Here is a 143885-nt window from a genome sequence, read left to right as displayed (position 1 = left end):
TGCTATGAACATTGATGTGGCTATGTCATTGTAGTATGCTGATTTTAAGTCCTTTAGGTATACACTGAGAAGTGGTATAGCTGGGTCAAATGGTGGGTTCATTCCAAGCTTTCTGAGGAATCTCCACACTGCTTTCCATAATGGTTGCACCAATCTGCATTCCCACCAGCAATGTATGAGTGTGCCTTTTCCCCACTCCCTCGCCAACATTTATTGTTGTTTGTATTCTTGATAATTGCCATCCAGATCAACTCTACAATATGTACGATCAGAAAAGTGAGAAATTACACTCCATTTATATAAGATTTATCAAATGCATAAATGCATTCTACTGACATGTACTACTAATTAGAATAAAAACATTTTTAAAAATTAAAAAAATATATAAGAAGTGAAAAAAAAAAAAAAAAAAGAAAGAAGAAATGACAAAGAGGCGGAGGGGCGGGGAACCTGCCATTTCATTCAGAGGGTGTAAAGAGATGTCTAAGGAGTCAGCTGGTTAAAAAGACAGAAATAAAACCCCAGGCAACACAACCCTGTTGATTGGGAGAGAGATAATGAGGACTCAGTGTTCCAAGATCTTAAATCTTCTTAGATGCCCTCCCCAAGCAGGCAACAGTCGAGATGCCAACATTAAAAATGATGAAGTTTCATGTGCACGATAAAATTTAAATATCATCATTTTAAGAGTAAAGGCAAAAGCCATAACTTCCATCCCAAGAGAGAAAGCAATGTAATAAGAAATAAAGACCTTAATTTTTAGAGACCAGAAACAAGTCCAGATAAATCCATAATCACAATAAATGTACATGAAATAAACATCCTGGTTAAAAGGGATTATCAAGTTGGAGTTGCTGGGAGGGAAATCCAGCTGTACTTTTTTTTTTAAGTTAAAGTATAAAAACATAGAAAGATTAAAAACGAAAGAAAGGACAAAAATACATTAGGCAAACAGTAACAAAAGAAAAGTGACATGGTTCTATAGCGCCAGAGAAAACAGCCTTTAAACTTAAAAAAGTTACAGATAAAGCAAATCAACATAAGCCAGATACAGTGGTGCATACCTATTACCCCAGTGACTCAGGAGGCTGAGGCAAGAGGATCACAAGTTCAAGGCCAGCCTCGGGCAACATAGAGAGAGGCCCTAAGCAACTTAGAGAGATCCTGTCTCAAAATTAAAAATAAAGAGGGCTGGGGATGTGGTTCAGCGGTTAAGTACCCCTGGGTCCAATTCCCAATACAAAAAGAAGAGAGAGACAGAGAATCAAGACAAATGATAAAAAACATTTACTCCCCCAGGAAAATATAATTCTGAATATAAATGCGTCTAATCAAAGACCATATACATTGCAGATTCTTCCTCAGACTGCTGACGGAGCCTCCCACCTGGCCTCAAATCTTAACAAGAACAGCAAGAGGCCAGGTGAGCATCCTATTCAGCCTGTGGACACAGGATCCCCAGCCCGATGAGGACCATCCAAGGAGTGACAACTTTCCCCATCTCCCCAGTTACATGAGTCACTGTTACCCTAAGAGGAGGCAGGAGGGCAGGTCTGAAGCTGGTTCCCCAACTCCAGGAGAGATAGAAAAGGTCTTTACTGTGTGGCTGGGCAGGAACACAGAAAAAAAAAATAAAGGAACAACTTGTACTGAAAGTCAGGAGTCCTGTCTTGGTTGAAGCTAATATTTCTCACTTTTTTTTTTTTTTCCTTAACACCTGGTAAGAGCTGCAGAATTCTGACAAACAGAGACCTGATCCTGTCCTTCAAAGTTAACACATAGACGTGTTTCCCTGCAGCCACACAAATAATTTATTGGCATGTGTGTACAATCATTAATATTCATACCCAAGAGAGATTTGAAAAACAAATGAATTTAAATGTTAAAATGGCAAATTCTCCCTGAATAGAGAAAAAGGCCTCTATCAAACAGACTTGCTAAATTAAAATATGCCCACTGATAGGTCCGCTTTCCCTCTGCACTGGGCCAGCAAACAAGAACCCTGTCCACGCTCTGCCCAGCACTGAAATGTCAGAGGACTGCGGGCTGGTGACTCACCACTGAGCTGGACGCAGTACAGAAGAACAGAGCAAAAACCTAACCCCAGCTCATTTCAATAAGAACTGATCTAAGGGCTCATTACATAAAGTAATTTTTACTAACATGACTTTGACTGAGTTCCTCTCTCCCGTGGTAGCCCATGTTGATAAGAGGAAATTTGCATATAGATAAAGCCATGCTAAGCTGTTTTTCTTTCTTAATGTTTGCTGAACGTTGGAGAGGACGGTCAGGGAATACTGCGAGCTTTTGCTGGGAGTTGGCGTTATTTTTGAAAGGAATCAAGAATCTCAAGTCATTTGTTTCCATGACCTGTATGCTGTTCCACTTCTTCGTTTATCTGAACACCTATTTCATGTGATAATTTAATAAGGGATGTGGAACACTTAGCAGAGGCGAGAGTTCATGAGGAAAGGGGGCTTTTGGAAAGCTGTCTAACCCGCAGTTTACTGCGGTGTGATATTAAGGTAGTAATGTCTATCTGGCAGGAAGCCCAGAAGATTAAAAGAAGGAACAGAGAAACAGTGGTGCATGCCTGTAATTCCAACGATTCAGGAGGCCGAGGCAGGAAGATTGTAAATGAATGAATGGCAGGGTGTAAAGGTTACTGCTGGCTCCAGCCCGCACCCCTCGGAGAGGCTGGTCTGAAACCCCAGGACCTGGGTCCCCAGTCTCAGGTCTGACTGGCCCAGCAGTGGGTTCCAACAGGTGGGTCTTTCCTCAGGGACTGAACTTCTGCCAAGTGCTCAAGTAGAGGAAACCACTTCCTTTACCTCTTTTTAAATAGACTTTTCTGGACCTAAAGAGCAGATTTCTGGCTAAATTCAGAAATTCACAATGTTCACTGCAATCCTCGGGATGGGAGGGGCTCATGGAAAGCTCAGTGCCCAGACTGCACCCAGAGCCAGTCCACAGAGGCCTGGGACCCTGGGGTCAGGACTTGTCAGGGCCCCCGAGTACAGCGACACTAAGACCAGACAACTCTGCAACGCGGGCAAAGGACTGAAGAGAACTTTCTCCACTGGTGACCTGCCAGTGACCAAGTAAATGTCAAGAAGCTCAGCCAGTCCTTCGGGAGTCCCCATCAAAACCACACTGAGACCACCATTAGGAGAGCTAGCTCCAAAAATATATACACAACAGAAAATAACAAGTGTTGGCCAAGACGAGGAGGCACTGGGACTCTTGTTAGGAATACAGGGTGGTACGGACCCTGTGGTTCACAGATGGAGGCTCCTCAGAAAAAGGCAGAAACTAAGAACCAGATTACAACGCGCTCCAGCAAACCCGCATCTGAGACACACCCGAAGAGAACTGCAGTCGGGGACTCGATGAGATAGCTGTCCCCGTCACAGTGGAATTACTCACAATCGCCAAAGACCCGGGCAACCCAAGTCTCCACCAAGGGATGTACAGATAAACAAAAAGGAGATCCTGTTATGTCCCACGCACGGACGAACCGTGGGGACATCGAGCTACGTGAAGAGTCAGTCCCAGAAACACCGTGATTCCCCTCATCAGAGGTCCGGGGAGTCATCCAGATCATGGAGACAAAGAGTGACAGAGGTGGCCAGGGCCCAGGGCCCCCAGGGCAGGGACAGCTGTTCTTTTATTCATAGAAAGTTTCAGACGTTCAAGATGGAAAAGCTCAGAGATCTGTTTCACAACAACATGAATATATTTAACACTACTGGATTGTCCGCTTAGAAATGGTTAAGATAGCAAATGTTATGTGTTTTTTGTCACAATTTGAAAAAAAAATCGGCAGGGGGCAATTGATCTCAGGGGCACTGAACCACTGAGCCACATCCCCAGCCCTATTTTGTATTTTATTTAGAGACAGGGTCTCACTGAGTAGCTTAGCACCTCACTTTTGCTGAGGCTGGCTTTGAACTCACGATCCTCCTGCCTCAGCCTCCCCAGCCACTGAGGTTGCAGGCAGGTGCCATCGTGCCCTGCAAAAAAAATGTTTAAAGCTCCCAGCTAAGTAACTCCAAGGTCCAGGCAAGGCTGAGAAGCACAGCAGCTAAGAGGCTGTAGAGAAGCGGAAACTGGAGGATACAAAGCCACGCAGGCAGGTTTTCTCTAGACTTACAGCCCCAAAACGTCTGCCCCCAGCTTGAGCGGCAACATGAACGAGAGGAGGCAATGAAACCAGAGTGTTCAGTTTGGTTTTTCTTCCCTCGTGCCAGGCCCCCCACACAATCTCTCCACTAACAAGGAAATAGGAAGCTCTGGAGAACTGGCCTTCCAGAAGAGCATCTGGAGCTCAAGCACTTGAGCATCCCCCGGGAGCTAGGGTGGGACCAGGGCTGGGGCCCATGGACCAGCAGCATCAGCACGTCGGGCATCTGGCTCAAAGCGCAGAGCCCACCCCAGACCCGGAACGGCACCTGCAGCTCACACGCTTTCCCGTGATGCCCCTGCATGTGACTCTGGGGACGTTTGAAAAGCACAAGTAGAAATCGTTTCTGGGCTGCAATGAGATTCCAGAAGCAGCTGGAAGCACGGGAAGGTGGAATCCCGCACCTGGGGTGACCTCCCAGCAGCGGACCCTGGGAGGACACAGATCCGTGCCTTTATGCCAGGGGGCCAGGTCTGTGGCCCTGCACTGCCCGCAGGCACCGTGCCACGTGCTACAGCTATGCGGGGCCACACCAGTCCTCACGGCCCCTCAGACACCGCGGTGATGAACCCAGAGGCCGGGCGCTCTGGCCCCAGGCTCTGGGGTGCTGCTCAGCAGCAGCTGGGTCAGCAACTCCGGCACACTCTCCCCGGGGGCAAGGCCATCTCCCCGGCACAGGACATGCCGGATGACAGGCCGCGCACCTGCCACTCTCCATCCTTGTCTGCTGAAGGAACCTCCCCGTGGTTCCTCCCCGTGGGACACACGCTGGACCTCCCCGTGGGACACACGCGAGCGAGGGATCGCAAATGAAAGGACCCAGCATGTGTCTGCAGCCCCCACGGGCCCAGCGCCATTTAGACGGAGCTGGGACACCTGAGGGCACACGTGTCCTGTTGAGAGCCAGAGAGAGAGTACGTCGAGCTCCACGGGCTTGCCTGGAGTTCTCTGGTGTGACAGCCCAACTGCCTCGCAGCCCGAGAGCCGATGCAGGCCATGGGTGACAAAAGGGCTCCCAACCAACCTTCTCCACAAAAGGGGCCACGCGCCAGGTTTGGCCCTGAAGCCCCGTCTAGAAGGGGGCAGGAGGTAGCTGGAGCCGGAGCTGCAAAGGTGTCCAGGAGGCCGGGGGAGGGCAGAGGAGGCCGGGGTGACCGTGCAGAGACCTTCCGCCAACAGTGCCGAGCTGGGTTCTGAGGGGTCAGAGGGAGACAGCTCTGAAGCAGCAGCGTGCGAGATCAGGACAGGGGCTGGGGAGAGGGGCCTGGGGAGGGTCCAGCTAGGCCTTACGGTGACACTTCCTGAAGAGCTGACCACGGAGAGGCTGGTAATGGTGAGGAATCCGGGAGAAGGCCGGGCTGCTAGAGGTGCCGAGGTGGCCGAGGGTGGAGCGGGTGAGGGAGCAGCCAGGGGAGGTCTCTCTCTGATCGTGGGGGTGAGGGAAGAGGCAGCTGCCAGGTCGGGGGAGTTGGCGGGATCTGCAGGGTGGCCACCCAGCGGATGGCACTGCAGAACGTCAGCCCTGACCACAGAGCCAGCCACAGGAGGAGATGCTTGAGAAGAGCGTTGAACAGGTTCAAATGCAGGGCTGTCCTGAAGGTGCTGTCCCAGAAGCGTGAATCTGAGCCCCCAGGGCCAGAAGGCACCTCAGCACGGGGCTTCTCAAATTGGATGTCCACAAACCCCCAGAGATGATGTCCCGGAAGCATCCGCCTCCTCGGGCTAGGAGAGCTCGGGGCCTGTGCATCTAAGGAGCCCCGGGGGTGCCACACTGCTTCCCTCAAGGCCATGAGCTCAGCCCCTGGGGGATTCCCCAGACCAGGACAGTGAGGCCCATTAAGGTTTACAGTTGAGCATCCCTAGTCCCAAACTCCCCAATCCAACCCGCAACCTGAAATTGAGGCGCCAACATGATACCACAAGCAGGAAATTCCACCCCTGACTTCATCCCACGGGTCACAGTTGAAACACTAAAAATACTGTATAAAATGACCTTTAGGCCACATGTGTCATGTATACACAAAACGTAAGTGAATTTTGTGTTTGGATTGGGTCCCATGCCCCAAGGTATCCCAACATGTTCATGCAAATATACCAAAAGTCAAACATAATCCCAAATCCAAAGCACTTCTAAGCCCAAGCATTACAGATAAGGGATATTCAACATGTATGTGTTGAGTGTCTAACAGACAAGACCCCGGAGATACTGAGAAACAGTAACTTACAGCTGAGGCCTCTTTATGTGCCAACACAGTTCTAAGAAAGCCCGTGGTTCTATGGCCCAGGAGGGGGTTCCCCTAGAACATGCTTCAGTGATCTGAGCACAAGACAGCCACAGCCCAGAGCCAGAATGCCAGTCCTGCAGCCAGGGAGGGAAGCAACCAGCCTCCCCAGCAAGACCACAAATCCACGATGGGTAGCTTTCCCCCAACACAGGCCACCTCTCGTGGAAATATCAACACAAAGGCAAGTTCTTCAACCACGACTTCGGACCCGGCATGATGAGCCTCCTAAGTTAGGTGGGCTGGAGGATCAGGGCCTGTCTGCAGCAGGGACACTCTGCAGCCCTGCGACCAGATTTCACCCTCTCTTTTTCAGCTTTGCTCCTGAGGCACCACGACAGCCCTTAGCTACTATAATGCAAATAAATGCCCCCAAATAAAAGAGAAGCAATTTAGTGGAGGATGTCGTAGCCGGTGCGTATTTTACCCGCAGGCTTTCCAAAAGTGACCCCCGACCCCATCACCGCGCCTCTGTCGGGGTCCTAGGGCACGTTCCCCACCGCGCGTTGCGATGCTGCCACCTAGTGGTGATGGAGAAAACTGCTGCGGAAGCCCAGGCGTCTAAACCCCAAAACCGCAGGGGAGGCGCATCCTGTTCACACCAGTCGGGGCGGTGGCTGTTTTTAGCTGGGTCTCCTTCTGTGCCACTTTCATCATGGAAACTGGCTCTCTAGACCCAAAAAAAGCTGCAACGTGCTCTGCAAAAGCTGTTTGAGGGCCAATTTTAGCTGCATTTCTTGGAATTTGGGCTCCCGGGAGGAAGGAGGGATGTGCCGTTCCCAGGAAGTTGGGCATCTTCCTGCAGGCTGTTCTGGCCAGGAAGCGGGTGGAATCATCTATCCCTTGGGTTTCAGCTTCTACACAGCACCCTACAAAGGAATGCGAACTTTGGGATTTTAGAGGCAGCAACTGCTGTGGCCTGGGAGCCTTCTTTACCTGGGTCATCATATTGATGCTTCTAAACAATGACAAGAAAGCTTTGAACTACGTCTGTTTTGTAGATGAGGAAATCAAGACTTGGAAGTTTGTTTCTTTTTTTGGTACCAGGGATTGAACCCAGGGTACCACTGAACACATCCCCAACATTTTTTATTTTTCATTTTGAGACAGTGTCTTGCTAAGTTGCATGGGGCCTCACAAATTACTGAGGCTGGCCTAGAATGTGTGATCCTCCTGCCTCAGCCTCCCAAGTTCCTGGGATTACAGGCATGCCCCACTGCACCCAACAAAACTTGGAAAAAGTTAATCTTACTTGGCCAGCATCATAGAGCTGGTAACTAACAGAGTCATGACTTCAACTCTAGATTCTGTGCTCTGGGCCAGAATCCAAAGCCAGCAACGAATCAAGAGCTTAAAGTCTCTGGTTCATGCGTGCTCTGTTGCCAACTGTCTGTGACCTTGAGCACATCCCTCAGCCTCTCTGGATCTCAGTTTCCTCTAGGACAAAATAGGCATGCAAATCATAGACTCTGCTTCCCAGGGTTGCATAAGGATCTCCATAGACTCAGTGGTTACTTTCCTGGGTCTGGAGGACACCTAGACCCCTGGATCCTTCTATAGATTCCAGAAAATGGGCAATATAGACTCCAGGACCACACACACACACACACAGACACACGAGAAAGAGCCTGATGGGCCATTGTCCCCTGCACCATGAGTTCGGGTCATATTTGATCACCAGGAATGAACTCCTAACAGGCAATCAGCAAACTGCACTGAATGAAGAAATAACCCCATGTCACGGGCCAGGCTTTGGTTGGGAGTATAAAATGAACAAGACGCAGAGCTCATGGCTGCGTGACAGAGACTGACCAGTGACCACTCAGAGCCCAGTGCCGCTGTGATGGGGTGGAGGGGCGGGAAGGAGGACTCTGGGATCACGAAGGACCCCCACCTGGCTTGAGGGCGGTGCATCAAGGAGGCCTTCCTGGAAGACAGGTCCCCAAAGTGGAGCTGACTGGGCAGGAGTGCAGAGAGAGGAAGGCCCCTGTGGTCTGAGAGTGCTAGAGACCCCACGAGCAGGTGGCCTGGGCGTCCACCCAAGGCCACAGACACAGCCTCTACAGTTGCACGGTCTCCAGACCCCCAGGAACGACTCAGTCACTGCTCACGGGTAGAGGGACATGAGCCTTTGTCCTTGTCCTCCAAGCTCCAGTCTCACGCTGTAAGATTTCACGGGCGGGGTCCCTGCTGTCCCCGTGCCAAGATGCCGAACGACTCAGCGAACACGTAGGAAAGGGGACAGGCGCTCCCTCCCTGTTCACCTTGCTGCCCTGGATGTCACCTGCTGGGCTCTGCGGGTACAGCGGTCCAGTGAGGTCTTTGTAACCCGGTGGCTCTGGCCGGGGCAGTGCTGTCCTCCAGGGGATAGCTGGCAGTGTCTGAGGCACTTGGGTGCCACAACTGGAGGGCAGGGGTTGCTTCTGGCACCTCGTGGGTGGGGTCCTGGGGTGCTGCTGAGCATCCAGTGGAGACTCACCTGGCCCAGAGCTACAGGACTGCCAAGGCCGGAAAACCCTGCTGTCACCTGGTCAGCTGACCGTGAGGTAGGCACGGAGGCCACTGGCAGGGTTGAGCTAGCCGGAGACCTTCAGGCAGAGGCTGGAGGAGACGGGGAGGGGGTGAAGTTTTCTGACTTTATTTCTATTTGCAGGGGGGCGGGGAAGTACCAGGGATTAAACCCGGGGTCACTATAGCACTGAGCTCTGTCCCCAATCTTTTTTTTTTTTTTCGATTTTGAGATAGGGGCTTACTAAAGTTGGTCTCAAACTTGGCCTCCTCCTGCCTCAGCCTCCTGAGTGGCCTGATTATAGGACTTTATTTCTACTCTGCTGCATTTGTCTTTCATGGGGTCTTTCAATACTTACCCCATCACTGACCTCCGACCCCTGAGACAGGAAGATCAGTGGCCTCTCAGCCCTTCCCTCTTCTCCATTCCACCCCACACTGATTGAGCACCTAGTGTGCACCAGATGCTCTTCAGGGCATTGGACACACAGTAGGGAGTACATCTTGGCCTCTGCCCTGAGGACTATTTAGTCTCCTGGGGAAGGCAGGCGTTGTGGTTTAAATATGAGGTGTCCCCCAAAAGCTCCTGTGTAAATTCAGGAGGCAAAATGGTTAGATTATGAGAACCTTTAATTAATCCTAATTAATCCATCAAGTGGATTAATCCACTGATTATGTCGTCCACCTGATGGGTTAATAACGTGAAAGGACTACTGTAGTGCGGGGTGACAGTAGGTAGGTGGGGCTTGGCTGGAGAAGGCAGGTTACTGCCCTGCTTTCGGGATTCCATATCTCGTCCCTGAATCCTCTGACTCCTCCGACTCCTCCTCCTTCGTCTCTGCCTCCAGGCTGCCGCGGGCTGAGCGGCTTTCCTCTGTCACGACCTTCCACCACGATGTTCTGCAGTCACCCTGGGCCCAGAACAATGAAGTCAGCCCACCATGGCCTAAACCTCTGAACCTGTGAGCCAAAATGGACGTTCTTCCTCTAAGTTGTTCCTCTTGGGTATTTTGGTCACAGCGACAAAAAAAAAAAAACAGACTAGCTCAGCGAGGTCTGGCCCCCTTGTGTGACAGGAAACAGGACTCAGGTGGCAGAACCCCGTCACCTTGCGGGCTAAGCGAATGGCGCCCCTTGGAGGACAGCTCCAGAGAAGCAGGCGGGTGTGGCTGCGAGGCGCCAGCCAATGTGGCAGCCAGGGACACTAGAACTGGGAAAGAGAAGGTCAGCGGGGAGGCGCATGGAGACTTAGCTGTGCCAAAAAGGGAATGGGAGAGGGCCAGGTGCAGATGGCACATGATATGGACACAAAATGGAATCAATGGACAGATGCCCAAGAGAGAAACAGCAGCAAGAGTGTCAGGTGCCAAGCCGCCGTGCCAGAAGTCACAGTAGCTCCCCAGCATGTGGGACTCACTCAGGGCTCACCGTGTGCTGGGGCCCATCCTGCTGCCCATGTCAACCCTGCAAAATGCTTATGATTATGCTTAGCGTCTGCAAATGCAGATGAGGAGGGTGAGCCTCTGCTGTCAAGTGATTTACCCCAAGTTACCCTACTAGAGGTTGCAAAGCAGGAACTGAACCCATGGAATCTCCTTCCAGAAACTGGATGCTTAGAAACTCCCCTATGGGCCTGAGAAGATATTTGTTCAAAAACGCAAGGGAGAATGACCACTTCAGGGAGGCAGCAGAGGCCGAAAGTTTCTTGGAAAAAACATCAAATGCCGGGCTAAGCAGCTTGACCCTTGCCACCTTAGGACTGGGGAGGCACGTTGGTTTTCTCTTGTGGTCGGCCCCAGTTAATAGTTAGCAGCAGGGAGAAGCGCTGCAGAGGAGGAGTTGGAGGCTTGCTGAAATTGACTAGTGATGTCTGCCTTGAGTGTGGAAGGGGAGAATAGGCGCACACTTAGCCTAGATTTGCATCCCTGCATTAAGCATTGGGGAGCCGCCATGAGTTTCTGAGCGAGTTGTTTTTTGCTGCTATAACAGAATACTACAAAAAGGGTCATTTATAAACAACAGAGGTTTATTTGGTTCAAGAGCATAGCACTGGCATCTGGCAGAGCCTTTGTGCTGCATCATCCCATGGTGGAAGACAGAAGTGAGTGTGGCAGAAACAAAAATCGGGCTGAGTTCATCTTTTTGTCAGGATCTCCTTCCCACGGGACGGTCCCGTGATAACAGCCTTAACCTATGAGAGGTCCTAATCTCCTCTCAGAGGTCCCACCTCTTACTACTATTGAAAAAAAAAAAAATGTTTAGCATGAGTTTGGGGGAGACACCAAACCATAACGGAGCACCCCAGCGGGGCGGCACAGGCCACGGTGTACAGGGTGGAGACCAGAGGAGGGAGCCTGGGTCCTGCAGGAGGCTGTGCTTTCTTCAAAACACAGACCCTGCAAGAGGCAAGCAGCCCAGCCAGACTGGATAAAATATTTTTACAGTTATCTCCATCCCTGGATGGCGGTTTCAACTCTAATAACCTCGTTCAAGGGTTCTGAGGAGCTCAGTCAATGATTTTTCTCCCCAAATATTCCTCATTATGACTTTCTTCTCACATAACCTGGATTCAATAGAACACTTGGGGGAGGCGGGGATGGGAGACGAGGCTCAGGAATAACTAGAATAAGCAAGAATGATTTAGTAACCACCTATGTGAGTCTAAATCACTACCCACGGTTTTGCAGCGTGGAAACGTCTCCTCTGAGGACAGCTTTCCTGGAGAGGTGGAGAGCAGCCAGACGCCACCATCTAGAGTCACCAGCCTGGTGCACCAACCCAAGGACTCCTCTGCTGGTCAGAGGAAAATCCTGGGCAGCCCAGTGAGTGGACTGTGAGGGGCGAGCACGGCACGGGGGTGAGCAGCACAGGCCTGAGCACAGAGTGAGCCTCACATGGGGCCTCAGCACGTGTTTCCAATGTCCCTACTGTGTGCCCCACACCCACGAGTGAGAAGAAGCTCTGCCCACTGAGCACTGGACCCTTCCCACACCACCCGCTGTGGATCACGGGGACGAATGTTTTCAGGAGCCCCACACTCTTTCCCCCATTCCGCTCCTTCTGGTAACTTCTAGAAATTTCTGCTCCCAATCATGGAAGGGGGCACAGGCCCCCAGGGAGACCTGGCCAATCACACTGAGTGCTTGCAACAGGGGTGGACGTACAGCCCAGGCAGAGCCACTCAGTCCTCCTCTGGCTTCCTCTCTTCAGTTGGGGCTGTCAGACGGGGGCTTGTGTAGTCAGGAGTGATGACAGCCTTCTTCCCACCATGAGGACAAGGTAGAAAATGAATCCAGGCAGGGCGAGCAGACGGCCCAGCGGTAATCCCCAGAGCAGTGACCCTTAACTCACGAGCCCTCCAGGAGCTCCTCCAGGTGGGCTGTTCGAGTCCAACCTTGACGACGTCAGTGGAGCTCAGTGATGGTGGACCCCTCCCCACCGTCCTGACATGGTCCTTCTGCTTGGAGAGGCTTTGTCAGAAATATCTCTCTAAAAAGGAGTCAGAATGTGCCTACGGGCCTTGCACATGTGAATCCCAGACACACCTCTCTCTTTCTTTCTCTGGACAAGCACCTGAGTTCATTCTGCAGTTCCACACTGTGTAGGATTCAGGCAAGGCTGGATCTAGGGGACACGTGAGAGCGAGAGGAATCACCAGGACACAGCCCTCCTGGTCTTGTTCTTTCTGGGATCTGGCTGTGTCACAGGCTCTTCCCACGTAGAAAAGGTGGCCTGACAGCCCAAGGCTCACCTATCACCCTCACAGCTGATGACGCCAGGTCCCAGTAAGTGGCTCTTCCCAGCTGTCCAGGTGGGTAACAGACACTCTCTGAACCCATCACTGTGGCCGAAGGAATTGGGAGCCTGGAGCCAGTGGTGGGCGGTGTGCCCACCTCTTCATGGAAGGGGAGAGTTCCCACATGCTGACCTCACCAGAGGCTGGGAGGAGGGACAGAGAGGCCGAGGGGGAGCCGCGGCAGAAGAGGGAGCTGCCTGCCCGTCTGCAGCCCCGTCACCTCCAGGTCTCCCCTCGACGCGGCTCCAGCCCCCTGGGCAGCGCCTGGGCCTGAAGCCAGGCCGGGAGACGGTGTCCAGCGCCACCCACCCCTCAGCTCGCAGACCCAGCCCAGACTCTCTCCCCCTTCAGAAGACCCATCTCGCTCCTGCTCTTGCCGGAGTCATGACTGACACACGTGTTCACAGAGCACACAGGCACACAGACACGCAGGCACACAGACACACAGACACACAGACACCAGACATGCAGACATGCAGGCACACAGACACGCAGACACACAGACATGCAGGCACGCAGACACGCAGACACACAGACATGCAGGCACGCAGACATGCAGGGACACAGACACACAGACACATAGACACGCAGGGACACAGACACACAGACACGCAGACACAGACACACAGACACACAGACACACACACAGACACACAGACACACAGACATGCAGACACATAGGCACACAAACACGCAGGCATGCAGACACAGACACACAGACATGCAGACACGCAGGCACACAGACACAGACACGCAGCACACAGACACACACACAGATACACAGACACGCAGGCACACAGACACACAGACACACAGACACGCAGGCACACAGACACGCAGACACGCAGGCACACAGACACATAGACACGCAGACACGCAGGCACACAGACACGCAGCACACAGACACGCAGCACACAGACACACAGATACACAGACACGCAGGCAGACACACAGACACACAGACACGCAGGCACACAGACACTCAGACACGCAGACACGCAGGCACACAGACACGCAGCACACAGACACACAGGCACGCAGACATGCAGGGACACAGACACGCAGACACATGGGCACGCAGCGCACACACACAGACACCCACACACACAGACATGCAGCACTCACACACAGACATGCACACACAGACACGCAGCGCACACACACAGACACACAGACACACTCAAACATGCAGGCACACAGGCACGCAGACATGCAGACACACAGACACGCAGCACACACAGACATGCAGACATGCAGGGACACAGACACGCAGACACACAGGCACACAAACATGTAGACACACAGACACACAGGCACACAAACACGCAGACACACAGGCACACAGACACGCAGACACACAGGCACACAAACACGCAGACACGCAGACACACAGGCACACAGACACGCAGACACACAGGCACACAAACACGCAGGCACACAAACACGCAGACACACAGACACACAGGCACACAAACACGCAGGCACGCAGACACACAGGCACACAAACACGCAGACACACAGACACACAGGCACACAAACACGCAGGCACGCAGGGACATGTGCCTACACATACACACAAACGCTCGCACGGACATACAGCAGCCTGGACACACTCAGGCATATGCACCCAGCCACAGGTCACACGTACACATGTGTGCAAATCAGGCACACACAGAGATACAGACACACCAACACACATACACAGACCTGTGCATGTGACAGACATGCATGCGCATGCAGACACACGTGCACAAAGAAACCCACATGCATGTCTACACAGGCACATGTACACACCAAAGCACACACGTGTGCACACACGGAGGCACGTGCACAGAGACACACCCATATATAAACGCACACCCACACGGACACTCCACACCTGTGCGGACGTGCGCTCCTGTACATACACCCAGAAAGCCACGGGACGCAAGGACACACACACAGACACACGTGCTCATCACACAAGCTGAGGACAAAAGGGCCCCCAGCCCATCGTCCCCCGGAACGTGGACCTCGCCACCCCCGTGCCTGTGGGTCCGTTCTCGCTGCAAATCAGAGCCCCAAGTTAGAACAGCCGACACTGCTGCCCACCGCCTCGTGCCGGCGGTGCTACCACTGGCTTCTCCGTCACCATGGAGATGGTGCCACCCGAGTACTTGCCATTCAAAAATTTGTGCGGCGTTCAAGAATGTCAAGTGACGATGATATTTTCCAGGAAGGTGACCCTAATTCTGAACGCAGCCGGGAGGACTTCCTGAGCAGAGTGCACAGCGACTTTGCTGGCCCTACAAGTCACCGGGGAAGGGCACCGCTGCCAGCCGCTGAGTCCTCAGATCCCTGCTTTTAATTGCCTCAGCCAGCCTGTCTGTGCAAGAGAAAAGGATCCCCAAGGGCGGCGATCACCTTGCAGGCTTTATAAGTAAGCGCCCCACCTCGCGTTCCTGCCTGTAAAACATAAAGCTCCTCTTTCTCTCACGTTCCTGACCAGTCCTGGCAATTAATGATGGGTTTTTGGAAGCATGAGAGCTCTGCGGTTCAGAGAAGTTAAGTACCCATCCAAAAGTCACACAGCAGAGGTAGGATTTGACCAAGCCTGGCCCCCCGGCCCTGGACTTCCTACTGCAGATGCCTCCACTCCGTAACTCTCCCTTCCTGTGAGTGAGTAGTTGATATTTCAAATCTTAGGCCCTTAACTCTCCATGTCCTTGAGAGGCCCCACCCCGAACTCTACCCTCTACTCTTCCAAACTGCTGACATTCCATTCTGCCCTCCTTTCTCAGGGTTTTCACGACAAATCGCCACACACTGCACTTCAAGGACAGAAATGTACTCAAGATCCAGACGTGGGCAGGGCTGCAGGGAGGGGTCTGCTCCCACCTCTCTCCTGGCTCCTGGTGGGTTTCTGGCCATCTTTGGTCTCCCTTGACCCGACCTTGGCCTTCACATGATGCCCTCCCATGTGCAAACTCCCCCTCTATGAGGACACCCGTCACAGGGGATGACACCCCCGCTACCTCCATTTGACCTCCTCTTAGCTCAGCTGCATCTGCCATGACCCTACCTCAAGTCAGTCACGATCTGAGGGACTGGGGTTAGGATCTCACCTGTGAATTGGGGGCCAGTTCAGCCACAACCCCCTGCACACCATGAGCCCCCCCAGCTCTACATGGGGCACACACACACCCTCCTCCCTCCCCTCCAGCCTCCCAGCCGGCTGAGCGGATTCCCCCCCTCCTCTGCAGCAGAGCATCCTGGGAAGCAGAGACTCTGGTCACATGCCCTGCACACACCCAGCCTGACTTAACCTCTCTGTGCCTTGGTTTCCCCGTCTAAAAACCATCAGTGACAAGAGTGTCTACGCCAGAGGCCATTTCAAGGTTTCAATGCGTTCGTTACACAATTCGGAAATCAGATCAGTGCTTAAAGTATAGCGAGCGCTAAGTGTTTGATCATCGGATTTAATAAAACGGTTTTTGTCCTGCTCCCCCAGTCCCTTGCTGGGGGTTCTGAGTCCCCTTCTTTCTGGCTCCTAAAAGCCCCGTCCAAGGTCACACACATGGCGAGCCCTCCGTGCAGGGGGCTGAGGGAACAGTTTTGCATGGTCCCTGTCACCATCTGCCTGGCCAGATACACCCCCTTTCCACTCCCCAGGCTGCACGGAGCCCCCCACGGAGGCACTAGGGACTCCTCCGCCTGGGGTCAAGCACAGATTCGATCAATCTCCACTTACTCCCTGATTGAATCAATCAAGGGCCTCAGAACCTGGTATTAACAGGCGAGATCTGCACCTGTCTGCCCACGCGCTGCCCACCCTCGTGGAAGGACAACTGGGTTAGCAAGGCACTCGCAGATGGGCCTGCAAAGCCGAGAAGCTACGGGGCCCCAACACTCCCGCAAGCTTCCTGCTAAGCTGCCAACTCCAGAGGTACACGTGTGATCTCCAACACGGATCATGGGAAGAGGGCGGACTCTGAGGTCAGGAGACCTGGGTGGAATCTCCAGGCTGCGCTCAAAGTCCTGTGACCTTGGGCGATGAGTGTATTTCCATAAGGAAGCACCACAAAATGGGTGGCTGAAAACAAATTTTTCCAAGGGCCCAAGTCTGAAATCAAGATGGTGTCTGCAGAGTGGGTTACCTCGGGAGGCTTGGGGGAGAAGCTGCTCCAACCCCCTCTCTTAGCTCCTCCTGACCAAGAACCCTGGCCATCCCTGCCTGGTGGCCCGTGCCTCCAGTCTCTCTGCACACCGCCTTCTTCTCTGTGTAAATGTGTCTCTGTTTCCCATCCCTCTCCTCTCTTAGAATCAGGACCACCCTCACCTATGTGACTCCATCTTAACGGATCACACTGCCAAGACCTTATTTCCAAATTCATATTCACAGGTAGCGGGGCTGGGAGTTGAACATAGTTGTTTGGAGGGTACCCTCTGTGTGTCACCCTGGCTATGTCCCTACATTCTTCTTGTGCAGCGACACCACCTTGCTACAGAGTTTAACAGGAGGGTCCCTTCGAAGTGCTCAGACCAGCAGAGTCCGAAGGAGCCAAGTTGCTCTCTGTCACTGTCTCCGGCTATGACCTGGGTCCTGATGTTCCTGGCAGCTGGCAAAGGCCTCCTTGGGGCCAGAGTTCAAGAACACTTTCTGGAGAGAACTTCTGGGAAGGAGACCCAACTGGCAGCCAAGAGAAAGTCATGTGAGCCCCTAGGTTAGGGCCCTCTGGTTTTGGCTTTTTGCTGTAGTAGCGCTAGATGCAGGCTGATGGGGCAGGAGGGACTAGCTGGTCCCCAAGAAGCCACTGCTGCTGTGAGGGAGTAGAGCCATGAAATTCTGCTCTGGGCTGCCTCTGGCTCTCTCCAACACACACCCTCTCCACAGCCCACGTTCTGCCAGCAATTCTCAGCCAAGGTACTGTGCTGCGAGCAATTGTGAGGTGTATAACCAAGTAATCTGCTGCTAATAATAAAGTGCCAAACGTTGCAAATATATGTACAAGTAGACTCAAGGTTATTCCCATGAAATATCGCTTTCGCTCCCTGCATCCTGATGAGGCTTCGCCAGCAGGAGAGAAAAGCAGGGAAGAAGGCTAAGGCCAGGCTGAAGCGCGTCTGCAGGTGATGAGGGGTATACCATGCCCTCTGGGTCACCCACGGTCGCCCACCTGGCTCTCCGGTGTGGGAGGGACACAGATGCACCAGACTGTGCTAGGGGTGGGGCTGGGCGAGGGGAGGGAGAATGGAGGGCCAATGAGGACCAGGGGAGGTTGGGAATGCAAATTAGAAGGCGGAGACACCTTATCGAGCCGTCCAATCAGCCACGCTGTTGAGTGGGCACCTAGCAGGTACCAGCCAGATGCAAAGGCAGGAGGGAGAGCGTGCCTTGAGGGAGAGCAACGGATTTCTTTCTGGAAACCGTGGTCTTTCTGACCTCAATTCCTGCTACGCTCCCGCACTCGCCAATGGCACGTGTTTTTCCTCATGTCATTAAGAGCCCTAGACCCGCAGAAAGGATGCTTGAGTGAGAAATCTCGGCTTCCTATCTTCCTAGCTGTGCAAATTTGGCAATTTCGAGAACCTTCCTGCACGTGTTTCCTCGTGGTAAAATGGAGATGGTACTATTAATACTAACCCTTAAGGATCACATGGGGATTGGTTAGGGTAAGGCACACACAGGGCTGAGCACCACGTGGGAACAACATGGGTACCAACGAGGCAGCCGTCAACACCGCTGTTTTATTGGCATGACTGTTAGTTCAGATGTGGTGACAGGGTCCCTCTTATTCTACGGGACATAAGCCAGTGTGCCAGGATGCAGTGTTTCTGTACATAACACTTCACTCAGCTACAGATAGAGATGTGGGACACTTTCCCTCTGTTATTTATATGCGGTGGCAAGTGTCAGTATTGGTTACATAGACAGCAATCGGGCTCTTACTCTGTTATTTTTAAGCAAGAGCTCCCAGATGTTATGTGTGTGGTTAGAAGATGTGTGTATTTATTCACAATCCCTGCTGATCCGGCGTGTTTGGGGACACTTGGCTAGTGTCCCCAGCATTGCAGGCAGTAATGCAGACTCCAAAGGTATTGGAAAAGCCGTAAGACATAACCAGAGTCCCCACCGTCCCAGTCTGCCTGGGTCTGGGGCTGTCCGTCATGCAGGACTTTCCACCAAGAACATCTCAGACCAAACAAGATGGATGAGTTCCCTGCATACAACCCACACAGGCAGCCCAATACCACAAGCATAAGAACTTAGCAACACACTCTGGCATCAGGGGTTTGGATTCAAATCACAACTCTTCCACTTACTGGTCCTACAGCCTGGGCAGTGATATAATGGGGCTCATAACAAAAGCCACCTCACTGAGCTAATGAATAGCGAGTGCTTAGAATCCCACCTGGGCCGCAGGAAGCACTCCGTAAACCTTCGCTGTTGTTGCTGGATATCTGCCACCACCGCTAGTGTGTGTTTAAATCTCTTTCTAGATCTACACTCTTATGGATTCCAGTGTATTTATTATAAAATTAAATCCGGGCTGGGGATAGAGTGCAATTCATAGAGCACTTGCCTGTCAAGCACAAAGCCCTGGGTTCAATCTCCAGCACCGCAAAAAAAAATTAAATTAAAATAAACAAAATGAATAAATAAAACACTCTCCTGGTTAGAAAGCCAGTCCCACTAGTCATAACCAGGTGACCACACATAAGCACGTACCTATCTGCCACCCAGGAACAGCTCATGTCCCCTGACGGCTGTCCCCCTTTGGAGACACTGACTTCTACCCGGTTGCGCCATACACACAGGTTCAGAAGTGGAGAGGGACCTCAGGAGATGGAGTCAGGGCTCAGAACCCTGGATCCTGGGCTCTGATCCAGGCCCAAACACCTTGCCGGGTGCATCTGGGCTGTGAGGGCCAAGGGAGGTGCTGATTTGGCCCTTCCCAAAGCAGGCGGCTCCCCTGCCTGTCCTCCCACCTGCCCCAGGGTCAGGGTCAGGGTCAGGGTCGGGTGGGGGCTGGGCAGGGTTAGGCAACTCCCTGCACAGGCTCTGCCTGCAGGGAAGTCACCTCACTGGGCCACAGTGACTGCCATCCACAAAGCGGGCCCAGTAAAGCCTGCCTGGCAGGGCTGCCACGGCTCCAAGGGCACCGGGCAGATGCACCTCCCAGCCTCCGCGGTGGTCAGGTGAGACTCCCGCTGGCCGTCCAGCCTTCCCTAGACCCAGAACTGCTCTGTGGGAGCGTCTCATTGCTGGCGTAGAAAATCGCCTCATTCCTGGGACCACAGGCCGTAATCAGAAAGCCCCGAGGGCCAGGGCTGAGGGGATGTTAATTTTAGGTAATTGTTCTTTTCTTTCTTCCCCTTCTACTTGAAAACCTAGGCTCCCACTTAAAAATGCTTCAAGCATTGAGCTTGAATCCCAGTATGAACTTCAAGTGACAGCTCATAATGCAATTAAAGCAGCTGCTATTATCTCCCATTATTGAATAATAATGTTCATTAATAGCTCTTCTCTTCCTTTGCCATAATATTCCCCTGCTAAAAGTAAACATAAACACCCTGACCCAGGATGAGGAGGAGTTGAACTTGACCACAGAGTGGACAGCAGCAGGAGCAGGTGGAACCTGAAGGCCACCATGCAGTGGGCATGACCAAACCTGCTGATCCAGGATCCCTCACCCACCAGGACACACGGAGACAGCAAGAAAAAAGGCCTGCACGTGTTCTACCTGATGTCACCCTCACCGCATCCCTGCAAAGCAGGTGTCACTACCATGGCTAGCCTTTCCCAGACAAAGATACCAAAGGTCAGAGAGTTTCTCTGACATGCTCAAGTCACACAGCAAGAAAATGTCAGAACCAAGATGCAAATCCTACTTGTCTGATCCCATTACAAGAAGCCAGAACTTTCAAAGGAAGATTTTCTTTACCTCCCTTTGATATGTAGCCCTGATGGTCCAAAAATACCCTTTCCTCCATTTTGCAAATGTGTGTTTCTGTGTACATTTCTTTGTCACAAAACAGGTAATCGTGCATCCCGCCCTCCTCCTCCTCTTCTCCATACCAGCAACCAAGGCAAGGAAGGGGCACCTCTGCCGGATTGCAAAGGACCCTAATCTGTGTCCTGTCCATGGCTGGAGGCCCCTCCGGAGACAGCGAGTTCTCCTGGGGCCCTCTTGGGAGAAGCGCCCAGGGTCCCACAGGCAGCCTTGCTGGGCGGTGTTCTCCCCACCATGCCTCTGGAGCTCGGGCAGCAACTGGCCTCAACTCTGAGGCTGTCTGTCCACATTGGCTCGCTGTCTGCAAATCATCCTTCTGCTGCCCCAGGGCTCTTCCCCTCTGCTTCAGCTCTCTCCTGCTCTCCCACTTTAGAGAGGAGACGCAGAAGGTCAAGGTGAGTACCATCCCGAACCGAGTCCTCAGAGGCCGCCTGGGAGAGTGGCGGCGATTCCAAGCATCAGCTGGCCAGGCCACAGGTGGTTGTTGGGTGGACCCGAGTCTCGATGTCGCCGGGGGGTATTGTGTGGCTGTATCAAGACATTACCATCAGCTGACTGAGCCAAGGAGGCTGCCCTGCGCCAGAGGGGGGACTCACCAACCCAGGAGCAAGAAGCAAGGCTTCCCGGGGAGGAGAAACCCGCCTGCCCTTCTGGCCCTGGCTGTAAGACCGAGGCCTCGGCTCCTCCCTGCGTGTCCAGCGCCAGCCTGCCCGGCAGAGTCCACTCGCAGTGGCCATGGGCACGCACCAGTTCCTCTGCTCCTCTGCAGAGTCCCCGTGGGTGCAGGAAGTACAGGCAGACAGAACCCGAGGGGTGGGGAGGACCAGGGCACTCGGGAGCGGAGCAGAGGACGTGCGGGCGCCCTGCGCGGTCCCCCTGCTAATCCAGGACTCGCAGCACTTGGGCAACCGGCCGCTGCGCTCCGCCCCGCCCTCACCGAGCGATCCCTGCGCCTCCCGCACACCGCTCACGCTGCTGCCCACCAAGGACAGGGCCACCATGGGGGACAGCCAAGGAGCGTCCTTCCCCAAGTCTCTAGACGAAAGTCACCAAAGCCAGAAACCAGGATGCACTTCTTTCAGTGGCAGAGGATAGAAAACCCAACGCGACCTCCCTTCGGTGACAGAGGGCATTTCTTGGTCCACTCGTTCAGGAAGCCCCGGGGAGGCTGGGCTGAGATCAGAGGCACCCACCCACAGAATGGTCCCCACCGCTCCTGGGCGGCAGCCTCCTCAGGCTCCACATGGCAACCCCAGAAGCTTCCAGAACTGCTAGCGGTTCCTTCAGAAAGAGAAATTCTCCTCCAGAGTTCAAAGGCTGGGGACTGAGGTGCAGGTCTGGCTTAGTGTCTTCTCTCTTGCCTGAACTAATTAGGCTGCGACCCGTCTTAGCCCATATTCTGTTGCTAAGCCTGAATACCAAAGACTGGATTACTTATTAAAAATAAAAATGTAGGGCTGGCTGTAGCTCAGTGGTAGAGTTCTTGCCTAGCATGCATAAGGCCCTGGGTTTGTGCTTCAGCACTGCCAAATAAATAGAAATAAAAATATTTATTCAGCTTGTGATTGTGGAGACCGGGAAGTCCAAGGTCAAGGGGCCACATCTGCAGAGGGTCTTCTTGCTGGTGGGGACTCTGCAGAGTTCAGAGGCAGTACAGGGCATCGAGGGCAAAAAGGGCCCACAGGAGTGACCGAGCCCACGGAGGGGAGATCAGCAGAGCAGAGGAAGGGGATTCAGAGAGGGGGTGGGACAGGGAAAGAGGGACTGTGGGCCGGAACTGACACAGTATGCTGAGCACACATACGATCACACCTTCAGGTCTGTCTATAAAGTGCCAATTAGAAAACAATAAACAACCAGAAGGGTAGAGGACAGGGAACAGAGGAGGGAGGAGGGGAGGCAGAGAGGAAGCACTGGGGAAGGAAGTGGAGCAAATTAGATTCCGTCCATGTGTGGTTGTGTCAAACTAAAACCCAGCATTAGGCATGACTATGATGCACTAAAAGAATTTTTTCAAGACAGCCAAATTTTATAACAGGCCTACTCTCAAGTCAACCTGCTAACCCACTAATCTGTCATCCATGGCTAGGCTGGCTGGGCTAACCCATTCACCAGGGCAGATCCCCCACGGCTCAGTCCCCTCCGAGGCCACACCGCCAAACATTAACAACATATAGATTCGGGGATTTGGGGGAACATCCGAGCCAGGCCACCCAGCCTGGGGGAGCCGTGCCATGCTGAATCCCTGCTCCCCCCTGGTTGCTGGTGACTCTGGACAATGTCCTTGACCTCTCTGGACTTCTAGTTTCCCATCTCTGAAAGAAAGGTCATGATTAGTCTCCCCTTAGAGGAGTGAAGGAGGGACCGGCCTTTATCAAATGCCTACCACGGTGACCGTCTCACAGGGACGCCACAGTGACGGCCGGTCAGGCCTGCGTGTGTGACCCACCTGACACCAGACTCCACCCCGCCCAAGTCAGATCAAAGAAGCAGAGGGCACCTGTCTGCCAGGAACGGGCACGCTGTCAGCAGAGAGCAGCGAGCCAGCGTGTCTGCCAGCATGGCCCCGTGACGTGCATGACACAGACTATTTCCTTTCCCATTAAGTGCAAACCCAAGCTTGAAACCACCTTAAATTGGGAAAATAAAATAAACGCCCTAATTACGTGCAAGAATACCGTGAAACAGATCATCCTGTCCAGGGCTGCTGCTCTCATCGTGTGTCCGCCCAGGAAAAATGAAGCCAGTGAGACAGACGGTTAAAATCCACTTCTGACTCCCTCGTTCATTCAGCAGACGGGTAATGAGCCCGGGAGGCGGATCTTCCCTGGCGCTAACGAGCCTCAGGCCTCAGGGTCCCTTTGCAGATGGGCCCCTCCAAGGCCTCTGCCTGATGGGGTATTCGTAATTCTGTCTCGGTGTGTGTAGAGGAAGCCCCGGATGGCACGATCCCCAGGCTCCAGAAAGCCTGGGCTGGCCTCCCCGCTCCGTGGACAGCAGGAAGAGGAGGTGCTGCAGGCGAGGGGTTGAGAAAGGCGGTCCCGTGGTTCGGTCCTGCAAGACGAGTGAGCCCGAGTCCAGCCGGGATGACCAGACCCGGGCGTGTATCAGCCTTTGCCGAGAGGGTGGATCTCAGGTCGTGTTCTTATCACAAAACAATGAACCCATCGGCGGCAGGAAAGCGGGAGTGTGCAAGGCACGGGCTGCGGTCAGGGTCTCCCGGATCCCACTCTCCACGCTCATGGAGCTGGACACGTTAGGTAGGGTTTCTCTGCACATCGGGGGAAACACGACGGCAGCAATGGAGTCTTCAAGGAGCTGCCCTCCTGCTGGGCTTGGATCTGAACTACCCCACAGGCCCCTGGTAGAGGCTTGGTCGTCAGCCTCGAGGGCGACTGGAAGCTGGGGGAGTTAGGTCCCTGGGGAGCCGCACCAGCCCCTCCCAGAGGCTCTGCCACCCCAGGACCCCCCTCTGCCACACCACAATGAGCTGCCTCACCACAGGCCCAAAGCAACAGGACCAGACAACCACGGACTGAAACCTCCCAAATAAACCTTTGCTCCTTATATGTTCGTTGTCCCTGGTATTCGGTCACAGTAACAGAACGCTGACCAAGACAGAGGCAGAGAATGACTGAGCACACAGATCACTTTGTAGGCAAAATACGTGCTTTCTATCCATTTTCCTTCAGTGAACATTCTGCATGGAACACCTCTTAGGTACCAGGCACTGCAAATTCTGGAACGAAAGGGCGAGAAATGACTTTGCTTTCATGGAGCTTACAATCGAAAAAATAAACCCCCCAAATTAGTTTAAGAAGGAGACGGGGTAGGGAAGGACTTTAGAAGGCTGGCTGGAAAAGGCTTCTCTGAAGAGAGGAGCCAGCGTGAACACGGAGACACTGCCGCTGCGTGGAGGTGGAGATGGAGAAACGGGTCTGAGCACAGGGGGCAGCTAATGGTGAGGCCCCAGAAGGAGCGACTTCAGCAACTGGAGGATCAAGAGGACGAAGCCAGATGAGTGACAGGAGCAAGGGGGGACAGGAGCAAGATGAGGTCAGAGACGTGGGAAGGGTCGCAGTTGTGCGGGCTCCGAAGGCCAGGGTAAGGGACCTGGAGCTTGATGTGGGAGCCTGCGGGGCAAGGGAGGGACGTGATGGTCCCGATACTGTCCCTGGATGCCCTGGACAGAGCTGAGCGTTGGGCGGGGACAAAGGCTCCTGAGAGGCCACTGCTCCTACCCTCTGGGTGGACGCTCCAAGGTGGACAGCCTGTCGTGGGGAGAGGCCCTCTGGGTGACCCGCAAGCTCACTCACGGACACCACCTGGCACCACACTCCCCAGGGGCAGCTGGCAACACTGGGCCAGGTGACAGATGCCCCTCGCCACGTGTTCACTCCGGTCCTGAAACACCTACTGCACAACAAGGCCCCGAGGAAACGCTCCAGGGGAGACGAGGTTCTGCAGTGCAGGCTGTACCACCGTGAGTTCGGGAACTCCTGTTTATCGTGGAAGGTTTTTATTTCATCTTCAAACCGGAAGCTTAATTTCGCCGGCTAGAAAGTTCTTGGTTGGCATCCATTTTCTTTCAGAGCTTGAACTATGTTGTTCCAGGACCTCCCAGCGGTGAGGGTCGGGGCTGAGAAATCCGCTGGGATCCAAACTGGTTTTCCCCTATATGCAATTTGTCTTTTTTCTCTCTCCGCTTTTAAGATTTTATCCGTATTCTGTACTTTTAGTCATTCTCCTTATAATGTGCCTGGGTGTGTCTGCTGTAGTTTCGTACACTGGGGGTCCTGTAAGCCTCCTGTACTTGAATTTCCATTTCATTCTTTAGGTTTGGAAGTTTTCTGAAATTATGGCATTGAACAGATTGTGCCTTCCTTTGATCTGTATCTCTGCTCCTTCTATCTAGTGGATGACATCCTTTCATGCTATCCCATAATTCTTGGAAGTTCTGTTCATGGATTCTTACCATCTTCTCTGTGTGGGCAACTTTATTTTCAATATTAAATATTTTTGTCTTCATTGTTTAAGGAAAGCGGTATGGAGATTCCTCAGAAAACTTGGAACGGAACCACCATGTGACCCAGATATCCCACTCCTCAGTTTATACCCAAAGGACTTAAAGTCAGCATAGGACAGTGACCCAGCCACATCAACGTTCATAGCTGCTCAGTTCACAATAGCTAAACTATGGAACCAACCTAGATGCCCTTCAATTGATGAATGGATAAAGAAACTGATATTATATATACATACAATGGAATATTACTCAGCTTTAAAGAAGAATGAAATTATGGTATTTGCTGGTAAATGGATGGAGTTAGAGAATATCATACTAAGTGAGATGAGCCAAACCCACAAAACCAAAGGCTGACTGTTTTCTCTGATATGCAGAAGCTAATTTGCAATAAGGGACAGAGGGGCTGGGGAAGGACAGGGTTACTCTAGGGGGAGAGGGGAGTAAAGGGAGGGGAAGGAGTATGGGGTAGGAAGGACAGTAGAGTGAAGCAGACATTATCACCTCATGTGCATGTACGACTGCATGACCCATGTGATCCTGCAACATGTACAATCAGAAAAATGAGATTACACTCCATTTATGTATGATCTATCAAAATGCATAGATGCATTCTACTGTCATGTACAACTAATTAGAACACATAAAATTTTAAAAATTTTTTAAGAGGACAGAGAAACTGCATTTCACTAGACACTTTGTATCTATGACTTTAAAATAATATATCATACATTAGATTTTTTTCACAAAACTTTAAAGTTATTTTTAACTCCTAAAAACAATTAGTCAAGTGATTTCAAAATACAGTGTAAGATGTACACTAACCCGGTAAGTCCCAAGTTTTCAATTCTGTGAATATTTCAATGAAATTGCCACAGGTTTTTTCAAGTAGGATGGGAATCATAATCCAGAGCTCACATAGGCTGTTACAGTAATGTGTGGCACACAGTGTGGAATGTAGTTAAGGTTTTTGTAAGCGTCCCACATCTGGGACAGTGGGACAAAATGGGTTAAAGGACAAAGCAGAAGGCAGAAAAAGGCTGACACTAATTCCATCAACCAGGTATTGGCGATAGTGTCACTTCTGGTGAGTATTATGGGATAAAGCAAATGAGTAACTGAGTTGGTGTTTGGGGGAAATCAGAAATTTTGTTATCTTTTATTCTTTATTTCTGATTAGCGTGTATCAAATATCTATACAGTTTAGTGTGATATTTTCACACAGCATGCACTGATGAAATCCAACCTCCTGACATACACATATGCCCTTGTGAATCTCTAGTTATCATTACTCCACTTTCAGGTCAACTTGGCTTAGTTTCCACACAAGAGAACACATGGTATTTGTCTCTCAGTGCCTGACTCATTTCACTTAACATAATGTCCTCTGATTCCATTCATTTTGCTTCGGGTAACAGGATTTCATTCTTCTTCAGGGCTGAATAATATTCCATTGTGCATAGGTGACACAGTCTCTTTAGGCTAGCACCTAGATGGAGTCCATATCTCAGCTATTGTGAACAGTGCTGTAATAAATGTGACCATGCAGGCCCCTCTTTGGTATGTCAATTTCATTTCCTTTGGATACATGCCCAGAGTGAAACAGCTGGACCATATCAGAGGTCTATTTTTAGCTTTCAAGAACCTTCTGTACTGTTCTCCACAGTGCCTGCACTAATTTCCATTCCCTCCAAGAGTGTAGGAGGATTCCTTCTCCTCCACACCCTTGCCAGCACTGAAATGAGAAATTTGGGAACAAAACAAAGAAGGAACTAATATAAGACGGAAAACCTGCTGGCCCTGAATCTGAATCAGAAGGCTCAGTGCAAACTCAGCATGTATCTCAGCATGAAAGACGTCACTGGTTTAGACGATAAGAGGACTAGACACGAGGTCCCCCGGGGTCCATTAGCACCTCGACCCCCAGACTGTGGGCTCTACCTGCATCTGCACCTGGAGACACGGGGGGCCTCTGGAGACACGGCTGGTTCCAGGACTGGAGAGAGGGCTGAGGGAAGCAGAGAGGAGGGAAAGGAAGTTCCGAGTAGAGCGCAGGAGGAAAGCCAAGAGCGCCAGGTGTCCCCAGGGGAGGCGTGGCAGCTGTGTTGATGCCACCAGGGTGAGCAGTAAAACCACGGAGCGCTGACCACGGGGCTCGGCCACTGGGATCCCAGAGGAGCGCGGGAGGCTCCCAGAGCGGTGGCAAGAGGGCTCCAGCAGAACCAAAAAGACGGCTCTGGGGACTTCTTCAGTGAAGTAAAAACCTAACACGGCCAAGGAAAGAGACGCGAATCCCTCCATCTGCACGGCCACCGCCGAGAGGAACCTGGCATTGAGAGGAGTAAGCGGGAAAGACACGCGCTCTTCCGCCCGCAGGTGCCGCTTCTGCACCTGGTGACAGTCAAGCAGGAGAGTCGTCCCGGCTCCCCTGACCCAGGAGAGGCACCAGGTGAGGGAAGGCGGATCCTCCCTCAGAGGCACTAGGGGTGGTCCAGCCTCGGACACTGAGACGGGACGCTGCAGGAAAGCCAAGTGGCCCTCAACCAGGGCTTTCCAACCGTCCGGGGACCCCCGTGGGGCTTCCCGCGGGCCTCGCGCCCCCACCAGCTCCAGGACCTGGCGAGTCCGTGACGCTCGCTCTGGACGAGGGGCCCCGGGTCCCCTCGCTGCGGTGCTTCCCGGGTCTCGCTCTCCTCTGGCGTCTCCTCTATTCTGTCTGCCACCATGTCCCCCCCTTTTTTTGCTGCCAGGAGTAGCCACAGAAAAACGAGCACGGAGGACCCTTTGTGGACACCGCCAGCTGCACAGGCCAGCCCGGCCCTTCTGCAGACGTCAGCCCCCGAACACTGCGACACGAGCCCGGAACACAGCTGTGCTTCTTCCTATCGGCTCACGGAAATGGGGAGGGAAGGCCACCAGTTCCCCACCATGACCTCGAGGAACAGCCACCACGTGCAGCTGGAGAAACACTGGCTAGACACAAAAGGAACTTACCGGTTACAGCATCTAAGAGCTAAATCTCCCGCAGATGCTGTTTGAAGGACAGATACCTGAATGATGCCTTCTGTGTGCCCAGCACCACTCTGAGCACCAGACAAGGACACCGTCGTCTCAAGAACCCTGTGAAGAACACGCCGTTGGTACCGGCAGAGGTGGGAGCGCAGACAGGGAAGCGACGGGCTCAAGGTCAAACGGCGGGCACACGCGGGAGATGCGGTGCGCTGTGAAAGCCCTTGATGTGGACTGCATGCTGGTGAGCCCCAGAAATCCAGAGGCCGAGACCTCCGTCCCCAGCGTGGGGCGATATCTGGAGGTAATTAGGTCGTGAGGGTGGAGCCGCCACCTGGCATCAGTGCCCTTGTAAGAGACACCGAGGGTCTTCCCTTCCTCCCTCTCTCCCCCTCAGGGGTGAGCAGTCATCCCTTGGTGCCAAGGGAACTGGTTCCGGGGCCCCCGGGAGAGGATGCTCGAGTCCTCAGGGAAAACGGTGCCATCTGTGCACCACCCTGGGCCCCTGCTCCCGTGACTTTAAACCATCTCTGGACGTCGTCACACCTGATGGAACTTAATGCCACGTGCATGGAGATCATCCCAGGGAAAAGCCTGTGCGCGTTCAGTACAGGCGCCATTACTTTTCCAAATATTCTGCATCTGCCGTTGGCTGAACCCACTCACGTGGAACCTCTGCACAGGGAAGGAGGGGCCATCCACAAGCAGGAAGCGCCCTCACCAAGAGCCCAGCCATGCTGGCCCCTGGGTCTCACCAGGCAGGTTCCGGACCCCGAGGAGTCGGGGTTTGTCGACACCCTCGCGGGGCTTCACCCCATGGTGCTCATGTCCCCGGGAGTGCCCCACCCATGGGGGCTCACGGGAGCAGCGGCCGCCCCCACGTGGGGTGCCGGCTTCTTATGAGCACAAGGGAGCACCTGTGGGGTCCTGCCCAGTGCTTCCAAGGGGTTAGGGTGGTATTAGTCAGCTCTTCATCGCTGTGACCAAAACACCTGACAAGAGCCACTTAGAGGAGGAGAAGTTTATTTGGGGCTCATGGTTTCAGAAGTCTCAGTTCAGAGCTGGCAATTCCACTGCCCTACAGCCCAAGGTGAGGCAGGACAGCACGGGGGAGGGCCCAGCGGCTCAGCTCACGAGGGGTCCGGAAGGACAGTAGGGTGGTGAGAGGCCACCTTCCAGGGCATGTCCCCAGCGACCCACCTCCTCCGGCCATGCCCCACCTGCCTGCAGTCACCTCTCAGTCATTCAGAGGAGGATGGACTGATTAGGTCGCAGCTCTCGCAGTCCAATCATTTCACCTCTGGAACATTCCTGCATTAACACAGGAGCTTTGGGGGACACCTGATGAAGCTAGAATTGGGGACAGGTGGTTAGTGTAGAAATAGGGGATTGGTCAGATTGAGGAAATGGAGGCCATAAAGCCATCTGCCTCTGGAAGTTGGAGACTGCCCCTGGAAGAATGAAATGTCACCAAATTTACCTGCCTTTATCAAGGACTGCAAACAAGGGGCTGCTAATTAATGCCCCCTGGGCCCTTATCTGCCTGAATCACCTTGGCCCTCCTCCTGCCCATGGTTTCTCACTTAATGCAAAACCAGGCCTAGTCACCTAGGCAGGAAGGAGAGATAAGGGGGAGAGAGAACTGGAGAACAAAATAGAATTTAACCTATAAAAGATGTAGGGTGCGCTCACTTCTGGGGACTTTAGAACATCAGCCACGGCCCCCTTCTTCCTGCCGGGAGAAGTCTGTATTATTACCTTTAAATAAAACCTGCTTAATCTCCTTGCCTTGGCTGCTTCTCTACTGTTCAGTCTTCAACATTAGAAGGAGCAGAACCCGTCACCGGTAAACGGCGGTATCACTGATACCCAAGCCACAGCAAGGATTTCGGGCAAGATGAAATCCCGTTCCAGAGAGTTGGTAGAAGCAGGCACTGGGAAGGGATGAGTTACCATGAGGATCAGGACACCTTTTATACCAGGTTTATAGCTATTCAGATTAACCCTTGCTTTGCTGGAAAACTGAAGGGTAAAAATAAAACAAAAAAAAAAAAAAAAGAAAAAACATTGTCCAGGATGTCACTGACTTTTCTGCAATTGATTAGTGATGACTGTACAGAGCATTGTGTAAAAATCGACTAGTGATGCCTTCCATGGGTAGAGGCCTAGAGACCTCAGCATGGTGCTACTTATTTGCCAATTCTCTTTAGACTCGGAATCATTGCTTGGGTACCAGAGGGAGGTAGCACGGACCTGGGACACCTGGGGGCAGGGGAGAGCGGGGAAAGCAGGGTCAAGTTGGCTAGAACCCAGCAGAGAGGAAAACCATGGTAAGAGCTTCTATGGTCCCTTAGTGCCTCTGGCTGAAAGTCAGAGAAGATCTATTTCCCTAAGAGCCTTGTTCACATCCATGATGTGCTAAAAAGAAATCATTCATTAAAACCAGGGCCTCTGAGGAGCTTGACTGAGACCCTTACCCTGCCAATTCCAGGTCCTGTCGGAGGGAGGAAAACTCCCAGAACCCACCAGGCTCCCTCCCTACGGCGGCCCGTTGGAGCAGCTGGGAAATTTTCCCAAGCTCTTTATTTTAAAAATTTTCATCCTCTGGAAAAGTCAAAATAATACAATAAAATATCCAGATTTCCCCATTGTTAGCGCTTGGCCATATTTGCTCCTCTCCATTTTCTCTTCACCAAATTGTTTAAAAGTAACTTAAAGCATCATGATATTTCATCTCTGAATTCTTCAGCGTATACTTCCTAAGAACAAATCCATTCCCCGACAGGATCTGCTGTGCACGAGCAATGATCCACCCGGGAAGTCCGACATGACCGCACTGTCCTTGTGCAGTCTGTCACATCGTCCTGCCTGTCCCTGCATGACCTCCAGGCCACCTGCCTCTTCCAGGATCCAGGGTCGCCTGTCTCCCTCAGCCGTCCACCTCCAGGCTTCCTTTCATCCAGAGCAGCCCGCTGCCTTCTGTTAACCTCCACCTTAGTGATATTTTGGGGGGGCCCGGCTGGTGGGCACACAGAGGAAGTCCCGGGTCGCAGAAGCACCCCATCTTTCTGAAAGAAGTTCGCCTCCTCCAAAAGGCTCGACCCTCCAGCTTCCTCTGTAACAGAACCGGCTCCCCCGTCTGCCGAGATGGCCAGGGCTCAGCAGCTCCCTCCACGTGGCAGCTGGATCCCCACTCAGAGCAGGCCTCCCGGGCACCCGCTCTCCTCCTGGGTTCCCTCACTAAGCGCGGGCGCCAAGGGCAAGGGAAGTCCCGGGAGCTCCGTTCAAAGTCAGGTCAAGGTCATCTGGCTGCCTGCTGCCCGCTGCCCGCCCAAAAAGGTGGGCCTCAGGTTGGGGCCGCGGATAACAGCCTGACACCTTTCCGAAGTGACCTTCTTGCCGCTTTGTTCATTCCAGGGACTCTTCTTCACAGGTGACAGCTTTGCCCTGTAATTGCTGAGGGGTTTGATTCTGCACGGCTGCTTGCTGTTCAGAATGATTTACCTTGGTTCATAAACACGCGCATCGCAGGGACTTCGGGTGGCGGAGGTAAGCTGCGACCCGCGCCACCCGGCCTCCACACAGACTCACGCTTTTAATTAGGTCGGGACCCCTGTGGGGCCGTTCAGATCACCTTCCTCGTTTTGGCCATAGCCGCACTTACTCAGTATTTTACTTTATATTAAATGTATTTTTTGACCTAAATAAATAGCTTTTCCCACAAAACCAGTTATCACCGTGAATGAAAAATTGGCATTGTTTTCCATAACCAGCTATAAAAATAAATACAATGGATGCACACCTGTAATCCCAGTGACTAGGGAGGCTGATCCCAAGTTCAAGGCCAGCCTCAGCTACTCAGCAAGACCCTAAATTGTCTCAAAATAAAAAATAAAAAAAGGCTGAGGATGTGGCTCAGTGGTTAAGTAACCGTGGGTTTAATCCCTAATATCAAATAATAATTCTTGCAATAAATAAATAGAATAAAAACCTAGATATGTGCAGAAGGTTCTGAGTCTGAGGCCTACTCATTCCCCACCACCCCCTTTATTTTTATTTTTTGCAGGGGGCGCAGTGATTGGGGATTTAACTCAGGGCTACTTTACCACTGAGCCACATCCCTAGCCCTTTTTATTTTTTATTTTTTTATTTCTTTAAGTTTGTTTTTTTTTTTTGGGGGGGGGGGAGCCTTGCTAAGTTGTTGAGGCCGGCCTTGAACTTGTGATCCTCCTACCTCAGCCTCCTGAGCTGCTGGGATTACAGGCATATGCCACCACACCCGGCTCACCCCTCTTCAAATAGGAAATCACCAAGAGCAAACCACAGACTCCAAATGAAGACTTGGAGAAATCGGAGGAAGAGGAGGAAATTGAGAGGGACTGATTTCCCACCACGGCATTCCTCGTTATTTCAGCCGGCTTCCATGACCACCGAGAATGAATGGTCTCAGGTGCCCACAAGCGGGCATGCGCTCTGCACCTTGGGATTCTCTGGATTCTCTCCATGTCTCGATTCCCCCAGCTTTTCAGTATTCTGCTCAGAGGTCAATCGCTACCTTAGGTGGCGCGTCACTGTTGGTCATTGTGCCGTGCCAACCGACAGCAAGAGCTTGGTGTGGGCCATGGCTGTCCCCCACCCACAGTTCCAGTGTCAGTCTCCGCAGTCTCAGTGACCTGCCATCAATCGCAGTTCGAAATGTTCTTTAATGGAAAATCCCAGAAATGATTCATAAGTTTTAAATGACTTTCATCACCATGCATTGTTGTGATTGTTCTCTTTATTGGTAGTTATCGTTGTTAGCCTCTTCCTGTGCCTAACTTGTCAATCCACCTTCACCACAGGTGTGTGCCTACAGGAAAAGTCACCCTGAACACAGGGTTTGGTAGGATGGGTAGTCTCAGGCTGCCCCCGGGGGACTTGGAACACATCCCCTGCAGCTGAAGAGGGACTGATGCATATGGAAATTGCCATTTTTGCTGGTGGAAAATGGCCGGATGTCAGCAGCTTCACATGATGTAGCCTAAGAGCAGGGAAGGAGGGACCGAGGAGGAGGGAGGAGGAGGGAGGGAGGAAGGGACCAAGGAGGAGAGAGGAGGAGGAGGGAGGGAGGAAGGGACCAAGAGGAGGGAGGGAGGAAGGGACCAAGGAGGAGGGAGGGAGGAAGGGACCAAGGAGGAGGGAGGGAGGAAGGGACCAAGAGGAGGGAGGGAGGAAGGGACCAAGGAGGAGGGAGGGAGGAAGGGACCAAGGAGGAGGGAGGGAGGAAGGGACCAAGAGGAGGGAGGGAGGAAGGGACCAAGGAGGAGGGAGGAGGAGGAGGGAGGGAGGAAGGGACCAAGGAGGAGGGAGGGAGGAAGGGACCAAGAGGAGGGAGGAAGGAAGGGACCAAGGAGGAGGGAGGAGGAAGGGACCAAGGAGGAGGGAGGAGGAGGAGGGAGGGAGGAAGGGACCAAGGAGGAGGGAGGAGGGGGAGGGGGAAGGGTGAGGAACCAGAGGCGTGACCCTGGACAGGCTGCCTCGCCTCTTGGCCACAACGTCCCCGTCTTTATCAAGGAGAAGGAGCAGCTGTCGAAGGGCTGCCGGGAGACCCGGAAAAGCAGGTGAATGCGCCATGGTCGCCATGATGGCTGCTGTCACCTGTGGGAGGATTCGCCTCCTCCTTTTTGGCTCTAGAAACTATCCCTGCGTCAGCCATTTCACCGTCTGGGCAAGCGACCCAAGAGGCGACTAGAGATTTGTCCACAGGGAGGAGGAAGATTCCAGGAGGCCCCGGAGATGACCGCCCTGGAGTCGCAAACTGCCGCAGGGGCCTGCACTCTGCCCTGGACGGTGCTTGCCCACAGCGGGGACGCTCCTTTGGTCTTGGGGAAGGACCTGGTCCCGTGGGCATTGGTAAATGTCGGCTCAGCCGAGCTACAGGCCGGAGCAGGGGCACATCACGAACCACCACCTCAGAGCCCCTGAAGGGCGGTCAGGGAGAAAGGGACACAGACCCATTCAGCCCAGAAGGATGGATGAGGACCGCAGGCCAGGCCTTCCAGGGAACCAACGTGGACTCTACAGAAAGAGCAAGGGGGTCAAAGCTCCCGTCGACTGACTTCTGTGATGCACTCTTCATGGACACGTGCAAGTGAAGACCCCTGGCCTCCCAGTGAGCGCGTGCCCGATGGAGAAGGGACGTGGGCACAGCCAACACATAGACCCACTCCATCCACCTCGGCAGCCCCGAGCCACGCGCGATTGCCAAGCGCCCGAGTGGCCAGTCTCCACTGCACCGAGCCACACGCATGAGAAATGCAGCAGAATGCAGAGAAAAGAGGGTCTGAGACTCTCGTTAGTGGTTTTGAGACATGCTGACATGACGATTTCTTGGATGAATTACCTTAAACGAAATATATCATAAAGGATGCTCTCACCTCAGCAAAGGTGAGACAGAAGATCCAGCTCAGGCTTTCCAACAAAACCAGTGGGTGCAGGATTACAGGCAGCATACAGAAGGTGCTAAGCTGTGTACAGAAGGTGCTAAAGACTGGGTGGACACGGTCCTCGACTTCTGTTTCTCTATTTCTTTTTCTATGTCAAAATCATCTCATGTAAATCTTGGGATGATCATTCAAGTAAGAACCGAAATCGAGTCCATAAGGGAAAATTAGCAAAATACGTCCCTATTTTTCATTTGGGGTTTAACTAAATAAATAAATAGTGATAACAGGAAAAATTTATTTCACCTATTTCTTTTTACCTTTTTAAAACATTCACTAGAAATTTTTTAAACTGCAGAAGCCCAGGCCCCTCGCTCTCTCTCCAAAATAGTGGCCCAAGTCCCCTGACCGAGTCCACAGAGATGGGAAAAGGAAAAGGAAGGGAAATGCCCTAGAAATCCACTTCCCAGCCCCACCCCCGCCCCCAGTCACTGCTGCGTCCCTATCGTCCCTGTCGACACAATCCCTTCAAGAAGAGCAAATTCAAGGGTCACCACGGCCAGGGCCGGTCCAGCCCTGCGGGTTTATTTGTGAGAGTGGGTTTTTTTTTCCCCTTTTGGATTGAGATTTCACAATTCACCAAATATGAATGTTTTCACCTTGAAGGAACCACTCGGTGGCTTCCAGGACACGCTGGGTGGTGCAGCCTGGCCTCTACCGAGCTCCACACACTTTCACCGCCCCCAAGAGAGACCCCGCCCGGCGTGTCCCCCAACCCACGACCCATGCACCTTGGGCCTGGCGCCGTCCGCGGTCATCGCCCTGGCGAGGTCTCCACGCTGCCCTCTGTCACAGAGGAGCAGCGGACCACTCAAAGGCGTGTCCCGTTTTATGTATCCGTGTGTCAATCCGACATCTGGGTCGATTCCTCTGCCACCAAGTGGCGTGTTCAGAACCCAGCGCCACTCTGTTCACCTGCCCCGCACGGCGTCTCAGGCAGAGCGAAGGAGTCGCTGCAGAGCACACGGCCCTGCACGGAAAACGCCTGGGGTGCCCGCCTGGCCTGCCCAACGCCTCCACTCTGCTTAGAGGGAGGAGCCGAGCCCAGAGCCACCTGCCTTCCCGCAGAGAAGCTGTGTCCCCTTGCTTCCTCCCGTTCCAAACAGCCACAGCTTCCAGGTACCCACGCAAGGACTCGACGCCCCACCCCACCTTCCACGCCCATCCAGCTGGCTCTCTCTGCCTCCTCCCTCCACCCCGGGGCCCCCAGACCTAGCTTCCCCTTCGTCTCCCTAGGGTCAGGCTCTCCTAAGTTCCCCTAGCTCCCGGGCCTAACCCACCCTCCCTATGCTGCAGCCAGAGGGTTTTCAAAAACGAAATGTAATATCACGATTTTTCCTAAAACCACCCGTGAGCCTTCCTTGTCCCTGAGATGATGTCACAACTGCCTAACGTGGCTTTAAGCCCCGAGTGAGGGGCTGGGCAGAGCCCGGTGCTCTGGCGTTGGCCGAGCATGCACGAGGCCCTGGGCTCCATTTCCAGGCTGGGTGGCGAGCCCCTGAAAGATGTGGTTACCATGGGGGGTGGGGAGGGCTCAGTCTCCTCCTTCCCAGGACAGGACACCCACCAAGAGAGGAAGGAGCTGGACAGAGGCCAAGGTGCAGACGGAGCTGCCCGGATGGCAGCTTAGATGTGAAGCAGTCGCTTCTTCCCACTTTCTTCTGTGAGACAGACCTCTGGGGCGGGAAGAAGGGGTCAGAGATGGGGTGGAGACAACTTCCCACCCCAGTAGAGGGCTGGGATTGGGCAGGGTGAGGAGGAGAACCTGGATCCTCCATAGGAAAAACCTGAGCAAAGAGCACTGTGAGAAGCTGGAGCCATTTTGCAAAACCTCCCACCACTGAGAGCCCCAGAGGGTGAGTAAGGTAGCATTTTTAAACCCATCTGGGCTCAAATCCTGGCTTTGCCACCTCGTAGCTGTGTGACCCCAGACACCTTACCCAACCTCTCTGTACTTCAAGTCCCCCATCTGCCAAGAGATGGTGACTGATGGACACGCCTCTCAGTTTCCTATACGGTTAAATACGCGCCTAACCCTGTGAAGGTCAGCAACACCGCAACCCCAGGTAGAGCTGGAATCAGGTTCATAGAAAAGGAATAAAACCCCCTCCAAATCCGATATGGTATTAATTTCCTGCAGCTGCTATAACAAATTGCCAGAAACTGGGTGGATCACAACACGAACTGATTGTCTCAGTTCTGAGACCTGAAGTCTTGGAGCAAAGGTGTCACCGCAGGGCTGGTTCCCCCTAGAGCTCGCAGGGAGACTGCCACAACCCCCGGCGTTCCCTGACTTACGGGTGCACCACTGCAGTCTCTGTGGCCATTGTTACACGTGTCTTCTCTTCTTTAAGGACGCCATCGTTGGATTTAGATGCCACCCCGGTGATCCAGGATGATCCCATCTCAAGATCCTTCATTTAGGGCCGGGGATGCAGATCAATGGCAGAGCACTTGCCTAGCACATGCCAAGCCCTGGGTTCGATCCCCAGCACCAGAAAACGCCATCCCTAATTTAATTACGTCTGCAAAGACCCTTTTTCCAAGTAAGGTCCCATTCGCTGGTCCTGGAGGGACATTTAGCACCCCACGGATGACCCACAGAATCACCACGGCAGGGGCGCGCACTGATGCAGGGTCTGGCAAGTCCAAACCTGCACAAGGCCTTTTCCACCCATTAGCTCATTTATCCCACTCCAGTTTGCTCCATCTCTGCGTGTGAGAGTGTGGCCATCATCCACCCAGCCCTAAGTGCCTGGAGAACAATGACGTGAATTAATAAATGGCCCCATCTGCAAGCAGGAGCCTGGAGCCCCCCACCGCCAGCCATTCTCCTTTGATGATTCATAATCTGATCACTTTAAAGGATGTAAGTATTAGCGCTGATTCAAAAGAGGCATCCCTTTCATCTCCAAGACTCTCCTTCTGCCGGGGAATGGTTTTCCGGAGGTGAGCTGCGGTTTGTTAATTAACGATGCGGGAGTGGAGTTTGCCACTGGGGTGGGGGTGGGGCGGGGGAAAACAAGTTTAAAAAGAACAGAAACGTTTCCAGGTCTGAGGATTTTCAGTCATGCTCAGTACAAGTAGAAGCGAGAGTAATTAAATAATATCAGTGGCAAAAATAATGGCCATGGTTTTGATTTTGCCTTTAACTGACACATGGTGTGTGCGGGTCCCAGAACAGGACACGGTGCTTCAAGACCACTCCTATGAGGCCACTGGGTCAGTGGAGTCCACGGCTGAGGATGAGCCCACAGCGCTGGCCTCTCTGCACCTGGCCGACTTCCTCAACCTACTGTCAAGGGTCACCCACGTCACTGCAGAGGACAGAGTCCATCCTTTTGATGGCACTTATCTATTGAGCACTTGGGAAGCGCCAGGAAGTCTGAGCACTGTGCAGCCTTTGCATCTCAATCCACGACAAACCCAGTGATGAGCACTACAGTGACTCTCCCCTCTACAGATGCAGAAGCCGAGACTCAGGGGATACGTGATTCACTTAGTTAGAGAATTAGCGAGGGCAGGACTGGAATCTGAATCCAGGGAGTCTGGCTGCAGGAATATTTTCCTAACCGCCCTGCCGTTCTGCAGCAGAATGCCAGGCAAGTTCTAAACCCTCATGCGAGGAAGAAACAGCTGAGGATCAAAACGACTCTAGAAGGCCGCGCGTAGCTGGAAAGCAGCGGTTTTGTAAGTACGCCTGCAGAGTCACTTCTGAGGTCTGAGCGAACTAGGGGTCCTGATCCGGGAATGATTTTCAGCCCCCCACCGGGGGCACCTGGCAATGCCTGCAGAACGTTTTTGTTTGTTCCAATTGGGAGAGGCGGGGAATTGACTGGCATCTAGTGGAAGAGCACAGAGACGCTGCTAAAAATCCTACAGTGCACAGGACAGTTCCCAAGCCAGAGAACAAACGGCCAAGGTGTGGGAAGTGCCAAGACTGAAAACCCTAGAGAGACTGAAACCTTGGAAGAAGAAAAGCAGAGTCTGTGTGCCGTGTGGGGAGGAGGTGGCCATCAGACCACCAAGGCCGGGGGAGGTGGCGGGGAGGGCGCCAGAGGACACCCGCTTGCCTACACAACTGGCTCCTTCCCGGGACAGGACGGCAGGTGGCCCCAGCACCCCTCCTGCCCTCGTCCACAATGAAGAGCCTCGGTCTCTAACTAGGCCCACGGCCGCCAGCATCGAAGACCACATTCCCGCCTCCTGGGACCCCACGTGGCCATGCGAGTCCATTCCGGCCAATGGAATGAATGGGCATGTGTCACAGCTGCCAGGACGGTGACAGCTGCTGCCAGGGAAGCAGGGCAGGCAGAGATGTGCATCCCTGCTCCTGCCACGGAGCCCACGGAAAACCCCAACACAGCGCAGAGGGAGCCCCAGCAGTCTCCGGAAGGTGGAGAGGAGGTGGGCCGGCGGGGATTCTTGGGACCCAGCGAGGAGCACAGGACTGGTTTTCTGTTCCTCCCAGATTTGGAGCTCAAGAAACACCAGTGGGCACTGCCCAGAACCAAAGGAGAGCCCAGCACACGCCTGGTCTCTGCAGCCACAGGACCAGGAGAGGGGCGGCCTAGCAAGACAAAGTTCTGGACATCGCTACTCGACTGGACATGCTGGACAGCTCCCGAGACCACACGGAGCGGAGGACGCAGGGGTGCAGCGAGGCTCCGAGCTGTGACCGACGTGCACCGGGGCCTTGGTGGACCGAGCGGGTCCTCCCACACCTGTCCCGACGAGCCCTGTCACCTTGAACAAATCTCCCGCGGCCTCTGCACCTCGGCTCCGTCGTCGGCGAGACCGGGCTGCACACCTTGGGCACCAGCCTCGCGGGCGGTGCCTGTGAAGGAACTGACCCGGCGCTGCCAACACAGGGACCAGGCGAGTCCCACACGTGAATTTACGTCTGTCCCGTGGCCACATGTTCAAAACTGAAAACCTGTGAAATTCATCTTAATAAAATATTCCGCAGGGCTGGGGCTGGGGCTCAGTGGTGGGGCACTTGCCTAGCCTGCACGAGGCACTGGGTTCGAGTTTCAGCACCGCAGATAAGTAAATAAATAAAATAAAATAAAGGTCTGCCCAGTCCGGGAGAGGGAGGTCTCTGCCAACAAGGTTCCCCAAAGGTATAAAATAATATTCCGCAGAGCCCAGCGTGCACCAAAGTGTCCCATTTCGACCTGCAATCGATGCTTTAGATTCTTACTGGGCTAGTGCACATTCTGGCTTTTCTACGACGTCTTCGAAAGCAGCCTGGCGTTGGAGCCCCCAGCCCGCCTCACCTGGACTCACCTGTTTAAGGCTGGGGCCGTGTGCAGCAGGTGGACGCCACACTGGATGGCGCCTCCACAGTGGTGCTGGGCACACACGGCTTCCTCCACCCCAGGTGCTGGTGTCCCCAGAGCGGAAGGATCACAGGCAACGCCAGCAAGAGCTCACAGCCTGGGAGACGGCAAAGGCCAGGGAGCCTCTGGGGCCACCGCGGAGGGACGTTCTGCACACAGCAAGCTGGTCCCCTGGAGTAGGGGAGAGGCCAGAGAGCTCCTGGAGAGGGTGACACCAAGTTTGAGTGTCACCTGGTGTTAGGAGCTGGACTGTGTCCTCTCTAAATTCACTTTAAAGCTCTAACTCCCCACAGGGGTTAGACGAGGCCACGGAGCCGGGGTCCTGATCACACAGGTCTAGAGGCCCCAAGGAGGATCGCGGGCGGCGGGCACGCACATGCGCAGAGCGAAGACGCGGCAAGAAGGTGGCCGTCCACGAGGCGGGAGAGAAGCCTCACCAGACACTAGCCCAACGGCACTCTGACCTTGGACTTCCAGCCTCTAGCACTGTGGGACAGTGACCCTCTGTGGTTTAGGGCGCCTGTCCGTGGGATTTTATTACAGCGCCCTGTGCTGCCCACGGGGGTGTCAAGGAATTCTAGGCAGACCCAGGAGCACGTGCAAAGGCCCGGAGTTGAGAGAGAGCCTGGTGCATTCTGGGATTCACTGAACTCGAGAGCTCATCTGCTGGAGGCGGAGGGGCGGCGAGAGCTCCAGCCTGTTTCCACCGCCCGCATGAAAAGTTTTGTTTTTTCTTAAGTAGGCCCCCTCTCAAAGTCCACGTGTATGTGCAACACCTTAAAGCCAGCTGACCCCGGAACCTGTCCTTCCCAAGGCTGACGGACAACACTGTGACATCCGCTGGCGTGTAAGCGCTGAGGAGTGACTTTTTTTTTTTTTTTTTTTTTTTTCCTTTCATGAGAAGGGAGCCAATAGGCACAGTGCCCTGGTAGTGCCAGAGAGGCAGTGTGCGTATTCGACTTGAGGAGCTTTGGGCCAGACCGCCGAGGTCTGGCCTCTGTCACTCTCCAGCTGTGCAACCCTGGGCAAGTCACTCGACCTCTCTGTGCCTCAGGTTTCCCACGTATAAAAAGGGGATGCTGGTAGCACCTGACCCGCAGAGTTGCGACAAAGGCGGGTCAGTGCATCTCAGGGACTCGGGGAGAAGCGAGCTCGGAGCAGCACTCAGGAGGTGAAGCTGGAGCCACCGCTGGGCCCGCGTGTCCCCAGGGCTGCCTGCTTTCCGCTGCCCCATCACAGGATCCACGAACTGAGCGGCTTCGAGCCACACAAGCCCGTCTGGGCCGTCCCTGCGGCTCAGCGGCCCAGAGGGACACGGCCGACTTCGCTGCGGGTCTCACCAGGCGCACGTCTAGGCACCGGCAGAGCCGCGTTCGCCTGGGAGGCGGAGGAAGTCCCCCTCCGAGCTCACTGGGTTGCAGCACTGGCTGCGGTGGGCGGGGCGGCTTCGGCCTGGGATCCCGGGATAGCTCTGCGTCCCGGTGACCACCGCGCGACGAGACCGGGGGAGGTCGCTGGGCTGTCCCGCCGCTGGGCACTGAGCATCTGTCGCCTCTGAGGACACCGTCCCCGTCCCTCTCACCGTCTCCGCGGCCAGAGCTCCCGTTACGTGCTCAGCCAAGAAAACCACCGAAGGCTCGGGTCCCAGGGACTTTTTCCCTCCTAAAACATTTCTGGTGCCACAGAAAATATGTGGACATCGCTCACACTTCAGCTCTGCAAGCGCCTTGTTCACTGCATCTGCCACAGAGGACGTGGGAATTAGGTATAAGGAGCGGATCTGGAAGGCAGGGCTGGAGGACCGTGGGGCAGGGTGGTTAGAGCATGACCAGAGTGCAGATCCCAGCCGTGCTGTCTGACCTCAGGAAAGCCACTTGGCCTCTCTGTGCCTCAGTGCCTCATCAGGTTTAAAAGGGACGATAATCCGGTCATTGTGAGAACTAAATGACTCAATGCAATAAAGCAAATTTCAACAAAGCAGGGCTCAGCAAACTTCTGTAAAGGACAAGATGGAAAATATTTTCAACTTTGTGGGCCATACAGTCTATTACCACTAATCAACTCTCTAGGGCAAAAGCAGCCACAGATAATATGTAAATGATTGGGTAGATCTGTGTTCCAGTAAAACTTTATTTCCCAAATCAGTCCATAAGCCACGGTCTGTAGGACTTGACTTTGCTGACAACAGGTCTGTGTTATGACAATCGTAACTGTGTCCCTTCCTAGCTGTGTGACTTAGGGGATATTACTTAAGCTCTCTGAGCCTTGGCTTTCTCCTCTACAAAGTGTAATGAATGGTAGTGCCAACCTCCCAGCACTACAGGGAACACAGGCTGCTCGTAAATCCCTTGGTCCAGAGTCTGGCACGCAGTGAAGACTGTCAACACCGGCCCCTGTCAGGACTTACAGAGCCACAGCCTCCTTTTAAAGTCTTTGGGTAGCACCAGGCCTGAGATCCGCCTCCCCCTGCACCATGAACCGGAACTGCAAGCCTCCACTCACCTGCCTCCAACCAGGAGCTCCCTGAACCCAGGGCACCGGCCTCATACACACTAGATGCTCAATAAACTCTGCTAGAATGATTAAGAACCCAGACCTCTTTCCTGAGTCTGGAATATGTCCGACATCAAACTCAAGTATGAATTTTCTCTCCCAAGTAAACTCAAGGGAGAAACCCAGTTTGGTTAAAGTGGATGGACACCCGCTGGTGGGTCACTTTAGAATCATGGAAAACTTTTAAGTGTGGAAAGAGAAAACAGAGAGGTGCAGATAAAGGCTCAAGGTCACACAGCAGCTCTGAGGCCAAGAAAGGAGCAAAATTCAGCGTGTAGGACGGGACTCACTGTTCATCACCATATTCCTCTTCCCTCCGGTGTCCCCCTCTCCCACCCTACGAACAGATGTCCCTCCTGGTGGAGTTTCACCTCAGCCCCCCTGAGGTCCCGACAGGTGAGCCTGGATCCCGTGAGGCCTTTGGGGTGGAAGTACCTGATGGCGGGGGAGGGGTGAGCAGGGCACCCACACCCTCTGCCACCCCAGGGACAGGAAGGCACGTCCACCCCTCCAGGGCGCAGGAGAGAGGGAGGTCAAGGCGAGGCTGGCTGCAGCCAGAGCCCACAGGACGTGCTGTGCAGACACTGCGCCCGAAGGTCCCACCTTCTCCTAGCAGCACCTTCTCCAGGCTTTTAAAAAGAGCAACCGTTAGTGCCTCCAGGGTTCCCACGTTAAGTCTAAAGGAAAGCGTCCCCAGCTCCAGGTGACACGGCTGTCCTGCTGTCCCCATGAGAACACTCGTACCTTTCTGACCTTCTGCCCCATGGGCGCTTAGAAAATAGTCATTCTGAAAAGCCGAGCCCTGGAGTTGGGTGGCTTTGTTTCCCTGCCCTCTTTGTCACTGCAACACAACGCACATTTGCGTTTCCAAAAGACGACCCCTGCCTACTCCAGGCCTTGAACAAAAATCAGATCCGCCGGTCCGAAAAGCAGGGAACCTATCAAGTGCCTGCCTCCAAGCCACCAAGAGAGCCAGGTTCTTTGTTCCTCGTCAGGATCGTTAAAATGCACATTTATTAATCAGACGCGTCAGGAGGCCGATTTTGTCAGAGGGAGGAAGGAGGAGAACTCAGGTTTAGGGGGGACTTGGCTCCCAGCGCCACGCGAAGGCTGTGGGGTTTCATGGCTCCATCTGAGGTCATGTTGGTGAACTGCCGGCCACCACACCCAGTAGCGGCCAGTGCTTAATAAGCCCAAAGAACAGAGACCGACAGAGAAGGGAGGAGGGGAGAAAAGGCAGACACAGATCCCCTGACGTGGGCCACCTGAGGTTGCTAGGAAACCAGGTCCTTTCCAGTTCCTAAAGTTTCTTAGGTCCTCTGTGGTGTTCTCCAGCCGACGCCAATCTGCCCAATCGCTTGGTTGCAAAGTGCTTTTTAAATCCGTTCTCTGGTCCATTTAATTGAGCATGTTGTTTTTTTATTTCTATTCTTCTTTCTTCTTCGCTCTAGAAAAGTTTTAGGGAATAGTAAATCTGGACTCTTCATGCTCCTACATGAATCTCTCAGACCCTGTTTTCCTGCTTTGGAATAAGGTCAGTAGCTACACACTCAGCTGCATGAACAAAGCTGTCACAGTCCGAGCAGGGCCAACTGAGGAGACTCCAGGCTGCTGCCCACCCTTGGAACAATTCCACCCTTAGAGATTCATTGCTTTGGCTACTCACACCATCTGTAAAATTAGATGATCCTGGAACAAGAGATTCTTAACCTCCTTATGGCTTGAGAAGACAGGTGGGGGTCATCTTCCTTCCTGGAAAAACCCTAAATTCTACACACCCAGGGACCCCAGGAGGAAAACTGGTTTGGATGTGTTATCCACAGATGCCTCAGGAACAGAGGGAAAAAGACTATCTCCCAGTTGATTCAAAACGGGCTGATGTTCGATGCTCACCACACCCCAAAATGCCTTGGCCGAGGTCCATATTTGATGGAGTTGCTGGGTTCTACAGCCTCGCCAAGACGACACCTTAAATCAAGTGTTGTCTGAGTTTTGTTCACATTTTTTAAAAAGGTATGGGGGAGTTTTTATGGGTTGACTCTCTGGAGTAAATTGACAACCGACAGATTCACAGAAGAGGCATGCGAATTCATGGTTTATTTTTGCAGTGCTGGGGATGGAACCCAAGGCCTCAGCGTGCGAGGCTAGCGCTCTTCCGCTGAGCTGCACCCCAGCCCCAGGCTCCCAAATCTACGGCATGCAGATTCAAGGGCGTCTCACAAAATACGGCCACAGGAAGGGAGGCCAGACGGTGGAGGCTTCCGAGACAAGGAAATAATAGGAATTGCTATTGTGTGTTATGCAGTAATAATAAGCTGTATTTGGTATTTGCCTGAACTTGTAAAACTAAAATAAAGGCACCTGGTGACAAACTTGCTGTGTGGCAGGATGACACTCTGAACAATGCCGATATGAACCTTTATCTATGATTTGAGTGGTGGCTCCTGGTCTAGTCGTGTTCTGGTCTTTATCAATGAGGACCAGAGCAGGGCTGGACTTTTGGAGCAAACTGTCAGCACCACCATGAGCAGAGGACTCCACGTCGCTCTATCTCTTGACTGCCCCTGCTACTGTCCACACTATCGCTGATTGCTGATCGCCCGTTGTCACCGAGGCCAGACGACTAACCACCCCTCCCGCGGCAATGACTACCACCCAACCTCTGGCTCATCGGACACCCGAAGACATCCGAGGAGCTGAGAGAGGCTACGGCTGAGAAGAATCCCCTCGCTCTCGCTGCCTGACTTCCTGGCTAAGAGACGTTGCATTGAGTACGTCCGTGGGATTGGACTCTAGGTGACTCTTCGATGTACCTGTGACTTGCTGTCATTAGGAATGTTAGGTTGAGTGTGCAACTGCATGAATAAAACCCACTTGTCGGAACCAAACTTGATTCCCCTCTTACTGCTCGCGACACCGAGGCCACGGAAAACAACAGGCAGGGTGGGGGCGCGGGCCTCAGTGGTGAAGGGCTGGCCTGGTGAGCATGAGGCCCTGGGTCCCACCCCAGCACTGGGGACAGGTGGATGACAGGGGCTTGGGGCTCCAGGGCAAGGCCGACAGGTTATGGGAAGGGAGGGGAGGCTGTGTGTGGGAGCGAAGGCTGGCTCGTCACCTGGACACCATCCGCCCCCAGGGGAGCAGGTGACCAGCTGGGCCGAAGTGCTACTGGGCCGGGGCCTTGATCAGGAGTCACCTGTCCCGTGACGCAAGTTCATCCCCTCTGGTGGAGGGGACCCCTCCCCTGTGGGAACTGCTTTTTGTGGGACAAGAGGAAACTCAGAAAAAATCCCAGAGAAAGAAGAAGGGGAGCAGGGGCAGGGGCAGGGGGCGGGAAGGGCAGAGACCCGGTTCTCCCGCAGCCCAAAGCCGCTGCGTGCCGCGCACCCTGCTTTCAGGTGTTGTTTTCTGAGCCCCGAGAGAGAGCGGCGGGTGGTCAGGCAGAGGCCCCAGATCACACAGGAAGTAGACTTCAGAGTCGTCTGAGGGGCACTGATGGAAGGGACGCTGCTGCTCCTCATTAATGGGAGGGTGGTGGCAGGAGCCCGAGTCTGTCCACCCTTGCCCTCCCAGGCCCGCGGGCAGCTCCGCGCAGCCCGGACTCCAGCCACCAGCTCAGACTGCCCCGGGCCTCAGAAGACCCCAGCTCCGGGGAGGTCTCCACGGGAGAGCTAACGGCCAGGACCCTCGTCAGAGCCTTGCCGGAACTGCCCCACCGGTCAGCCCCTTGGTCCAGCTGGCCAGGACACCAGTGGACACAAGGTGGGAAGAGCCACCGCCAACTTCAGGACTCACTGGACTGTCCGCCGCGGGAGGACCGGGGTGCCAGGATGCTGTGCAGAGGAGCGGCAGGAGCATGGCAAGCTGGTGGACGCTGCTCAGCAGGATCCAGTCGTGTCAGAACCACACCCGCCAGACACACCCCACCTTCCCTGTCGCTGGCTCTTTGTGGTTCCAAAATCCGTGGATATTTGTCACCGCCTGCAGCAACAACTTGCACGGGTCTTATGGGTGGTGGAGTGGAAACTGAGGCACTTCTATCTTTCTCTTTGGTGCACTGCTTTCTTGCTTGCTTGTTTATTTATAGAGGATAGAGGAAATGAGGTTTACTTGCTTTGAGGGGAGAGAGAGAGAGACCCCGCTTATCAGAGAGAAAGAGACTTTGCTTAAGAGAGAAACTTTGAAAGAAAGACAGGCTTTGCTTAGAGCTTAGAAGGAGAGAGGCCTGCCACGCCTTAAAGTCCTGCATAAGGTGCCCTAGTGATGCGTCTCAATTCCCTACTAGCTACTGCCGCGTGTTCTTTCCTCTGGCTGCTTCTAATGGCTGCTATCTCTCTGTCTCGCTCCGCCTAAGCTTATATCACCTCCAGGACGCAGAGAGCAGGGCCACGCCTCTTACGCAAAGATTAGGCAAAACGCTCGAGCAGGCAATTAGTGCTCGAGAACACATGCGCATACATTGTGTGTGTGGACGAGAAAATCACCCGAGTGTGCTTATGTCAATTAACCTCCTCGCTGCCGATGTGATCAGGCGCCATCCTGGCGCCGCCAACATGGCACAGCCCCCAACACTTCCCAGGTGGGTGCAGGAGGCCGGGGGTCGCCGGAAGCTGGAGGAAGCAAGGAAAACGCCTCCCAGAGACTTTGGAACCCATCTCCCCACTGCCTTCAATCTAGGCGGGTCCTGTAAGCCTGACCAACAGCAGGCAGCACAAGCGACCCCAGCCAGCCATGGGCAGGGCCTTCGACAGCCTGGCACCAGGGCAGCTGCTGCGGCGGAGGAAACCCAACTCTCCCGAGACCTCCTGTGATGTCCAGGCCCTGTCCCCTGGAACCTGTGAATGTCTCCTTATGTGGAGGGAGGGATTCACAGGTGTGACCAGGTCACGATTCGCCAGTTATCCTGGACCACTGGGTGAGCCCAGGGAGCTCTGGAGAGCACCTCCCCTTTCTGGGAATAGTGAGATGAGACAAGCAGACATTCAAAGCACCAGAGGGACTCTGCCCCTTGTTGCTGGGGGGGCAGAAGACTGTGGACAGCCCCTAGGAAAAGAGACCAGCCCCCGCAGGGCACCGAGCTCAGCCGGCAGCTTGAATGTGCTTGGAAGTGGACTCGGCCTCAGTGTCACAGAGAGGAACACAGCCCTGCTGAGCAGAATGGAGCCTGATGTAGGCCTTGCAAGACCCGAAGCAAGGGAAACGGAGAACCACCTGTACCTGGACTTTTGGCCTCCAAATCTGTGACGCAATAAATAGGCCTTTGGGTAAAGTTGCTAAAGATGTGGCAATTTGTTACAGCAGCAACAAAAAGCAAATACACACTCTGAGCTCGAGAAGCCCAGGCCTCATGGACAGACCTGGAGGCTGAGACCCCTGTAGAGAGAAGAGGCCACCATGCACCAGCTGAGCCCCCAGGTGGCTCCAGTCCCACAACTGAGCTCTGAGCCCCAGGCCTGCAGGATGCTCCCTCCTGCTCTTCCCGCACCACTGAACCAGCTTCTAACCAGGAGTCTGCTAGAAATGGGGAGAGTTGCCTCCTTACCCACACCTGGCACCCCGAGACTCGTGCGTCACCCAGATCTCATCTCCTCCCCAGGAGGCCCACGGGGAAGGGTCGGCCAGGCGTGGACAGGGGCACTAATCAGATGATGCCCCCTGCTCGGCCCTGCCTGCCACCATCCTAGGTCTGCAACCCGAGAACCACGCACGGAGGCTGCTACTGTCCCCAGCCAGCACCAGGGCCAGGGCCGCAGGTGCCTGGCGGTGGCTTTGAGCCCTGCCTGCAGGCAATTTGTCAAATCTGAAGGGTTTCTTTCCACCGGAGGCTGCAGCATCTGGTCTCCTGAGCAGAACAGCGATGACCAGGTGCCTCGCGAGCACCGGCAGTCAGAAGACCAGGTGTGCAGCTGACAGGTGGGCTGGAGTCTGCCGGCCCCCAGCTGTGGACTGCGGGACAGTCCTGCCCTGTGGAAACAGCGGGAGGGGTGCCCTCTCCGCTTCTCCCCGCGCCCGTCCTCTCTCCCTGTTCTGTGTGCGCTCTCCCTCCATCTCTGCTTCACGCGCACGCCCCAATCTTCACAGCCAGGACGGGCCACCTGGTCCAGCCAGCACAGCAGAAGTCACCTGAGGCGTGGGCAGACTGTCCCTTGGAGCTGGAGCCGGGAACGTCTACCAGGGAGCTCCAGGGGCACCTCCCTCCCTGAGGTCACTGTTTCGGTCGGCTTTTCCCCACCAGCGCGATCATAGAGGAGGAAAGGTGTGAGGCTCACGGTTTCGGAGGTCGCGCGGTCCGCAGACGGCAGGCGCCATTCCCCAGGGGCTGCAGGTGAGGCCGGCGGGAGAGGGCAGCGGAGGGAAGCGCGCAGGACCACCAGGAAGCAGAGACTCCGCCCTCCCGGTGCGAAATATATACCATGGCCACGCCCCCAAGGAGCCGCCTCCAGCCACACCCCACCTGCCTCCAGCTTCCACTCAGTGAATCCCGTGGGGTTAGTTCAGGTGAAGGCTGTGACCCACTCATTGCTCCTCAAACCCTCCCGCCTTGTCCCACACGTGAGCTTCTGGGGGACACCGCACCTCCGAGCCGTAACAGTCACCCAAGGAGAGGCTGGGGGACTAGGTGCCCCCTGCCACAGCCCACTGCCTGTTCCTGCCCACCTCTGTCCTCCAGCTATGCCTGCAGGCCTGGCTGGGGAGGAGGGCTTGCAGGCCACGGTCAGAAAGCCGTGGCTGGATAACTAAAAAGAAGCAAAGAGGGAGGAAGGGAGGGATAGAAGGAAGGAAGAAGGAAAGAAGGAAGGAAGGAAGGGAGGGAGGGAGGGAGGAAGGAAGGAAGAAAGGAAGAAAGGAAGGAAGGAAGGAAGGAAGGAAGGAAGGAAGGAAGGAAGGAAGGGAGGGAGGGAGGGAGGGAAAGAAGGGAGGGAGGGAGGGAAGGAGGCAAAGGGGAAGGAAGCCAGCCAGCCACCATTGGGACCTGGGATGGTAAACGCTTCTGCTGCAGATGCCGCGTTGAAGAGGCAGGGCTGCAAACCAATCTGTGGAAATTCCCCAGGCTCCATGGTGCCTCCTGAGATCTCCCTCCTTCCCCTGCCTCAGTTTCTAGATCCAGAGAACGGGGACAGGTCTGGGTTCTCGGCAGGACTGCGGACAAAGCTGCATGTGTGGAGGACGTCAGTGCCAGGGCAGTGTGGCCCTTAACAGGGTGGGTGGGGAGGGGCCCGCTCCCGTCGGCAGCACCCTCGCCGACCTCCACGCGATGCCACAGCAGGAGTCTCCACAGAGCCTGCCTTCAAGTTCTGGCTTCTCTCCTGGGATGACCGCCATGGTGCAAATAAAGATGCACGTGGAGGGACCCCACGGCCCAGGGAGAGTGACCGAGGACGTCCACAGATGAGAGTCCAGTCCAGAAATCACCGCCCACGTGGATCCATGCAAACCCCTGGTGGAGGAGGTGGAGGAAATCATGACGCAGACGCTTGGTCGCCTCCTGGCAGTCCTATAGCCGACTCCACAGACACACCTAAATGGCAGGAGGGAGTGGGCCCCCTTCTCCCCAAGGGCCCCCTTCTTCCCGAGGGCGTCACAGGACTGCAGCCCGTGACAACAGGCAGAGAAGAGAAGCAGCCATCTTATCAGGAGAACCCAAGTGCTGAAATCTAAGAGCAACGGGAAACCTCACACTATGCCGTTGGTGAGGGTCCTGGGCCCATTTTGCAGATGAGGAAACTGACACCCAGAAGGTGGGGGTCTGCCCCAGGTCACACTGATAACCAGATCCAAGCTCAAGCCCACCCAGCTCCAGATGCATGCCCACCTCCACCCAGCCAAGGGACACACACCAGCTTCCTGGCCAAGCTTGCCTTCACCGGTGCTGCTGGGGCCGGGAGATTCACGCAGCTCATTTCCATTAGGACTAATGGAAGAAGGAGGAAGCTATTCTTCTTATAATTAGAAGAGAATTCAGCCTTCACAGCCAACGAGTCTAATATCTCAGCTTATGTAACAAAAGAAAGAGAAAGCAAATGGATATAATTAGGGAAGAGAAGAAACAGTTTGAATTACTGGCCACAGAATCATTGAGGCAGAGGCATGATACAATTCCAGACGGAAATAGTTCCCTGCAGCCCATCAGGGCGGATTTCAAATCCCCACCACCGTCAAGGCCACTGCTGGTGGAAATGCCAGGTCTGCACATCCCTAGCAGCACCTCCTGAAAGGAGACTCGGGGGCAGGCACCATGGCTACGCCCCTTCAGGACGCGCACAACGGAGATTCAGAGAGGTGACATGCCTGGCCAATCATCAAAATGTACTTCCATTCCCAACACCTCTGCAGCTGGCACCTGTGCATGCCAGACACGCACGCAGTAGCTACTCAGCAGGGCAGGGACGGTCCAGGATCCAAACCCCTGCCTGTTCACACCAGTCCACTCCCCTTCAGAGGAGGAACCTGATCAATATCTGCTGGATGATGAATTCCTTCCAAGTTTTTATTCTGCAGCTGTTTTTTGTTGCCAGCAAGAGATCCCTTGGAGGAGCCCTGGGACCATGCAGCCCTGGCCGCCCCGGGCTCGCCAGGTCACTCAGCATCCTGGGCCTCAGAGATGGGCTGCTTCTGGACCCAGCTTCACTCTGTCCCTGCAGCCCCGCAAGCCCCCGCCAGCGGCCTGGGTTAGGCAGCTCTGAAGGGTGTTAGCTAATGGAGTATCGATTCTTTTTTAAGAAGCAAAAATTGCAGGTGTTGCTGCAATCGATGGTCGAGAAGGATGGGGAGAGAGCCAGGAGAGAGCCAGGCGAAACCCAGCCCCCCACCACCCGAGACCACGAAGCACAGCCGCCGACCCCCAGGCTTCGCCTTTCCTCCTGGGAAAAAGAAGAGGGAGCAGGAGGCTGAAGAGAAGGGACACAGTAAGGACAGAAGACGGGCCATGTGCTCTGCCAGTGCCACCTCCTGGGGTCTTTGTGATGGTCCTGGGACAGAGGTCCTGCCGTTGTCTTACAATGAAGGAAACCAGTGTCCAGAAGAGGTCCCTTGCCCGGGATCCTGTAGCCCCTGAGTGACAGACTGGGATGCAGGTTTGTGTAACTGTGTGACCTGGGCTGTTTGTGTTGCACTAAAAGCAAATCCTGGAACACAGACTCTTAGGAGAGCTTTAGTAGCATCCGAGTGAAGTGAGCAGGGTGTCCCCAGCAGCGGTCACTGGCTTGCCCACACACAAGCTCGTCCACTCGCGAGCTCCCTGGGCCGTTCCTCCATTCACTCCCTCACTCAGTCTTCCCTCCTCCATCCTGCAGTGACAAGAGGAGGGCTAAAAGATGCTCTCCTGACTTGTTTTCTACTCCTACGAGACTGGGCTGTCCCAGGCTGTCCTCTTGGGTATAGGGCATGAGCTAGCCCTAGCACCTCCAAGTTTGTGCAGAAAGAATTCCTTTCCGTGTCCAAGACTGTGGAAGCCCATTAAGGAGTGTTTGATAGCGTGACCTCGACACACGGATTTCCCCAGGGGTCAGTGCCCTGGGGATCCCCATGGCCTGGGGGATATCTTGGCCCATGTGACTTGACTAGCCTCTGTTGAACAACCCAGCACAGCACTCCTCGCTGAGCCTCCTCAGAGGGGGCCTCTCTCACAAACGTGATATCAGGTCTCCTACCTGAAGGGCTATATCCTTCAGCACCCCCACTCCAAATGGAGGGGTCAGAAATGAAGTGCACTGTGGTCTATTTGATTCCTGGAATTGAAGAGGATTTGTTTGATGTACAGGGATGCACTGTTGTTTGGGCATAGATATTTACTATCATTATGTCTTCCTGATTTATGTTTCCCTTAAGCAGTTTGAAATGTTCTTCTTTATCCCTTCTGACTAACTTTGGCTTGAAGCCCACTTTATCTGAATAAGGATGGAAACCTCCACTTTCTTACTGAGTCCATGTGCCTGGTAGGTTTTCCCCATCCTTTCACCCTTAGTCTGTGGATGTCTTTTTCTATGAGATGAATCTCTTGAAGGCAGCATATTGTTGGGAAACAATTAGAGAACGCTCTCTAATCCATTCTGCCAGTCTATGTCTTTTGATTGATGAATTTAGGTCATTAACATCCAGGGTTATTATTGAGACATGATTTGTATTCCCAGTCATTTGGGCTTATTTTTGGTTTTTTATTTGACTTGGTTTCTCCTTTGATTAGTTTTTCCTTTAAGGTAGTTCCTCCCTTTGCTGACCTACATTGTTGTTTTTAATTTCCTCCTCATGGAATATTTTACTGAGAATATTCTGTAGCGCAGGCTTTCTATTCTTTTAACTTTTGTTTATCATGGAAGGATTTTATTTCATCTTCAAATCTGAAGGTTAGTTTTGCTGGGTATAGAATTCTTGGGTGGCAACCATGTTCTTTCAGAGCTTGAAATATGTTGTTCCAGGCCCTTCTAGCTTTTAGGGTCTAGGCTGAGAAATCTGCTGATATCCGTATTGGTTTCCCCTATATGTAATCTGATGCTTTTCTCTTGCAGCCTTCAAAATCCTATCTTTATTTTGTATATTAGGAATTTTCATTATAATGTGCTTGGTGTGAATCTGTTGTGATTTTGTGCATTTGGTGTTCTGTAAACCACTTGTATTTGATTTTCCATTTCATTCTTCAGGCTTGGGAAATTTTCTGATATTATTTCATTGAATAGGTTGTTTATTCCTTTGGTTTGTATCTCTGTGCCTTCCCCAATCCCGATAATTCTTAAATTTGGTCTTTTCATGATGTCCCATAGTTCTTGGAGTTTCTGTTCATGATTTCTTACCATCTTCTCTGGGCCACTTTATTTCCAGGATTAAATATTTTGTCTGAGTCTTCCAAGTGATCTAGTCTGTTGGTGATGCTTTCCATTGTGTTTCTTATTTGGTTTATTGTTTCTTTCATTTCAAGAATTTCTGTTTGGTTTTGTGTGTGAGAATCTCTCTCTCTTTACTGAAATAATCTTTTGCATCCTGCAGTTGCTCTTTCAACTGCTTATTGGAGTGATCATTCATTGCCTACATTTGCTCTCTTATCTCATCCTTTGCTTCACAAATCATTTTAATCATGTATATTCTCATTCCACAGGGTTCTCCATGAACCTAAGCCCATGGGTCCATGTCCACCCTACCTGCCTGCTCCCAGCCCCCACTGCCTAATGTCATAATAGCTACATGTACTGAGCTTCTGCTGTGTGTTAAACGTTTCATGTTGTTTCTTGGAAGTTGCAAAACAACCCCATGAGGTGTGTGCCAGTATCATCACCCCAACTCTTGAAATGAGGAAGCTGAGACCTGGAGAAGCCAAATGACCTCTGGTCCACATAGGACGAAGCTAGCCTTCGAACCCAGAGCTCCTGAAACAGACGCCTTTTGCAGTGAGGTGCACCTTCTGGGAACTTGTTCTTCTGCATCTCCAATCTCCTCATACTAGGAGTCAGTGTCCAGGCCTGGCCCCTGGCCTGGCAGGTGCTGACGGTCCCAAGGCTGGCATCTCTGGTTACCACAGCCTGGCCAAATCTACACCTGCCTATTTCATGCCTTTCATCCCACAGAACCTTCTCTCTCTTACAAGAGCTTTCCATGCCCCTGAGACAGATTTGAGACAGAAAGGTCTCTGACTTCCTCAGGGCTGACTTGGAATGAACCTATTTATTTGTCAACCTGCCTCTGGAATTTCTGTGGAAGGACAACTAGCAAAGCCATTCCCTCCGATAACATTACTTCCCTCACTCAAAACCTTCAGGGACTTAGAGGAAGCTGCCATCAAAAATAGTTCACGCTGTTCAAATCCCCAGCACTGAAAAAAAAAAAAAAAAAAAAAAAAAAATAGTTCATGCTGGAACTGAAAATAGTGCATAGGCTTCTGTGCCATGGTCAGGGAGACCAGAACTAGGAACCAGTCACACTAGAGTCTACTATGTGTATGGGGACCAGCCACAGGCCCCTCTGATGTGGGCGTCCCCCTGGGGTTCTCCAGGACATGGCCGATGACCTGTCCATCCTTATCTCCTGCTTCTCTAGGCCTTCCTCTTACTCTTCACAAACACCCAACTTCCTCAAGGCTTTGTGGCCACCAAGATTCGCATGCTGCCTTCCTCTGCTTGTTAGCAGAAACAGATGGGGCAGGACACAAACCTCACGAGTCATCTCAGCTGTTTATTCAGGAGGGGATGCAGGGATGGAAATGGCGCCCATGGACCCACTTTCCTGGTAGAAAATGAGCCCCTGAACAAAGAAAGGGACAGGTTTATATGGGTTATTTTGAGGGGTGGTCTAGTGAGCCTATCATTTTGGGCACTCAGGAAACAGGTTTGTGAGAATTTAAAAATCTGGTTTTATTGGGCAGTATTTTTACTTGGAGAAGAATGGAGGGTCTGGTGACAGCGTTCAGTGTTGCTCTCCTTCCCTGCAGGGTCCCCTTGTGCCGTCACTGGGAAGGAGGTGTTTGGGGAAGGATCAGTGCTTCAGCTCCTTCCCAGGGGCTGCTCTGCCCTGGGAAGGAAGCCCTGGGAAGGCTGGCAGCGTGCGGCTTTCTCTCTCACTCCCTTTCCTCAGGCCTTGCTGTTTGGGGTTTTTTTCATTTTCCACATCTAAAACTGCTCCCTTCTCATCTGAACTCATTCTTCAAGTCTGTTTAGATGACACTGTTGAGAACTGTTCAGAATCATAAGGTCCGATTTTAAAACACAATTGCAGTGCATGCAGAGGGGTAGAAAATCGGTGAACATTCTCCCTCCACAGCAGAATGCTCTCACTGGGGCAGGACTTCATTTTGTTTCTCTTTTACCAAGTCATGCACCTTCCCAGTCTCAATGGCTCAAAGCAATGATTTTTTTTACTCACAGCTATGTATCTCGGGCAGGGCTCAGAGGAAGCACCTTGCTCCATCCCGTGCAGCACTCACTGGGGCAGTTAGACCAAGGACTGGGCCATGACCACAAGGCGGACTGGGCCATGACCACAAGGCTCACAGGTCCATCCTGTCCACTGGGACCTTAGCCAGGGCTCGGAGCTGCAGCCCCCAGTCCCTCTTCACATGGGCCTCCCAGAACATGCTTGGGCTTCCTCACAGCATGGCGGCTGGTTTCCAAGACCCAGTACAAGGCAGATATATGTGGCACTTTTATGACCTAGCCCTGAAAGTCACATACCAACACTTGGTCAAGACCGTCACCAGGGCCCACCCGGGATCCCAGGGAGAGCAGAGACAACACCTACCGAGAGAAGCTCTGGCACAGCAACTGGGACAGGAGGTATTGCCAAAGCTGCCTTTGGAGCATATCCTCTGCCCCTATGGGTCTAATGGCCCCTGGTGATCTTCAGCTAATTACTTTAGAATTGCTATTTTTTTCTCACCCCCAAGATAGGCACCCAAGTCACACAGCAGGAGAATCCAGGTAATGTGAGATATTCAACACACAACGGTGGACTTCCTGATGATGCTGGGGTCTCAGGGAATATCAAAGGATACAGCAAAGCCCCAGGCAAATGAGATCGAAAACCTTCCCTCCTGCCCTTTCTGTCTTATGGGTTACCATGGTGATGGGCAGGGTAGGACTGAGAGGCACCTGCAGACATTCTCACAATATCAGAGCTTATAAGATCTGTGTCGAAAGTTCACCCCCCCAACACACACACCTGCCCAGGTGGAAATGGTTAAGTACCTGTACTCAAGATGGGTGATCAAAAAAAAAAAAAAAAAAATTAAGTTTCCCAAGATTCTTTTTGCCAGATTCCTCTGGTTTCTTTTAGGTGACCTTGAACCTAAGGAGAAGGTCGCTGGATGGTAACCTCCCCGCGAATGTCTTGGTGAGCCTCCAGGTGAGGAGGGGTTTGCCTCCCCTGGGATGGAGACAAGGACCTGAGAACAGGAACTGGGATGTTGGTCCCCCCGACCAGCCCAAGGCCCAAAGTCTGGCCACACAGTAGGTCCTCAGTCTGTGCTGCAAAACCAAGCTGACCGGGCCCCCTCTTTCCTCTGCAATGCATCTGTCATTTCAACAGAGTCTCCTCTAGCGTTGGAGCCGGCAGGAACCTTGGCTCAGCCTGGGCGGAGGCAGCGGCGGGGCGCACATACTAGTTCAGCACTGCCCCGTGGGGCACACCCCTTTCCTTCTCCCGCGTGGTAAAACAAGGTCATCATGAGATGTGGGTGAATGAGACCTTATCGACATTTCCCATTATTCCCTAAGGCTCGGTTCCAAGTTTGGAAATCCCTAGATGAAAGAAAATGAACGTACTAAAGGTCCTTGATTCAAAACAGAAGATCATTTTCCAAAAAGGAGGCCATTTTCATTCTGTAGCTGCATTTTAACGTGGCAATGATATTAATAGTAATAATAATGGTAATATAAAGTAGTGCTCCCCCGGGCCCCTGTATCCCTCCAAGCTCTTGATTTATCTCATTTAATCCTCTTAACAACCTTATAAATAAAGCACGAATACTATCTCCATTTACAGATGGGGAAACAGAGGGACAGACATTGTCCTTGCCCAAGGACACCTAGCCAGAAGATTGCCAACCAGGATTCAGGCCCAGACAGTTCTGAGATATGGCCTGAGAGCCTTATCTTCTTCCTTCTCCATGACGCCTGCAGAGAACGCAGGTCTCTCTTACCTTCGGAAACTCACACGTGGCCGGGAAGTCCTCTTCGTTTTCTGAAAGCCAACTCCAGTGAGCACCAGCCCTGGGCCTGCTGTTAGGCTCCCCAGAAGCAGAGGCAGAGGGACTGCTGTAGACTCAGCAGTGTCGAGGGAGGGCCCTGAGGACAAGGGGGCTCAGGGCGCAGTGGCAGGAGCCGAGCAGGGTCTGGTCCTCTGGTCTGCCTGACTTTGGCCTGATCATGGAATCATGGATTCCCCGCTTTGACTCAAGGATCCCAACTTGGTACCCAGGGTGTCAACCACTGACTGTGCTATCCCACAGATGAGCCCCTGGGAGAGGTGGCTCCTGGCAGCCCAGGACAATTCCCTGGAGACGAACTGTTAGCAGCCAACAGGCACCCCTGATCCAGGGCTGGCCCGCACCTGCAAAATGTGTGGCACGTACCGTGCTCCCCACGTCCTGGGGGTGAGCCTCATGGGGCCCTGCAGACGCTCTCCCCTACCCAGGTAGTGCTGTAGACTTGATGCTGCGTGAGACCCCCTGCCAGCGTCCCCCTGCTGGCTCAGAGCAGACTCTGGTGGCACAGGAGTGGGGCTGTGAGGGAGACAGGCAGAGCGTGTGAAGCCTGCTCTGGGGCTAGCCTCGCCCTGGCAGGACAGGTGGGAGTCTCACGGAGGGTGTTGGGAGGAGGCCACCGAGGAGCAGAAGCTGGGAGAAGACAAGGTCTCACCTCCCCAGGGCCCTGTCCAGCTCATGCACACCTCCTGCTAAGCTTGCTGGACTCCAAGGAAACAAATGTGGATCAGAGACGGGTCCTGCCCTGGTACAGCTCAAGGCATAGTGAGGAACAGAGAGCAAGAAGCACCCTTGGGGGGCTGGGGAGATAACTCAGCTGGTAGCGTGCTTGCCTTGCAAGCACAAGGCCCTGAGTTCAATCCCCAGTACCGCAAAAAAAAAAAAAAAAAAGAAGCACTCTTGGGGCAGCACAAGGTTCTACGAGCACAGGAGAGGGGCCACCACTGCAGGGGAAAGGGGAGATCAAGAGGCTACAGAAGGCCTTCATGGGCCCGAGTCAGCACGCGGGGCTAGCAAGGAGCAGGATGGACATTCCAGGCAGAGGGAGCCACGTGGGCCTGACCCAGCACAGTGACTTGGAGCCATAAGACATCTTCACCCATTCTACAGGTGAGAAAACTGAGGCTCAGAGAGGGAAAGCAGCTCTCCCCAAAGGCACAGGAGTGTCAGAAATCCCACCCTGTCTCTCTCCTGCCCTCACTCATGTTGCTGAATTAACCCTTGCATGCCCGCGAGGGCACCCCTAGCAAACAGCACCCTCTCGGTCATCTGGGGGGACCCAGACGAGACACTTGGGAAGACTCCAGGCTGTGAAACTCTCACACCCTTGAGAGAGATCTCGTGGCGATGAAGGTAAAAGGATGTGAATCCCAGCCAGGGCACAGAACCCAAGACTCGGGGGAGATGCCTGTGTTCATCAGCTTGCCTTATTTATTTCACAAAGTATCCCTGCATCAAAATATACCCAACGACTGTGTTAGTCATACTTTAAAATTTCCGATAAAAAGAAAAAGTCTCCGCGTCCCTAGGAGGAGCTTACTAAATGCAGATGGTCCCAACACGCTGTGGTCAACTTAAGGTTTCTCCAGTTTACAGTGATGCCAAAAGATCGGTCCATAGAAACCGTCCTTGGAATACTGAACGTGGATCTTCTCCCATGGTGGTGATTGGCAGCCTGCTACTCACTTAGGACACTGGACGGTGGCAACCTGGCCATCGGGAGGGGACAATGCTGAGCCACCGTGGTGCCCTTCAACTGGACGGCATTTCCAGTTTACAATGGGTTCCTCGGGCCATCGTTCCATCTTGAGCCTCTGTAGGTCACTTAGACAAATGGAAGGAAGAGGGCTGTCTACGGGCAGGGTCCAATTGTTCAGACCAATCGGGTTTTAAGATCGTTGCCAAATCCCTGGAGGAAAACGGGAGAAAAGGAGAGAATTCTAAAAACATTGTCTTCCTAGATCACACGGGTGTTTTCCAAAGCGTACGGGTGGTACACGAAATTATCGAGATGCCAACAGTATCACCAAACACCCAATCACGGGGCGAAATCATCCCCCAGAGTCAACCCTTCCCATGAATGCCAGGGAAAGGTCTCCCCGGGCTGAGGGTGTCTCTAAGCCCTCCCGGCCCTTCCTGAGCTCCTCGAACCTCGAAAGCCCTAGCCTGGCCCACAGCCGCCAGGCAAATATATCCACCGAGAATCTAATTCCATTGCTAATACCATGTATTTATTTTATTCTTGTTATAGTTACATGTAAGCTTCTATTTTTCAATTAACAATTTGCTTCTCCACTTTTTAATATTTATATAAGGGTCGAAGACTTGCAAATCTGTATTTAATTGCATTTTAATCGCTTACCCATTTTTATGCACGTTTCGCCACACAGTAATACAAAAATAAGAAAACGTACAGAGAACAAATCCAAGGAGTGAAAAGTAACCTCTCCAAGGTTTTCTAAAACATTGTATTTATTTTTGCACTTGGTATTTGTTTCGTCTTTGTGATATTGCTCTCTATTTATAGGAGTGATATAATGCTTCCTGTATAAAATTTATTAATTTAATTTTTAAAATGAGTTGGTTTTATATTAAAAGTAGAATGTAGATATAGATAGATAGGGCAAAAAATAAAATCACGTGGTTTGGGTATGCTTGATTCTTTTGCTAATACTTGGCTTCCTGAGCTTCAACTCTTGGAAATGGGCTTTTTCACTTTAATTGTTAGGGGCTCACAGGCGGCTGAGCCGGTGGGGGAAGAGGTGCCGGGGATCAGGGCTGCTGTTGGGTCTCCGAGGGGTTTCCAGCACCTTGAGCCAGCAGCCAGCCTGTGGGGGTCCCCACTCGGGAAGCGCTGTTGAATAGATCAAGATGGGGGGGGTTTGAAAGGAGGAGCATTCGTGTGAATGGAGACCAATTTTAAAGTCTGCTTTGTTTTCCACAAACGATGTCTTCATCTGCTCCCTAGCCGGTCTCGCATACGGCAAAGGATGGACTGGCCATCGTTTGAGGAGCGTCAGCAACTTCAGTCACTGCCAATAGCCTCTTGGTGTCCACAGGAAGCAGAACTGGAATAGGCCAGGGTGTTCCAGCAGACTGGGGCTGGGTGGCCGGGGGAGGCTGCGTGGCCTCCCTGCTAGAGGCACCTCCCCGAGCTTAGATGGCCTGAAGGTGACAGGGTGTGCTCTCCTGAGCAGCCCTGGAGTCTCAGGCTGAGACCGACACTCCTTGGTGACACTCAAGTGGGCCTGGCACTCCTGCCCAAAGACCAAATCCGCTCCTCCCGGTGCTGGCCCTACCTTCCCGAATGCATCCCCCAGGAGCGCCTGATGGGAATGCTCCAATCTCATCGGCAGGGGCAGCCTGGCCTTTGGGTTCCTAAGACAGCGACACTCCCCTGCTTGAAGCTCTGCGGAGCTTCTCCTCGCCCTTGGACTGAGATCTGAACACCAGCCTTGCCCACGGGCCCTGACCACTGGCTTCCAGGCTGCCTTCCTTCTCCTGGAACTATCCACCTTGTCCTTGCCACAAAGATTTTTTTTTTCACCGTGAAATGCCGCCCTCAGGGTTCCTCCCCCTGCAGGCTCAGTCTGAAAGCCACCACCCCAGAGAGCCCCACGGGCCACTTCCCAGTTGTGTCTCCTTCCCAGGGACGACTCCTCATTTCTGTTGGTTTGCAAGATGGTTCCGTTGCTGTTTCCCTCCGTGCCAACCTCCTGCCGCACGATGCGCTCCACCAGTCTTACTTTTTTATATTACGAAGTGAATTCCAACCTGCTACTGAAAGAAAGTCGCACACGGCGCGTCGGGTCCCAGGACCCTGCGTCTCGGCTGTACCCTGCGTCTGGAGTGTGAACCTTGCCATCTACATCCACCACCTCCAACTCGGCCCTGGCCACCTTCTCCCCGCCTGGACTGGAGGACCTGCTCCCCACTGGCGCCTGCCCCCTCCCACCCAGCAGCCAGCGTGCCCTTTAAAATCATCATCCAAACAAGACACTCCACCTGCTTAGAACCCTCCAGTGGTGCCCCTCCCACTGAGGATAAAATCTAAAATCCTTACCGTGAGGGACAAGGCACAGTGTGACTCTTCCCTGCTTCCTTCTTCTGCCTCATCTTGTGCCCTGTGTCCCTCCCCCATTGCTTTTCATCCATCCCTAAACCAAGCTCATCTCTTCTCAGCCCCAGGACCTCAGTACATGCTGCCCTCCTTCCATGATTTTCTATGACTACTTCTCACCCTTCAGGGTCACCTTGAAGCTTCTTCATGAGAGGAACCTCCCTGACCACCCTTTCCAAAGCAGCTTCCGTCCCCGTCCACCCTAACGCAGTGCACGCTATGTCCCTGAAAGCGCTCATTACTTCTCTGTGTTCGTTCCTGGCCTTTGTCTGTCCCCCTCACTAGACCGCAAGCTACTCCGTGCAGGACACTGTCACTCCACTGTACTCAGCAGCACTTGCCCCACACACAGGATGAGCCGCCCCTCCTACGATACGAGACCAAGGCCCAGAGAGGCTGAGGAGACGCTCGGCATCATGGCAGAGCCAGGTTCAAATGCAGGTCTTCCTGGTCCCAAAGGCCAACCTTTTCCTAAGGGTCCTCTGAGAAAGGACCAGACCCTCTACGTGAGATCAGACCCAGCGCATCTTCAGCCCACAGAGTCCATGGTCTCTCTTGTGTCATTTGCAAAGTCAAAAGTGATTCGGTGCCAGCCCTCGAGGTGGCTTCTGGGTGTGTAGCACTGTCCTCTGTGGAGAGCCTGGAGCAGCCACGGAAATGCCATCGGTTCTCTCCTTTCCCAGGAAGAGCGGCCCCTGCAAAGCCTGGTGTTCTCTGACGCCAGCTGGTGACAGCTCTGATCCATGGCAGCTTCCAGCTCTCGCGCAAGGAAAGGAGCATGAATGCATCCTGAGCCCTGCCTGAGAAGACCCTGCTGCCTGGACAGCCATCCATCACAGGAGAGCTGAGCTGAGCATGGCCTGGGTCCCTGCCAGGCAGTGGGGGGACTTCTACAGGGACTAACTGTGGAGTGGTCAGTTCCCAGGCCCTCGCCCAGGACCTCCTCCTCGCTAGGTTGCTTATTTATTTGCTGTGCTGGCGTCGCCTCCAGAAAGCGAATGCGCAGGGCAGGGATTTTGGTCTCGCTTGCACGCGGACGTGTCCACACGCGATGCGTCTGTGATGCGTAGTCCTGAGGCTCTGCAGATACTCTCTAAACAAGTTGCAATTCCTCCAGTACATCCAAGTCGAACGGTACCCGCTCAGGAGCACCTCGTTCCCACCCACCGGCAGGTTCCACGGGGAGAGGGTCTCTCCTGCAAGCCCAGCTATCCTGGGAAGCGTGGCGAGAGGCCAGGAAGGTGGCACAGTCCCTGAGCAGGAGTCTGCCTGGGCTCAAATAGTAGCCCCACCCCCTGCAAGCTGTGCACCTCTGAGCGACTCTCTTGCATTCTCTGGACCTGGATTTCCTTGCCTGCAAAAGGGACGTGATAGACAAAATCATGCCCCCACCAACATGTCCAGGTCCTCATCCCCGGAACCTGTGACCATGTCAACTTATGCAGCAATTAGAGGTTTGCAGATGGGATCCTTTGAGGATCTATGATAGGGGCATTATCCTGGGTTACCCAGGTGACCCAGTCAAGCCATGGGTCCTCAGAGGGGAAGGGGAGGCAGGAGAGTCAGAGATGGAGGTGTGAGAGGGAAGCAGGAGGTCAGAGCTGGAGAGATTTGGAAACGCTATGCGGATGGCTTTGGAGATGGAGGTGGGGGCCACCAGCCAAGGGTTGCCGGTGGCCTCTATGCGGTAGAAAAGAAGCCAACGGATTCTCCCCTGTCCCTGAGCCTTCAGAAGGATCCAGACTGCCCACGCCTTGATATTAGCCCCCTAGGAGCATTTCAGACCTCCGACCTTCAGAACTACAAGGTAAGAAATTTGCAGGCACTGCCTTTGTGGTAACTGGGAAACTAAGACAATGACGTCAATAATCATACCTGCCTCGGGGACACTGGGGACATTAAATGAAATATTACCACGCGGTGCCCAGCACAGAGGTGGTGCTGATCCATAGTCATCTCCCGCCAGGGCTTGGCCTTGGCCCCTCACTGCCTCCCACGGGGAGGGCGTTCCCCACGATGCTTGCACCGACCTCACCCCGCCTGTCAGCCACCCGGGCGTCTGTGCCCTGCGGTTGTGTCCTTGGACACGCCAGGGCCTCCAGAGGGCCCCGCTCCACCTTTCCTCCAGTGCAATGAGCAACTCCTTCACTGTCTCGGCCTCATCTTCGTGGTCAGTAAAATGGGGCTCCCCACACCTCCCTCGAAGCATCCCGGAACAACAGGAGGTGCTGGCTCACAGCGAGGGCTCAGCACCCACGAAGGCACTGCTGCTGTTGCTGTCGCCAGTGACAAAGCTCACAGCCAGCAATGTGGCCGTCCCAGGAGGGAGTGAGCCCCCGTCACTAGAAGAGACCAAGCTGCATTCTGACAAGCACTCATCGTCAGGGACCGTGCGCGGGATGGTGGGGTTCAGGCTGAGGGAGGTGCCAGAGCAGAACAGGCAGGGAGGGAGCACCTCCCGAATCCCTGGCTCAGCCCTCGTTGCGGGGAGGGGCTGCGTCTGCCTGAGGAGGTGCAGTCGCCCCGGCCCCGCCCCCCACAACCCGCTGAACTCCCAGGAGCCTTTGTTCCTGTGCGCCGCCCCCGCCTCTGCACCCGCTGTCTCCTATTAATATTAATGCAGTGGAAGATCAAACCCGGCTCACAAGCCCGCTTCCCGGCCCACAACCTCTGGGCTGTGCAAAGGGCTCCCTTCCCACAGGTGCCACCGGCTTAGGACTTACTACAGAGTCCCAAGACGGGGAAGGTGACGTCTGACTGGTCTGAGGATGGGCAAGGGAGACCACAGGACAAAAGGGGAAGCTCCCCTCCAGGAAAGCTCATGAGCCAGAGCACAGAGGGCTACACTTCCTCCTCACCTCCTTCTCATGCCAGGATCCCCTCCCTAATGTCCAAGTAGAATCATCAAATCATTGCCACCGTTACAGCATGTCATCAGCATCAGCATCACCACCACCACCAAATCACCACCACCACCAAATCACCATCACCACCATCACCATCATCGCCACCACCACCAAATCACCACCATCACCATCATCACCATCACCATCACCATCACCACCATCACCAACACCATCCCCACAATCACCACCACCATCACCATCACCACCACCACCATCACCACCACCATCACCATCACCATCACCACCATCACCATCACCACCATCACCATCACCATCACCATCACCACCATCATCATCACCATCCCCACCATCACAATATCACCAGCATCACCATGCTGACCTCTCCCTGTGGGGGCTCACTGTCTGATGCAGGATACACTATGAGAAACAGAGGACAGACGCAGCAGGTCAAGAGCACTGTGACTACCCGGAAGGAGCTAACACGGGGACAGAGCAGAAGTCTCCCTGAGAGAGGCTCAGGAAACATCCTTGGGTGGAGAGCCAATGGCCTGCACTGGCACAAACCTAGGGTATAAAGGACCACCTCATTTGTGAACCATGAGCACGTGCTGGGAGTCTGGAGCGCGGTGTGCAGGCCCGGTAGGCTCTGAGCGCACCTTGAGGCAGGCTCTCTCCCCGGGGCACTACTGACACTCCAGGGTGGGTCACTTTGCATGGAACTGTCCCACACACCGCAGGAGGCTCAGCAGCGTCCCCGGCCTCTCTGTACTCCTCGCCAGTCACACTCCCTCCCTCTCGTGACAACCAAAGCGTCCTTGCACAGCATCCTCACCCTTGGTGAGAACCACAGCCTTAAGAAAACAAATTGCTCGAACTCTTAGTCCTGGTTTTCTGTCTGAGAATCCAGACCCTACTGTTGGCTGCCCAAGTTGGAGTCAAGACCCCATCGATGGCCACTTGTGAGCCTCCGTCTCTGTGCGCCTTGGTTTCCTCCCCTGAACAGGGGCGCCATAATTACCCACCACAAAGAACCACCTGAGAATTAAATGAATGGTGCATGGGAAGTACTTAGCCCAGAGCCTGACACTCATGTGGAGTCCACTGTGCAAACTGCCCGCATGGTCACACGCGGCTCACAGTCCAGGGTGAGGACCCAGGCTCACGCCAGGGCCCGGCAGCCTCCCATTCCACACCGCCCCTCAGCCCTTTCTCTGCTGCTCCACCGATCCTGCTGGAACGCAAAGGTTCCTGGGGAGTCACAGCAGGACAGAGTCTCTGGGGCTCACTCCTGTGCATTTGCTAATAAAAGCCCCGGTTTTGATTTCCAGAATCCTGCTGCCTGACAGAGTTAACACTGCAACACTTCCAGTCTCAGCTCTCACCCAGAGGGGGGATAAAATGCAACAAAAAATTCCAGCGTTTTAATATTCTCTGTCCATTCATTACTACTGCTATGGTGCATTTGGCTAGCATAGGAAGCTTTTTAATAAGGAATCTGCAGTTGCTCAGGCTGAGTCCAGCAAAAAGAGTTGTCGCATTGAATATCACATAGGGAGTCATTGCAAGATGAGAAGGAAGTGTTTCATGGGTGTTTGAGTGTGTCCACTCCCATCAAATTATATAATTAAATATGTGCAATTTCCGTATATCGATTAACCCTCATTAAAGCTTTTTTTTAGAGACAGAAAGAATGCCCACACTCTGGAAAGAGGAAATAATTATTCATAGATCCGAAAGTGGTGCTTCTTGATTCTAGGTCTCGGGGGACTATCTCAGTCTCTGACTAGACAGGATGGGTATAGAAAAAAGAAAGGGACTCTGTACTAGTTAAATGACTGTGGACCAGTACCTTCTACCCAAGCCTCTGTCTCCTTGCTTGCAAAGTAGAAGTAACATCCCCCTCCTCTGTGAAATGGATACAAAGTGCTTTGTGCCAAGTCTGGGCTTGGAGTGGGTCAGCCCCAGCCCCAGCTAAGGATGGGTGGGTGGAAGGGAAATTAATCAAGGAGGACAGGCTGGCTGCCTGCTGGGACCAGCCTTCCAGAGGCCAAGCCACCACTGGAGATATCCTCCCTGTTCTCCAGCCCACCTGCTGGACCCAGACCACCTCCCGGGCTGGGAGAAGGAGCCCAGCCACAGAAGCAGGAAACCTGGGTTTGATTCTTGGCTCAGATACAATTGCCTCCCTCGCTTGTCTCTTCTCATAAAACAGAAGTCCTCCTGCTCTGCATCACCTCTCTGGGCCTGGGTTTTCTCACCCCTGAGTAGAATGCAAAATGCGTAACTGCTTATATCACAGACGTGTTTCCGGGCTCAGGGGTTTACTTGCAAAATCAATGTTTTTGCCAACCGCAAAGTGCTGTACAAATGAAGGGCCATGGCAATGCCTGTCACAGGTCACTCTGTTCTCCCCGATGAGCCTCAGCTTTTAGCACTTCCGGAAGCTTCTGTCAACACCCCACATTTCAGCTGTCTTTCATGTGCATTGTCTCAGGCCCGCAAATGCTCCAGAGTCATCTGCCCACACTAGCACCCTCTTACTTTCAGGCTGCCTCCTGAGCCTGTTCCTATGACTCCAGGCCTTGCAGCATGTGCAATAGTCTGGGCCACCTCCAAGTGCCACAAAGGAATCAGCCACAGCTCAACCGGGTGGCATCCGGGAGGTACCTGGAAACAGCAGAATAACTGGACTGACTCCCCAAGAATCCAATCGATTCCTCGGCTTGGCTTGGCCTGGCGAGATCTGCAGAAGGAATTTCACTTTTTAAAAAAATCATTTCAAAACCAAAACAAGAATCTGTGCTCTTGAGACTTGTGGGGTAGACTCCACAGCACTCTGTCCTGGCTACTCTGAAGGCAGAGGCGGGGAGACACTCGAGCCCAGGAGTTCAAGAGCAGCCTGGGCAACATCACAAGATCACATCTCAAAAAATAAAATAAAATAAAAAACTTCAGAACAACAATTTAATGGAGAAATGCAGAATAGAGCAAAACCAAAATATAAAATACACATTTATGTACGTACATGCTTGCAAAAGTACGTACATGCCAAACACATAGAGAGGGACATCCCAGGAACAAGTCCTTGGCTCCTCGAGGCCCTGTTTCAGCTGATTCCAAACCCAGATCCACCACAGAGCAGAAGAGGTGTGGGCTTTCTCCCTTTCTTTTCTTTTACTGGATGGAACCCAGAGATGCTTTACACTGAGCCACATCCCCAGTCTTTATTATTTTTTATTTTGAGACAGGGTCTCCCTAAAGTTGCTCTGTACCTCACCAAATTGCTGAGGCTGGCCTCAAACTTAAGATCCTCCTGCCTCAGCCTCCCGAGTCCCTGGGATTACAGGCACGCACCACCGTGCCCAAAGCTGTGTGACTTTTAATGAAAAACTGACCCTTCTGACTGCCCATTCAGCAGTGTGAAAATGACAACACCACACCTTTCCACAGAAACTCTCAACAGTGTGACAGAACCATCCAAAGGGTGACAAGCCAGCTGCATGCATTATGAAACAAGTTACATTTGTATTTGTTGTGAAAAATTTTAAAAGACACATTTTCCTTCAATAAGACAGGCAAGAAAAAAATTTGAGGGGACTCAGTAAACACTGTGATCCCATCAGCCGAGGAGACTCTGCGGCGTGACTGGCTCCTAGGCTGACGTACTCAGGCCAAGCCTGGGTGCCACACTCATTAGTCGAGATGTGTCTTTTTCACTCTGTCAGTTTAATAGTTTGGCTGTGATGGATGCCTTTTTTTTTCTTGAAAGTGTGATCATTTAAAAACTGACGTCAATGCCTCTCCTCTGATTTCCGTTTATCCATTTTTCCCTCTTACTGGATTGCTTTGTCACCAGTAGTTCCTCCAAGAATAACCTCCTCCCTCACCTGGATCTGAGTTTCTGGGCACAGTTGGGTGGGAGTGACCAGGAGTCAGAAGTCAAGAGAACTGGCTATACCTCCAGGTTCCAGGCTCCAGAAACAGTTTCAGCACCAAGGCCAGAGCCCGAGGCCCCACCGCCCTCTTCAAAACCTGCAGCCTCAACCCTCTGGGCTCCTGTCAGAAAGTCAGCCTTCCAAGGTGACCCCAACATCCCTTCATTTTCTGGCTTTGTGCCCAAAGAATGTCCTTCACAGGGAGAGGACCAGTCTGTCCCTCCCCCCCTGATGTGGCTAATGGCGTTCTGTGACATCCTCTTCCTCTGATGTGTCTGTCACAGCCACCATGGCTGCCCACCTCTTGTCTGATTATAGGATAAACCCAAAGTCAGGGGTCCTGGGAAAGGTTATTAGAAACTCCCTGTGCCTTCCTCAAAACTGCTCCAAAGTCCAGCTCCTTTCCAGAGCTTGCTAACCAAGAAAGGAAATCTAAAATGAAAATTGCAACTCTTCAGTGTGACCGGTGGGGCAGGCAAGTTCTCTGAGGGAATGCAGAATATCTGTTCACGGGTTGAATTGTGTGGCCCCCCACGTGATACGTTGAAGTCATACATTTGCAGTACCTCAGAACGTGCTGGTAATGGTTAATTTGAATTGTCAACTTGATTGGATTAGGAGATGCCAATGATTAAGAGGCCTCTGGGTTTGTCAATGAGGGCGTGTCTAGGAATGACTGGCATGTGGGAGAGCCAACTCAAGTGGAGCCCCTCCCTAAGCGTGGGCAGCATCCCCCAATAGGCTGGTGGCTTGGATGGAATAAAAACTGGAAGAACAAGGAAGCAGATGCAGATGTAGCTCAGCTCTTCTTGAACAAGTTCTTGATTGCTGCTTCGATTGTCTGAGGATATCTGACTCTCGCTTCTTCACTCTTCCAAAGTGGACTCTGCCAGTGATTCTCCAGGGAGTTTCCAGAAGCCTTGGTCTCGGACTAGGGTAGCACTGTTGATCCTTCTTGTTCTGGGGCTTCCCCGTATTGGACTGCGCAGCTGCTGGTTCTTCCAGCTCTCCAGCTGCAGACGGCCATGGTGGACTCTCCAGGTTCTGGTCGTGTGAGCCAATCTAATAAATTCCCTTTTATAACCATACTTCCTGTTGGTTCTGTTCCTCTAGAGACCCTGACTAGTACAGTGCCCTTGTTTGGAATTAGGGCATTTGCAGATTTAATTAGTTAAATCAGGATGAGTTCATGCTAGAAGAGGGTGGGCCCTTCCTCTAATATGACTACTGTCCTTTTAAGAGGAGGAGAGATGCAGAGACACGTGGGGAAGAAGTCATGTGATGATGAAGGCAGGGGCCGAGTGACACATCTGCAAGCCAAGCAGCCCCAAGGCCACCAGAAGCCAGGATGAGGCTGAGAAGGATGCTCCCTGTGTCTTCAGAGGGCGGGTGGCCCTGTGACATCTTGTTTCAGACTCCCAGAACTGTGAAATGATGACAGTTGTTCTAAGTCACTGGGTTGGCGGCGCCTGCATGGCAGCCACAGGAACGATAGAATTCCCCCAGCTCGGTCAGCGGGCAGAAGTCAGGTCACGCCGCAGGTCGCTTTCCTGGGTCACGCGCTCTCTCCTGGCTTCCTGCCTTCCACCTGGAAAGCCCATTTCTCCCTTGCTCTGCCCAGGGAAACCTGACTTAGTTCTTCAAGATAAACTCAGATGTCGCTTCCCCTGGGAAGCCCTCTCTGTCTCTCCTCCCCATCATGCTCCATTGTTCCTGTGTATTTCGCAACTGTGGCACTTTTTCCAATGCAGGATAATTGTGGTTGTTGTTGTTGTTGTTTTGGTGTTTTAATTTGGGGGGGGGGGGGTGGTCCTGGGGATTGAACTCAGGGGCACCGGACCAGTGAGCCACATCCCCAGTCCTATTTTGTATTTTATTTAGAGACAGGGTCTCACTGAGTTGCTTAGTGCCTCACTGTTGCTGAGACTGGCTTTGAACTCACGATACTCCTGCCTCAGCCTCCTGAGCTGCTGGGATGATAGGCATACGCCACCATGCAATTGTCTGTTGTTGCGTCTGCCTCTTCCCTTGGACTATGCGCCCACAAAAGCCAGAAATTCACTCATCTCAGTGTCCCCAGCATCGCAAATCCCCTGGTCCTGGGCTCTTCACCAGAACCAGCATTCAGCTACATTCATAATAACGGAAGCTTCAACATGGGGCCTCTGTAACATGCCCCCCTCCTGTAAGGAGGGATCCGAAGCAAATATGACAAAATGTTAACATCTGCTAACTCCACAGGGTGGATACATGGGTGTCATGATTTCCCGTACTTTTCTAAAGGTTTGAAAGATTTCATGATGAAAATGTTCTCAACCTGAACAACAGAATGTAAGGGGCAATCTTGGGACACCACCAGCACTCTGGAGCACAGATTCTACTGGAAAGGCACTTCTAGTCCAAACACGTGCTTTGCACACATTTCTGGAACTCAGTCCCTCCGTGTGTTTGGTGATATTTCTTAAGGACCCTCAAGGCATTTGCGGTGACGTGTTTCTCACTTGCATTGTGACTACAGTCTTAGCACACCACACAATCGTTTTCAGAAGAGGAAGCTGAGGCTCAAGGACTTGGCCAGGGTTACCCATCTAATAAATGTTGACCTGCAGGTGAAAGTGAGTCTCCTCTGACAAAGTTCAATAGCAGAAGGAGATGCTCATGTGGAGCTGGCAACGTGCTGGTGGCAGGCCAGCTCATTCCTGCTTTACACCAACGCTGTGAGATAGATCTTATCATCTTCGCATTTTACAGCCAGAGAATGTAAGGTTGAACAGCTCCAAAGACTCGGCTAGTCCATAGGATGATGGGATTTGAACTCCTACCGTCTGCTTCCAGAATCCGTACTCCTGGTCACACGGCCACACTCCTCCCTGGGGTCTCTCCCACCATAGAGAACAGGAAGGACCTCCAACACCAGAGATGACATTGTTCAGCCCCTGAGGGTCTCTAGAGGTCACCATGCCGGTGGCTCCGCCTCCAAACCCTCTGTCTTGAGGACTGTGGTGGCAGTGACCATATGCAGGTACTCTGATGTGAGAGTCTGTGTCGCTCCCAAACCCACATGTTCAAATCCCAGCCCCCGAGACGTTAGGATCAGGAGGTGATCGGGTCATGAGAGTGGAGAGTGGAGAGTGGGGTCTGTGCCCTTATAGAAGAGTCCCCAAGAGAACTCCTTGTTCTCTTCCACTAGGTGCAGACACTGCTAGCAGGCGCCATCTGCGCACCAGACAGCAGGGCCCCACCAAACACCCAATCTGCAGGCGCCTTGACCGCAGACTTTCCGGCCTCCAGACTGTGAGCCACTTTCCTTTCTTTCTAAGTCACCCAGCAGATGCCATTTTCCTACGGTGGCCCATTCGGCCAGCCACTGTAGAGGGAAACCAGCCAAGAACAGCAGCCAGTCCCACCCACCGCCTGTGCTCCCCACCTGAACACGCCTCCAGGGGCCAGGGGTGGAAACAAGGGTCTTCCCCACCCTCCTGCCCCCTCCCATCCTTTCTTCCTCTCATAAATCACGAGATGGGGACTGCACCCCTGTCGGTCCCCCCCATGTTTGAAGGCTGGAACCCGTATGGGAATCAGAGAGGCCTACTCTTCTCAAACTCTGAAATGATCCTACAACTCCAGGCCAGTATTCGACAATTCCGTTCCCTGCTGGGGCTTCAAGCAGATGGGTCTCAGTGCCCCGACCCTCAGCCTACACACTTTCTTTGGTTTCTTCACCAGCATGGAGAAGGGATTTCACGACACCCCTGTTGAGCCCGCTTCCCTTCTGGCATATGCCTTCAGTGGCCAAGATGAAGACTTAGAATCCCCGCTGGCATGTAAGACTAGACATCCCGGGATCTTCAAAGACACGGTTGACTTTTGAACATTTGAGAGAAAGAAATTATCAGGAGGAAGAGTGAGCCCGGGTCTCAGGCATGAGTCCCGCCTCTGAGCTTGAGAAAAAGCGTGTCACACGAAACACTTGGTCTCCGCCCCTCCTGTGCTTTTGGGCACACGCCTCTGGACAGAGGCCCCATCCTGTGGCATCTGTGGCTGACTCCAGGCGGTCAGTGCCGGCAGTGACTTCCACCGTAGGACTCCCTGTGTGCGTCTGCAGAGAACCAGCGCATCGGATGGGGGGTGGGAACCAGGCTTGGGTCACAGTGGAGTTCTGAGTGGAGGTAAGCACAGAGAAAAAGCTTGCTCTTCCAACCCAAGGGTGTCCTCTGGTGTATGCAGTTCACGTAACTTAAGGAGCTCTCTGGCTGATGCAGTTTCTCCTTCGATAAGCTGGAAGTTCATCTCGCTCTCACCCAGAACCCTGACTTGACATCATGAGAATAACGATATTTCCAAAATCACTTCCAACCACCTTCGTCTTCCCCAGGTTACTTCCAGATCCCACGGGAGGGTGTGACAGCTAGAGAGTGGGCCTCCAAAACGATGGAAACCAGTGTGCATGAGGAGAGCCCCACACCCCGACAGTGGCCTCTGACTGACCACAACAAAGCCCACAAAACCGTTGGAGGCCTCTGGAACCTGTGGACCAGCACCCTCAGTCCCTGCCAAATCCCGCCCCGTACACCACAGGCCGCTCGAAGACTCGGAGTTTATGGTCGAGTCCTTTGGTCTGTTGTAAAATGTCCCCTATGTTCCCCTTGCAAGCCGGCAGTAGCCCTGAGCATCAGCGGCTGCCAGCAATGACAACAGCCAGTGCCCGTCCAGGGTTCGATGCCAGGGCAGCAGACGATCACAGTGGTCCCACAAGAAGAGTCTGCACCGCAGAGCAGCACTGAGTGTGGGAGCAACGACAGGCAGATGTACTTTTGGTGGAAAACCTAAAAGGACTTGCTAAGAGACCATCTCCAGAGGGGCAAGAGGAAGCCCAAAGGTGATGTCCAGGGTCGGGACCCCCTGGCTTTCCACAGCAGCATCAGGAAAGCTCATGAGGCAACGGAGAAGGTCCAGATGAGGAATCTGAAACCGCTCCTGGGCCACGTTAAGTTTCTGACCTTCACAAAATGCACGTCCACCTCACGAAGGACAGTGGTGGACTCCTGGTCCTCGGCTCACCGGGACAGCAGCACCGGCGCCACTGAAGACGGGGAAGGAGCTGAGGAGGTGGAGGCTGTGAAGATCCGCACTTCTTCTGAGCAAGCTCCTTAGGGAAAAGAGCAGCGGAGAGGACATTTGCTGACGATGGACGTGAAATCAAGAGACGCCGACGTGGAGCTGGGCTCACTCCTGTTCTCTGAGATGCTGGCAAGGGCAATCTAGAGGGGAGGAGAGATGGGGGGTGCAGAAAGGACGGCTGTAGAAACAACGGCTATGGGATGGGAAGTTGGCAGGCGCTCCGGAGTCCATGAGTCCCTCAGCAGATGGGTGGACAAAGAAAATGTGGTACATGTGCTCAGGGGAGGACTTCTCAGCCCCAAAACAGGAAGTCCTGTCATAGCTGATAACACGGGTGGAACCGGAGGTCATCGAGGTAAATGAAATAATCCAGGCTTAGAAAGACACGTACCTCGCGGTCTCACTCATCATGGACGCCAAAGGAGTAGATCTTAAAGACGCTGAGAGTCCAATGGCGGCTACGAGACTGGGGAGAGGGACGGGCAGGTAGCGGAAAGCCTGATGAATGGGTATCGGCAAGGTTTGGATATGAAGTGTCCCCCAAAGACTCGAGTGCTGCAGGTTGGGTCCCCAGTGCACCAATGTCCACAGGTGGGGCTTAGAGGACATGGTGGGATTGTGAGGACTCTGGCCCCATCAGTAGATTAATAATGTTTTTATATATTTTTAAAATATTTTTCTAGTTGTCAATGGATTTTTTTTAAATTTTATTTTATTTTATTTAAATGTGGTGCTGAGTATCAAACCCAGGGCCTCACACCTGCCAGGCAATTGCTCTGCCACTGAGCCACAACCCCAGCCCCAAATGAATAATTTCATGGCATTATTGGGAAGTGACAGAAGCTAGAAGAAACAGGACCTAATTACAGTAGCAGGTCCTTGGTGTGTCCTTGGGGCCTGTGTCTTAGCCCTGGCCCCTTCTCCCCACCTCTCCTTCCTGGCTGCCGTGAGCTAACAGCTTTCCTCCTCCATGCCCTTCCGCCATGATGTTCTGCTGTCTTACCTCAGGCCCAGAGCAATGGAGCCAGCCAACCACAGACTGAAACCTCTGAAAAGGTAGGCCAAGATAAATCTCTCCTCCTTCTACGTCGCTTGTGTCAGGTATTTTGGTCACAGCAACGCAAAGTCAACTAACAGATACTAAATTATAGCTAAATGGGAAAAAGAAGTTCAGGTGTGTTATTGCACAGTAGGGTGACTCTAGGGTCATGTTTATATATTGTGTGGGGCTTTTTTTAATGTAGAAGAAAGGATTTTAAACGTTTCACCCTAAAGAAATGAACATTGCTGGAGGAGACGGACAGGTTTTCCCTCCCACGCGCATCGGAACACCCCGTGGCCTCCGCAGGGAGCGTGGAGGCGCCTCTGGTGCTGCAGAGGAGACAGCAGTGAGCGCGGTGCTGGGGCAGGCGCGGGTGGGGCCGGCGGGTGCAGGAGGGGCAGCTCTGTGTTTCCCTGGTCCAGCTTCCCCATGGAATCCGTGATGAGGGTCCCCGCAGGAGCGAGGAGGAAGCAGAGCAGAGTCCAGAGATGAGGAGAGAACAGGGCACCCGAAGCCATTGTCCCCAGGGAGTGATGCCCGGCACGGGTAGCGGGGTGAGCAGGCTGCAGGGCTCACTCTGAGCTCAGGGGTCCCTAGAGGAAGGTGAGGATGTGGAGGTGGTGACCGAAAGGCGGGGATGGACGGAGAGCTCAGCGAGGCTGCAGGCCAGTGTGATGGTGACCGCTGGGGCCCAGCCGTGGAAACGGGCTCCAGAGAACAGGGCAGCTCAGGAGACCAGAGCACCGAGGGGCCGCCCTGCTGAGCAGGTCCTGCCTCGGTTGCAGCACCGGCTGCACAGAAGGTCCTCCGGGGCGCTCTGTGTTGGCGCCCGAGCCGGTTCCACAGATTCCAACCTGACTGCCATCGGGTGGGGTCCCCGGTGACTCTCATGTGGAGTCCAGTGCACGTCCAGGTCACCAAGAATGGCCGCGAGGTCGGCCTGAGCCAGGTGGAGGGCCAGTAAAGGAGGAGCAGCCTGGAGGTCCGCAGATGACGCCGCAGAGGCCAGCGGGGGGGACTTGGCGACAAGAGGTGGTAGGGCCTGTGCCCACCAGGAAGGGGAGGGGAGCTGGCAGGTGTGCGAGGGCGGAAGACCTGTGTCCGCGTGCAAAGTGGAGCTGTGTCGCTGACGCCCAGCCTGGCTTCAGGGAGAGTGGGTGGCAGGGACAGTCGGGAGATGGGGGAAGAGGACGTGAGGAGTCGGGGGTAAAGAGACTGAGGTCTGAGGACAGAGAGGATGGGCCTGGGCAGGTCCTCAGAGCAGGGAGTCCAGGGGTGGAGGCTGTCCTGCGTTCCTCTCGCAGCTTCCTAGACAGCGGGGAGCCGTACATGGCGGAGGCTTGAAGTTTTGGGACAGATGAACGGGACCACCACCTCCATGGAGCCAGCGGACACTTCTATCGCCTCACAGAGCCCTGGTGTGTGTGGGTGTATGTGTCTGTGTGGCCCTTGGGATCCACCCTCCCGGCAAATTCCAAGCCTAGGACGCGGTCCCGTTCATGAGAACGCCAGGCTGTGCGTTGGACTTGGGAACCCAGCGGCCACTGGGGATGAGCAGGACAGGGCTGCCCCAGAACACGGTGTTTGGCAGAGACCCGAGGGCAGCCCCTCGCACCCGGCACTGAGCGCACGCAGCGACCACCCTGGGGGAGGACAGGCAAGCACTCCACACTGAGGACCAGGCTGCCCAAGCCCCTGCAGCCCTCAGAGACCATGGACAGCTGAAGGGACGGACCGGTCTGGGCCTGGCTCTGCATGGAGAAGAGGCGTAGCCCTGAGCACCAGGCACCGTGGCCACCTGGCTCCATGTCTACGAGGAGCCTCTGTGTGCAGGCAGGTGCCTTTCAGCACAATCAGCACTAGCGGGGAGACGCATAAGGTGGGTGTGGGGGACACCCGGGCTGGGAGGCCAGGGAAGGGAGGCTCCGGGAGGAATGTGTCTGTCTCCTCAGCGTCCCCTATGCGGAAACTCCCAAGGCTACTTGGAGCTGGGGACTTTGGGACTTTGGGTTTGGTGGGGGCTCCTGAGGAGATTTGTGTCCTCAGAAGAAGAGACACCAGAGCATGAAGCCAGAACTGGGGACAGGCAGTTAGTGTAGAAATAGGGGATCGGGTCAGACCGAGGAATTGGAGGCCATGAAGCATCTGCCTCTGGAAGTTGGAGACGGCCCCGGGGAGAATGGAATGTCGAGGCTCCCGAGCCCACTGGTTACCAGATTTCCCTGCCCTTGTCAGGGACTGCAGGCAGGGAGCTGCTAATGAATGCCCGACCCTTACCTGGCTGAATCACTTTGGCCCTCCCCTACCATCTGCTGCTCACCTTTTTGCATCTCACTGGAAACTCCTGGGCCTCGTCATGTAGGCAGGAAGGAGAGGTAAGTGGGGAGAGAACTGGAGACCAAAAGAGATCTTAACCTATAAAAAATGTAGGGCGTGCTCACTTCTTGGGACTCTAGAACATCAGCCATGGCCCCTTCTCCCTCCAGGGAGAAGTCTGTATTATAACCTTTAAATTTAAATAAAACCTGCTTAATCTGCTTGCCTTGGCGTGCTTCTCTAATGTTCAAACTTCAACATTTGAGGGAGCAGAACTCGTCACCAGTAAACCGCGGTATCAAGCATGCCACCTCCCCTCTCCCTCTCCTTCTCTCTGCCACGTGAGGACAGAGAAAAGGAGTCCACCTGTAAGCCAGTAGGAGACCCCGCCCCAGAACCCAGCCACCCTGCACCCTGATCTCAGCTTCCACCCTCGGAACTGTGAGAAAATGAACATCTGTAGTGAAGCCACCAAGTGCACGGGATTTTTAGTACGGCAGCCTAACAGACTAAGACAGAGAGTTTCTACAAGAGATAACATCTGAACCAGCGCCTGGAGACGCATAAGCAAGAGCAAGCCAAACGAGATGGGACCACTCTGGGCAACGCTCCCGCCAGAACAGCAGATCAAAAGACCAACAGCCAAGCGCTGCAAGAACCCGGCCACCTGGAGCGCTGCGGCTCAGCCCGCGGGGGCCACGCCGCTCCTTGGAAACCTGGCCCTAAATTTCACACCACTTTACAAAGACAAAGCACGGAACCACCACGTGACCCAGCTCCACCCTTCCTCAGTATTTATCCTGAAGAATTAAAGTCATCGTGCTACAGTGACACACGCACACCCACGTTTACAGCAGCACCATTCACAACAGCCTAACCAGGGAACCAGCCCCCATGTCCATCGGCAGATAAGTGGATAAAGGAAAGGTGGTGCGTATACCCAGTGGAGTTTTATTCAGCCATGAGGAAGAACGAAGTGACGTCATTTGCAGGAAAATGGACGGAACCATTGTGTTAAGTGAAATAAGCCAAACTCGGAAGGTCAAAGGTCGTTCGTGTTTTCTCATATGTGGAAGCTAGAGAGGAAAAAGGAAAAGACAGGTGGGGTGGGGGGATTTCATCTCGTGACAATCAAAGGGAGATCGGGAGAGAACAGGGACAAGGAGAGGGAGGAGGGAGGGAAAGAAAAAGTACTGGGGAGTGATACTGACCAGATTTCATTGTTACAGAGTGTGCATGTGCAAATATGTATCCATGAATTCCGGTATCATGCACAACTGTAATGCACCAACAGGAAATGAAAGATTTTAAACACACCCCCATCACGTGACAGCTGCCCGTCTCAGTTCACCCCAAAGAACCGATCCAGGCACTAGAGGCGCACACAGCGCCTCACCGCACCCACGTCATGCCTCGACTCTTCTAAGAGCTTCTGAGTGGCACACAGCTTCTCGGGAACCCGAGTTCGAGGATTCCTTGAGCTCACAAGTTGGAGACCAGCCTGGGCAGTGCAGAAAAGCTGCATCTCTCAAAGAGAAAAAAGAAGAAGGAAAAAAGAGAGCTTTTTTAAATTAAAGAAAAAGTCACACAAATTCTAGAAGATGAGAGAACAGAGCTTCCTAAGTCTGTGGCTCCTCTCCTCCGGTGCTGTGTCCTGTGCAGAGCTGAAGCTGGTGGTAAGGAGGTCCACCCCACGGCCTGTGGCACAGATCCAAACTCCGGACTTCTGGGTGGCCTTTTACTAAGAAATTCCAGCTTCTTGCCTGCTGGCCTCCAGGAAGAGTTCCCTGAGAGGGTCTCTGGGAGATTTCATCCATCCACTGGCACAAGTGGGCCAGTGGCTTGGAGAGAAAAAGGCTGGAGCCAGTGACAGTGAAGAGATGGGGAGGCGGAGGGGACCAAGTGTCCGACTTGTCCCATTTCTCCTACGCACACATGAAACCCCACCGGTGTCTCTTCAGCAGGAACCTTCTGCCTGGCTCATCTCATCTCTTCGTAACTGTGAAGTGGCAAAGCAGCATTTTAATTAACAAGCCACGACTCTATCCCCCTGTACACTCATGTAGCTGCTCCAAGCACCAGCCAGGCGCCTTCAGGGAGGGAGGAGAATTTTAAGAGAGCGGAAAGGGGGGCGAGGGGAGCTGCCGGAGGGTGCCCAACAGGCAGGCGCAGCGTGCCCGTCGCCGGGATGCGTAGATCCTGAAGTTAACTTCACTGACGGTTCATTTTTCATTCATGTGTCCCTGGTCATAAAAATGTAAGGCTCCATTACGCGGCACCCCAGGAGACTAAGACTCCAACCCTACACAAAGGTTCCTTCTCTTCTCAAGGATCATCCCGAGGAGGAGCAGGATCACCGGGAAGGGAGCTGGCTGAATCCAAGAAGCCTGGGACTAGGAGCTCCAGATGCAGATGCAAGTCCCCATCAGACCAAACCAGCTGCTAGCCGAGAGTCTGGTCCTTGGTCCTCCCTGTCCGTCAATCCGTCAATGGGGAAGAAATGATACATTGTAAAATTTTCTTTTTCTTTTCTTTTTTCTTTTTTTTTTTTTGGTCCTGGGGACTGAACTCAGGGATGCTCTACAACCGAGTCACGTCCCCAGCCCTTTTTGAATGTTTGCACTGCTGCATTTTAGTTATCCGTAATATTGGGGCTCATAACTTGCTCCGCTTCAGCCCCAGGGCTTCCTCTCTCCCTCCTCTCCACTGGCCTGCCTTCTTCCCCCACCTACTTACGGTTTCCTTCTATTTATTCATAGTTTTTTTAAACCGAAGCTTTATAGATATACATAAATGTGGAATTCACTGTGCTACGTAACATAAAGTGATCAATTACATTCTACCATCCTTTCCCTTTTCCCATCCCTCCCTCACCCTCAACCCCCTTCCTCTACTCCACCAATCTCCCTTCTATTTTCATACAACTCCCCCACCCTTATTTGAGTCTAGCTTCTGCATATGAGAAAACATTCGACCCTTGACTTTGAGTCTAGCTTATTTCACTTAACATGATGTTCTCCAGTTCCATCCATTTACCAGCAAATGCTGTGACCTCATTCCTTTTTGCTGAGTAAAACTCCATTATGTATATAGGCCACGGTTTCTTTATCCATTCATCTGTGGATGGGCACCCATCCAGGCCTTTTTATTTTTTATTTTGAGATGGAGTCTCACTTTAGTCGAGGCTGGCCTCCAACTTTCCATCCTCCTGTTTCAGCCTCCCTGATTGCTGGAATGACAGGTGTGCACCACCACACCTGACCACAACACTCTTGTCATTGTGAAATAAACCAACGGTAAATAGAAATGTTTAGTAAATCATTAACTGCTGAACTCATGCATATAAGTTAAGGTTTCTGTCTTTGTGTATTTGATCGGGGCAGATAATAAAATTGACTAAAATTAGAGAAAGTTTTCAAAAAGGAAAAAGAAAATGTCATTGACGGCTCCAAGGGCAACAGAGGAACTGGGACAATCTATGTTCATTTATTCATTCTTTCTTTTCTCCATTCGATAAGTACTTTATGAGCTCCTTCCTATCCAGCGTCAGACAGAATTTTGGGAGGAGTGAACCACACTGCGTGGCCCCACAGGATCATAATGGAGCGGAAGAACATCTACCTCCTCGCGACATCGTAGCCCCCACGACGTCATAGCACAAGGCACTGCTCACGTCTGTGGGGACAGTAAACAGACCTGCCGTGCTTATACAGAAACAGGATATATGAAACATACGGTTCATCACCCTTCATAAGGATGGTGATAATAAATAACCATGTTGCTGGTCCGTGATTTTCCATACTGTGCTTTTTAATCACTATTTTAGAGCGGTAAAACCACGTGCCGTGTTACGTAGCAGCCCCATTGTCTTAGGTTTACCAGGAGCACCGAGAGTCCACACCAAGTGGCTGGCCTGTGCCATCTAGGTTTGTGGACGTGCAGCCTGTGATGTTGCACAATGATTAAATCACTTACCAACATGCTTCTCAGAATGTGTCCCATGGTTAAGTGATGGAGGACTGTAACTTCTGCCCACTCTGAACTGTAGTCTAGAAAGATTTTACAGAGGTAAACAGGCCATTTAGGGTCTCTTAGTAAGTGTGATAGTGGGGCATGCACAGATGGGTAATGAGAGCCCAGACAGAAGTGCTGTATCAGTCAGCTATTGCTGCATAACAAACCATCCCCAACTTGGAGGCACAGAATACGTGGTCATTATCATACTCAGTGAGGCAGCTCTGCTTCGAGTTGCTGGGCTGAAGGTCTGCAGGGACTGAGTGACTCTGCTCCACTTGTCTTTCAGTCCTTGGGGACCAGCAGCTACCCAGCACCTGTTTTCACAGCCATGATAAAGCACAAGAGAGCACTCCCCTGAAGCTTCCACTCGGGTCATGCTACAAACATTGGTCCGAGCAAGTCCTGCAGCCAAGTCCAGCATGGATGGGGTGGAGAAGCATATTCTTCCCACAGCGGGAGGGGGCGGGGAACAGACCCTTGGGGAGGAGTCATTCAAACCAGCACAGGCAGGACGCGACCCGACCCGGGAGCTTCCCAGGGGCCTTGATAGTCAAAGCCTCTGCCTACTCTCTACCTCCACCCTCACCTGCTGGAGGGAATCTGCATGTTCAGAAAATTCCCCAGCTGGTTCACACACACTCCGGAATCTGAGAAACACCACCTGGAGGAGATCGTGCTGGATGGAGCGGGATCTTTAAGCCTGAGGAAGAGTTAGGCAGACGAGGGCATTCCAGCAGACAGAACAGCAGGTGAGGCGCGTTTGGGCCGCTGAGTGACCACGGGAGGGGCTGGAGAGGGTGGGGCAGATGCGGGCAGAGCCCTGGGACCCATCAGGACGGACATCGGTGCTTCACGTAATACCATACCCACCAGGCACCTCGACTGCACGTCTCTCTGTCCAACCTGACGCCCTCACCTCTGTAAAGCCACCTAGATGCGGGGTCTGCTTCCGCCTCGCTGGACACCTGGACTCTCCACCACCTGCATCAGAATTGACCTTCAGAATCCAAAGTCCCAGCCCTGATCAAGGAGACCTCGGTCGACAGCACCATTTCCCTCTAACCAGGAAAAATCCGGTGTTGAGGCAGTCAGAAGTGACTAAATAGGGACAGGGCATCAGGCAGCCGTGTGTGCCAAAGAGCAACAAATCAGACGCCAACAGATAAACCCTAAAGGCGTCTTGCACCACCCACCTGTCACTCATCAGGATCCCCAGCCAATCCCAGAAGGACATGGGTCCCAGCAGGGTCTCTGGCCAACCGCAGGAAGACACATCCACCACCACCACCAGCCTACACGCCCCCACCCCAGTGTACAAAATTGCCGCCATATTGGAGCCCAGCTCAACTTCCCAGGCCCTTTACCTTGGTGGACCGGTGAACCTCGTGCAGCTTCAGAGAGCTTGGCTGTGTTCCTCAGCCCCTGAGTGCCCGGGGCAGAAGAGCCCAAGGGGGACAGAGCTGCACAGAGTCAGAGCTGAACCAGAAAGAGGTGTTGCCCTACGTGAGCCAAAACCCACAGTCTGGAAAGAAACAAGGGCATCCTGTCCTGGAAAGGAGGGCCACACACCCCAACTCCCGCAAGGCTCGGGTGCCTGGAGCCCTCGCTGGAATTTAGACAGGATCCTGAGAGCAGCGAGTGGGGGCCCTGCAGATGGACGCTCTCTCCTGCAGCCACGAGCACAGCAGACGAGAGGCGACAGACTCCAACCCTCCCTTCCCGCAACCAGAGGGCGTGAGCGGAGGGCTGCCCAGTACACAGGGCAGGTGACCACTCCAGGGTGCTCAGCTGCACGCCAGCGGCCAGACTTGCCAGCCTCCGTCCCAGAGCCACACCTGGGGTGGAAATTCAAGTGCAAGCTGCTTAACTGGGTGACACTCCCAGGGAGTGCAGAGACAATGAGATGGAGAAGGGCGGCCAGGGCAGAACCTGCTGTCCACAGTCACCCTGGGAGGCCGCACCTGCAAGGCCAGGATTCTGGGGTCCACCCACTCACTGCCGCCAGTCACTGACAGGAGGATGCAGACAGAGGGTCCTGCGTTAACCCCGCTGTGCGTTTTCTCAACAAAGGACGACAAACTGGTTGGTTCAAATGGCAGAAACGGGTTGCGTCCCTGTTCTGGAGATGGAAGTCCAAGGTCAAGGCCGTGCCTCTCTTCCGTGCCTCTCTCCCACCTCACCCCCGTCTCCACCCTCATCTTCCCGTGGCGTCTGCCTGTGTCCAGATCCCCTCCCTTTAATGAGGATAGCAGTCGTCCTGAATTAGGACTGCCCCTACTGACCTCACCCTGATCGATCGTCTGCCAACATGCTACTTCCAAAAAAAGGCTGCACACACAGGTCCAGGGATGAGGACCTCAACATCTTTTGGGGGATAAAACCCTCCCTACAGCACCCCCTCCCCAGCACTTCCAGCCACACACAAGGAAAGCCCAGGGCAGAGCTGCGGGTGACCAAGGTCCTTGCAGGTGGAAGACCCTGGGACAGGGGCGTGGACACCGACATCCACCTGCTATGGCCTCTAAGCCCAGCTGGCATATCTGGCTATGCTTCCCGTGCAGAGCAAGCTGAGTTACAGCCCAGAAGGTCAGCAAGCCCTCAAGCATGACGAAAAGATTAAGAGTCATATCTTTAAAAAACCAAAAGCCAAGTGCGTGCTCAGGCCCGCAGCGGGGCCGGCTCGGCTGCCAAGCTGTTCTGGGTGCAGACGCGCCACCTAATACCGCGAAGTGCCTCCTAATGACCCTTCAAATCATCTCATTAAAAGTTGCAGCGATGTCTCCAGCTGGATCCCAGTCGTGCTGGGGAGGCCATTAGGTTAATCAAAATACAGGACAGCTCACCATCTACTCTTAATTAACAAATTAGGTCCCACGCCGACTCAGCAAAACAGGGACCCGCCAATGACCTGGGGGATGGCCGCTGGGCTCAGCCTTCCAGTTCCGCCCACCAATCAGAAGCTATGGAGGACCTCAGCCCCGGCAGGAGGGTGGGTCTCACCTTAGAAGAGCCGCAAGGTGGCTCCTTCACCCGCAAGCACCTGCCACGCGCTCCCGAGCCTCCATGTCTCCCCCGCTAACACGCAAGTGCCACGGGGGGGACACATCTCTCCTGCTTGCCCAGGGCTCAGGGCTCTCAGGGGTCTCAGGGAATGCTAGACCTGCAGGGCTGAAAACAGGAGGGACCCGTCAAGCAGGAAGCCAGTCCCACTAGCTCCACAAGGGCAGGGGCTTGGTCTGATTTATACCTGAGTATATCCCAGGACCCAAAGCGCACCCGGCACACAGTAGACCTTCAGAATGAAGCGGTGACACATGGCTGTTGTCCAGCCACCCAGGGAGGCTGGGGCAGGAGGACTGCTTGAACTCCAGAGTTTGAAGGCAGCCTGTGCAACATAACAAGACCCCATCTCTTATATATGAAATGGTTTTAATATTGAACGAAAATTGAATGAATGAATAAGTCTCTTCTCTGTCCAATCCCACAAATTAACCAATTTAAACAGACTGGAAAAATGTTTTCCAAGCCTTTTTTTTTTTTTTTTTTTTTGGCAATGCCGGGGAGAAAACCCAGGGCACCCTAGCTAACCTATTCTTTATGACCACAAAAACAACTGAGAATATACATAATAGGGACTAATTTTCCTCCTGGTGGGGCGGTGGGGGAAATAGAAAAAAGAATCATGGAGCCACAGGCATGACTCAGCAATTCACTTTCTCACTTAATATGTATGTAGCACATCTCTTTCCAGGTCGATACATATAGCTCTACCTAATTCTTTTTAATGGTCCATGATGTTTCATACTACTAAATGTGCTGTAATTTATTCTACTACTTGCCTAGCGATAAAGCTGTGTTTCCAATTTTTTTCAAGGGCAAACAGAAAAAAAAAATCTCTGCACATGCATTTTATGCTGGCAACTCTGTGTCAAGGTAGGTGCCTCAAGGTCAAGGGCCCGCAAGTATTTCTAATTCACACAGACTTCAAAGCTCACCTGAGTGAGGCAAGACAGAGAATGACCACCCCAGCCCCAACCCAGCAAGACTGTGAGAGTGGAAACCCAGCAGCTCACCCTGCCCAGTGCCATCCTGTGCCCTGGGGTACCTGCCCTGGAAAGCCCCCAGTCCAACAGAAGGGAACAGGGAAGACACTGTCATGGGCTACACCCCACTGGTGCCAGGAATTGTTCCAGGTGTTTGCACACACGAGATGCTTGCATATACCATTCATTCCACCTGTAGCCCATTCTGCACGCAAGGAAAGAGGATCTCGATATTATGGAGGAGAAACACTGGATCAGAGAAGTGACCTTCCCGACAAGGTCAATGAGTGATCGACAGAGCTGGGTTTTGCGCTTGGTCTGGCTGCACCAAAACCACTTCTCATGACGCCAGTGGGGCCTGACCTTGGCCATGTTTAAATCGTCGTGACCACCGGAACGTCAAAAAAACATACACACCCACCCCCAGGACATCCAATGTGATGGGGTTTTAGAAAGCCAGGGCTAACCGCTGACCCTCAACCCCACAGCATCAGGTTCCCGATGCCCAAGACTGTGCAGCCCAAAGCAGCTCCCAGGTGACTCTGATGATGCTGGTCTGCCGACCACACCTGGAAAACACTGCCCTGCACCCTGGACCTGTCTGTGCTCCTTGTTCCATACCCATTTGACAGATGGGGACACTAAGAATCGAGCAGAACACTTCACCACCAGCCCAGAAAGACAGGCAGTCACTGGGAAAGTCAGATGGCCTCACCTAATGGCTTTAGGGCCCTAAAGGCTAAAAGAGTATCGTTGTGGGTCCTAGAACCCAGGCCATGTCTTTAAGCCTGATATATCTCACGTGCTTAGTGGCTCTGCCTGTAGTTAAAGCAAGCCCTGACCTCCGGCGCCCTTTAATTCCCGTACAAACACACACATGTACCGCGCAAAAGGAGTGATACACAGAGCGTCTGAAACCCCAGCTCACAGCTACCTGCAGCAGAGTCTGTTTTCATTTTCTTCCATCTCCCAAGAAAGGGGACCACGCCTGCTGAAGGGCCAGCTGCTGCCAGCTAGCTCCGGGCAGCCCATCCCCATACCTTTATCTGAAAAGGAACTGGGATTGAAAGGGCAGAAAAGACACTCGGAGGTCATCTGGGCCATCTCCCAGCATCTCCTATCTCCTGGCAGGACGGCAGCTGACAAGGCTTCCCGGGAACCGGGACACCCAGCGGATCGCGGTCTCCGGGCGCCCCCTGCTGGGTGAGCGGGGAATGGCTGGGAAGCCGACACCGCAGACCCAAGGATTCCGGGCTCTCTCAGATCGCTCTTGCAGGGTGCAGATTCCCCCCCAGAACTAGTCAGCCTTTGCGAAATCACCTGGGGCTAGGGGTGCAGCTCAGGGGTAAAGCACTTGCCCAGCATGCTTGAGGCCCTGGGTTCCATCCCCAGCACCACAAAAAAAATTTTTTTTAATTCAAAAATAAAACCACTTTGAGTTTTTACAGAAATAGTCTCAGTTAATCACCACAATTATGTCTCTGATAGACAGACATTCAGTATCTCAGTCACTCACCAATGTTGACTGGGCACTACAAGGAGTCCCATAAGAAACACTAGGAATATAAAGGAAATAGTCTCTACAGGTGTTGGCAAATGACAACCCACCCAAAAATCCAGCCCACTGAGTGCTTGTACAGCTCTCAGTAAGACTAGATTTTTACACTTTTACATTATTTTAAGCTGGGTGCAGTGGTGTGTACCTGTAATCCCGGCAGTTTGGAAGGCTGAGGCAGGAAGATCACAAGTTCAAGGCCAGCCTAAGTGACTTTGTGAGACCCTGTCTCAAAATAAAAAATAAAAAGAGCCGATGATGTAGCTCAGTGGTACAGAGCCCTGGGCTCAATCCCAAGTACCCCCAAAAAATTGTTTTAAAATTATCAAAGGAAGAATAACATTTTGTAACTTGTGAAAATCATACAGAATTCAACTTTCAATGTCCACATCTAAAATTTTATGGGGACACAGCCATCTGCATCACTGGCGTTCATACAGGGCAGAGTTGAGACGTTTCAGCCGAGATGGTGCGATGCACAAAGGCTGAAAGAATTCTTTCCCTGCCCTTACAGAACGTGTGCCCATTCCGGTCCACCAGGGGAAAGGAGATTTAAGAGAGCTGGCCTAGCTGAGGACAACTGTATGCAGGTCTCTGGGAGAGATGCTGTCCAAGCACTGAGCCCAGGACAGACCTACACCTGCCCTTACTCCACCAGGCGCAGGTGGAGAGACTGAAGCTCAAGGCCACCCTCAAGAGGCAGCCCAGCCAGCTTCAAACTGGATCACTCCACCGCCCCAGGCCACCTCCTCTTCACCATCTTATCATCCATTCCCAGTTTAGATGGAAAAGCTTTGACTCAGAGAGGTTGGGTGACCTGCTAATAAAGGGGAAAGAGTGTCTTGAACTCCAGCATCTAAGGGCAAACTCAGTGTTCTAGCCCAGGCCGATCCTCCTACCCCTGACCGGAAATCAGTTCATCCAGCCGAGTCTCTCTGAAATAATAAACCCGAAATGAGCTCGGCGGAGCCACCTGCAGCCCCAGCACTCAGGGGCTGAGGCAGGAAGGTGGCTGGAGGTCAGCAGTTCAAGGCCAGCATAGGCAGCATAGGGAGACCCTGTCTCAAAACACAGCAAACCTGGAAGCATAATATTGATGCCCAGACGGTGTGCAATGAAGTGAGTGACAGGCTTCACCTTCTGCTCTAAGGATCACTTTTTTTTTTTTTTTTTTTTTTTGGTGGTGCGGGGGTACCGGGGACAGGGGATTGAACTCAGGTGCACTCGACCACTGAGCCACATCCCCAGCCCTATTTTGTACTTTATTTAGAGACAGGGTCTCACTGAGTTGCTTAGCGCCTCACATTTTAGTGAGGCTGGATTTGAACTCCCAATCCTCCTGCCTCAGCCTCCCAAACCGCTGGGATTACAGGTGTGCGACTACTTCTGCCAGCCCCAGACCAAAGGTTTTTCTGCAAGATGGGGCTAAAGCTCTGGTGCAGAGGATTTTAAACTGTCCTCCATGGGAAGCACCAGAGCTACAGAGTAAGGTGAGGAAAAGGTAGGCAGCCCTTCTACGTCTCCACTGACTGGAGAGACTTGCTCTTCTGTGTTGACGCTGAGCTATAGGTAAGGTCTGCTCAATCTTCAGTATGAACAGAAAAATAAATAAATAGAAAGAGAGAGAGAGAAATCCCCAGTGTGGCTGAGGAAATAACGTTTGTGAAGGGCCACTCAGATGGCGCTAGGTCACTCAGGGCTGGCTCCGGGAGTCCTGAAGCAGAGTGGGAGCAAGCGTTGGTTTGCTAGGGCTGCCAGAACAAAGCCCTAGAGACTGGGTGGCTTAGACAACAGGAATTTATTGTCTCGCAGTTCTGGAGGCTGGAAGCCCAAGACCAAGGTGCCAGCAGGACTGGTTCCTTCTGAGGCCACTCTCCTTGGCCTGTGGATGCTTTCTTCTCCCTGTGTCCTCACAGGGCCACCCTCTGCATGGGACGGTGTCCTCATTCTGTACAAAGACACCAGTCACATTGAAGCAGGGCTCACCGATGGCCTGTTCATTTGCCTCCCTAAAGACCCTGTCTTCAAATACAGTCTCACACTGAGGGTCAGAACATCATGTGTGAATTCTGTGGGATCAAAAGTCAGTCCCTGGTTGGGCGTGGTAGCACACACCTGTAATCCCAGTGGCTCAGGAGGCTGAGGCAAAAGGATCACAAGTTCAAAGCCAGTCACAGCAACTTAGGGAGGCCCTAAGCAACTTAGTGAGAACTTGTCTCTAAATAAATTATATATATGTGGGGCTGGGGACATGGCCCAGTGGTTAAGTGCCCCTGGGTTCAATCCCTGGTACCCACCCCCCCCAAAAGTCATCCCTAACACAACATGGGAGGGCAAGCAGGGTCACCTGCTCCTCTCTCCTATGAGGGCCATCTGAAGGAAGAGGAGGACATGCAGGCAGGAGAAGGCCCAGAGCCCACTCCAAGGAGGTGCCAGTAATGGCTGGAGCCAGGCAGGGCGGCTGCCAGGGATCCTCCCAGCTGGTCAGGTGTCCAGATTTCAGTTAGCTGGATTTATCGCCGCAGTTACCAGGAAATTGGCGAGAAGCAGGGCTTCTCCTGGGGGTTTGGGGGTCCCACCCAGCCTGCTACAGACTCAGGAGTCATCATCCCTCACCCCAAGCACAGCTGCTCCAGGCGAGCCATGTGTGTGAAGCGCTCGCGAGCTTGCTCTGCCCTGCTCATGGCCTTGGGCCTACCCCACGGACCTCCAGCTCAGCCTCGGCCTGAACCACAGAGGGCTTTCCATCCCCAATCCTGAAGGAGGGGGTCTGCCCGCTCCTGGAGCTGTCCCCCGTGGGGTCCTGCTGGTCTCCAAGAGCCCCCTGCCCTCCCCCACCCCCAGCTCCCTGCTGCCGCTGGCTTCCTGGTTCCTCCCTGGACCCCTTGCTCCCACCCCGAACCTTCCCTTCTCCTCTCTCTGCAGGGAGTGTCACTTCCCTGCTCCATGGCTCCTCCTGCCTCTGGCTCTGGGCATCTCGAGATCTGACCCTGCCATCCAAGCCATCCCAGGAGGAATCTCATAAGGGCCCCTTGCTGGCAGATGGTCCTAAGAAGTTTGGGGACGAGGGGGCTGGGGAGATAGCTCAGTCGGTAGAGTGCTTGCCTTGTAAGCACAAGGCCCTGGGTTTAATCCCCAGCACCCCCAAAAAAAAAAAAAAAAAGAAGTTTGGGGACAAGGGCCAGGATGCATGCGGGTGTATGGGTTAAATCGTGTTCCCCCGAACCTCACGTCCTCCTGGGACCCCGGCATGTGACGGCATTTGGAAATGGGCTCTTCACACGTGTCACTAGTTAGATTGAGACGAGGTCATAGAGGATCAGGCTGGGCCCTAAGCCCAGGGACTCACAGGCAAGGGAAATCTGAACACAGACACCAGGGAAGAAGCCACGTGACGATGGAGGCGCCCCGCCACCCACCGAGGACCCTTCCGGCCTTGTGGCAACCTCCAGAAGCTGCAGGAGAGGCCTGGGACAGATCTCCCTGGAGCCCCCAGGAGGATGGACACAGGAAAGCCAGCACTTACTGGTGGTGCTGCAGGGGTCCCCTGAAAGGCTCCTGTGTCAGAAGCCTGGTCCACGGTGTGACCACATGAATGCGGGACCCTTTAAGGTAGGGCCTTGTACCAGAAGGTCACGGAGGTCACTGCCCTTGGAAGGGATGAGTGCAGTTTCACGGGACCCCGGTTAGTTCCAAAGAAAGTGAGACTTTCACAAGAACAGCAAAACTGGTCCCTCCCCAGCCTCAGGCTTCCTGTCTCACCAGGCCACCTCTCCCTCTCAGACCAGCTCCCATTCTGCCATTTTGTGGCACATCTAAGGGGCCCTCACCAGAGGCCAAACAGATGAGGCCACCTTACCTGGGACTTCCAGCCTCCAAAACCAAGAGCTAAATAACCCTCTTTTCTTTATGCAGTACCCACACCCAGGTGTTTCATTATAGGAACAGAAATCAGACTGATACAGGTAGTGTCAGAAATAGCTCAGGGACTGGAGGGAAGAGGGAGGCAGGGACAGGCTGGGAGCTTCGGCATTTCATCGGTGTTGCTCGGGGCAGAGCTAAGTCTGAACTTCCTCTCCCACAGGGCTGCTACGACCCATCTGTAAATGCCTGGCCGTCCGGATACTGTCGGTAGATGCTGATACTTCATCAGTGGCATTTACTTTAAGGATTTTAATAAAAAGGGGATCTGACACGAGTTCCTACTGATATCCCCGAGCAGAAGGCTCACAACAACGCGTTCTTCGCCAGCAAACTCCACAGAAAGGAGCACCAAGTTCAGTTGCTGAAAATTCCAAGTCCCCTTCCTCTGGAGAGGGATCTTTCTAACCTGATAAATGATCGAGGCTTGAAGAAGCACCGCATCCGGGCTGAAGGGCATAAACCCCAAGCAGGCTGCGGAGACCGGGTCTGTGCGAATAGCCGCGGTGGCCCGTGCTGATCATACCACGGGCGTCGATTAGGTGTCAAGCGCCTGCTGGGCACCGGGAGCCGCGGGCGCTTAGAAGGCGTGATGCTCCTCCTGGGCAAACCAGAGGCCTCGCTCTCTGTAGAGCTGGCCTCCAGCTGGTCTGCCTTTCACTGTCTGCACCCGACAGGCCACGGTCCCCTGTCTCCACCCTCTCTGCTGCTCTGATAACTGACGGGCGGACCTCAGGACCTCAGATCGTGCGCAGCCCGCGCGGCCCTGGCCACGCGGTCCCTACCAGCCGGAGTGGCTGGGTGCCTGGGTTTGCACCTGCGCAATCAAGAAGCGCAGCGCCGGGCTTGCCCCCACTGCCTCGTTCCACCTACAAGGAGAACCTGGAGGCCCGCGCTGGGCTCAGGAGAGCATGCGCGAGGCCCTGGGTCAATCCCCAGCACTGCAGGAAAAAGTAGAAAAATCAACATTTAGAATTCTTACTTGTGTTTATAGTTTACAACAGCAAAATGGTGGAATGAGGGAAATGGGCTGTTTTTGTCTGATAAGCATAGATTTTAGTTCCCATATGAAATTTTCTATTGGTTTCAAATACGATCTTCAAAACTGAAATGTGGTTCTCACGCCTGTAAGACACGGGAGGCTGGGAGGATCACAAGATTGAGGCCAGCCTCAGTAATTTAGTGAAGCCCTGAGCAACTCATTGAGACCCTGTCCCCCCAAAAAATTAAAAATAAAACAGGCTCAGCATGTGACTCCGTGGTTAAGCACCCCTGGATTCAATCTCCAATTCAAAAAAAATTAATAAAAATAAAATGGAAAGGCGTTCTTCTCTTTGTTAATCATTCGTTTTAAGACTAAAGAACAAGAAAACGATTTCTACTAAAGATTTCCATGATGGGAGATAATTCTGTCATGAAGATGTTGATCAATGTCACCAATTCGTACACCAAAAATGATCGCAATGGTGAGTCTTATATGTATTTTGCCTCGAGTTCTAAAGTGAATAATGTAATGTGCTCAAGAAAATTGAACTGTATACTTAAGTGAGTGAATCGCATGGCATGCAAATTATAAATGTAAAAAGGAGCGTCCAGTGAGAATCCACCCTGGGGCTGGGAGTGGCTCACTGGCAGAGCACACGCTAAGCCTGGGTGAGGCCCTGGGGTCGATCCCAGCACAGGGGGGAAAAAAAAAAAACCACTCTGGGCATCACACAAGCTAGGGATGCCACTGGATAGTGGTGTTCCTGTCTCACAGAAGAGGAAACAGGCTCAGAGTGGGAAGTGGCTTGATCGAAGCCACACAGAGGTTGAGGGGAAGAATCTGGATTCAAAGACAGGGCTGTCCGTCCACACTAACATGAGACCCTCCTCTATCTTGCCACTTGGCCACCTTCCATACGGACGGTGACCCTCTCCCAAGTGAGGGACCTGATACCTGAGATCTTCACTGAGGGAAAGGCATCAGGGCCAAAGGTAGCAATTCAGGGGACCTCGCCGTAAACGTGTCCTTCTGTGTCATCGTGAGCACGTCCAGAACGTCGGTCCAGCCCACACTTGGGACACAGGAGGGAGGGTTCCTGGGGCACCATGTCTTGCCTGGAAGGACCACAGAACAGGCCACCCCAAAATACGCCGCCTCGGCCTAAGGAGAACTCTGTAGCCAGGGCAACCAAGAAGAAGCAGGGCGGGAAAAGCCCGCTGCCCTGAAGCAGGGCGTGAATTTATGAAGATGACCTCGCTTTAGCCACTAGCAAGGACAAAGTTCATCAAGGTGACGAGGCCAGACCCTAATCAGCAAGCCTTACATGGACACCACCATCCTGTAGATTCGCCCACCCACAATTGCCACTCCAGAAGCTCAAAGTCCCTCCTTGGGTCTCGCCACCTATCTGCAAACTTTCGCTAAGTGTTACTCAAGCCCAGGTCCCGCCAGACTTGAGCTTTCATGGCCAAGTGCGCCCCAGGCGAGCACATGGACATGGTAAGAAGTGCTCGGTCTTCCCTTGCTAGCCCTTTTCTTAACTTTTTTTTGTGTTTTTGGTTTTTTAGGGTATTTTGGGGGAAGGGGGGTAACTGGGTATTGAACTCAGGGTGCTCTGCCACTGAGCTATACCCCCAACCCTTTTATCTTTAGCCTCCCTAAGTTGCCAAGGTTGACCTCGACCATGATGCCTTGGCCTCCTGAGCTGAGCTGGCAGGCGTGCGCCGTGGCGCCCAAGCATGCTAACCTGTCTTTGGTGAGTCTGGTTTTAAGGGATCCAGCTCAGAACCCAAGACAGGTAAAAGAAAATTATTTTCTTTTCTTTCCACAGAGACCAACAGCTTTAAATTACAAAGTGACTGACGCCAGCTACGTCAGCCCCCTGGGTAGGGACCAGGTCAGGACCTCAGCCATAAAGAACTCAGAGGCCACCGGCGCTCATGGAATTAACGTTCACAGGTTGGGACAGGCCCGCGGTGTGCAGCCACCTGCCCACAGCCAAGGCGTCTTTTGGAATCCTGGACACCAGCCACGGGCCACTGTCTCTTGGATTATCTGAAACCCAAAGTGCTGGGCCCCCCAATGGACCACCAGAGGCTTGAGGAAACCCCCGCTTCTGTGAGCCCCAAAGACTCTCCAGGTGCCCCGCAGCCACGCCCGGAGAGCCGCCCAGCGCTCCGCTCGGGCCCTTTCTTCACGGCCTCTCGCCTGCTCACCACTCACGCTGCCTGGAAGCCTGGATGGACTGAGGCAGGAGCCGTGGCCGGAAAATATGCAGGGTGATCAGTGCAGCCTGGGGATCCCGGTCCTGGGCGCCGTCCAGCCGCGAATCACCGAGAGTCACAGAGTCCACGAGACACCGAAGGGAACAGGCCAGCGGTTCCAGAGAGTGAGTTTGCTCCACAGCGGACATTTGGTGCTGCTGGACCCGGTTTTTGTTTTTTGATTTTGGGGATGTTTTGGCTATCACAAGCTGCAGGGGACATGCTACTGGCCCCTAATACGCAGAGTCCCGTGACACTGCTAAACATCCTGCAATGTCCCAAACACCACCAGACCAGGGGTCCACCTGCTGAGGTTGAGGTGGAAATAGAGACAGAGCGGAAACAGCCCCTGACTGCCACACACACAGAGGAGCTGCGCGGTCCACGGCCAACCCAGACGGGCGGGAGGGAAAGAACAGCCCGCGGCCCGAGCCACTCAGCTCCCAACGTCAACAGACCGACGTCCTAAGGGTCTGAACACTCACAGAAGTGCCCGCACTTCAAGAATGTGTTATCCGAGCCATTCCCAAAGTGCCACAGGAGAAAGCAGATGCACCAGATGCAGCCGCCAACAGGGGCGTGGGAAAGAGGCCCAGGCGCGGCGGCCTCCATCACCCCTAGGAAAGCCTCCCAAGTCACTTTTAGTAAATGAGCCTCGGAATGTCCACAGGTGTTTGCTCTACTGCAGAGGCGTCCACAGCGCCCTTTCTCATCACAAATTCCAAGTCGCCCAACTGGGCCCCGAGGACTCCGGGAGACCCCAAGTCTCATGCAGCCCAGTGCCTGGCACCTTGGTGGTGCTCAACAAATATGTGTGCCATGTTTCCTGTGGCTACACTGACCTCCTCGCCTGGCCCATGTCCTCCCAGCAGCCTCTGCCCCTCTGTCCTCGACTCCTCCTCTCTCCCCTCCCTCATACCACTCCAGCTGTTCCATGCTGTCCCTCAAGCCACCTGGCACACTCCTGCCCCAGGGCCTTTGCATATCCTGTGCCCTCGTCTCCAAATCAAATGGCCCATTCCCTCACCCCCTCCAGTTCTTTTTCGTGTGTGTGGTGCTGGGGATTGAACCCAGGGCCTTCTGCATGGGAGGCAAGCACTCTACCAACTGAGCTATATCCCCAGTGCCCCCCCAGGTCTTTGTTCAAAGGTCCTTTTATAAAATCACCACTTTCTGTCTTTCCCATTCTGCTAACTATGAACTGAATTGTGTCCCACCCCAAAATTCACATTTTTAAGCCCCAGCCCCCAATGAGATGGCAGGCTCGTGGTTAGGTTTCCACGAGGGCATGAGGATGGGATTGTGGATGGTGGAGAGAAGCGGTCAAGAGCGCACCCTGCAACCCTGCCAAGACCGCAGCAGCCCTGGGCGCCAGCCAGGCGCCTGGTCCCTAAGGCAGCCCTGCAGTTCTGTCCTCAAGCACTGTCCACAGGGATGGAACCCAGGGCTGCCACATGCTAAGCCAGGGCTCTGCCCCTGAGCTGCATCCCCAGCCCTTTTTATTTCTTGTTTAGAGACAAGGTCTCTCTCAGCTGGCCTCAAACCTGCAATCCTTCTGTCTCGGCCTCCCAAGTAACTGGGATCACAGGTGTGGCCCCTGAAAGGCTTCTACCAAGTTTCTTGCCCTCTGTTCTCAGAGACCCTCTTGATCCACTGGCCCATTTTCTCCCATCTTACCCACTACTCTTCACGGAGTCCCATTGAGACACAGAACTGCCCACCTTTGCGGTGTCCTGGGGCCACCCTAACCGAGATCCCCAGATGGGCTCAGGCAGCCAAATTCTTCCCCCACGGTTCTGGAGGCTGGAAGTCCAAGCTGCGGGCAGTCGGTCCCTCTGAGTGGGGAGAGAGCTTCTTCCAGGCCTCTCTGGCCTTCCCTGGCTTGTACAGCCCTGGGTCTCAGTCCACTTGGTCTGTCCGAACAACAGAGGACACACCGGTGGCCTATCAACAATGGAAAGTCACTGCTCGCCGTGCGGAGGCTGGATGTCCACCCTCGGACCCAGGCATCTGGGGAGGGCTCACATCCCGGGTCAGATGGCACCTTCTCACTGTGTCCTCGTGGGGTGGCGGGGGTGCCCAGCTCCCCTGGGCCTCTTCAGAGGGCGCTAATCCACGGGCACTCCGCCCTCCAGAGCTAATCACCTCCCAGAATTCCCGCCCACCCATCCCCCACAGTGGGGACATGTTTAGCACAGGAAGGGACCTTGAGTTCAGCTGCTGGCCCTTCCAGGTGAGAGTCTGAAGACAAGCAAGCTACCTGAGGCCAGACCCAGCGGCCAAGCCGGGCTTTGGGAAAAGGCTTTGTGGGTTTGGAGGGAAGTCCTTGGGACCGCCTGCCTGAGCTGGGATCTGGCGTTAGAACGTCCTCCTCGCTGCTGGGTTACCTTGAGCACCTTGCAACTGCTCTGCGCCCCCTGCTCTGCGCCCCCTCGCTCTGCACTGTGCAGTGGTGCCGAGGGGCACCTCCCTGGAGGCACCTCCCTGGAGGCGACTGGAAAGGAAATGTGTTTCCCACGCTCGGTGCTGCGTTGGCCTCAAGAGCATTTACTGAGCCAGCTTGTTGTCACCCATTTATGGGACCTCGTTCCAAACTGCAGTCTGGTGATCCCTGTCCTGCAGTCCTGCCAAGTTCCCAGCACAGGAGCTGCAGCCGGCTCAGCAGCCGGGCCCACCCATCTCAGACTCCTTCACTTCTTGCCTGTGTGATCTTGGGTGACTGTCTTCAGGTCTCTGAGCCTCAGTTTCCCCATCTTTAGATAGGATGATACTATTAATCGTAGAGAGTAATTGTGAGGCTCAGAGATCATTCATTCATTCACGTAGCACATATTTATTTCTGTCCATCCTGAGCCAGGAATGTATCTAGGGATAAACCTCAAACAAATAAATGAAGGAATGATTTAGCATTTGAAGGACGCACGTGTTATAGGGGAAAGCAGAGAATGAGACAAGAGGCATCTCGTGGCCTACTTGGGCTGCGGATACAAAATGCCGCAGACTGCGGGACCCAAGGAACCCTCGTCATTTTCTCCCTGTTCTGGAGGACGCAAGTCCAAGATAAGGCTCAGGTTCTGGAGAGTTCTCTTCCTGGCTTGAAGAGAGCTGCCTTCTCCCTGTGTCTTCACACGGCTGGGAGAGGGCAAGCTCTCTGGTGTCTCTTTCTGAAAAGGGCACTAACCCCATCTTGGGACCCCACCCTCATGCCCTTACTGAGACCTAATGACCTCCCCGAGGAACAGGGACAAGGTGGCAGACATCAGTCAACACCTGTGCCTAGCAGGTTATAATGTACAGGTTTTGTCTTTGTTGCTGTTGTTTTTGTTTTGTATTTTGTGTTTCTTTGGTACCAGGGATTGAACCAAGGGGCACTTAACCACTGAGCCACATCCCCAGCCCTTTTTATTTATTACTCTGAAAGAGGGTCTTGTGAAGTTGCTTAGGGCCTCACTGAGTTGCTGAGGCTGACCTCCAGCTTGCAATCCTCCTGCCTCAGCCTCCTGGATTGCTGGGATTACAGGTGTGTGCTGCCACACCTAGCCTGATTTTTTTTTCACTCACTCCAATATTCAGCATGCTTAATACAAACCACAATATTTCACAAGTTGCATGGGGATGAATGGCTTATTAAGCTGATCGAAAGGAGTCAGTCCCTATCCTTGAGGAACTGCTAAAACCTAGATGTGGATTAGCCTGAATAAACATAATCAGATGTAAATCACGATAAAGAGGGAGGACCCAGGCACACGGGTGCACACCTGTGATCCCAGGCCGAGGCAGGGGGATCTCAAATTCAAGGATTGAGCTATGCTTCCTGCCTCCCAGTGGCAGAGAATGAGCCTAGCATAGCAGGTACAAAGCCCTGGGACTGATCCCCAACGCCATGAAAGTTAAATAATGGCCAGAGCAGTGGCGCACGCCTATATTCACAGCCACTCAGGAGGCTGAGGCAGGAGGATTACAAGTTCAAAGCCAGCCTGGGCAACTTAGAGAGACCCTGTCTCAAAATGAAATAAAAAGGACTGGGGATGTGGCTCAGAAGTAGAGGATTTGTCTAGCATGTGCGTGGACCTGGATTCAATCCAACACCCCCCAAAATAAACAAAATAAAATGCAACCTGTTTTTTAAATGGACCTACCTCTATAGCAGTTTCTCTATAATTGTACAGAAAATATTATTTTTATGTGCAATAGTTAATATATAAAATACTGCTTTATTTCATAACGAAAATATCAGTATGTACTTTTTTAAAAACTCTATCCATGTAAACTATTAACAGGAATTATTGTCTCCTCTGATGTTATATTTAATTTTGATAAATTTTTGTGGTTGCCTTTTAAATCTTAAAAAGTAATCATCTTGATTTTTATCTTCTCTCCTTTCATCCCTGATAATAAACTTTGTAACAACTTTCTTCGGTTTTGCTGTCCTTGTCCCTTTTCCCTGGGGATCCTTAATAATCTAGTTTTGTATTCTGAAGATGAACAGTATTTGCAGAATCTAGAACTTGAGAGCTCGATGGGGTCTTAGAAACCAGATGTGGTGGTGCCTGCCGGTGATCCCAGCAACTTGGGAGGCTAAGGCAGGAGGATCACAAGTTCAAGGTCAGCCTCAGCAACTTAGTGAAACTCTGTCTCAAATAAAAAAATAAAAGGGGCTGAGGGCTTAGCTCAGAGGTAAAGCACCCTGGGTTCAATCCCCAGCCCCAAGAAGAAGAAAGAAAAGAAACTATGGTGTCAGCGAACATTAATTGGACATAGTACAGATCATTGATTTGATAAATAGACCATCATAAGTTACAAAATACAAAGGTGAACTGGGGCTACTGGCCCCTCAAAAGTGTTCGGCCTAGAAAACTAGGAGAAGAATGTGACTGAATTATTTTGAAAGGCTGAGTTTCAAATGTGGAACAACTGAGCCACGTGTTTGTAAACAGTGCCATTTAAAAGACTGTACAGCTTTCCCTCCAATTAAAACACCATGCAAATTTGCAAGGCTGAGTTTTGTCAGCTAAAATTTGTAAACAGAAGAACTCAAATGATATCATTTCTAGTTGAATTAGCTCTTTATGATCAGACTGTTTCCTCTTTTATAATTGTTTGGAACAAAACAAAACAAAAAAACTTAACAACCTGATTTATTTATCTTCCCAGAAGAATTCATCTCTAGTGTTCTCACTGGGGACAGTCATAATTAGATGCTAGAGAAGCTAATAATAAAAGCCATTTATAAGGGCTCACAATGTGCTATTACTTTGAAAGGCAAGTTACATCCTCCCAAGAAATCTATGAGGTAGTACATTTATTAGGATCAAGCTCAGGTATGAGTAACAGAACACAAAATGGTAGTGGCCTAAATAAGGTACAAGTTGACTTTGCTGTGACATGAAAACCTGGTACTAGGTGATCTGGTGCTGGTGTGGTGGATCCAGGTATCAGGGAAAGGACATCCTTCCGTCTCCTTGATCCACTGTGGATACGTGCCATTCTTCATTCCTAAAGTGACATCATGCTCCAGATGGTGGCTGTCTCCAGCCATTATGCCTGCAACCCAAATGAGTAGAAGGAAGAAGTGGGGTGATAGGGCGACACCCCCAAGAAGTCTCCCACACCACTTTACCTAAGTCCTTGTCATCCCTTGAACACTGGCTTCTCCTAGCTGCAAGGGACGCTGGGAAATGTAGTCCTTATTCTGTGTATACGTTTCCATCTCCCTCCCAAAATCAGGGGAGAATGGATCTTGGGGGGAAATGAGCAGTCCTTGTTAATTCCTTTTTACAGGTGATATTTAGAGGGTAGCAACATGACTGAGGTCACAGAGTTACAAGTGATGAGCTAAGATTTGCAAAATATTTTGTGACGCTTCTTCTCATGTACCTTGCACTAATGACGTATGAGTTATAAACCTCTCTGCATTACTCAGCAGAGAGAAATTATACAAAAGCCATGTATTCAGAATTTTGCTCTTTTTTAAACAAATGCTGGCAAGAATGCAGAGTAAAAGAAACCCTTATACACTGTTGGCAGGAATATAAACTAGTACACCACTATGGAAAACAGTATGGAAGTTCCTCACAAAACTAAAAATAACAGTCACCTACAATGACGCATGCCTGTTATTCCAGCCCCTCTGCAAGCTGAAGCAGGTGAATTGCAAATTCAAAGCCAGCCAGGGCAACTTAGCAAGACCCTGTCTCAAAATTTAAATTTTTTAAAAGGGCTGGGGATGTAGCTCAGTGGTAGAGCACTCCTGGATTTAATACCCAAAATGACAAAAATTAAAAATAAAAATAAATAGAATGACCATCCTATTACCCAGCTGTAGCAGCCTGGGTATACACCTGAAGGAAATGAAGTCCACATACCAGAGCGATATCTGCACCACCCTCGGGGATTGCTTCACAAGAACCAAGATGCAGGATCAGCGAGGTGTCCGTCAGCTGACCAATGGATAAATGTACATTCTTATGGGATATATGTACACGGAGTACTGTTCAGCCAGAAAGAGGAATGAAGTCATGTCATCTGCAGGAAAATGGATGAAGTGGAGGACAGCCTAATAAGCTAGACACAGAAGGAAATGCATTGCATCATTTTTCTTATATGTGGAAAATTTTTTTTTTTAATTCAAGATCTTAAGCCAATTCCAAATAACCAAAGTCTGAATGCTTTTCTCTGATAAGCCGATGCTGATCCATAGTGGGGGAGTGGGTAGGGAAGGATGAAGGAACTTTGGATTGTGCAGAGGGGAGGGGATGGGAAGGACGGTAGATTGAGACAGACATTATTACCTATATACATGTATTAAAAGATTTTTAAATAAAAATTAAAAAAAAATTCAAGATCTGAAAGTGGAAGAGAGATGATTAGGAAGGGGAAGGGGCCTGGAAGAGGGGGAGAGAAGGGCGGGCAGGAGAGGGGAGGGCGGGAGTGACCAAAGCAGAGCCCCTGTGGTCAAATGCCACTCCGCCCATCAGTGATCATGCACTACTGATTACAACTGTCAAACAAAAAATAAAAATAATACAAAAGAAATAAAAGAATTTCACTCTTTTAGACAAGTTACTGCTTATTTTATCACAGAATTGTGTAAAGTGCAGCCGCGGGGAGGAGTGTGCAGACCGACCAAGAGATGGGGTCCCTCACCCAGAGTGGGGCCTGCTGTCCAGAACCTCTGCCTCCACGCAGGCTCACCCTGGCGGTAACCACAGCGTCACTGCCTCGGTGGCCCCCTGGAGCTCAGACGGGGTGCTCCAGGTCCCCCCACCCGCCATCTTGCTCTTCCCAAACAAGGGGAGCTCCAGTGGAAGGGCCAGCGGGACAAGGGAAGAAGCACGGAGGCTTCAGGGAGTCACAGGACGCAGGGGGTCTACCTCCCCCACAGGCCACTAGGCTTTGCCTCTCACAGTCCCCTGCCCGCCAGACCCCTGGGCCCGCTGGCTCACCAACACCAGGCAGCTGCTCTCAGGCAGCATGCCAGGGATGGAGTGGAGGAAAAGAGAGGTGCCCCCCGCCAAAGGAGGGAAGTAGGCAAGAAACAAATAATGGCGAGCTGGCCCAGGCGTGAGGAAGGCAAAGACGGGAAGAGGCAGAAGCTGAAGGGGCGTCTGGCCAGGGCCCGTGTCGACCAGGGGCTGAAGATGAGGACCCAGCACGGGCAGAGCAGGTGGCCTGGCCAGCGAGCCCCAGGCTGAGAGACCGGCAGGTATAAAGGCTCCCGGGTGAGGAAGGACTGGGCCTGCTCGCAGCACGGGGCAGCCAGGGTGGCTGGTGCAGAGTGGACAGGGCAGTCCTGGGCAGGGAGTGCCCAGCCGGCTACACTGGGAAGATTTAAATCCAGAAGCACATGGTTTCGGCGGGACTCAGACTGGGAGTGGGCAGGACAAGACTTGTGAGCAGGCAGGGGATTCTGCTTGACCTGACCGTGGCCATCTCCAGTCAGGACCTCCACGATTGCCCTGGCGTAACCCTGGTCAGTTTCCCTGACTCCTTTCCCAGCATAATATAAAGAGACAAAACCAGCCAGGCACAGTGTGCACCACCCCGCAACTCAGGAGACCGAGGCAGGGGGATCGCAAGTTCAAGGGCAGTCTGGGCAGCTTAGCCAGACCCTATAAAAAACAAAGAGGCCTGGGGGGTGTAGCTCACTAGTAGAGCATGCCTGGGTTCAATCTAGAAAAAAAATAGACAAAGCCATCAGGTGCTATGGGGCGCGTTACAGCTGGACCCCAGCACCAGCCACCCTGCTGACTCTTTGATACTAGCTTGAGACACGCCAGGGACATCATAGTCTGGGTTGAAGGCATTTTGTCCTGGCAACTGTATAAGCCCCTATCCTCTGACCCAACTGCAGGGATTCACTGGTCTTGCTACACCCAGGACCATGCTTCTGACAGTAAGTCCCCAACTCACTGCCCTCTGCAATCCTGGATATTCTGTCCTACAGCACTCGGGGCCACTTCTTACACGCAGAACGGGAGGTCATGGCAGACATCCAGGTAAGAGGGGACATTCTCTGGCTTAGGCCACTTATGGTGGGGTGAAGACAAGTGGGTGGACAGTAGTGCTATCAGGACTGTGGACAGCAGAGGATCAGGCAAGTGAGATGGGAGGACAGACAGTTCGGGGTCCTTGGAGAAATGGCCAGCCCAGGTCTGGAGCAGGAAATGCACAAAATGAGCCCACTGGGTCGTCTTGTTGCATAGCAGATGGAGAAGCTGCTGGGGCTACTGGGATCACGTCAGGAAAGACAGGGAATCTACTCATGGCAGTGCTGTTCACGATCACCGAGAGGTGGAAACGACCCCCCTGGTCTATCCACCAGGGATTAGAAAAGCAAGATGCAATCTATCTGTACTGTGGAGTGTTATCAGTGAGAAAAGCCAGGCACCAAGGACCACATGATGTATATACAGAACAGGCAAATCCTTAGTGATAGCAAGCAGATTAATGTCTGCGATTTGCTTTAAAACAGAATGGGGGGCTGGGGTTGTGGCTCAGTGGTAGAGCGCTTGCCTGCAGGTGTGAGGCCCCAGGTTCGATCCTCAGCACCACATATAAATAATATAAATAAGTAAATAAAAAGATCCATTGACAACTAAAAAATATTTCTTAAAAAAAAAATGTGGATGGGGAATCTTTTTTTTTTTCCCCCCTTTTTTCCTTTTTTTTTTGGTGCTGGGGATCGAACCCAGGGCCTTGTGCCCACAAGGCAAGCACTCTACCGACTGAGCTCTCTCCCCAGCCCCTCCCTTTTGTCTTTTTCCCTCCCTTTAACTGGAGATTGAACCCAAGGATACTCTACCACTTAGTTACATCCCCAGTCCTTCTTATTTATTTGGAGACAGGGTCTTGCTAAATTTCCCACGCTGGCCTCCAACTTACAATCCTCCTGCCCCCAGCCCATCCTCCCGGGTGGCTGGGATCACAGGTGTGCACCTTCGTGCCCAGTTTAGATAGGCCCCTACATGAGACAAGATTGGCCATGAGCTGACAATGTGGCACCTGGGTGATTGGTGTGCTGTGCCAGGGTTCACTGTGCCAATCTCTCTCTTATATAGGGTTAAAATATTCTGCAATGAGCCAGGCGAGGTGGCGCATGCAATCCCAGCAGCCCAGCAGGCTGAAGCAGGAGTATCGCAGGTTAAAAGCCAGCCTCAGCAACTCGGTGAGGCTATAAGGAACCTAGTGAAACCCTGTCTCAAAATAAAAAATAAAAAGGGCTGAGGATATGGCTGGTTAAGTGCCTGGTTAAGAGCCCTTGGGTTCAATCCCTGGAACCAGGGGGGAAAACAAAATCTGCAATGAGGCCAGGGGCAGTGGCACAAGTCTGTAATCCCAGTGGCTCAGGAGGCTGAGGCAGGAGGAACGCAAGCTTAAACCAGCCTCAGCAATTTAGCAAGGCCCTAAGCACTTAGCGAGATCCTGTCTCTAAATTAAAAACATGAAAAACAGGCTGGGGATGTGGCTCAGTGTTTACGGAACCCCGGTTCCATCTCCAGTACAAAAAAAAACAAAAAACAAAAAACAAAAAACTTCAATGAAGAGTTCAAAGACAAAGATGCAGCAGTCAGGCAGTCAGGAGTCAGACTGCCCAAGCTCCAGAGGCACAGCTGGAAACTCAGGAGCAAACAGCCAGTGCTCCCTTTATGGAGCCGCGGGCCAGTAGGGAGAACCAGGAGAAATACATAAGCAATGGCATTCCCAAAATAATGACCAGGAATGGTCAGGAAGCGCTACTGTCTTGTTTCAGACTCAAAACGCTGTCTCTTGTTGCCAGGTGTGGTGGTACACACCTGTAATCCCAGCGACTGGGGAGGCTGAGGCAGGAGGATGGCACGTTCCAGGCTGGCAGGGGAAACAAGCAAGACCCCACCTCGAAATAAAACATACAAAGGACTGAGAATGTAGTTTGGTGGTAGAGCACTCCTGGAGTCAATCCCCGATACCACAAAAAATAAATGAATCAACATCCTCCACGTGTGACCCATCACCCTGCCCTGGTCCTAGCTCACTGTGAACTTGCACAAATCATCTTGACTCCCATTTCCTCTGCCCTGGTCTGGGACCCCCAGTCTCCCCTGCTGGGGAACCACTGAGTCTTCTAACTAGTGACCTGCACCCTCTTGGTCCTTTCTGTCCTTCTCCCCAGCAGTCAGGGGAAACCTTCAGAACAAACATCAGATGCCCCTCAAAACTTCTTTTCCTTGAACCTTTGTATCATTATAAGTATGTAGATAATTGGCAACCTTCTTACTGAGGTCAAATTCACATCCGACTCCCCACTTTAAAGTGGACATTTGAGTGGTTTTTGTGCATGTCCTGAAGTCGTACGTCCCTCCCATCTGTCTAATTCCAGAGCATCTTCACCACCCCAGCAAGAAACCCCACAACCCAGCAGCACTCACGCAACATCCTGCCTTCCCCAGCCACGGCAAAATAACCAACTGTTCCCTCTACCGAATTGTGCATCATGAACATTTCAGAGAAACAGAATCATGTGTACAGGACCTTTCATGTCAGACTTCTGTAATTTGTGTGTGTGTGTTACTGATTGAAACCAGGGGTGCTTTGCCACTGAACTACATCCCTACCCTTTTTTATTTTTTATTGAGATGGGGTCTCATTAACTTACCCAGGCTGACCTTGAACTTGTGATCCTCCCATCTCGGCCTCCCGTTGCCGGGATTACAGGCATGTGCCATGGCACCTGGAGGGCATCATCTTTCCGAGTTTCTGTCGCGTTGCAGCAGGAATCAGCCCTTCATTCCTTCTCCCAGCTGAATAATACTCCATTGTGTGGATATCTGTATTTTGCTTATACATCCATTGACGGACACGTAGACTGTTCTCCTCTGGAGTTATCGTGAAGGATGCTGCTATGAACGCTGGCCTGGGAGCTTGGTGGTGAACCGTTTCAGTCCCCTTGAGTATGTATGTGCTGTCTACTGGCTTTCCTCAGTCTTGAGCTGAAGTCTGAGTCCTTTATCCTGACCCAGCTGGTCTGGCCTGGTCTGAGCTTGCCCACCCCTCCATTTCTCCAGTGGTCCCCCTCCTGCTTCTCCAAGGGCCCCAATATGCCTTCTGTTCTTGTCAACTACACTCCCGTGACCCAGGCCCTTTGCACGGTCTGGTCCCACTGCCTGGGATTGCCTGCCTGCCTGGTCTCCTAGTCCTATAAACTCCATGTGGGCAGTAACCAGGTCCTGTCCACAACTGTGTCCCCAGGCAGAGTGTCTGGCCCCAAGCAAGAGGCCAGCAAACACATACTACTCCTTGTCCTGAGTCCACAGTGCAACAGTGAGCCCCAAAGCATACGAATCCTAGAGGTATCGTGCGCCTTTCTCCAGGCCGAGAGTCTGTGGTTCCACCAGATTTTCACGGGTCTGCGCCGAGTCCACCACTGCCAAACCACAAAGTGTCCCTGGTCTGTGTTGGTGGTTCTCACCCTTCAGAATCACTTGGAGGACAGGCATAATTTAGATATTCAGCACCCCTTCCCTGCCAGCAAGGTCCGAGTCAGGGGCTTGGAGACAGGCCCTGGGATCTCCCACCAGCTGACCTTGGTGCAGGTCCAAGGACCACCGCTAAAGAAACCGTTCCAAAGGTGTCCTTGTCCTGCTACGGATCTTGACATAGGCATCTGGGAGGGTCTCTCTAATGCCGACTTCCAGGAAATGGGCAGCTGTCCGAGGGGTCAGTATACAGGGCTGCAAGGGTCGGATGCCCTGCAGTCCAGGAGCCTCTAGATGGCAGTGTCCAGCCAGAAACGGAGCCTGCTGGAGGCCAGGGAACACCTCTAAAGGGAGGGCTGCACTCTCCTGGGTGGGGGCTGCCTTCGGGAGGGTGAGACTTCCGGAACCAGGAGCCAACACCCCACAACCTTCCCGACTGGCCCACCTGCGATGCTGCCCTCAGCTGAGCGATGCCGGAGCTAAAGGAGGGACGAGGCCAGAGAAGGGGAGGGAGGAGGTCGCTGGAGGTTTCACGTCCATAATGACAGCAGCCAGGGTTTTTGGAAAACTCTGCCACTCTCCCAGGCAAAGCAGATGGCGCGGTTACGTGTTTCTCCTCCTTATGAGCACCCCCCAGCCTCCCGAGGAGCCCGCATTACACCCGGTGAAGCGGTAGCAAGGTGTGTTTGGCCCGTCCCCCCGCGGGAGGGCTCCAGGTGACCCGATGGTTCATACAGTGCGTAAGAATCCGCTTCCACAACTCTCATTGTGCCTTGGAAGCAGGTGTAGAAATAAGATCACAGGATGCAAAGCTAGGATCACTTTTAAAGATCTCAATAGATTCAGCCAACTTATTTCCGAAGATGTTTTAGCATGTCTCAGGAGCAGCGCGTGAGGGCACGTCACCTCTGATCCCCCAGCACTGAGTATTGGCCACCAAGCCTTAAAACCCATTCAAAGCGGTGTCTATTTTTAAAATCGGAACTACAAGCAAGGAAATGTTGAAACTTTTTTTTCAAGTATTGATTGGCCATTTGGATTTCTGCCTCTGAAAACTCACTCTTCATATTTTTTTTTAATTTTTCCTTTTTGATATATTACTTTTCTTTTTTATTTCCTTCCTTTTTTTTTTGGTACTGGAGATTGAACCAAGAGAGCTTAACCACTGAGCCACACCCTCAACCCTTTTGTTTTGCTTTGATGAAAAGCATGGGAGGAACTATATTCCCCGCTGCTTCAGCTATTTTAGAGACAGGTCTCACTGAGTTGCTTAGAGCCTTGCTAAATTGCTGAAGCTGGCGATCCTCCTGCCTCAGCCTCCGGAGACAGTGGGATTAGAGGCTGCACCACTACACCCAGCTGACATAGCACTTCTTATTCATATGTAAAAATGTCTGTGCCTGTATACTGGGAACTTCAATTTGTCATTCTTGTCATAGTTTCATCCTCCTTTTGATTTTTACTGCTGATAAAAATTTACATTTATGCTCATAATCAGTATTTTAGAAAAATATTGTTCATTGTCTTTATGCTTATAAAGTTGACGATATACATATATTTTTCTCCAGTTTTAAATGTTTATTTTCCATTGAGCCCTTTAATCTTTTTTAACATTCAGTACACAAGATGCTCTATCTTCATTTTTTCCCCCCAGATAATCTTTTCCCAACGCTATTAGTTGATAATGTACCCCTCCCTCTCATTTCGTTACTTCTTGACAGAAGACCAAATTCTCACATAAACCTGGGTGTTCTATCAAGAGGCTATCCTGCTTTCCCGTGCCCCCCCCCCCTTTTTTTTTTTTTTTTGGTGCTGGGAATTGAACCCAGGCCCTTGTGCATGCGAGGCAAGCCCTCTACCAATTGAGTGAGCTATGTCCCAAGCCCTTCACCTAACTTCCTAACTTTTAATTATTGCTATAATTAAGTCGTAATTTCTCTTATTTCAAAATTACCTTAACTAGTCTCAGCTCTCAATTCTTTTTATTTTTTATTTTTCAGTACTGGGGATTGAACCCAGGGATGCTTAACCACTGAGCTACGTTCCAAGTCCTTTTTATTTTAAGACAGGGTCTTGCTAAGTTGCCCACGCTGGGCTTGAACTTGGGATCCTCCTGCCTCGGCCTCCCAAGTTGCTGGGATCAGAAGTGTGCACCACTGCATCCAGCTCTCAACTGTCAATTCCTTCACAGTTCCTTGTTTTTTTTGTTTTTTGTTTTTTGTTTTTTTTTTGCAAAACATCAAAGAGCAAATACTTTTGTCTGGGTCACAACTACGCAGCACCAAGAAGGCAGCCACAGACCATAGACAAGCCAGTGTCTTGTAAATCTTGATTTACAAAGACAGTGAACTGGATTTGGCTCACAGTCAGTAGTTTGCTAACCCCCAGCCCAGAAAGGCAGATAGCAAACTGATGTCAAAAATTACCTCTGGGCATAGAAATGAAAAGTTGGACCCCATCTGTGTGCAATGAATCAAAATGTATTCTGTAAAATTTTCTTTTAAATTAAAAGACTTTAAATAAATGGTCTTTAAAAAAAAAGAAAAGAAATTGCCTCTGGGGCAAGAACAAGAATGGGAATTTGGGGGAGACAGGGATATTAGTTCCATCTGTGCTGAGGATCACTCTATTGTATCTATGTAGACTATTTAATAAATACTTGGGTAGTACTGACTGTATGGCAAGTACTAAAGACTTTATAAATAGTAAAGTCATTAAATTCATTTAGGCTTCCTAACAATTTGAAAAGAAACCATCATTATCCATGTTTTACAGATGAGGAAACTGAGGCCCAAAGAAGTTCATTGGATTTGCTTAAGATCGCATGATTGGCCAAGTGCTAGAGCCATGATTCGAATCAGGCAGCCTGGCTCCAGAAACTGAACTTCAGCATTACTTTTAATCCTGATGTGGTGCTGTTCTTCTTTAAAGCATTAATATTCTAAGCCAGTCATTTTAATAAAGAGCTCCATTTTTACCATAAAATGAAAGTATAATTCAATGGATAAAGGCAGAACTGAGAAACCTCTCTACACTTAGACCATAAAACACTACCATTTATTCAGAATACATAAAAATGTCATCGTTCCCCACTGGATCTGGCTCCACCCATACAGATCAAGAAATGTCACACAGGGGAAGAGATCAGACTTTAGAGATAAAAAGCCCAAGTTGGAGCTCCAGCTGGGCCTCCCCAGGCAAGACACTCGCCCTTTCTGATCATTAGCAACACAGGCATATCGTGCTTCTGGAGCCGGGGAAATCTATGAAATGGGATACGTACGCAAAGCACCCAGGAGACAGTGAGAGGTGGGCTGATTTTCAGTGACGGCTCTCACCACCCCTAACATCTCAGCATTACAAGAATTCCTGCAGGGTTGCCAGCTTCCTGTTTCAGCCCCACCCTCCCGCACAGAGGCTGGAGCCTGCTCTGCACACAGCCGTGGTTTGTCTTTTGCCCAAGGCCAGCAGAAGGATCATAGCCATAATTGGGACCTAGGAATTTTGTGGGCAAAGCCCTGAAGGGAGGCTCAAGGCGCCACAGGAGGCCCACCTGGAAGTCTGGAAATGAGAAACCCAGGGATGGGGCAGCAGGACCTAGACCCAACGAGGCACCAGCGAGTACAATCCCTGGCTCCCGAGCATCCCAACCCACAAGCCCAAATCCAGGGCAGGAAGGATGGGGAAGGAGAGGCCAGAAAGCTGACCCTGTTTCTGAAGGCATGGAACGTCACCCACCCATCTCCAGCATCCCGACCCAAGGGCGCCAGACAGCGCCCTCCGCCCGAGCTCGCCATGGTGATTGCAAACACCACCGGTTGTGTCAGAACAGATGTGAGCGCCGACTGCTGTCCTCTGGTGGCCACCAGCTCTGCTCACTACCTGCCCCTCACTGACAGGCAGGCTCTCTCGCATCCTCAGAAGCCCAGAGTACTGTTACCCAGCTTGAGAGGAAACAGCGGGGCCCAGAGCCGGCAGGTTAAAATGGTTGGCAGGCAGGGGCTGCATGCAGACCCTTCCCATGGAAGGGGCCCTGGGAGGGGTGGAGACGGCAGGGAGTTCCTTTAAGGAACCAAAAATCAAGTCTGAGCTGACGACTGTGGCAGCAGGACCCTTGCATTCAAGTCCCACCCCCATTCCTGGTCCCTGCATCTGCAATCCAGGACAAACCGGCCTGGGAGGACTGTCGCTTTAAGGCTCTGGTGGGCGGGCCCAGTTTCCATGGAGCTGGCTCAGCGTTGTTTCTGTCTCCACATTCCTTGGCCCAAACAGGAAGTGAGTCACTGCCGGAGAATGCAGGGTGCACGGATTTAGGGGGCTCTGGGCGACAACCTAGGATGCCCTGAGGGGGTCAAGCCTATGCGGGTGCGTGGCCAAGGGGGCGGGAAGGAGCTCACTGAACGTTGTGAGTGCTGCGAAGGTCTCAGCCGGGATCCAGGTTCATCTGAGTTGAAGGTCGCACCGGTTTCTTGATAGGCCAGGCCCCCAGGCCAGGCGAAAAGCCAGCAAAGTGCTTTATATACTGAGTTCCCCTTCCTATGACATAGCTTCCTATCATGCCCACTTTTCAGATGTGGAAACTGAGCCTCTGGCTGAGTGGTCTCCACTTAAGTTCCTATCCCTCCATGCTTCCAATTCCCCCTGAATTCGAACCCAAGCTTGAGCACAGGAAAGGCTCACAAGTACCTTCCAGAAAGCACAGAATCCGGACAAACCTCGGCTGGGATCCTGGCTTGGCCACTCCTCCTACCTGTAGAGTGGGAAGGCCCTCCTTCCCTCACTGGCTTACTGGGCATCTACCTGATGGCAGAACAGCGAACATGCAGGCCCTGCCCTTGGGGGAAAAGCAGACCCAAACCAAAAGTAAACCAGCAACTCAAATCATAAGTCCAGATGAGAAACAAGGGGCAGAACAGCATCCCAGGGGCAAAGAATTCCAGGTCACATCTGCAGCTAGGGCAAGGGAAGACCTCTGAAGGAGGTTCAGAAAGGCCAGCTCAGCACCCAGGAGCCTGGAAATGACCCACATCCACCCGCTCACGGGGCCTCCAGCGGAGCCCTTTCCCCAACAGCCTGTGCGAGGAAGTTAGCCCAGGCCCAGGGACCTGGCTGCGGGCTCACAGGCAGCTCTGCAAGAGCCCACCTGCTGGCGCTCCTGTTGCAGTTAATCACTGGGGGCAGGCAATCCCCACAGTAGGTGCGTGAGCATGGCAGACTTCCTGGGGACTTGTCTCAACAAGCTCTTCGCACCAACCCCAGCAACACCCGATTCCTCTCACCTAGGGACAGCCTCCACCTTCAACTGGCCAACTCACAACTGTAGAAACAGGGAGAATGCCATCCTGCAGCCAGGTTGCCAGGTGTGACAACTCCCACAGCACTTGACCCGTCAGTCCATCCTTGCAGGAGAGACCGAAGTAGAGGTGAGGGCCAAGCTCAGGATGTGCAGCGTGTGAGCACTTTCCACCCACTTTTCAGGAATGCGTGCATGAACTTTTTCTCAAATACCGCTGGAGGCCCATGTGGGGCCTGACACCTCCGTGCGAACAGTCCATGCAATGGCTGACGCGCTCCAGGGCCAAGGGTCTTTGTGTTCTGCTGGACCCGTCAGCTTGACCTGGCCCAACTCTCCTCCTGGTCCCAAGAGGCTGCAGTGGTGCCGGGCACCCCTGCACAATGTGACATACAGGAGCAGTGGACTGCTCAGAACACATCGCCTGCACCTTCCTGTATAACCCCCCAAAGGAAGCATTTTGTCCATGTTGTCTTAAAAAAAAAAAAAGAGGTTAATAATGGCTTGTAAAGATTCACTTATGACTCCAACTTACCTTTAAAATAAAGTGTGACCTGCTCCAGACCTTTGGACTCAGTGTTTGTGTGTAGGTGGGGCGTCCACGAATCTGTTTTAAACCAACCCAAGGTGACACAGGCCAGTCAGGCCGGGTCACTCCTGGTGAGCTATGACTCATCATGCTGGGGCCTTGTGGATGCCAACTTCCTCCAGCCAAGCCCAGGAAGACACCCTGCCCCAGAGGAATGCTGGTCATGCTCAGACTTCCTCAAAGCCTGGAGGCCTGGAGGCCCTTAGGCAGGCAGCTCAGAGCAGGGGTGAGCCCTCCAGCAGAACCAGCTGCCCTCAGCCTCAGGGCTGGCCCAAGGAGTCCAAGCTGATCTGGACAGGGGCCCAAGACAGTGATTCTCTACAGGTGGAGCAAGAAAAATCCTGGTACCTAGGCCCCACCCCCAAGAGTCCCACCAAGTTTTTCTGGGGTACATCCTGACCATGGCCGATTCCAACATGCAGACAGGTTGAAAACCACAAAACGAGGAGAGAAGGGTTAGAGCGAGATGGGGGCCGGAGACAAGCTGAGAACCCAGGAGAGCCCTTGCAGACCCTGAGAAGGGAATTTTATCCAAAGGATGACAATTAATGGTCCACATCTGGGTGCACACCAGGGCCAGGCATCATCACACCAGACACGTGGCAGGGCTGGGGAGGCAGGTCCTAGTGGGAAAGCTGGATTCTCACCTACACCCCACTGACCAGAGTCCTGCTCTTCACCACCACACCCTCTTGTTCTTGACTGGTGACTGTCCCAGGAGAATAGGGATTTTTACAAAACTCTCACACCACTCTTTTTCTATTCACTCATACCTACCCTGTGCCAGGTGTTGACAGCCGGGGTGCCTGCGTCTCCAAGCTGGTTGGAAACTAACATGGTCATATAAGCAGCTTACTAAGGACCTATGGAGTGCAGTGCACCATCCAGCCTCAACAGGGTGCAGCATGCACATGTGTGCGTGCGTGTGCACAGCAAGCCCTCGTGGAGAAGTACTTCTTACTGTAGGTCACGGTCCAGCATGGCCAGGAAACGGGGCCAGAGGTAAGCCTCCATACACAAAATGCAACTGTGCAGACACATGGGTCTACACAACACTTCTACTCACCTGAGAGGCCCCAACAGCAGATCAGAACGCCTGTTGACCGGGGATGTGGCTCGGAGGTAGGATGCTTGCCTATCTTGTGCATGGCCCTGGGTTGTATCCCCAGTAGTGCCCCCCCCCCCCGCCAAAAAAAAAAAAAAAAAACCCACACCCCTTTGAAGATAAACCCTGAAATGGACACAGCCACTGGGATTTTGAGATTTGCCATAGGGAGAAGAGTTCGGTGAAGTGTGAAATCAACCTCCTTCCACCACCCAAGGACAGAGTGACAGGAGATTCCTTCTTTCCTGGGATTTCAGCGCTGGCACCACCATCCTGAATCCCTGAAGAACAGTAAGCAACAATAACAGCATCTTCTCTTGAAACTCAGTAACAAGTCGGGTGTGGTGGTGCACACCTGTAATCCTAGCTAGTCAGGAGAATCACGAGTTCAAGGCCAACCTCAGCAACTTAGCCCCATCTCAAAATTAAAAAGTTACAAAGGGTTGGGGATGGCGCCCAGTGGCACAGCACCTCCGAGTTCACTCTCCACTACCAAAAAGGAGGCTGGGGGGTCAGTTGCAGTGGTGCATGCCTCTGTGGCTTTATGGAAGACATGGACTATGCCTCCACAAAGCAAATGCTGAGGCCACTGGGCCCCCGGGTGCTGAAAAGAGGCCGGAACCCTCAAGCTATTCTTCTTGAGTCAGGCTGCCACACTCCACCCTGAGCCTGCAGAGTCCCCTTTGCTGCTGAAGCCAGAGGAAGGAAGCCCCAGGACACTGAGGCTCCGAGCAGTTCCAGAAATGACTGCAGCCCTGAACACCTGCAGTGCCGACCTAAAGCACAGGAGTTCCACAGCCCTTACCAAGAACGGCAGTGCAAGCGCTCACCAGCGCTCAGCGCCCTGTGGACCTGCGTCAGAGGCGTGCTCCCCAACCAAGAACCAAGCACTACTTCGCACAGCCACCCACCTGCGGCGGCTCCTCAGTGGGCACATGACCTCGCTCATGTGGTTAAGCCCTTGGCTTGAAAACTCCCATTTCACAGCACACACCAGGCTTTACCAGGCCTGTGACCTCCACCTCCACTGCCCCAGGCCAGGATGGCTCAATTTTCAAAGCTAGCTTCCAAGTGCCAGCCTCCCAAATTCGCTTTTCAACACCAACTCACAGGTGATCACCCACTGACCAGCGCACTTCAATGGCTCCTCAAAAGACCTGTAAATATGCAAAAATAACTGTCTGGAAGGTTACCTTCCAAAATTATTTGGAGTCTTACCTTTGGTGAAGGGAGAGGATGAGTCAAAAAGGGCCTAATGTCTGACATTTTCATTATCTTCACAAGAATGCATGTGAATTTCTCAGTGGCACGCTGAAATGGATGGCATGTTGACGTAAACTATGTGACAGGCAGATGCTAATGTGCATGTAAATGTACTCAAGTTCCAAGGGACTCCAGCCACCAAGATTTACATCGTTCTCTTTCACCTTTTCATAGTTTTGGAAATGAGCCCACCAAAGGCAACTCACCTGGCCTCTGCTGCCTAGCCATGGTTCCAGCATTCGAAAGTCACCTGACAGCAAGCAAAAAAAAAAAAAGGGTTCCTTCACACAGGAGGGCAAAAAGTCAATTAAAGTCACAAGATCGTGCTGCCTGCAAGAATCACAGCTGCCCAACACAGGCTAAGATGCAAGGCTCCTGGCACAAATGGCCATGCCGATCCAAGTACTCCCGGACACCGCAGAACCTACTGTGTATGAACATAAATTCCCTTAAGTCAGCTATTTTCATCTGCATAAATGTATCCTACGGAGACTTAAAGAAGCCATAATAGACACTGCTGCACTTCTTCTATTCGTTACAAAAAACTGGGATCTGAATAAATGCCTACCCACACGTAGGAATATCATTCCGTCATCAAATGTCACCATTTGAGAGATCTGCACACCGCATTATCTGTTGTGTGGCTGGATATTTGCAGTTTTAAATCTTAAAGCACTAAATCAATCCAAACAGGAGGGGTCATCACAAACTGGAATAGCAGCACTGAAACTTGCCAGTCTGTGAAGCCCTCAAAACCTGCCCGGGAACCAGAAGTCCACTTGTGTCACACACAGGCTGCCAGCCACTGAACTTCACAAGGAGTGCACAAGAAGTAGCACAGCAGGCAAGACTTCACATTCTCCTTGTGCAGTGTGCCAGTGCAACAGTATGACACACACCTCAGTGTCCAGGCCTGCTCCTCTCTCAAGTAACGTGCCCATGAAAAACTGTCAAACACTCCAGAGTGGAGTCTGACAGCTACCCTGAAGGGTGAGATTGTCTGAACCACTGAAGCCAGGTGGCTTTCAAAAAGGGGGGGAGCAGGAGCCATTAACACCTGATCAGAACCTCCTCTATCCACAGATGACCCTGTTTAACGTGAGTAAACAAGGGCTTCCTGTGGCAGACCTTTCAAGATGTTCATTCCAAACAAAATCTAGAAGATTCCCAACCTCAACAGATACCTCAGTGATGACCCATCTAAGGCATCAACTGCCAGATGACAACCTATATGAAATAAAATGCAACAGGATTCATCTGCTAAGTCACTACTGTATACCTCTCACAAAATGCAGGCAGCAGCATGCCAAAATCAATGATTCTGCTCATGATCATTTTTCTAAAATTAACGGTGCTGCACGTGTCTGCAACTAAAGGCCCCATTTCAAAATCATCTCCTGGTATCTTGCACCTTGGTTAGATGTTGGTCAGCCCCTCTTCCTATAAAGGGAGTCACCCCAGCTTTCACAGATGTAAACCTTCAGGCCCAAAGCTACAATAATTCAAGTTTAGTGAGTTCAACAGCCCTTGGGGAAGCGGGGGCAGAATCTAAAACGTTATTCTTCAAAACCCTAAACTTCCTTTAATTACATCAAAAAGTTATTCAGATGTGAAGTTCAAAACAAAACTGCAGACAAGCCCCATGGTTTTTTGGGTTTTTAAAATGATTTATTCACTTTAAGGTATGTATCTACTCCAGTTGGGTAAACCACATTGAAAAATCTGACTGCAGTTCTTCAAATTTAGCCAAATGTTTTCCATTAATTCTGTTCTATAAAATACTACACAATAGAATAAAGTTTTAATATTTCAGCCATGCTCAGAACGCTGCAGTGTAGGATGAAAACCCGCTCGTGCCAAGTTAGGGCAACAGGAGCAGAACTAATGAGCTGTGACATCTAAGGACTCAGACTCCAGCTGAAGATGAAGGTGGTTCTGCTGGCCCAAACCAAACTTCTAAGTTCTAAATTTCAGTCTGTGTTATTCTCAAGAGACTTGAAAAAGTCAACATTATTTTTCTATACCACACAAGGATGCAATCTTCCATGATTTGTTTTGCATCTAAACTGTCACAAAGAAAAGTTTCCAAAGAGTTTGAACTAAACTGTCAAAATTAAAATTCTCCTAAGATTAGCAATCATTTCCCTTCCTACTAGGGGCTTCAGGGTCGTTCTGTGCTCGGGACACATGAGGAGCGCAATGGGACACAGCAGTGGAGGGAATTACCACAGGTGACAAGGAGCACTTCAGATTCAATGCAATGGAAAAAAGTAACAGATGCTAAAGTTTTTAAAAAGTTTAATGGAGCCGATAAGGCATATAAATTGTGTTCTGGCAGACCTGCTTTCTCTTACCAAAGAAAATGGCACATGTTTTATCAAAATTTGACAATTGAGAGTAAAGGGTACTAAGATTAAGCTTCAGAGCACCAACTTAAAACAAAACAACCAAAAATATTGTTATTCAACTTAGAAATGAGGAACAAGAACCAAGGCATGAAGGGGAGATTAAATATGTGTTCCTCCATCGCAAAATCCTGTAGGAATAGGAGTTCTGGCCTCTTGTGAGCAATGCATCACACCACCAAACCCCAATTCTGGAACCTAAATTTACAATGACAGAAAAGCAAAGATAATTCCAAATGCATTTCTTGGTATATTCCAAAGGGAAGCTTTAAAGTATTCATAATACATAGGCATGTCCGTTTCAGGTAAAATGACAGATTGCTATAATTCTTCCTGCTATTATACTCTAACAAAAAATGATCCACTGTTGCAAAAATTTAGAAATCTTTCATTCCTACTTTTGAGTATGGATTTCACTGTTTTAAATAAGGGTTATATCTATAACGAATACAGAACTTCAATTCACACAACATTTCTAACATTCCATTCACATCCCACCCAGTCAATATGGTTAACTTAGCAAAGTTTCTTCACAGAAAGATATTATTAAATGGCTGAAGAAATTGCAAACTTTAACAAAGTGCTGTGAGTAATTACTGGAAAAACCCTTACACTGATTTGCAATGGTCATTTAAGGATAAAAATAGGAAGTAACTGATACTGGACTACAAGTTTGCAAGGAAACATTTTTCACTGTCCTACTTGATATATAATAATAGGATAGAATAAATTACAGTACCTGGCAGGCTGACATCAGTTCTTCATCTAAAAAAGACTATCATTTAGTTCAAGATATTAAAAATGAAGATGAAACATGCTCTAAAACGTTGTAGCTACAAGAGGTCTTATATTTACTCCAAGAGGACTCTATTGAGAACTTTTATTTAGGTCTACCTAACATCTAGAGAACCTCCATGCGATTCCACCTTTTCCAGAATGAGATTCCAAACTGCACTTCTGAGGAGGGGGAATGAAGGGACGGGGGAGTTGGGTTCTGCTACTTAGGTTGTGATCACATTATTAGTAGATAAAACAGCTTTGTCACCTTCCACCCACTACAATGGAAACTGCACAAAGTGGGGCATCCATGAAAAATGAAAAGCAGGAAATGAAAGGCTTGAATAAATACCTACCCCACCATCCATCTCCCCTCACTAATACTGAACCAAAAGGAAGCCCACTCTCAAAGTTCATGACCTCTCTATTTCAGGTCACCTTGAATGCAGTCTACAAGTTTACATTTACTGTAAGGAGTACCCCACATAGAAGTAGTACTTGTCTTAAAACTGAGTATTTGAAGCCTACAGGGTTAATCTGGGGCAGTTCAATAATATTGCTATTTTTAGAGCACTAACACACACAAAGTGAATCCAATAAAGTTCTGTGTATTGATTCAATATTAAGTATTAATTGCATGACCATCATAGCACCTCTTTACATCACACAATCACCAGAATTAGAAACTGTGTTGAAAACTAAAAACAGGGCAGTCCAATAATTAGAAGTTGCACACCGTTACTATATAGAAACCAGGTGCATGGTACAGTGCAGCTGTAAAAATGGAAGCCTGCAGATCTGACAAGGAAGTCAAATCCTGTTTTTAGATAATTTGGGAAACCTGGCAATACTGTTGAAGCAAAATACTCAACACAGCAGGAAATGGACTGGGGAGAAAAAAAAAAACATTCTATAACCAAATAAACATCTGATATTTCCTTTCCCTTTGAGAATAAATACAGTTAAGGTCACTTTTAGCCTTGGAACGGATATGTTTGCCTATGATGATCTTGCTAATGACTACACGATATCTGATGTCCTCTGCTAGGATTATAGTTTTTGAGAAAGCCATATTACAAGAGGCATCTACTGTAAATACCTAGAACTTCCTTTTATGGCAACCACTATCGAATTCACTTGTCTTAAACAGTGAACAAGGGAAGATGGCCTCATGTTGCCTTTGCAATAATAGTATATGTTGAGGATCGAGTGGCTTTCAAGCAGCATGGTGGGTGTGAGAATGTTTGCAGTTTAGATCATTCTGTTGCGTTTATGGGTTGGTGAGTCTGTAATGACATCGCCACACTGGGCTGAGGTACGCTTTCTAGTTCCACCATTGTCCAAGTGGAGTGCCATTTCTTCTGATATGAAAGTGTTCAAATCGACATCATGGAGTCCATTTCTCCTTCGACTAGCATTCGATCCACTGCTTACATGTGTAGGAGAGCCTGGGGTACTCGAGCGCACGCTTATACTAGCCATTGCACCACTAAGACCTAGGAAGAAGAAAAGAGGTTTTAGAGTTGCTCCATTATTTAGCCCTTTTGAAAGCAACCCACTTCACTTTCCACGTTGCCACAGTGTCAAAGGGTGTCTTGCCAATTTTCTCTGTAAGGGGTCACCAATGAGCAGTTAAGTTTTATTCTGGAAGGATGAATCATCTGGCTGTGACATGGGTCTTACTAGTAACACTACCAATATCTATGGTATTTACACAATATTGGTAGCTAGCAATTACAGAAGGCTTACCGTTTGTCAAGCACTGTTCTCGGTGTACACGTACACCATGAGATTCTCCCACCTACTCTATCAGGTGGGTACTGTGCGATTTGCAGAGAGGCACAGGAGGTGCTTGTTTATATAGCACATTTTGGTTTTCTAAAGTCACCATCCCATCAGATCCCTGTGATGCATGTCTGTGTGTGGTGCACATAGGGGAAGCAAGAAATAATTTCCAGGCCTGAGAGGGCTTGGTCCAACATCCCTCCAGAAAAGACGACTAATCATCCAAAATAAACACTGTCAAGTCTGAAAGAGGGTCATTGTAAAAAACTTATACTGGGGCATCACAAAGTGGGGGTACTCTGGACAAATGGGTCTATACAAATGGGTCATACTTGGTGGAATCCTCGGGAGAGCCCATGTCAATACTGTCTCTAGTCCTTCGGAGGGGAAGATGGTGGTAGGATAGTCCTGCTGCTTTGCTTTGCTTTTACATCATTAAATCAGAACATACCCAGCACTGGTTGCTGGACACTCATTCCTCAGAATTTTCAAGGAGCCAAACTTACATTCCACTCCTAAATGTTCAGGACAAACCTGTGAAAGGCACAAGTCGGGCCAGGACACTTCATAAACCATAGCACTGAACTCAAAAAAACCTAGCACCGACAGTGGATTTTCCACCTTACGAATGTCCCCTCTCACTATTCTAGCTTCACCTAGGGATTTTGTCGTTGCCTGAATTTATAACATCAAGTAGTATAACTGATGTTCCTGAAAAATAAGATTTCTCAGATTTTAAAATAAGCTTAGTGTTTTGATTTGGTAGGAGTCCATTTTAATTTTGAACTCTAAAAATGTGGCTTGAATTTGAAAGTTAGGTTGAAAGAAGAACCCTCTGTCTCCTACCACATCAAATGTACTTGAATTCCCTTTGATGGTGTTCACTCTTTATGAATCCTCTGAGGACAGTGCTCTCGACACAGGGCCTCAGCCACCTCCCATCTCTGCCACCGCTCAGTGGCCCACCCCTCCCTGCTAAGCAGCTTCCAACTTCCTGCTCCAGGGGCCTTCACTCTTCTTTCTCCACTACTCCAACAAGTCCCCTCAAGGTCTCCCCTAGAAGATGCACCTCCACATACACTGATGGTGGTCTGAGGAAATCTAAGTGTCCTCTTTACCTCTCAACCTTTTGGAGACCAGCGCCTGTTTTTTTAAAAAAAAAAAAAAAAAAAAAAAAAAAAAAAGGGAGGGGAGATGCGGGGAGCACTGATACCCAAGTACCTTCCTGGGTCAGGCACTCTATCAAGTACTTTTAAATTTAATCCTCAAGGTAACTCTACAACATCTACATCATCCAATTCTACACATAAAAACCAAGTTGAAATGCAAGGTGCAGTGACATACACCTGTAATCTCAGAGACTGGGGAGGCTGAGGCAGGAGGCAGTTGAAATACGAGATCAGCCTCAGCAACTTATCGAAACTCCATCTTGAAATAAGTAATAAAAAGGGTTGGAGATGTGACTCGGTGGTTAAGCATCCCTGGGTTCAATTTCTGATTTGGGGGGAAAAAAATGCATGAAAGGTTAATCTATATTAAGCAAGACAGATCCCTACTCAAGTGGAATCTATACTTCTATTGGCTTTCATACTGCCCCTTCTTAAAGCCTTACTTGTTAGCAAGGAAGAGGCTTTGAGTCAAGGGCCAGCCTGCCTAGGTAGGCTTCTCCCTCCCTGACCTCTTTACTCCATCCCAAGACTTCATTACACACTGCCAGTCTCCACGATCTGCTGTTCTTCCTCAAATCAGGCCTGCATTGCTTCATCAACATTTAGTCCTGCTGCCTGAGGCCCAGAAGCTCCCCCACCTTCCTGCAGGCTTGTTCCTGGTTCTCCTACCTCTCCCTTTTCAGTCTCTTGCTGGCTCCTCTTCCCTTCCTCCTGCTTCCAACTCTCTGCTCCTTCCTTAGCTGGCTCTGCTGGATTCTCTTCTGCCCAACAAGCAGGTATCACCTGGGTGAGCTCCTCCAACCTATGCCCATAGGCACCAACCAGTGTTTTCCCAAGCTGGACCGCAGTGGCAGACCCCTCTCCTGCCTCAGAAGCTCACCAAGTTTCCATCTATCTTCAGGACATTTCACACTACACATCTTTAAAGAGAAACTGAGCTATCTCTTCCCAACCCACAGGCTTACTTGAAAGACAAAGAAAAGGAACATCTAGGGCTATTCTTATTTAGTACAATCACCTCTGCCTATAGACAATCTTTTCATCTCCATCTAAAGGACCCAGCACAGAACACTCACTGATTCTGAAAAAGAATAATGCCCCAAAGTTCAACCCTGCATTTTGAAATCTACTGAAATCTGAGGCTCGGATGTTGATCTCAGGAAATAAATCCAGTCTGCAAGCTGTTTGCTTCATTTAAATCAATGCCATCACATTTTAAACTCAATTATCCAAGTTGTTGGCATTTTTGAAAAGTTATCATAGCCTGTGAGCTTCATGCAGGGAAGCTGTGCCTTCCTGTTTCCTAATCCCACTTACTAGAAGATGCCCAGTACTCCTATGATAACCTTTTCACACTAGTTCCATAATTTGAGAATTTAGTAAATCAGGCAACTTCCACAATTAAATCCAAGATCCCCTCTACCATTTGAAACTTACAGAAAGAAGAAAACAAACCCCAGCCCAAAACCCATTTGTTAAGGCATGGTCCTGTGGCAGTAATGACAAATAGCGAAGGCTTAGAAAACACTATCAGAAATAGGCCTGGCTAGACAATTTAAGCAAATTTATCTTAAATTTCCCCATGAAAAAGAGGATACATTAAACATCAGCTTGGCCAATTTGAAAATTCCCCAGTAATGTTTGGAAAATCATAATCATTATTATTGGATATATGACCTAGAGTTTAACAGCTCAAGTAAACTCACAATGTGCAACACTACCTATTAGCTACTCTCAGCAGTGAAATCTTTTAAGTTTCACTCACTAATCTTCCCCAAAAAGATTTAACACAAGTGTCAAAAAAAAAATTAAGATTAACAACCAAAAAATATATGCATTTTAAACAGCCCAAATTTTATTTTACAAACCAATGACAGCTACTATAAGATGCTTAGGAAACCTTAGCTAAGCCACATGAACAATTAGGCCTATACAAGTACAGAAAATCTAAACATGCTTCAAAACTAAACACCAAGTTGTATGTCCTGAGGGCATACAACTTAATTTCTACCGAAAACACACTTTTTCAAAAAAGCTATGGGAATATCAATTGACAAAAGCAGTAGAACAAGTAGCATGATTAGACAGAGAAGTCTCAATTGCTTAACACAGGATAAATAAACTCATCAGTTTTAAAGGTTCTGCAACCATTTAAAATATTTAGTGCAGGAACAGGGTAATAAATGATTAGGATGATTTAATCAGACTTTGAAAACTCTCATTGGAACTAAAACAAATTTACAGTCCAGGTTATAGGAATCCAAGTTACATGGCAAATTATTAAAAGCAGCACAGAGCTATTATTCTCATACCAAGTTCATGCTTTGGGTAATAAGAAAATGCTGTTTGCAAAATTGATTACATGTAATTCCAGTTTCCCAGCACATTTCACACACAGGCAGAGGAAGAGCAAATGCTGACCCAGTCAATCTCACTGCCTTGGTCCACCAGCCAGGGCTGAGGCTCAGTCTACATGCTCTATGGGGTTCCGAGTCTCAGGCCCCTGTGAAGAAGGCTAGCCCTGAGGCGAGAAGGCGCACTGCTGATCCCCAGGCACAGGTTCAGGGCCCTCTGCAGATATGCTCCACCAGTGACATCTCCTGGAGAGAGGAGGATCTGAAACCCCCCAAACTGGAACAAAATGGGTGACATCCTGCCTGGAAGCCCCAAGAAACTGGCATTCTTGCCTTGGAAAAGAACTGTACTAGGCAGATGTGCAGCATGCCCTGTGCACAAAGCTGTGTTCTGAAATGCCAGGCAAGCACTTGTAGTGTCAATGCAGTGTTTTAGATGTATCAGGGAGTTGAATCATTTAAAAAAGAACTCTACTAGGAAGATTCTGGTAATTTGAAGTAGATACCACTCCCCACCCCGATCTGTAAATTGTAATACTGAATTTTTATTGAAGTAAAGCACACTAAATCAAACCAATTACAAAGATACATGTGTCACACCAAGAAAACATTTTCAGTTATGCTGACAGCCCAAAAGCTTTCCATTTTTCAAAGACAGTTTTTAATGTCATGGGAAAAAATGCTCACGACGTTAAAATGAAAAAGCAAGATACAGTAGCATATATGCAGTATGATCTCAACTATGAAATAATTTTAATATTTATACATTGATAAAAGGACTGAAAGAAAATGCACCAAACATTTAACTGCATGTAGGACCACAAGATACGGAATTTTTTTTTTTTTACTTTTTGGAAATTTTCAAATATTCTAAGAAATTAATAAGTCAGAAAATTGCACTCAGATATTAAACTGCTTCATAACTACCAATAGATGATTATTAAATTAAGTACTAGCTACGTGAACTGGCTGAGGCATGGCCACATGGCCTTTTTCACTGCAATTATTTAAAAAAAAATAAAAAATAAAAAGTCCAACAAAATTTTACTGCAGGTTCAAGACAACTCTGCATTACTGATGTTGGAAGCTGTTAGGGCTTACCTCCAGAAACTTTATTGTTTAATATCTAATCCCTTTCGTAAGAAATTTTAATGCTATCTTAATTGACCTAATTGTTCTTGTTCTTAGAGGCTGGTGTGAGGAAAAGACAATTTAGAAATTTCAGCGTTCAGAGGAAATTAAACTGAAGATTCCTTGAGATTCAAAACCAATCTTAAGCAATTAAGAGATTGCTTTGGTGCATTAATCTCTTACATCTTAATTTCCAAATCAGTTTTTTAGACACATTTACTATTAAATAGCTGTCAACAGTTCTGTTATTTGAAGAAGATGCAGAGTGCAACATTCAACAAGCATTCAAAAAGAACCCGCTGTGCTCCACACACTGCTAGGGTGTGCACTTCCTCACAGAGCAGGACTAAAAGACAGATGGACATAAACCCTCACTGGCCGCTTCTAAGAGTCCTCCGCCACAGAACATTGCTGGAGTTTCTTCTACAATGGGATGTCAGTTTCAGAATCCTGAACCTAAACATCTGTGTTAGCTGTCAAGATAAATTTTTCAACATTTAGCTACATCAATGGAAGTGACAGGAACATTGAGAGGGGGACACACAAAACGATTAAATTTCTTAACATGTAATAAGTATAAATTGCCTAGGCAATTTTATCAGGAAAGACTTCCTCTCAAATCTGATAATTTCCCTTCAATATCGATCTGGCACACATGGGTCAAAATGTTTTAACAAAAACAAAAAGGTATTAAAAATCTGGCCTCAAAGGAGAAAAGTCAAGTGTTTCAGGCTGCCTAAACTCAGCTTTCCACAAACTCTAAGGTAAAGTAAGCAGCCTTTTATACTTTGAGTGTGACAAACTGGGAATTTGCCTCACTTTTCTGGGTAAAAATTCCTATCTGACCTTATACCCCTGAATCCAATTTCCAGTGATTATATTTCCTATAAGGCTCTATGCTCTACTTTTTCAGACCAAGAAACTATCAAGCAACTTATATGATTTAAGAGAATAAGAATTCTCATGAAGCCTTGACTTTGTTTGGAAGATACAAAACCACAACCTGGAAACAGCCTATGACTTCAAAAGGCAATGACACTGTGCCTCAACCTGACTCTGTGTATATAATTCAGACTGATACAATTCTATTAGGCCAGAAACGTCCTAAAATGAGTTTATCCCCTTCATCACCTACTCCTACCTCCAATAAACAAGAGTGCTTCACTGTGTTCAGCAAATGCTGGGACATACAGGAAGGGCTACAGGATGACAAATAACTCTTGTCTGCCAACAGCCACACTTTCTGCACAAGGATTCAACTGGAGAAATCAACTTATAAACCAAATTCACAAACAAAACAAAAGGGTTTTTAAGCTCTTTGTTAAATGCATGGGCCTTTGACTCTAAGGAGCCACTGTCTTAACTCACAAAGTACTTTCTCAAGACACCTTTCCTGGACTTGGTGTGACTCAATGGTAGAGCACATGCTTACTTGGCATATGCAAGGCCCGGGGGTCCAATCCCCAGAATAAAAAAACATGCCATGTCAGGAATCCTAGCACTGAGGGGCAGGAGGATCACTTGAGCCCAATATAGGCAACTTAGCAAAACTTAGTTTTAAAAAATATAAAGTTTGGGGGTGAGGGGAGAACCTTTGCTTTTGTTTGATTTTAAAAATTCTCCTGTGTCATATTATAGTCTAGACTACCTGAGTTTGCCAAGTCCCTCTAAGCACCATGCTAGCAAATGCAGTAGCCAACTACACTGTAACACTGTAAATTTGCTTTTACCATGAGGGGAATTTAAAATTGAGAAGATGGTATCTTAAAGCCAAGTGCTAATGACAGCAACAGCTCCCACCCGTATCTACGGTAACCTCAGACCCTGCATGTTAGAGGAAATTATGTGGAATTTTAAAGGGATAACCCAGGCTCAGCAGGGTTAATTCCAAGTACTGAAATCAAGAATGTCATCAAAATCACTTCTGGGACTGAAACCAAGTGTCTCAATTTCCATGTGGCAGTGTGAACCAGCATCAGACACCTATAAAGACCACCTATGAGATGATGACAAATGAGGGTGACTGAACAGTTACCGAGTAAGACGCAACTCAGCCTCTGGCTCAGAGTGCACACCTTCCTACTCTGGACCCTTTCACAGATCCCTACGATGACTAACGAACTCAGAAAATCAAGATTCAAACCTCATGTTTTCCACATAGCACTGCCTTGGGCAAGTTAACTCTGTCTCTCCAATCAGAAAGAGAATGTAACCGACTCACCAGCTTGTCAACATGGAACAAGCTCAAGATCCTAGCATGTTAACATTCAAGAAGTAACTAACAATAAAAAGCTTTAACTCTCTCTCTGGAGTGCTGACTACAATTAAAACAGGCCACAAGGATCTTATTCTCTCAAAGGCCACTAGGAAAAAAGATCGTGGCTCCAGGTCTACTTCTGAGGTTCACTATGCAGGGCAAAGTGGACACCCATGCCAGGACACAGCTAGAGCTAACCAGCAACCTCCTTTCCTCAAGGCAAACAGCACCATGACAGGTCAGGTGACTTGACTGGTTCCTCATACACCACCTTTAAGTTTATCACCATCACAAATCAGACTGGTTGTGAGACGTTAAGACCACAGTTATGCAGGGATGATGGCCTCTACACAGGCCTGTGTACTCTTCCAATCAAGGTGGTCACAAACCAACTTCAAGCCTACTTATCCAGATTCACTTATGGGGGAAAGCCCAAGACACACAATCCATGTGTTCCCCAAAGCAGAAGCCCTAAGACCCTTCCCACCCCACCCCCAAGTCCTACAAAGGAGGGGGTGGGAAGTAAGACAGGTTGAATCTACAAATAACAGAGGTACGGTAGTTAAGAGGATGTATTTTAGAGCCATTTGTTAACCTGCTCTATCTTAACCAAACTGCTCTCCATCAATACAGTGGTAATAATCCAGAGTAGGTGTGAGGATTGTGTGAGCATCTCCTTAGCTTGGTACAGATACAACAGACTCACAAAAAGAGCAGCTCTAATGCTGTTGTCCTCAGCCACAGAAAACTCCCGAGTTGCTCTAACGTGAGATTCCTTTCTAGCACCCCTAGATACATACATAGGATAGATTCTCTTCTGATTGTAGTCATCTGGGAACTGCAATCCTCGACTCTTTCCAAAGGTTCTCAGTCCCACCGTGCTGTATTCATTCATTTTTCAGACTTTGTGTTTTCCCTGCAGTAAACACAACTACAGAATACACTTACACAGGATTCTTTGCTAGGTTCTGTTAAAGCCAGAAGGAACAAGACAAGGCCCCTGTTTACTACTGCCCCCATCAGCAGGAAGGAACAGCCATGGAAACAAACTGAAGCCCTGTTCAGGGAAGGGTTTAGAGAATGGAGGAATTCGAGGAAAGCTGAGTCACAAATAAAATTTGATCAGTCCTACAGGATATTAAAAAAAACGTGGGTATTCAAGAGTTCACACAGTATGCTGGGATAGCTGACCCAAGGTCAAGATCAGACCACAAGGGCCTTGTAATGTGAAGTGTCCTTGCAAGCCGCAGTGAAAAGATCTCCCAGTGCTCTCATGAAAGATGGACTAGTGACTGAGTAAACTCAGACACAGGAGAGCAAGAACAAAGAACACCCCCCTACCACATCCAAGCTCAGCTCCTCCAGAGGGCCCTCCCTGAACCCACAGCAAAGTTGAGCAGAGAATATCTTTCTGCCCCCAGAATATCTTACACCATATTCATGACATTAAGTCATCCAACTACACGCTTGCCTCAACCAAAGAAACACTTTCACATACTCCTCAAGACTGCACAAGATCTGAACAGCTAATCCAGTCTAATTGTCATCTGAGAAAAACAACTACAGGATATGCTAAGAGATGTATTTCAGAGAACAATGAGACACACATTCAGTGGTCTAGAGAAGGTCTAAACAAAGGTATAGATCTGGAAGTTAAGAGTGAGGTGGCCCCTGCAGGGCCTGAAGATGGTGGCAAATAGCCATAGAATCCTAGGAAATTTAATTCAGGTCAATGAAAAATCCTAAGCAAGGCCAGGGAGGCCAGAGTAGCATTAAAGAATATAAAAGTAGTTCTAGAAGGTGACTAAAGAGCTTTCAGACAGGCAGAACACAAAATGGTCCAGGTGAGTTTTGGTCTACCTGAAATACTATATACACAAAAACAAGTTACTGATTTCATTCAGTAAATTTTCAATGTTATTTTAAGATAAAATTAACAAGGACAAATATCAATTCAGCATGCACCCATTTAATTTCTTGAGTCTAACATCCAATGACTAGGTCCCTTAGTACACAGAAGCCACAATCATGATGCAGACAGTATCAAAATAAAGCACTGAATTGTAGCCTAAACTGTGCTAACCATTAACTAAAGTAGCTTCACCTGGAATGGAACTGTTTGATAGCCATTAATTGGTCTTTTTTTTTTTTTTTTTTTTTTTTTTAACTTTTTTGGTACTGGGGATTAAACCCAGGGCAACTTAACCCACTGAGCCACATCCCCAGTCCTTTTTTTTTTTTTTTTAAATTTTGAAGACAGGGTCTCTCTTAAGTTGCTGAGGCTGGCCTGGAAGTTGTGATCCTCCAGCCTCAGCCTCAGCCTCCAAGTTGCTGAAATTATAGGCATGTGCCACCACACTAGAAAATTGATATACTTTTGATTACAACTGTTTACACAAGTCTCTCCTGTAAGGTGGGCCCAAGGCTGATGAAGGTATTCGTCTTCACATCCTGTCTACATGAAATGCTCTGCAAATATTTCAGGTCTCTGCCACTTTCCCTCAAACAAAGGAATTTTAGGTATTTATGGGTATGTGGTAGAGGTATTGGTAGGACAGGTGTCTAGGAGCTGATGAAAACAGCATGGAGGAAACTGTCTTCTGTGTAAAGAGAGCATGAGGAGAAATGGGATGTTTACTTGGATTATAAATTCAAGTCTGCCTCAACATACTTATACTTTTCTCAGATCTCCTTGCTCTATAAAAACTTCATGAATTTAGACTCTCCCCCCAATGAGGAATTTCAAAAGCTTCAATTGATTTTAGTTATATTTCAGATATGGCTAAGCAAATTATATGAAAAGCAGACTTCTAGCTTAGTATTTATCCACATTAAGATGTTTCCAAATACATTTTTAAAAATCACCTTGGGCCAGGTGTGGCAACACAAACTTGTAATCCCAGGAATTTGGGACGCTGAAGCAGGAGGATCACATGTTCAAGCCAGCCTCACCAAATTAGGGAGACCCTATCTCAAAAAAAAAAAAAAAAAAAAAAAAGAGGCTGGGGATGTAACTCAATGGTAGAGTGCTTGCCTAGAATGGGAACTGAGTTCAAGCCCCAATACCACAAAAAAAATAGCATCTTAACCTAGTTTTCACTTCAATTCATAAAGTATATAAATCAGATAATAAGGAAAGAGTAAAGTCAGTCACTAATCTACATTACTATTTAAAATTAACAAGGCCCTCTTATTACACAAATTACTTTCTTTGAATACTCAGGTAAGGCCAGCATTCTCCTGAATACACTGATATTCCTGCAAACCACTAGTAGAGCACAAAACTCAGTATAATTTGTTTCTGTAGCCTCTTTCAAGGGGGCCTATTACTTCACCACCACCAGTTAATATTTTAACTACATGAATTAGAGGTATGAATCTGAAGAATAAGAATACATTCTACCTTCAACATATTACTGCTACATTATAAATTTATTGTAGGGAAAAATTTCTTTTCTATATAAAGTTTTATGTTTCAGCTTTCTAAAACCCTAACTTCAATACGTCAAAAATTATAAACAGTCCCTTCAGCAACCTCATCACTAAAATTCCCAAAGTTCAAAAAGTAGTAAAACATATGATGTGAGGAAGTGTAAAGGAAGCAGAAGCAGAGAAGCTTTTCAGGAAGGCTAAGTTCATCCTTTTTGCCATGCACACTTCTGCATTAAGATTCTATAGCAACAGTGGCTTATTTTTCTTAAAACTGTCTTCTACAGAAGTATAATACAGAAAAGCATACTTTAAGTATGGAATGAGTCATAAATCTACTTGATGAAAATCAGAATGCCTAGGAGAGATAACTACATCACATATTATCATGCACTAAAATTAATCTGACAAACTATGTACACCTCACTGCTGTTTTCCAAACTGAAGGGGAAAGATATGAAACTAATTGAGTAGGAACAGATCAATCTCATTTTGCCTGAACTCCAATCATTCTGAACAGCCTAGCTATTCCAATACATAAGAAACAGTGTATAGTCTTAAGACTGCAGATAAAAACACTGGCTTTCCTGCAATAAGTGGTTTTGATTTTAACTTACCATAAACAAACTTGCAATCAGGAAGCTAAAAACAACACTTTTTCCAACTCTATGTTCCAAATAAGGGTATAAGAAAGAATCAAGGTTTGTCAAAGAGAAATCTGCAGGAATTACAGTTCCCATGCTATAGAAGTCCTTTATACATATCCAATTTTTTTATTAGCAAGTTAACTTTGTTCCAATAAACCTATTCTATGGCCCAGAAATGTTAACTTTCAACAGGACTCATGATCTAACTCACTAGTTAACACTAGCTGCTTAGTCATCTGTTTGTGATCCAGGTTTTCATCTTGATTTCAATCAAGTCTTATTACTTTGCTGCTGTTTTTTTTGCAGCAGTGTTTACATGCTATGGGTACAGATGGTTAAGTCTTCAGTTCTATATGGAAGTCTGCATTAATGAGCAGCAAGGAACAAACTTATCAATGACTGCATTCCCCAGGCTTCTCTAGTAACATAAGACCTTAACCAAGAATGCCTTTTGATGACAATCTGGCTAGGGAGGTTGTCAGGGACCTGTTCCCTAGCTGCACCTCTGGCAATCCTGACTATCAAAGCAAGGCAGACCTGAGGGACAACAGGCAGAAGGAAAATCGATGACTCTTCATCTCTCTGTCCCCTCTCACTTGAGTCATCAACTCTCATCCTCTACAGCACACTAGATAATGAAGGGTGGGTGTCAAAGGCAGTTCGCAGTTCCCAGTTCCCATGAGAACTAACCCAACAACTACCTGCTTTACTTGTTATGGACTAGGCTCTCAAACAACTATAAACATTAACAGAATTCTTAAGACATAAGAACTTCCCCTGACTCAAAAAGTAAAGAATATGTACAACATATAAGCATAAAGCAACAAATTCTAATCAATGTTGAAAAAAAGATTGTTATTGTAACACCAGTAAGCTCAAACTAACTTTCTAAAAACATTTTTAGGACAGACTAGCTGACAGTCAAAAATTGCCTGTTAAGTTCTTAGCTTACATTCTCTTTCGACATTTCTAGAGCAAGTGTTTACTATAATAGACAAACAGACGATGGATCTGGACCTAAACCTAAACGTGAAAATGGGTCCACAGGCACACTCTTAACCATTTTTCCAAAGAAATATGTTTAAACGGCTTTACCATGCAGAGCTATGGCTTCCCGGAAGGGTTGCAAATCAGTCTCTACAGATGAGCTAGTTTCCGTTGAAGTAGCTCGGTTAGGGGACACTACAGTCAGTCTTGGGGGAGCTCTAGAGTTTCGTGGTGGAGGAACCTTTCCACACAGGAAGCTGATCAAATCTTCTCTACGAATAGTTCTTCTGCGTTTTTTAACCCAAGCCAGCACATCCTTATTGCGTCGCTGATAGCCAATCTGAATTCCAATATCAAAACTTCGCTGATGGGTATCCACACTTTCTATAAGAAAAGAAAAAAGATACGTGATGATCTTTAGAGTCATACTACATTCCATCTAAAGAAAACCTTTTATAAGTTAACCAAAATGAATTATGAACTATGAGGCCTCTTAACCCACAAGTAATCTGATAATCAAATGTCCGTCAGTCACACTGGAATGTTATACATGTTTTTCTCCCTTGGTGGCAGTGGAGAATTACATTCTCACACATTCTAGTCAAGTGTTCCACACTGAGGTACATCCCAGCTCTAGATGTAAATCTGTGTTCTAAATTCAGAATTCACACATCACATAATCATAAAATTGTTCTTAAAAAAAGAAATATTTAGTCAAACTTCCTACAATAACTTACTGAGCCTAATTTAGTTTAAGAGTACCAACAATAGCTAAATTATCAAATGTTTATTAGTACTTTACTTAGCTTCACATGAGAAAGTAGTAAGTCTTATTTTGAGACAGGTGCTACTGTCCCTAATCCAAGAGGAAACTGAGGTATTCAGGGTAACTCCTTCAAGGTCACAGCACACCAGAGAGCTGGAATTTTGCTCCACAGTCTGTGAGCCCATTAAGTTAGATTGCTCTCTTTCAGAAGAGCAAATTCTCAGCCAGGAGTTGTGACACACAACCCAGCAACTTGGGAGGTTGAGGCAGGATGATCGCAAGTTTGAGCCAGTCTCAACAACCTAGAAGCCCCTATCTAAAAATAAAAAGGATGAGGGGTGTACCTCCCTGGTAAAGCACCTCTGGGATCAACCCTCAGAACAAAAAGAAGTTCAGTGGATTCTCACGAAGTCTTAGTGGCATCACGTCATTTAACAGATGCAGTATCACAGGTAACAGGTTTAGCACCAAGAATTAACACAAGGCTGCAGTACACGTTTCAGAAAGAATAAGGGAAAATTTAATTCTGACCGATGACTCTACACAAAAACCAAACAGGAGGTTGGGAACAAAAAGCTTCATTCATTGTTGTGGGTGTATTTTCATTCTTCTTCCAATTCCCAGCATCTTTTTGTAATTCATAATCATTCCCTTGCTTTAAAATTCCTATTCTTAACTCCTCATATATACTGAACCTGAATCTAACAAAAAAAAATCCCTGCCCTTTAGAGGTTTTATCTAGTTGACAAAAAAATGTTTGAAAATCCAAGTCATTGCAATTTACTTTTATTAGGCTGCTGGGCTAGACTGCACGTCTTTAAATAACACTAAGCAAGACAAGACGGCTCTTTTTTTTTTTTTTTTTTTTTGGGGGGGGGGGGTGCTGGGGATCGAACCCAGGGCCTTGTGCATGCCTGGCAAGCACTCTACCAACTGAGCTATATCCCCAGTCCAAGACAGCTACTTTATCCCTGATCCTTCTATAAAAGCAACAAGAGGGGGCTGGGGAGATAGCTCAGTCGGTAGAGTGCTTGCCTTGTAAGGCCCTGGGTTCGATCCCCAGCACCTCCCCCCCCCCCCCAAAAAAGGCAACAAGATATATTCTCTACTACCGATCCTGGTTTTATTTTAATTCCATGTCTGCTACATCTGGAGTAGAGTCTGAAAGGAAAAGCAACACACAATGAAGAGCCATGTCCTAGAAAAACAGACAATAATCCAGATATCACAGAGGACCCCAATCTCAATGAATATGACTAGAAATGTAGCTCAGTGGCACAGTGTGCGCTTAGCGCATAGAAAGCCCTGGGTTCCATCCTCAGTACCACTGACCTCACAAAAAAAGGAAGATGACAAGGGTGCAGTAAAACAGGCAGAACTCTGAACAAGGCCTAGCCCTTAGCGGAGGACCAGCCTTAAATGCTAAAGATCAACAAGAAAATAATCAGTCCATGGAGAATTTTTCTCTTAATATTTAAAAAAAATAAAAAGGACCAGGACTAGAATTCAACGTGGTATACAAGACTGTTTTCACATCTTCTCACTTAACAATTACATCTCTGAGAAAAGAGACCAGCCTAATTCTACAGATATAAAAGCAGCCCTACAGTGAAGGCCTTTCTAGTGTCTCTACTAGAATAATGGCTTAAAGCACAATGAAGGAACTGCTCATTTCACCACTAACAAAGCAGGCGTGAACTCCACTTCAAAGGAGGTGGAGTTCTATGAGGGTATCTAGGAGGATAAGACAGCACCTTCCCATCTCTTGGAGAAAGAACTTACAGGAAAGTTAACCTTAAGAGGATGATGAACCCAACATGACCTTGGAAAGCTGTATCTAGTCCTTAAAAAATCCCGAAAGAGCTGGAGTCATTTAAAGGAAATCAAATCACTGAGCAAGCTAAGCCTATCCCAGGAACGGAGAGAAAGAGGATAGAAAATATGGGCAAACCTAGAAGCAATTAGGTTTTTACAAACCTGTCTACCCAGAAGAATCATTTTCAATCATGTTTTCATTTCTGCTTCCCAACAGTGAGAAAATTCTCTCTCTCAAGAACCAAATGAAGGGGCTGGGAATATAGCTCAGTTGGTAGAGTGCTTGCCTGGCATGCTCAAGGCCCTGGGTTCAATCCCCACCACCCCCCCCCCCCCAAAAAAAAAAAAAAAAAAAAAAGAACCAAATGAAAGTTAAGCTTGGTAGCACACACCAGCAATCCCCAATACTCAGAAGGCTAAAGCAGGAGAATCCAAAGTTCAAGGCCAGCCTGGCAATTTAGAGAAACCATCTCAAAATTATTAGAAGTAGACAGGCACCACCATGGTGCCACACACCTATAATCCAGCAACTGAGGAGGCAGAGGCAGAAAGATCACCAAGTACCAATACAGCCTCAGCAACTTTGGCAAGGCTCTAAGCAACTGAGTGAGACTCTGTCTCAAAATAAAAAGGTTGGAGATGTAGCTCAGTGTTTAAGTGTCCCTGGGTTAAATCCCTACTACAAAAAATAAATAAAGCTGAAGACACATAGCTCAGGAGAAGTTCAAACACCAATACCATTAAAAAAAAAAAAAAAAAAAAAAAAAAGGGGAGGGCAGGGCATGGGGGGAAATGGGACCAGAATTAGAAACATGAAAGAAGAGTTGGAAACATGGAAGGGAATAGAGGGAACAAGCCCAAAGCAGCCACGCACAGTGAGTGCAAAGGAAGATGAAGCAGGTACAGAAACATACACCTGACAAGCTAGACAGCAAAAAGAGTCTATGCTTGATACAAAACTTGAGCTAAAGGGAGGGGGGTCACATAAGATGTTTTTAAAAACCAGTACTAGGAACATATGAGCTTGGTCAAGTTTTTGACTATTCTGATTAAGAACATAAGTCCCAACAGAGTTAGGGATGCAGCTCAGTGGTAGAACTTTTGCCCAATTCTTAAAAGGGCCTGGGTTCACACCTCAGCATCAACACATAGACCATAGACACCAAATTAAAAGTCTCAACTTGTCAGATCTGCAAAGCTGATAATTTCATCATAGATTTTGAACAACACTGGAAAACAGTATCATTAGTAGTCTGGTTTAGAAATCAACAAGTTTTGAACTTCTTTAAGAAATTATGCAGCTGACTGGGTGCAATAGAGCACACCTGTAAGCCCAGGATTGAAAGTTCAAAGCCAGCCTCAGCAACTTAGCAAAGCCCTGTCTCAAAATGAAAAAAGGACTCGGGATGTGGTTCAGCGCTTTTGTGCCTCCTGGGTTCACTCCCTGGTACCAAAAATTTTAAAAATAATAAAATAGGGGCTGGGGATATAGCTCAGTTGGTAGAGGGCTTGCCTAGCATGCACAAGGCCCTGGGTCCAATTCCTAGCACCACCAAAGAAAATAAATAAATAAAATATAGTAAACTGCAGCTGATCAATCACTGCACCTCAAAATTTCTGACCAAGTCTCAACATCAGAATCAACCAAGAATTTGATAAAAATCGGTCATTTTTTAAAACACCAACTCATGTTCTAGAAGGAAGAAAAAAATCAGACCTTAAATCATATTTAAGGTCTCAGGTATATGCTTTCACACTACTTGGTGCTTAACTTAGTTTGGGAGCATTAACAGCATATTCTGAAAGCCAAGCCCAATCATTTTACCACCCAAATTAATCAAGCCTGATATTTCCCCTAAATAGGATGTCTCCTGTTGGTGCTAGAATATTTTAAATAGTTGTGTTCAGGACTTCCCCACGCACATGCATACACACAGCCAGCCTCCTGAAGACTGAGCCTAAATTTGGGCACTGGACACCCAAATTCTAAGTGAAGGGCTTCAGGACACTGGCCCAAAAATGCAAAGCATAGAAACTATGGCTCAGTCTTGTATCCAACACTATTTTACCAAATTCAAAGCCATTGTGGAAAAAAGCCATAAACTTGAACAATAGGTGAATATCCAAGGGTATCGAAATGTCAATTGAACCTTTAACACCACACTGATCCTTACTTTAAAAAAAAAAACTGATTTAAACACTTCTTACAGGATATGTCCAATTTTTTTTTTCATGTTTCTTAAGAACCTGAATATGAACAAGAGATCTGAGAACTCTTCCCACCACTACACAGGAGGATGAAGTAGGGGCATAGTGCACACAGTCCCGTTATTCTCAGGTGAATACCAAATGAAGCACTTTCTTACATGATCCATAGACAAACTCAGTTGGAATTAGAGATCAGACCCAGGACCTTGAGCATGCTAGGCATGCATTTTACCAAGCTTTACACCCCCAGCCATTTATTTATTTATTTGTTTACGTGGTGCTGGGGATTGAACCCAGGGCCTTGTGATGTGAAGCAAGCACAGTGCTGGGGACTGAACCCAGGGCCTTGTGCATGTGAGGCAAGTTCCAACAACTGAGCTATATCCTTTCTGATACACAACTTTATGTGAGTCAGCTCACGTAGGTATCCCAATTTCATAAACAAGGAACAAGGCTCAAAGGGCCTTGTCCAAAGTTGGGCAAGTGGCAGAGTTCCTTCTACAACCTGTTTCCTCCCCAACAAAAGAAAAAGCTACCTCTCATTCTCCTTAGAGAATCTATGAATAACAGTATACTGCTAGGTACACTTCTAAGGAACACTGACTACAAAATATTTGCCTTTAATTAAACTTACACTAACCATCCAGTCCGACTGAGGAAGAAAAAAAGTAATGCTTCATTAGGAACCTGAAGATCTGAGTCAAAGTCAAAATAAAACTTTTTCCAATTGTATATAAAATCACGCACTACTTCTTCCTTCTTAATCTTCACCTAGCACAGAGAACAAAGGACAGGAACTGGGAGCAGCCATCATTTGTTGCCTGCAGCCTGGCTTCCAATCCCTTTTCTTCCCTGGATCCAGCCGGGATCACAGCCACGCATGCACCGCCCACCTGGCAGGGATTAGGGTTTCTGACCATAATCCACCCTAAGGTATTATGAACGGTCTCAAAGCTCAGTAATAATTTTTTGCCCCAACAAGAGTCACAAAACCAAGGTCATCTATCTCCCTAACCGTTTGTTTAGTCACCCACCAACTGGCCCACAAATTTTCATTAGGTTCTGTTCACCATTAACCTACACAGAAGTCCAAAATGGCCACATCTGATGTAGAACATCATATTAGAAGACTTGACATCACACCGTTTCTCACGTGCAAGTTCTATTACATGTGCCCCTCTTAGGAAAAGATGATGGTAAAAGAGGAACAAATATACCAAACCTTATTTCAACACAAGAAAAAAATCTAAAGACAAAAAATAAACTAGAATTACCTCCCTTTGTATAAATCACTACTCAAAGTGAGAAACCTCTGAGAAGTAGTTAAAACTTACCTACCTATGCAATCAACACTTGCGCACTCACCATATACCAAGTACAAAACTAAGAGCTATAATTTATGGATACTTAGTCCCACTTACATTAAGATCAATGGACCCAATGGTGAAATACCTGGCTCCAGTATCTGTCTCCAGCACTACACAGCTAAGCACAGGGCCAACACATGAACTCAGACAATCCGGCAGTAGACTCCAAGACTTTAACCATAACAAAGCTAAACCTCATTGCTAGAGCACAAGACACCTGAGGCAAATGACATTCAAGGAGAAACCCAGAAACCTTTTTTTTCCCCCTTCCCCAGAAACATCTTTTAATAAGTACAGGATCAAGAGAAAGCTCTCAGTGGATTTCACAGGGCTCTAGTCAACCAATGCTTCAAACACTTTCAAAATGTAAAGACCAAGAAAACAATAATCAAGGAAAAAACATTAAAAAGTTGAGAAAGAACAACCAGAGAAGTGACTCTATGGGGTGTGATCAAGCACTGGCTCCCAAAAGGCTGCTAAAGAGCTAGGGCCCAGGCTCCCAGGTCAGCCCTGGGAGGCTACCTAGCAAGGTCTTGCCCTGGAAGACAACCATCAGTCCAGACCTAGGAAACTAGCAGCCCCAAACAGAAGAATTCACAACTAGATAAAGAGAACACTTTCCTAACAAGGAGTCAGAGACAGCAACTGAAACCAGTCACCCAAGAAATAAGAGGTAGAGTTAAGCAGCAAACATGGGCTGGGGTGTAGATCAGGGCTAGAGCATTTGGCTATCAGGCACAAAGGCCCTGGGTTCCATCCTCAGCACAGGGGCAAAAGAAGAAAAAGCAAACAGGCTTGGCCAAGGTAAGCATCAACCCTGGCTGGATTAAAACCACCTCAGTAACTTCTCACTTCCCTCTTTAGTTGCAGATATTAAAAAACACACTAAGCCAGAGACCCAATGATACTGAAGAACCAACCATCCTCTGTATTTTTAAAGTTAAGAATAGGGATTTTCCTGCCCTTCTCCCAAAAAATGAAACCAAAGTTTGCCCCTACCATCTGGAGAAGGACAATGCACTCATTTTATTGAATTCTGTCCTCCATGAGGGGACACCACCAACTTTGTTTTCCAAATCCTTGCAGCCACATTCCAATCAAATCAAGCAACAAAAGTTTAACTTTTCAAAAGCCCATTTGCAACTAAGAGGCCCTCTCCTAGGTTTTTAACCTCAATTCTGAGGTTCCCCTGTGCTCATTTTAGGAGTTATCAAGAAACTGGAAGAAGCTGATCCAAGTGTCAAACTCCTCATGCTGCAAAAGCAGCCAGTTCTGATTTGCCAGGTAAGTACTTAATTATACAAAATATGGGAGTACTGCCTACTTAAGGATTTCCTAAAATCTTCCCCCCAGTATGCTAAGTATTTTACCTAAATTTACCACTATTTAATGCTGCACACACTTGTAACACTACCCTACTAATTTTATTGGTTCTATTTAAGGTACCTAATTATTCCCAAAGCTGTATGCCTGTTCTCTAAAGACCACACCCTGTAGAAGAGGAAAGGTGTAAGCATCTGCAGAGTCTCATCCACTCTTCTGGCAACAAATAGGAAAAAAGATGCTGCTACACTTCCAAATTCCACTAAACACAGTACATCTGTTCTATTAGGTAAAAAGGGACATTTTCATTTTACAGAACATGATACAAAATAAAACAGTTCCAATTGAACAATTCAGGAACCACATGGGATATTTAAAATAAAATTAATGTTCCTTAAGCTTTCTGAACAAAGATAACTAGTAAATTAAAATAAACCTTTCAAATGAAGTAATCAAATTGAGAATTTCAGAGTTCAACTTCTGAGACCATCTTCTTTTGCAGAGTTAGCACTAGCAGGGCACAGTGGCACATGCCTATAATTCCAGCATCTCCAGAATCTGAGGTAGGAGGACCCCAAATTCAAGATCAGTCTGGGCAATGTAGTGAAATCCTGTCTCAGAATAAACCAAAATAAATACCAACAAATGGAAAAAAAGTAAAACAAATAAGCTATAATGAAAACTGCTAGCTATAGTCCTAGAGATATACATTCTATCAGTGCACAACACCACCAAAACCAGAAAACATTCAAGAGCCTTGCCTTCCCTTTCAAGCAGAAAGTTAACAGAAACAAAAAGCTAGACCATGGAAGGTACCCCATACAACACTTCCAACAAGTTCCAAGTACTACTCAGTCATTAAAAAGCTTACTGAACTGCTAGTACTTGCAATGTGCAATTGATACAGCTCAAAAAGGTTATACCAAGTGGAAGAAGCCAGACACAAAATATTACAGAGGGTATGGTTAAAGGGTAACTACGTAACAGTACACAGCAATCACATCAGTGGGTGCCTGGGTCTGGAGCAGGGGAAACAGAAAACTCTATTTGTTAATAATACATTTCTGCCCAACTGAAAAAACATCTTAAACCAGTGATTTTACTTTATGTAAACTGTACTGCAAGAAATTTTTTAAAATTGAGTTTTAGTTTTTGTTTTTTTTTCCCAAAATTCCTTTTCCAAATGAAACCAAGGGCCATTCCAAAAAGAATGCCCAAGACCCTGGAGCACTGATGGATGTTAAAAAGCAAATTTATTCAGTAATCAAAACTGATGAAACTCAGCTACATATAACTAAAGTTGAGCACCAAAGCACCATTTAAACTGTTTCCTTTTTCTTTATAAGACTATACTATTAGTTCCTCATTCCCTAAAATTAACATTCTTATTCACCAGTTTCAGTTAACAGCTCTCAAAATTACTGTCCCCCAAAACTGCAAAGTCCACTGAAAAAAAATTTCACAATAAGGAATGTTCATCCTAAAAAATGTTGCCACTTGATCATTCTAAAGAAAAGAACCTGAGAATCAAGAGATAGTTCAGATTGTTTCAACCTATTATATATTTAAATGCACTAGATTCCATTACTGTTTGAAAGCATGTAATTTCATTGCATTTTCATTAAAGTGTCAAAGCTAAATCCTTTTTCCACAGAAAACTTGCCAAAGATGGAACTCCGATTTCAAAATCTTCCATATCTGTAAGGCACAACATCTAAAGCCATTGTTATCAAGAGAGTATAATGGGCAGGACGTTTACTTACATACCTTCATTTCATCAGAGGGAGAAAATGTACTTCAGAAAAGCACCAACATAAAACACAAAGCTATCAATTCAAAACTGATCACAGATTTCCTGCCAACAAGTCACAGACATAAGGTAGTTTCGAAGGAAAATGCCTGATAAATTGCTGGATAAGAGTAGCAGATACATAAGCACAGACGGATTCCAATTAACACGTTTTCAAAGCACTTAAAAGCCAATCTACCTTGCTCTAAATTGCTTGACTCAAGAATCCTCCCTGAGGTTGTCCCACTTGTTTACCATTAAAAAAATGAAAATAAAAAAATAAGAACTCTTTTCTTCCCCCGTTGCCTTTTCAATGAGAAGGGCGGTCTTACCTAGGCACTAGTGACTTTGGGGGCTGAAAAAGTCTTGGCTGCAAGGCGAGGGGCTGTCTTGGGCACTGCGGGGACACCCACAGTAGCACCTCCTCACAATCAAAAAACGTCCCCAGGTGTTGCCCTATGTCCCCGGGGGAGGGGGAAGGCGTCAGGGGGTGTCAAAACCGCCGCCCTCGCTCTAGGGCACCACCGAGACGCTCAAGTTGCAAGGTATTCGGGGCTGCGGGGAACACACTGGGAACGCAGGCCGGAACCCGACGCGGGCCGCCCTTCCCCTTAACCGGCAATGCAGCAAGGTTATCTTTACCTTTGTAGAGGTTGGTGACCGCGGTGGCTGCGTTTTGGAAGGGGACCCAGAGAGAAAGTCCTGGCTGCTGACACACTCGGTCTGAAAACGATAAACCAAAACAAAAAAACAAAACAAAAAAAAAGGACGAAAGAAAACGAAAAGAAACGCACGCACAAGGACACAGACAGAGACAGGGGAGAGAATGTTATTTGGGCGTCAATCACTCCGAACGGCCATATTAGGCTTCGCCATTTTGTCCGGGGTTTCGGGATCCCGGGCGGCGCGGGGGGCCCGGACCCGGGGTCGCGGCGGGCGGGGACGCGGTGCGGCCCCGGCGTCAGCGCAGGGAGGCGGCCCGCAGCCCGGGGCGCGGGCACAATGGCCCCGCCGCCGCCTTCGCCATCTTGCGGCGGGGGCTCCTCCCTGCCCGCCGGGCCGGGCCGGGCCGGGCCGGGCCAGGTCGGGTCGGGTCGGGTCCGGCCGAGCCGGGGCTCCGGGCCGCCGAGGGCCCAGGGCGGGTGGGCGGGGAGGCCCGGGCGTCGGCCGCACCCCGCGGCGCCGTCTCGGGGAGGGAGGGCCGCGGCGCGACCCCGGCCCGCGGCCGCCCCGCCCGGCCCCGCCGCCTCGCAGGGCGCGGGAGGTGCGGGCCGGGCGGGACCCGGCCGGGCGGCGGGCGGGCGGCGCCAAGATGGCGGCGCGGCCTCACCTTTGTAGAGCTGGGCCACGGCGGTGGCCGAGTTCTGGAAGAGGTGCCACAGCTTCTGCTGCTTGTGCTCGGGCTGCGCGGCGGCCGCCGCCTCCTCCTGCAGCTCAGGGGACAGCTGCTCGTCCTGCTCGGCCTCGGCCAGGCACTGCCGCTCCCACTTGGAGAACCAGTGCTCGGGCCCGTGCTCCTGGATCTCCGCCTCGCCCTCCTCCTTCCGCTCCTCCATCCTCCGCGGCCTCCCGCGGCCTCGTCGCCGCCGCCGCGTCCTCCTCAGGCGGGGCCCCCGCGGGAGCGTCGTCGTCGAGCGGCCCGGCGGCGGGGCCCGGCGGCCGGCGGCGGCTCCTCGCGGCGGCCCAGGCCTCCTGCACCCCGACGGCCGGCGACCCCGCCCCGCGGCCCCGCGCAGCCCGGACGACCCCCGCCCCGGGCCTCCCCGCCGCCGGGCCCGCTGACGGCCCTCGCCTCGCCCGCCGCGCCCGCCTACCGCCCCCCCATGGCGCCGCGGCCTCCCTAAGGCCGCCGCTGCTGCCCGCCGAGCCCTCCGCGTAACCCGGCCTGCGCCGCCGAGCCCACCCAGAAGACTGAGCAACGTCGCCGCCGCCGCCGCCGTCGACGCCTCTGCGGCTGCTGGTCCCCGCCCTCCCCCGCCCACATGCTGACTGGGAAGCACCGCCCCCTCGGCGCGGCTCCCCCGAGCGGTTGGGGCGCGCCCGCTGCGAGGGCCCCTATTGGTCCGAGCCGACCGGTTCCGCGTGCCGGCCCCTGAACACAGCGTCGGGATTGGCTCATCGGCCTGTCTGCCTGACGTCATCAATGGGCGGGGGAAAGGAGGAAATGTCAGGAAGGATGAAGACGGAAAGAGGGGGAGGAGTTGTCAGTGGTTGCGCCCGAGTCTGCCAAGTCGTGGGGGGGGGGAGACTAGTAGAAGCGCATGCGCAAGGCTTGATACCCCGGAGCCGTGGGGCGCCGGGCGAGAGCCACGTGACCCCGCCCAGCGACCGCACCCGGCGGGGGCTTTTCCGGCGCTGCCAGGCCGCTGGGGACGCGAAGTCCAGTGTGGCAGGGCACCGCTGGCACGGAGGGGCGTGGCGGGTGGCAGAGTGCCTAGTCCAGCCCTCGGGCTCCGGGGGGAGGAGGGAAATGGGGAAAGGAAATAAAACGCGCAATTCGTGTCCAAGTTTGCCAGGGACTTCCCGTCTTTATTACGGCGTCCCCCTTCTTCCTCGGGCAAACGGAGCGTCCAAAGAAAAACGGTCGAGGAGCGCAGTGCGCAGTCCCACGGCCCCGCGCTCTGCTGGAGCGCGTCGAGGGGCGCCCTCCGGCAGGGAGGACCCGGGCGGGAGCAGCGGGCCGCGCCTGCGCTCCTCGAGCCGGGCGCCCGCACCTGTCCGGGAAAGCACGCCCCCGGGCCACGTGCGGCCGCAGCCCCTGCGCGGTGCCAGCCCGGGACCGCAGACCCCCTGGGTCCGCGCTGACAGCTGGTGCGCATCCTGCGGGAGGGTGCCTGAATCTTGCCTCCGCGCAGCGGCCTCAAACGCCCTGGCCCGGCCCTGATTCCACAGCGTGCCATCCGCTTTGTGGCTGCACCGCGCACCCGCACCGGCCTGCCCAGCTCCTCCAGAACACCATGCTCTCTTCTGTCTCAGCCCAGCGTCTGGAAGCTCTTCTTCCAACCCCATCTCCAGGCTTGGCCCCAGTGCCAGGTGTGCGAGGAGTCCTAGAGAGACCAGCCTAGGCGGCCTTGCGCACTCCCCTAGCATCTCTTACTGTCCGAAATGACCCGCTATTGATTGATGTTGTGTGTCATCTCACCAAAAAATAGGTTCTAAAGGGGGCTGGGGCTCAGTGGTAGAGCGCTTGCCTGGCATGACTGAGGCCCTAGGTTCGATCCTCAGCACCACATGAAAATAAATAAAGCTATTGTGTTTGTCTACAACTAAAAAAAAAATTTTTTTAAATAGGTTCTAAGATGGCAGATGTCTTGTCAGTCTTGTTCCTAGTAGAATCCTAAAAGATAAGGTTTAGAAAGAAAGGGGAGGAGGATGGACCATGGTATGAAGGACACTCCAAGCAAAGGCTTCAGGAATGCAGCGACGAGGGA

At 50.8% G+C, this 143885-nt stretch overlaps 1 protein-coding gene and 1 long non-coding RNA gene across 2 annotated transcripts; both read right to left on the bottom strand.

Moving 5' to 3' along the window:
* Positions 1-96036: 96036 nt before the first annotated feature.
* Positions 96037-105876, bottom strand: LOC306650055. The gene is made up of 3 exons (XR_013760797.1): positions 105176-105876; positions 101965-102213; positions 96037-100597 (listed from the first exon to the last, which is right to left on the bottom strand). It is a non-coding gene; the product is annotated as an uncharacterized lncRNA (long non-coding RNA).
* Positions 105877-108190: 2314 nt separating this feature from the next.
* Positions 108191-142367, bottom strand: HAPSTR1 (HUWE1 associated protein modifying stress responses). Its single transcript, XM_079120473.1, has 4 exons — positions 141785-142367; positions 141097-141177; positions 131295-131570; positions 108191-118923 (listed from the first exon to the last, which is right to left on the bottom strand). Exons 1-4 carry the CDS (start codon positions 142008-142010, stop codon positions 118679-118681), a joined length of 828 nt encoding a protein of 275 aa, XP_078976599.1. The 5' UTR covers positions 142011-142367; the 3' UTR covers positions 108191-118678.
* Between the last annotated feature and the right edge of the window lie 1518 nt (positions 142368-143885).

This window comes from Sciurus vulgaris, assembly GCF_902686455.1.
Source record: "Sciurus vulgaris genome assembly, chromosome: 18".
NCBI lineage: Eukaryota > Metazoa > Chordata > Mammalia > Rodentia > Sciuridae > Sciurus > Sciurus vulgaris.
The sequence above is the reverse complement of the archived record's forward strand: the minus strand, read 5'-3'. Positions and strand labels throughout refer to the sequence as shown.

Excerpts from the sequence above, each read along its gene's own strand:
- HAPSTR1 (XM_079120473.1), bottom strand. The coding sequence starts at position 142,010 with ATGGAGGAGCGGAAGGAGGAGGGCGAGGCGGAGATCCAGGAGCACGGG. Across the intron at positions 141,178-141,784 it reads CGTGGCCCAGCTCTACAAAG|ACCGAGTGTGTCAGCAGCCA; the intron begins GTGAGGCCGCGC and ends TATCGTTTTCAG. Across the intron at positions 131,571-141,096 it reads GGTCACCAACCTCTACAAAG|AAAGTGTGGATACCCATCAG; the intron begins GTAAAGATAACC and ends CTTTTCTTATAG.